This window comes from Crotalus tigris, unplaced genomic scaffold, assembly GCF_016545835.1.
Source record: "Crotalus tigris isolate CLP2741 ecotype Arizona unplaced genomic scaffold, ASM1654583v1 scf7180000018268.1906537, whole genome shotgun sequence".
Classification (NCBI taxonomy): Eukaryota; Metazoa; Chordata; class Lepidosauria; order Squamata; family Viperidae; genus Crotalus; species Crotalus tigris.
The window spans coordinates 431,753-552,602 of record NW_024096914.1 but is presented as its reverse complement, the minus strand read 5'-3'; the positions used below and the strand labels follow the sequence as shown (position 1 = coordinate 552,602).

At 37.1% G+C, this 120,850-nt stretch overlaps 4 protein-coding genes across 13 annotated transcripts; 2 read left to right on the top strand and 2 right to left on the bottom strand.

The window, feature by feature from the left end:
- Positions 1-8,317: 8,317 nt before the first annotated feature.
- On the top strand, positions 8,318-32,951 carry ZDHHC2 (zinc finger DHHC-type palmitoyltransferase 2). The gene is made up of 13 exons (XM_039349405.1): positions 8,318-9,248; positions 14,396-14,422; positions 15,832-15,926; positions 18,823-18,943; positions 20,643-20,712; positions 21,218-21,250; positions 21,734-21,854; positions 23,877-24,009; positions 24,103-24,229; positions 24,372-24,461; positions 28,517-28,629; positions 30,265-30,342; positions 30,576-32,951. The coding sequence occupies exons 1-12, from the start codon at positions 9,059-9,061 to the stop codon at positions 30,303-30,305; spliced, it is 1,161 nt and encodes a 386-aa protein (XP_039205339.1). The 5' UTR covers positions 8,318-9,058; the 3' UTR covers positions 30,306-30,342; positions 30,576-32,951.
- Positions 32,952-36,924: 3,973 nt separating this feature from the next.
- CNOT7 (CCR4-NOT transcription complex subunit 7) lies at positions 36,925-60,550 on the bottom strand. 4 transcript variants are annotated; one of them, XM_039349406.1, is made up of 7 exons: positions 60,395-60,550; positions 56,139-56,338; positions 55,276-55,469; positions 51,814-51,975; positions 44,383-44,527; positions 40,423-40,533; positions 36,925-39,583 (listed from the first exon to the last, which is right to left on the bottom strand). In XM_039349406.1, exons 2-7 carry the CDS (start codon positions 56,253-56,255, stop codon positions 39,455-39,457), a joined length of 858 nt encoding a protein of 285 aa, XP_039205340.1. In that variant the 5' UTR covers positions 56,256-56,338; positions 60,395-60,550; the 3' UTR covers positions 36,925-39,454. The 4 variants fall into 4 exon arrangements, with proteins under 4 accessions (XP_039205340.1, XP_039205341.1, XP_039205343.1 ...); XM_039349407.1 differs by having other exon boundaries at positions 60,391-60,510; XM_039349409.1 differs by lacking the exon at positions 56,139-56,338 and having other exon boundaries at positions 60,395-60,525.
- Positions 60,551-60,589: 39 nt separating this feature from the next.
- On the top strand, positions 60,590-73,633 carry VPS37A (VPS37A subunit of ESCRT-I). 3 transcript variants are annotated; one of them, XM_039349402.1, is made up of 12 exons: positions 60,590-61,091; positions 62,007-62,081; positions 63,291-63,405; positions 64,096-64,193; positions 68,280-68,493; positions 68,738-68,808; positions 69,343-69,470; positions 69,560-69,618; positions 69,699-69,767; positions 70,156-70,299; positions 71,253-71,333; positions 72,219-73,633. In XM_039349402.1, exons 1-11 carry the CDS (start codon positions 60,925-60,927, stop codon positions 71,331-71,333), a joined length of 1,221 nt encoding a protein of 406 aa, XP_039205336.1. In that variant the 5' UTR covers positions 60,590-60,924; the 3' UTR covers positions 72,219-73,633. The 3 variants fall into 3 exon arrangements, with proteins under 3 accessions (XP_039205336.1, XP_039205337.1, XP_039205338.1); XM_039349404.1 differs by having other exon boundaries at positions 60,951-61,091; positions 62,012-62,081; XM_039349403.1 differs by lacking the exon at positions 70,156-70,299.
- A 1,641-nt stretch (positions 73,634-75,274) lies between these two features.
- MTMR7 (myotubularin related protein 7) lies at positions 75,275-116,473 on the bottom strand. Of its 5 annotated transcripts, XM_039349396.1 has the most exons (14): positions 116,082-116,470; positions 108,228-108,350; positions 106,274-106,436; positions 104,768-104,925; positions 103,581-103,709; positions 102,942-103,076; positions 99,895-100,027; positions 96,782-96,891; positions 95,870-95,995; positions 92,626-92,675; positions 91,316-91,516; positions 89,966-90,097; positions 80,305-80,431; positions 75,275-78,140 (listed from the first exon to the last, which is right to left on the bottom strand). In XM_039349396.1, the coding sequence occupies exons 1-14, from the start codon at positions 116,103-116,105 to the stop codon at positions 77,814-77,816; spliced, it is 1,938 nt and encodes a 645-aa protein (XP_039205330.1). In that variant the 5' UTR covers positions 116,106-116,470; the 3' UTR covers positions 75,275-77,813. The 5 variants fall into 5 exon arrangements, with proteins under 5 accessions (XP_039205330.1, XP_039205331.1, XP_039205334.1 ...); XM_039349397.1 differs by lacking the exon at positions 91,316-91,516 and having other exon boundaries at positions 116,082-116,473; XM_039349400.1 differs by lacking the exon at positions 106,274-106,436 and having other exon boundaries at positions 116,082-116,098.
- Positions 116,474-120,850: the final 4,377 nt, after the last annotated feature.

Genomic DNA, 120,850 nt, shown 5'->3' with positions numbered 1-120,850 from the left:
CAAAAGCTATAAGTGGCAGAAAGAGCTATGAAAAGATACATGCTCAGTATTACAAGACAAGATAAAAAGACCTGCACCTGGATTAGAGAACAAATGCAAGTATACGATAACATAAAGGGAGTAAAAGAATTGGAATGGAAATGTGCTGGTCAAATAGCAAGAAGAACTGATGGCAGGTGGACCAAGGCAGTCATAGAATGGATCCCACTTGATAAAAAGCATCCATGAAAGAAGCCTAAAAACAAGATGGATTGATGACCTCAGCAAATATTGCAGGCCCAATTGGCAAAAGAAAGCTCAGGACCGTATTGGTTGGAAACATGATGAAAAGGTCTTCATCCTGCAGTGGATAGACAATGGCTAATAACCTTAGATCAGGGGTCTCCAACCTATGGGCTGCAGCCCACTACCGGGCTGTGGTCTCTTGGCCAGCAGGCCACGGAAATGGCTGGCCGATGAGTGTGTGTGTGCTCTCCCCACTCCTGCCAGCTCCCGCAGGCCCATTTGCACCTGCGCGCAGGTGCAAATGGGGCTGGTAGCGCTGGGCAGGTATATGCGACCCATTTGCACATGTGTAAATGGGGCCAATGCCAGGTGGATGTGTGCGGGCACCGTTTGCGTGTGTTCATGTGCGCACACCATTTTGGAAGCTGCTCTCCTTCCCTCTAGGCCGTGAACCCAGAAAATTTGGAGACCTCTGCCTTAGATGATCAATACATATTACATCATGTCATTTATTTTACAAAAAGAAAGCCAAAATGGAAAAACCATGTATGAAAAACTATGTAACCAAACCAAAGTGAAGTTCAAAAAGAAATCCTGGAAGAAGCTACTAGTCAACCACCATATTATTGTCAAGAAAGCAACATGAATTTTTTCATGTAGTCAATAGGAATTGATCTAAATATGATGGTGGTTTGATTTTACAAATTCAAAAACAAGTGAAACTTCAGTGAAACCTCTGCCTTGTCATAATGGCAAACAGCCATAGCATTTTTGTTCAATGGTACATAGCCAGCATGAAAACATTCCTTCACACAATGAATTAACCTATCAATTAAACTGGCTTTTGGGGGGGGTGAGGATTGAGCTACTGTGATTTGCAAACCAAGTATTGGGCATTTACAGTTCATTCAGCAATATATAACTTAGAGTAAAGCATAGATCAATTAAATTTCAAAGGGAGTTTGTGCTGTTATTATATTCTTGTTATATTGCCAGAATTAATTTATCAAAATGATTTTCTCCTAATATGGCGGAGGAATATTGTTTCTTTGTTACTCTTCTTGTTTGAACACTTTCATTTTCTACTTTTTATTGATCAAGCTTTATCAACGTAATGGACTTGATTTGTTTAAGAGAATTCTTTTTTTTAAGGAGTAAACTTTTTTGCTGTTCTTGCTCTTTTTACTTTTACTAGTTTTTAATTCTTTTTAAAAAAAACAAAAAACTTTTTTTTTCTTTGTTAAAATGGCCTCAAAACGTCCTGGACCTGCTTCTCTTCCTAAAGTTGCAACTCCTTCTTCAGTAACTCAGACTGTACAACAACAACCCAGACCTAAACTTTCTCCACCCTCACCACCACCGCAGTCAATAACACTTAAAGATTTGCAAGATGCTTTGGAAAACATTTATGAGAAAACTATACAAAAGACAGCAGAACTTATTGAGAAAAAAAATGATCAGATGAGAGTAGATATTATTTCTGCACTGAAGGGGCTTGCTGGACTTGTAGAAAAAATTGATGACAGGGTGGATGAAGTGGTGGGGAAGGTTGAAATACTACAAGATAGAGTTGATAAGATAGAAGATAATGCAGACAATGTTCAGGATGAGATTTTAATGTCACAATATAGAGAAATGGAGTTCGCTTTGAGAATAAGAGGCTTGAAGGAGAATGTTCAGGAAAATTTGAAGGAAGAAATTGCAATTGAATTGGCTTCTATTTTGGAATGCGACCTGAAGCAATGTTGAGAGATATAGAAAAGATTTTTAGAGTTAATTCATGGGTCGCAAAACAGAGGAAGCTACCAAGAGATGTGGTGGTTTATTTTGCTAGAAGATCTTTGCGGAATGAAATTATTCAGGCTTTTTATAAGCACAGATTTCAGATAGCAACTCAAGATGTGATAATCTTAAAAGAAATACCTTCAAAAATCCTTAGGAGAAGGAGAGATTTTGCTTTTTTGGCGGATGAACTTAAGAAACAACAAATTCAATTCAGATGGGATATTCCTGTGGGGATAGTGGTGACTAATCTGGGCTTACGTTATCGTCTTAATACAATTTCTAAAGCAAAAGATTTTTATATGACTGTGTTAAAAGCAGAATCACCACCATCTCCAAGATCAAAAAAAGATGAGAGCAAGGCAGAAACACAATCTGATGTAGGCTTAAAGCCACGCCCAGGAGAAGAGTTATTGGTTGAATCTATTCAATTAATTGATGACCCAAAACAACAGAGAATTACACGTGCTGCCTATAAACATAGAGAAAGAGAACAACAACAGCAACAGCAACAACAACAAAAGGTTGATGATGGATTACACTTTACTTCGGAGCCAGTGGGAGGAGCAAGGCCAAAGAAGTCATCGACTGCAAGTCTAGAGGTTTTGTTCCAAAGGTTTCAACCTGCCAAGAATGGCAAAGCTTCTAACCTGGAATGTTAACGGGCTAAACACTCCACAGAAAAGAAAGAAAGTTTTTTACTATTTGAAACAACATAAAAATGATATTATTTGTTTGCAAGAGACTCATATTATTTTCAAAGATCAAAAATACTTGTTTAACCCTCGGCTTGGGGTACATTTTATAGCTCCTGCATTGCAGAAAAAAGGAGGTGTAGTTATATATGTAAGAAAAGAGCTTTCACCAAAATTAATTGCCTTGGACTTACAAGGCAGATATGTTATTATTGATCTTTTAATAAATGATAATAGAACTCTTCTTATTGGATTATATGCTCCCAATCAACAACAAAAACATTTTTACAAGATGATTCATCAGAAACTAATTTCTTTGGATTATAAATCGGTTATTATGATGGGAGATTGGAATGGTGTTTTGGATCCAAGCAAAGATAAGAAGGGTTCTTTTAAAGTGTGTAACCAGGCTAGACTTCCGAAAACTTTTTTTGATTTAAAGGAAGATTTGGAACTCAGAGATATTTGGAGAGAACGTAACCCTCAGGAAAAAGATTTCACCTTTTTTTCAGACAGGCATCAATCTTATTCTAGAATTGATTTTTTTCTAGTTACTAATGACTTTTCTTTCAGAGTGAAGAATACTAAGATATTTTCTAGAATTTTTTCAGATCATAGTCCTGTATGGTTGCAAATTTCTTTGGATAAAGGGTCTAGAAGGTCTTGGAGGTTAAATGAGAATTTATTTAGATATGAAGAGAATATACAGAAATGTAGAGGTTATTTAAAAGAATTTTTCTCTTGGAATATGAATAAGGGCACCTCGATGCCAATGGTTTGGGATTCCAGTAAAGCATACATGAGAGGGATTTTGATCTCTATGAATAATGCTCATAGACATAAACAAACTGAGAAGCGTAAAGAGTTGGAAGATGAGATTAAATGTAAGGAAAAGATTTTATTATCAAATCCAATGGATAATAATTTGAAAGCTTCTATAACTCTGCTTAAGGAACAATTTAATATGTTAATAGTGGATCAGATGGCAAGTAATTTGAGGTACATGAAGTATAATACATTTTGTAATGCAAATAAACCTGGTAGATGATTGGCTTATCAATTACGTAAGAAGCAGAAATCAAGGATTATAAACAAAATATGTTATAAAGGCAAAGAGGTGTATCAACAAAATTTGATTAAAAAGGCTTTTTTAGATTTTTATTCTAAGTTATATACTAGTGAAGCTATACAAATCTCAGATGTAGAAAATTATTTACAACAAGCCAATTTTCCCAGACTTACGACTGATCAGCGTGATGGAATTAATGCTGCAATTACTGCTGAAGAGATTACCTCTGCAATTAAACAATTAAAGGTTGGTAAGACACCAGGTACTGATGGATTAACTGCAATTTATTACAAGATGCTATTGGAAGAAATGATAGAACCATTGAAGGAACTTTTTAATGACATTTTGCTGGGAGCAGAGTTACCTCCATCCTGGAAAAGGGCCTTCATATCATTGATTCCAAAGGATGATCAGGACTTGTCCCAGCCTAGAAATTATAGGCCTATATCTTTGTTAAATATGGACTATAAGATTTTTGCAAAGATTTTGGCAAATAGATTAATGCAGGTTTTGAAACAACTGATTCATACTGATCAATCGGGATTTATAACGGGAAGATACATGAAAAATAATGTAAGACAATTGGTTAATATAATAGAATATTTGGATACGAATAATCAAATTCCTGCTGCCTTAATATTTATAGATGCGGAGAAAGCTTTTGATCAATTAGATTGGAAATTTTTATTGAAAGTAGTAGAGGAAATGAATTTTGGAGATAAATTTTTGTGTGCTCTTAAAGCTGTATATCAGCAACAATCAGCACAAATAATAATTAATGGGGGATTAACAGAGCAATTTAAAATAGAAAAAGGTACTAGGCAAGGTTGTCCTTTATCCCCTTTGTTATTTGTATTAACTATGGAAATCTTACTTATTAAAATTTGAGAATCCTCTAGATTAAAAGGAATAAAAATAAATAAGATTGATTATAGGTTGAAAGCTTTTGCTGATGATTTGGTGGTGACATTATCTTATCCAATAGATTCGGTTAATGAATTGGTTGAAATTTTAGCGCAGTATGGACAGGTCTCTGGTTTTAAGGTGAATAAGAATAAAACTAAAATTTTACTTAAAAATGTGTCTATGAAGGGAAAAGATACTATAGCTGAAGCAACAGGTTATGATGTAGTTAATAAGGTTAAGTATTTAGGAGTATATATCACAACATCTAATGGGAAATTGTATAAGAATAATTATGAACAATTGTGGATAAAGGTACAAAAAGACCTAAATGACTGGCAAAAATTACAATTATCTTTGTTGGGGAGAATTTCAGTAGTAAAGATGAATGTTCTACCAAAGTTTCTTTTTTTATTTCAGATGTTACCCATTTTGAAAAAAGATGAAAATTTGGAAGAGTGGCAGAAGGGTATCAATAAATTTATATGGGGTGGCAAGAAACCAAGGGTTAAGTTTAAGATTTTACAAGATGCTAGAGAAAGGGGTGGACTTAAAGCACCTAATCTGAAATTATATTATGATGCGGCCATTTTAACTTTAGTAAGTGATTGGCTAAATTTAACAAACAAAAATATTTTGGTTCTTGAAGGCTGGGATTTATTATTTGGTCGGCACGCATATTTAATTTTTGATAAGAAAGTAGATTGGGTGTTTAAGTCACATATTTTAAGAAATGCCATACTTTGTGTTTGGAGGAAGTATTATTATAAATTGAACTATAAAATACCCATTTGGGGGATTCCTGGACAGGCAATTCAAGGGGTTTCTAAAGGGGTGAATTTTGACAATGTTTCCTATAAAGAGTTGCTCATTTGGTCAGGTACAGATTGGCAATTAAAGTCTTTTGATTTGTTAAGGCAAGAAAATATTTTACAATCGTGGTTTCACTATTTACAAATAATGGAGAGATGGAGGGTAGATAAGAAGGTGGGAATTACTTTAACAGATGAAAACTTGGTAATTCAGATTAAAGATCAGAAATTTGCTCATATCAAAAGAATTTATAATGAGTTGATAAAATTGGATTCAGAAACAGAGTTAGTAAAAGATTGTATGATCAAATGGACCCAAAATATACAGGAACCAATCTTAATGGATTCTTGGGAGATAATCTGGATTAGAAATGTTAAATTTACTCAAGCACAAAATTTGAGGGAAAACTTTTATAAAATGTTTTATAGATGGCATTTGGATCCTAAAAAGTTATCTTGTATGTATCCGAATTTGCAACCCAAATGTTGGAGATGTGGTTCCTTGGATGCAAGTTATTTTCATGTTTGGTGGACTTGTAAAAATATTAAAGCTTTTTGGATTATGATTTGATGGAATATATAAAAGGTTTTTAAAAGGAAAATTAAATTTACTCCCCAATTATTTCTTTTGGGTATTTTTGTGGATTTTGATGTTAAAGAAACTATTTTAATGCTGAATTTAATAACAGCAGCAAGACTATTGGTGGGTCAGTATTGGGAAAAAGATTCTCTGCCTTCTTTGGAAGAATGGGTGTTCAAGGTTTCTAACTTAGCAGAAATGGCTAAAATTTCTGCTTACTTAAAGGACCATTCACAAAAGAGATATGTTTCTGTATGGAGAAGATGGATAGAATATATTCAGAAGAAGTATGGAACGACAAAGTTTCATTTATTTTATGAATAATGGATTTTTATTAAATTACGAATTCAAGTTTGCAGAGAGTTAAGGGTTATTATGATTCCGGTTATTGTATAAGTAGTAAATTTAAATTGACTATGTTTAATTTTTTTCTTCTTCTTCTTCTTTTTGTAACCCTGTACTGAGCTCTGGGAAGTCAGGGGGGAGGGGGGGAGGGAGGAGGGAAGAGTATGGGTAGTATGTTCAATAGTTCAGATTTTGGTGATAGACGATTGCTCGGGCATTTTCCCTCAGACCGCATCCGATTGAGAAGAAGAGGAGAGGGATAAGTAAGTAGAAAGATGGAGGAGAGAGGGAGGGGAGGAGAGGAGGAGGTAGAAGGAAGGGGGAAGTGAAGAGATGAGAGGGGGATGCGGTCTGGGGGGAAATGGGTGAGCAATGTCGGAATTTGTGTGTTGTATTTTAACTTCTTATGCATCTGAATTTTTTTTCTTATGATTGTAATGAAAATAAAATAATAAAAATTGAAAAAAAAATGATTTTCTTCTACCCTGGTCTGTGATCAGTATAAACATTTGATTTCATTTAAATTTCTTCCTTTTGGTTGCAAGATTGCTACACCGCAGGAAAAGGTCCTCCTTGTCATATTTATTCAAAGTGGCCAGTTATTCCAAAACAATAACTTTTATAAGGTGACCAACTTTTTTACAACAAAAAGGAGGACACGAATAAATTGAACAAAAAATATCGTAAATAAAAGAAACATTGTATTTATTGCAACAATAACACAGAATACACTATAATATGATAAATGCATAATAAAAAACATTTGTAACAATAACATTTTAAATTGTAATTATGCTTACATGCCTATTAATTATTTAAATGAGTACTTTTCCATTGAATGAATATTTTTTGTCAATGTATCATCTTCTAACAATATATTGGAAATATCTGAACAAGAAATATCCTTCATATTGAATGTTACGGCAAGTGCTGCAGCTAGAGTATCAACATTCAATCTTGATTTCTCACTTGTCCAAAAATCTACGTGGCTGGACTGCGCGGGGGTGGGCGGCGAAGGCAGGTGTTGTGAGCCAGGCGCTCCAGGACAGCCACGTAGGTGCGCAGGGTGAGGTGGTGGCAGCGCAGGTCAGCACTGCATAGACCACCAGCTGGCGCGGCTCATGGAAGGTCAACTGCCCGCCGCGCCCCCACCCACAGCCGCCCCAGCAGCACCGCTGCCCTGCTGTGGAGAGCTGGCCCCGCGGCTCACAAAGCACCAGCTGAGCCAGCTCCAGCCCTGCAGCAGCTCCCCCAGCACCACCGCCCATCCTGCGCATCCCCGTAGAGCCAGCCCCACAGCTCGCAAAGGCAAAGCAGCAGCCGCGCCGGTTCCAGCCCTGCAGCCCCCCCCCAGCCGCCCCCCAGCACCACCGCCCACCCTCGCATCCCCCTAGAGCCAGCCCCACAGCTCGCAAAAGCAAAGCACCAGCTGCCCCAGCTCCGGCCCTGCAGCTGCACCCCCAGCACCATTGCCCACCTTGTGCATCCCCGTAGAGCCGGCCCCGTGGCTCGCAAAGCACCAGCCATGCCAGCTCTGGCCCTGCAGCCACCCCCCAGCCCCACCGCCTACCCTGTGCATCCCTGTGTAGAACCGAACAGGGAAGATCAAGAGAAACTTACCACTCCAGTCTCCTCCAGCTATCTACAGAACTAAGTAGGAGATAGTGTAATTGGCTAGCAGTGAGGGGTGCAAAGTTCCTGCAACTTGCACGTGCAAAGTTTGCCGCCTGGGTGTTTTGGCACACTCAGCAGCAATTCCTATTGGCTTTCAAAAGCTAATAAGGGGAACAGCTCAGGCAAAAGTTAAAAAAAAACCATCAAAAAAAGGTCCTGGAACGCCTTCTGAGTGTTCTATGAGGAAAAAAAAAGCCCTGCAGATAAGTCTTCAAATATAGAAAAAGAGGACATTTAGGGGGACATTTTTGAGGGAGGACAGAACTCACAAAAGGAGGACTGTCCTCCCAAAAGGAGGACGGTTGGTCACCTTAACTTTTATTCCTCAACTTCCCATCCGAAGACACAATCCCAAAGATTGCTTTAAGGGTTTTGCTATAGATTAGCAAAACGCTTACTGGCGCAAATTTTACCACCTAACGATTGCCAAAAGACAGAATAGCGGACGAAGGGAATTGCAGCAGGTGGACACCTTCCCACGGTCCTTGTATACACCTTTCCAACGAGGTACCAACCCCCTCCGTCCCTAAAGCAATTTGCCTCAGGATTGATGGACCCTGAAAGCCCGTGCCTCCTGCTTCGCTGGGATGCTACGCGCGGGGGGGGGGGGAGCCTCGCCTTTCCTCTCCCCGCCCTTCGCCCTGCGAGTCGTCAATGCGAGCAGAGTGGGGAGTTAGCGAGAGAGGCCTCAATCGCACCCCCGTTTTCCTCGGCCCGGTTCAGGGATGGGCGGCTGAACCCTCTTCAGTGACAGAGAGATGGCCGAGCGGGAGGGAGGAGAGGTCAGTGGCTGAAGGCGACCGTGGGGAGGAGCAGCCTTCGCCCATCCTGAGGAAGACGGCGCTGAAGAGGAAGGCGACGAACCGCTGGAACCACCCAGCCTCTTCTGCCGCCGCCACTGCCGGCGGGGATGTGCGGCGAGGGTCCGGGCCCTCCTGGCAGACGGAAAAGCTGATTAACCGGGGAGGGGAAGATGGGACGCGGGAAGATGGCGTCTCCGGCGGGGTCGGTGGCTTCCTCCCGCAGCTGCTCTCGGATAGGAGGCGGGAGGAGACACTGCCTGTGGCGGCGTGCTGGTCCTCTACTTTACTGGGTGCCGGTCCTCTTCATCTGCAGCGTCCTGGCCTGGTCTTACTATGCCTACGTCGCCCAGCTCTGTCTGGGTGAGTCTTTACCCTCCCCTATTTATCCAATATTAATGGTTTCCATATGGATCTGGTGTTAGAAAGCAAACTGGTAATTTTAAAAGGAGATTGATTTTAAGACTTCTAGCCTTAATTCATTAAGAAAGATCTCTTGAGAATAATTATCTGTTGTACAGGAAATAATGTCTCCTGGGGTAAGTGTAAGCGTTTATTAATCAAGGCATAGCACTAAAAACACCTTGTGTGTGCTTGCTGGTATTGAAATAGCAATGTTTATCAACAATATATAAACAAATGTGAGAAGAAGGCACACACATTCTCTGGAAAGCTATATTTCTAGGAATGGAAAGTAAAATTAGTAATTTGATTTTTAATACCTGTACATTATCATCTTATGCGTAAATAAGCTCAATGAGGAAATGGATAAAAATGTCACAATTTAAATTGTTTGCTGTAGTTTAAAACTTCTAGGCACTTTTACATGATAACCAAATTACCTGCTGGAAGGTATAATTACAGATATAAAATAAGGAATTGTATTTTTCAGAGTCTGAACTGACAAATAATCTAAATTTCATGAAGGTTGGCTGTCATTGAAGCATGTTAATAGAATAATGCCTTATATTTGAACATAATCTATTATTGTCAGGTATATTAATTCTTTGTGTTGTTTCTTTTTTGACATCTTGATTATCAAAATATCTGAAGTGCCCACAATTTGTATTAAAGGTTACCTTTATAACCATTAGCCAATTTTTCTTACTTAAAAAAAAGATTAACCTGCATTCGGGAGATCATTTGGATGACTGAGAGAGAATATTAGAAGATACTTCTCTATTTCCATTATTGTTCTCTCAGTGAACCTAAGACAATTCTACCATTTTAAAAAATAAATTACACGGAGAAGCCTAATTTGATAAGTATGCTGAAAATCAAATGAATAGTAGATGATACTACTGTTTCTCTTGGATCCATAGCAACAGTCTCTTCAAAACCTCTTCACCACCTCAATCTGGAATAATGCTATTCATGTGATTTTGATTATATACATCCACTGTTCCTTTCTTCTTTCCCATATACTTCCCTTCAGGTTTTTTTTGTATTTTTCTTGAAATGTGAAAAAACAAACAAGAAAATGGTGGACTGACTTTTGGTGCAATCTTTTTTAAAGTCAGGATGTGATCTAACTTTTATGTCATGCTCCGCTAGTTCATAATTTAATTATATGATGACTTTCCTATTTTGGTTTGGTTTTATCTCCATGGAGAATTTGGAAGCAACACAAAATGAGAGTTGATATTTTGTTTATCCGTACTGTCTCATATTTAGTGATAAAGTATGTTCAAAGATGGAGATTAAACCTCACTGTTTTGCCTCAGAATAATTATAATCTTCATTGTATGTGGAAATGAGCAAAATATCAAGAAAATCCTTACAAATGAATGTTCCTAATTTCTGTCTTTGAATTGCATACACAGAAAACAAAATTTCAGTACTGTAACTGTCAGATCATTATCACCTTCCAAACCAAATATATTCTTAGTAATTAGTCATTCTATAAAATAATTGGTCAAATATAAATATTTTATTTTTAACATTTTATATTTCATAGAATCACTGAATGTAAGGTTGGGAAAATGCTATGGAGAAAATTCAGTTAAATCTACAAGAATCCCTTTTTACAGTAGCCGTGACAATGGCCATTCAACATCTGTTTAAATATTTCAACAATGGACAGTCCACCATTTCTCAGGAGGCAATCTATTTCTCTGATTAGCATATTAGCAATTAGCATATTGTTTCTGATGTCACACTGAAATCGATTTCTAATTTAATTCCATTTTTCTTAATGTATCATTTAATAAATATATAATATATTGCTACCCATCAAAAGGAATTCTGAGCAGTGAACAAAATAAAACAATGTACAACTTAAAATAACCAAATTGAGACTTCTGTAAAAAAAAAATAATACCTTACCAATGTGTTTTACACAAACAGTTCCATTAAGATCCTAGGCAAAGTCCTGTGAGAGAAGCCAAGGTTTTCACAGCCTTCAGGAAAGTCAACAAAACCTTCTCCTGCTTTGTGGAACAGAATGAATCTGCCCCATCTTCTGTCTGATCTTAAGATACATGAAAATGGCTATCATATGTGTCTCAATCCATTCTTGAAAAATATGTAGTGCCTTCAAATACTCCAAGTTTTTCATTGTATTCTTCCTATCATTTTGATTGCTATCTTTTGGATAAATTTCAATTTGTAAATGTCTTTCCTAAATGTATTGCTCAGAATTTGTAATGGTCTATGGCAGTGGTTCTCAACCTTTCTAATGCCGCGACCCCATAATACAGTTCCCCATGTTGTGGTGACCCCCAACCATTTATACATCACCGGGTGCCAGGGGCGTGGCCAAAGAAAAGGGGGAAAAAATGGCGGACAGCCTTGTTTGGCGACCCCCGTGAAATGGTCGTTCGACCCCAAATGGGGTCCCGACCCACAGGTTGAGAACCACTGGTCTATGGGAACAACCTTGGAAAACAGGAGGAAGAACTGCAGATTAGACAACTCATGCAAAAGGTATCTTGGCTGAGGGAAGCAAAGGGGACATGGGAAGCATCTTTGAAAAGATCCTTTCTGGTTTTCTGGAAAGTAAAAGAGGAGAAGAATGCTTTCAGGCTTGCAAGATTCTGTTACTTTAACCTTACAATAAATGTTAGAATTCATGGTTAGTGCTTTTTGTATAGACTACATCGACGGGCTGACAGAACTAGACATATTCTAGGTAGGAACTGACCAACATAAAATGGAGAAGAATGATGATATTGATATTATAGGTAGTCCCCATTTAGTGACCACAGTTGGCACCAGTAACTTGGTCATTAAACAAAATGTTTACTAAGTGAAAAAGTTTGTGACTGCAACTCTGCCTACAATCTTAGTTCAGCTTTCCTGTGAAGGTCATAAATGCAGGTGCTGGTCACAAAGTTACTTTTTATCACCATCATAACTGCAGATGGTTGTAGTTGAAGGCAGTTTTTAAGCGAGTACTACCTGTTTACTTCTGTTGATGCAGACTAACACTGCATTTGATATTTTGCAAGTATACTGTCCAGTTAGCTCATGCTTAGCTTGGGATCCAGCAAGATCTCAGATTTTTTTCCATGCACTCATGCTAAACTTGGGTCTTGGATTTTTCCTACTCAAATGCAGGCCTTTTTTGTTATTGTTGAAATCTATCTTGCTTGTTTTCACCAGTGTTTTAATTTCTCCTCTAGCAGATTTGTTGTTCCTCTGTCCTTGTTTCATCTGTAAATCTGATCATTTTCTAACCTTTATTATTCACGTCATTTATAAATACGTTGAACAGAACAGGGCCTCGAACTGAATTGGCATTCTTGGCTTGATACTTTTTCTAGCTTGTTAAAGAACTTTTATCTTGATTTAAAGAACTAAAGGTTTATTTGAGAAATTTGGCTTGTGCTTAATATTAGAAGGTTTGTGTCTGCAGTATCTATAAATATACTGTAGGACTATAAATATAGGCGTCTGTGGAGATTGTGGATAACTGCTTCTCTGGAAATTTTTAAGAAACTAGATAGCCAATTCTCATGGATGATTTCATTGTTTTTCTTGAATATTTCAAGGGTTGCATTTAATGATCCTTGCAACCCCCTTCTATCTCTATGATTCTCTGATTCTATGCAATATTTAGATTCCTTGGAATCTGTTACAATCCAATTAATTACTAACTGATGTTATTCAACCTTAAATATTAATTGTAAGTGTTGATAATAATAATAATAATAATAATAATAATAATAATAATAATAATAGTAGTAGTAGTAGTAGTAGTAGTAGTAGTAGTAAGTAAAGTTGGAAGGGGCCTTGGAAGTCATCTAGTCTAACCCCCTGCTTAGGCAGGAAACCTATACCATTTCAGAAAAATGGCTGTCCAGTCTCTTCTTGAAAACTTCCAGTGTTGGAGCATTCACTGCTTTTGGAAGCAGGTTGTTCCACTGGTTAATTGTTCTAACTGTCAGGAAGTTTCGCCTTAGTTCTAGGTTGCTTCTCTCCTTGCTTAGTTTCCACCCATTGCTTCTTGTCCTGCCTTCAGGTGCCTTGTTTATAAGCTACAGTTCATTTTGTCCATATGTTACGGTATTAGTCTCTGTTTTAATAGTTCATTTCTTCTTGCTGGCCCAGAAGAAAATTAATGCACTCTTGAGATAGTCTAAAAGTATTCCAATCTAAAACTGCTGCTTTTATTTTCAGAGGGATCATAATCGCGAATTAAATATCAACCCCATATTTTGACCTTCCAGCTGATGATAAATAAGTTCTTAAAGTTCTCCTGATAATATTTATTTAGTGTATAGCATAACAAACATGGATTTATAATGTATATTAACATGAATGTTATATGAACGTTAAAAATATCTATATTCATATACCAGTGTCTAGGCCATCTCCTTTATCTGAAAAAAATCAGAAACTGGATCAATATATGGCTTCAACTTACAGCCAGTCACAATGTGATCTACAGTTTGACATGAGACCCCACAGTCACACTGAGGGGAGGATTCTATACCCCATAATAGATCAGAAGCCAGTCAGTGATTTTAGCAGTGGTCTTACAGCTATGATTCACTGATCCTGATAATAGATGATAAGAAAAGTCAGACTACATCAGTGGTTGAGAGATCATCAGAAAATATCAGAAAACTAAAAGCTAAAAGAAAAAGGGAAAAAAGCTCTCAGAAGAAAGGAATAGCAATCCATATAACTGCCAAAAATTCTATCCAAACATCCCAGCGAAGTCATCAGGAGTTGAACTTAGCTCAGAAAACATCTTAGATGTGCTGAATATGTCTAATCACTAATTTTTTCCCATCTTTCCTTGGTTATATTACTTATTTTCTCTTGTAGTATACTATTTCTGACAAGACTTGTTCTTTGTTTTTATTCCCTTCTGAAAAAATCTGCAAATATCTTTTTCAAAAGCAATATTTAATTCAACTAAGTACAATGTAGAATGCAAAGTAAACTATTTATATGCTCATTCAAAGATAGGTATATATGTACTTAAGAAACTGAGAATGCTTTTTTTGTGTCAAATGATGTCAAGTTTTCTCACTGATCTTTCCTCCTTTCCTCTCTTGCAGTAACAATATCAAATATTGGAGAAAAAAGTAAGTAATAGCTATTTTTTTATACTTTGTAGTTCATAGAGTTTAAGTCTATTATAGTGTCTATATGTTCAGACATTTCATTAAAAATTGATTTATTTCAGCAGTTACTGAAGATTACATGCCTTTTCTAATTGGATTTTTAGGCTGCATTTTAATTTCTGTTTTCCTGTAAATATATCATTAAACCTAACCAATGATCATCAGGTTTTCTAAGGAAAAAGTGGACAAAAGCTTGGTCTATCTTCTCTGTATGAATGACCAGATACAACCAAATAGATTCTTTATAATTTTATAGAAGAAATTGAGAAAACTTTAGTTGATGCTACTATACCCCATTCCTATGTTTCTATTTGCTACACTAATACTAACATTGTAGTACTTATATTACAGTTGTTACCTCCTTGCCCTATGAAATGGAGCGGAACCAGTCAGGAGAATGTTAAGGAATATATAATAGTGTCTATATTGTGTATTACTATGTATTTTGTCCTATTTCCTATTGCCACTAAGATTGTTACAAACTAAACATGCTATTTTCTTGTTTTTCTTTGATTCTATCTCCTTTATTTCAGTAGTTAAAATGTAGACTTCTTGAGCAGAAAGTTATCAGCTTCTTTATTCCATCCATAAGTAAATTATATTATACAGTAAAACTAAATTGATGACCATGAGATGAGTTTAAGATGCATTAAATCAGGGGTCTTCAACCCCCGGTCCATGGACCAGTACCGGGCTGCGGCATGCCAGGAACCGGGCCACACAAACAAGCAAAGCCCCATCCGCGGGATGCAGGCAGCACACAAAACCACACACCCTCTAATCCATGGAAAAACCTCTCCACAGAACCGGTCCCTGGTGTCCAAAAGGTTGGGGACCTCTGCATTAGATGGTTTAGTAGCTATTGAATATCTTATTTTTAACTAATCATGTTGCCTGTTTATTACTTTCAGAATCAGAGAAACCATATCTCTGAACATTAGCTGCTATAGAAGAGTTGATTGTCTTAGTGGAAATAGGACTTAAATAGGTCTTTGATTGAATAGAATAGGCCCTTGGATTTCTGTTGTTATTGTATATAACTAAGTGCATAACAATCTTGCTATAGACACATTAAGATTCTCTTGCCCCCATTAGATCCATTCTAAGGAATACAGATATAAATAATGAAAAGGTTAAATGACAGTACAGAAATTTATTCCTTACAAACTTTTCTGTCTGAACACATTCTGGTAGTGTTTTGTAGCTTCTTTAAGAGCCATTATTTTACAGTTCTGTTGGTGTTGTGATAATACTGTTCTTTATTGTGAATCATTGGGAATGTTTGGCTCTTTTTTTTTTTTTGGTTGTCAGTATATCTCTGACAGTTTCTGTCATTTGCTTAATGCCTTAATTTTATGATCTTGTTTTAGTGGTGTGCCTGATTGCGTATCATCTATTTTTCATGATGTTTTTGTGGTCTTACTGGAAAACAATCTTTACATTACCAATGAATCCTTCCAAAGAAGTAAGTTATAATTTTGTGCAAGAAAAAACCCTTGTTTACTAATTTTCTTTCTGGTACACAAAGGTTCTGCATGTATATAGTAAATAACATCCTACATAAATATATTCTCTCTAGCTTTCCATCTGTTCATTTGAAGACACATGCTACCAACATGTGTACTTTATTGATAGTGTCAAAGCTGTTAACATTTATGTGAAAAACATCAGTTTATATTGCATGTTCTTTCATGTACTTATTCTTTTTTCCCAAATTTGCTTATTATAAAAATAAGGATATGACATATAAAAGGGAAAATAAATCCCCTTAACAAGTATATTCAGTTCCTTAATATTGAATTTTCTTAGTCTTGTCATCAGCTCAGCTAACTGTGGTGGGAATGATATTAACATACTTCATATTGTTAAATAAAATTGAAAAATATATTACATTACATTGTATATATGTATAAATAGAAAAATGTAATTCAGAAATACTATTGTTTGATATTAATGAAGGAAACAAGGGAAATTATTTTTATTTCTCTAGGCAGACCTATTATTTTTTTAATTATTTAACAAATATAATGAATTATTTTAAAATGTTGGTTTAAATCTATGTATAGCAGCCATTTTCTAATTACTTGCAAAGGGCCATTTCTTTCATTAAATGATACAAAACATTGCTGATAATATTATGTTTTATTTAAGGATTTCTCTCCTGGACACTGAACAAGATTGCATTTTAGCCTCATTTTCAGATTGCCTTTCAAATTACTTAAAGAGGTTAAGGGCAGATTTAGTTTTAATATCTGAAATATTCTATCATTTTTATAGGGAAAAGAGATTGATGTACTGATTCTCAATATAACAAAATTAAAAACAATTAAAACTGAAAGCTTTAAATAGTTGTCTACTCTTACATTTGCTTTCTTTCTTTCTTTTTTAAGAATAAGAATGCACTTCCTTCCTACCAATTTCATTAGCAATATGGGAAGGGTAATTTGTTAGGATTCCCTTAAAAAACTCTCAGCACAGTCCAGGCTTTAATAAATCAGATCCTTAATTATGAATAAAGTTATAATTTCATATTCAAACAAATGTGATTACAAGTAATCTTTGAGGTACAGCAGGCCATTTAATGAATGTTTGAAGTTACAACACTACCACCACCCCAAAAGCTAAATACAAACCCATTTCAAAGTTACGAACCTTGTAGTGCCCCTACAGTCATTCACCCTTACAACTGACTGCAGAGACACTGCAGTACACCCACCCATTATCATCCCATCCTGCCCCGCCAGGTCCTCCAAGGCACTGGACCTGCTTCGCCAACATACCACATTCCATGCGCTCCTTCCCACCCCCACTCCTGGTCACCATCTGCTCACTAATTCAGAACTCAAGAAGTCAGGGTAGAGAAGGCCATTCCCTTGCTGGGCCATATGGCACAATCAAGAAGAAGAAATCCTGTCACTTTTGCTTCCATTGCAATCCTTTCCTCTCCAGCAAGTGTAAATTGCTACAATTTCTTCTTAGTGCCACCAGTGCTAGCTTTACGCTAGTCTTATGCTGTGGAGCTAAGAAGAAATTGTGCCTATTTATCCCTTGCAATCCTTTTCTCCCCAGCCAGCTTAAATCGGTAGTGATTTATGCTGGCTGTGGAGGAAAGGATTGCAGAGGAAGCGAAGGCGATAGGGCAGTGATGGCGAACCTTTTAGAGACTGAGGGCCCAAACTGCAGCCCAAAACTGACTTATGTATCGTCGGCGTGGCCCATTGGGTGGGTGTGGCCCATTGGGTGGGCTTGGCTTCATTGGTAATGGCAGACTGAGTGGGACTAAAATGTTCAATCAATCAATTCCAACTTTGCAAGATTTTTTTTTCCGCGCGAGAAGTTGAAATTCATTGAGCCTTTTTTTTTTTTTTTTTGCAAATGGCGGTGGAAGCCTAAAGTGAAAAAGTTTTATAAAACCCAGCTGAAGGCCTAGGATTGGGGCGACAGTGTGTGTGCCCACAGAGAGGGCTCTGCGTGCCACCTGTGGCACATGTGCCATAGGTTCGCCACCACGGCGATAGGGTTTCTTCTTTGCTCTGCCAGTGTATGACTAAAGTAAAGCTAGCACTTGCAATGCTAAGAAGAAATCGTGCCTGTTTTAGTCCATGCAATCCTTTGCTCCCCAGCATAAATCTATGATTTCTTCTTAGTGCCACCAGTGCTAGCTTTACACTAGTCTTGCAAGGAATCAAAATAGGCACAATTTCTTCTTAGCTCTGCCAGCATAAGTGTAGTGTAAAGCTAGCACTGCCAGTGCTAAGAAAAAATCATTACCAATTTATACTGACTAGGAAGGAAAGAGTTGCAATGGAAGCAAAAACAACAGGATTTCTTCTCAATTGTGCCCTTGAGCAATGGAGTGGCCTTCTATACTGCCAACTTCCTGAGCTCTGGATATCTTCAAAGGTAAGTGTGCAATTATAACGGGGTGGGGTATGGAGGAGGCCCATAGAGCTTTAGGGAACCCAAGGGGCAGGAGGCAGAACATTGGCTATCTCAGAGGGTGGGGGAGGCCTTCTGGGTATGCCTGTGCCTGCACTAGGCCTCTCTTATTTTTCCTCTCTGCTGAGACAGCCCATTTTCTACCTAACAACTCGTGCATTCGTTTAATGAATGCATTGGGAAAAACAAGGATGGGGAGGTTGTTTATCATGTGCTTCATTTAACATAGTCCACAACTTCCGACACAAATGGGCAGTCTCCATTACTATCATAAGTCAAAGACTACCTTATAACCTTTCTGAATTGAGAAAGTAGCAGCCAGTTTGTTTAATTTCAAACCTTTCAATATTTAGGTAAATGTCTAAAGATGATTATACTAAATGGTTAATAAATGATGATTCAAGAACTGCATTATTTCCTAGTTCCATCTGAGCTATTCAGATAAGGAATTGATGGATAGAGAACCTAGAAATGAAACCCATCAAGAAGTGCTGAAGAGGGCAGCCAAGGACCTCCCTATCAGTACAAGAACAATGTCTGGAGGTAAGTATTTGTCAAGAATGATGTCCTCCTGATTATTTCGCAGGCATAAGATATCCATATGAAATCTAAAAAATTCATTATAAAATATATTAAATAAAAAAGGTGGTTGGTTTCTGTCCAGTGATATACTTAAAATGAGTTCTACTTGTCAGAAAAAGACCAAGTTAGGGAACTTGCTGATCAGCTAGAGGGAAGGATAAAGAACATCTAACATTCTTATTTTAAACTAGCTGTTCCCGGCCATGCGTTGCTGTGGCTCAGTCTGGTTAAATGGAAAAGAAAGAAAAGAGAAAGCGCACATTTGTAATATGTTTAATTTCACAATGCTTGTGGGTATACAATATTTTTTGTTGTTCCATTGTCTGTGCAGATATAGAGATTGTCTAAAATTGTAGCGTGTGTTGCTTTTACATCCAACAGATAGCACTGTTTTTCAAAAAAGCATGTTTTTACCTGTCACAGGTATGACATCTATATAATATAGGTATATAAAAACATGCGCGTATTCGAATGCAACTTTGTGTCAAAATTTCAAAGCAATCGGTGAAGAACTTTCGGAGATTTAAGATTTTGAACAAACGAACATTTACATTTTTATTTATATAGAAGATATATATAAGTGTTTAGTAGATTGTCAGGTGTACTATGGCAACTACTTTTGTGAGACTGCTCTCAAGATGCTCATCTAGAGTACTCTGTGATCTTCAGCTTTGGTTTTCAATTAAGCAGCCATTCAAAACGATTCTGTCTATAAATATTTGTTTAACAATCCATGAAACCACCTGTTCCTTTTCTAGCCGATCCAGCTGATAGCAGTGAGACAGAATCTGTGCCCGCTGTTTTATTGCCTAATAGATGGTCCAAATTTATTGACTTGAATCTTTTTTTAAAAAATCAAAGCCAGTCATAATATGCCAAAATTAAGTGAAACAACGTGAAATGAAATGGTTTCTCGGGAAAAAAACATTCAAAAGTTAGGATATAATGTTGGATTGTTTTGTTCATCTCTATAAATTAAGCCAGAGTATTTAAAGAAGAGCAGTTATTAAACCAAAGGGCGCAGTAGAGTTATTGGATTCTTTAATTTCAATTGCATAACTGCTTAAAAATTTTTAGTGTATAAATAAAACTATATTTTGGCTCTCTTAATAGACACTGGATCAATTGTAGAAACTGTTTGAATAGGATAATTAGCTGACTGCACCTCCAGTCCCATTGATATAGAGTTTGTCTCTTATGAGAACTCTGCATAATTTAAAATTCATGTAGCAACAGCTATAGATTACAGTTTTATCAAATAATTGTTAGTAACTGACTAGTTGTGGTGAGAGGACCTGATAATCTCTTCAGTTGCTTGCCAAATAGCTGATTAATTGCCAGATATTTGTTAGGAGTTATGAGAACACTCTTGGTACTGAGGTTACTAAAATTAACAGATATGTTTGCATTATTCAAGAATATAGTTAAAATACGTTTTAGCTAAAAAATAGTTGTATGCACAAATATCTATGAATATGTCTTATTGTACTCAGAATACAAATTAACAGGGTAGAATTGTAATATATAAATTATAATTTGTGTCCAAAAAAGAAACATGGGATTGTTAATAAAATGACTTTTTGTAGTTGTCTGGGATATGCAGGAAGATATGCATAAGGCATCACGTAGAGTAAACATAGATTTTTTTGTGTCTTTACAGCAATCAGATACTGTGATAGATGCCAACTTATAAAACCAGATCGTTGCCATCATTGTTCTGTCTGCGATAAGTAAGAAACAAATATTACAATATTTGCAAAGCTGAGAACTTATTTACATCTTGTTTGTTGAAAGTGATTTCAGAAATGTTTAATTTATTGATTTAAACACTTATATAGCCACCCATCTTATAACAAACTCTAGGTGGCTCCTAATCAAAAATAAAAATAACATAAAAGCATATTAAAACTATTAAAACCAAACACATAAAACAAAAACCTGAGCCCAAATCAAGCTTCTGATATTCAGTCACCTGATTTTATCCTAGCCAGAGGCTAGACAACCATCTGATTTCATGATATGACAAAATAAGGAAGCTATCATATGAATGATATCTAAGTCAGTTCAAGCACAAATTAAATTCCTCATTTAGATGCTGGTCCAGTTATACCAACTGAAGTTATAGACTAATTTGTTTTATCTGTTAAGATTGTCTTTGGCACAAAAGTTTTGTTGCAATATGATTAACTTTTTTGTGAATTCTGTAAAATAATCTACATTGTTTGTCTTTTTAAGATGTATTTTGAAAATGGATCATCACTGTCCCTGGTAAGCAATTTTTTTGTCATTATGAATATCAAGAACACTGGGAAGCTCGCTATCTTTATTAGCAAAAAAAATGATTTTACTCTTGCTGCTTTAACAATAGCACTGGTCAGAACTGAAGAACTATAATAACAAGTGATACTTTTGAAACCAGTTTCTTTAAGAAACTCCAGGGAAAGACTAATATACCAGTTCAAAAACTGTGTAGTTTTTGTGGAAAATATTGAAAGAAACATCTTAATAAGCCCGGTTCATCTTTCTGTTTTTAATTTTTGTGACTATTACATTTTTATGTTTGTAATATTATTATGAATTATACTGTTCATTGATGTGACTCCTTTATTTAAAGCATTATTTTAATGTGAAAAACAGAAGTGTGTTTACTCATAACAAATGGAGTATTATAAATATATTTGTTGTGTGTTGAATATTGATGAAACCATATTCATACATATGGTTTCAGCAATTTGTATTCTCTTTTCCTAGGGTGAACAACTGTGTTGGATTCTCAAATTACAAGTTTTTTCTTCTGTTCTTGGCTTACTCTCTATTATACTGCCTTTTCATCTTTGCGACTGAGTTACAGCATTTTATTAGATTCTGGACAGTAAGTTTCAGTTCATTTTCTGGTTCAGAATGTATATATTATTGAAACTCTTGTATATGTAAGCTTCAGTTAGGTGATATTGGAAGATGTAGGGCAAAAATTATTGACGGTAACTCAAATGGGATAATTTACAGAATGTCAGTGTAAGGATGAAACTTTGGCAGCTATGTGCCTTTACGTTTCAACTTGTCTTTAGATTAAGGGGGGAGGTGTTACTTTAAAGTGGGTAAGAAAGAGAAACTTCTTCGATTCAGCTGAAGATGGTGGGAGCCTGAAGCCTTGCCAAGGTCACCAGAACAGGTGTAGATTTGAGGCAGACAGTACCCACAATAAAGTGAATTTGATGATATGGATTACGTAAGACATTGGGAGTTTGACTGGGAAAATTATTGTTTAAGTCAGTGAATTGGTGTTGGAACCTCAGAGGTAGTTTTACTTTGACATAACCATGCAGTTTATTCAATAAACTATAAACTTTTTGGAAACGGAATGAAACTGGACTTTTATTTGGATTCTCAAACTGGATGTTGACAGTCAGGACTCATGGCTCCTGTGGAAATGAAACTTCGGAAAGTTGTAGATACTTCAGCACCACTGCACTTTTTGATTACACTTCCCAGAAACCCATAGTTGTGTGGCAAATGGGAATATGACAGGCATTGGGATTTAATTATATATTGGTAGTAGTCAATAATTAGAATATTCTGAAATGTATAGACTGTGTTTAAGGTCTGTATAACTCTATAGTTTTTCAGACAATGTTCTGTATAAAGGTGGTCTTTAAAATTGCGTCTTCCTGACAAGATACAATGAGAATCAGGAATATGTGATTTTTTTTCTCCATATATTCCATGTACAGTATTTAGATGTTGTGGGCATTAATTAGTATTCTGGATCCTTAAATAAAATTCTTGTTATGGCCCTTCAATATTTTCAGTACTTAAAAAACTGGTTGGTGGTCAGTTACAGAGTACAATTAAATTTATCAAGCTTCAACATATAAACCTGGTTCATTTATCATGTTTAGGTGTTATTTGATTAACAAATAACTATGAGGCACATTCAAACAGTCCTCCATATAACAATACAAGTAGTCATTGACTTACGACGACAATTGAGTGCAAAATTTCTATTGCTAAGGAAGGCAGTTGTTAAGTGAATTTTGCCCCATTTTGCGTTCATTTTTGCCACAGCTCTTAATCACTGCAATTCTTAAGTGAATCGTGCAGTTGTTAAATGTATCTGGATTCCCCCATTGACTGCTTGTCAGAAGCTGGCTGAAAAGGTTACAAATGGTGATCACATGAACCCAGTTGTCAAATGTTCAAATTTTCATCAGGTGACCATGGTTTGAAAACCAGTCATAAGTCACTTTTTTCAGTGCCATTGTAATTTCAAATGGTCACTAAACAAATGGTTTTAAATTGAGACTATATTTATTTATTTATGAGACTTATATACCGCTTTAAGTGCAAGCACTCTCTAAGCGGTGTACACCAGTAAGCAATGTGTGTATATATATATATATATATATATATATATATATTATATATATAATATATATATATATATACATTGCCCCCAACAATCTGGATCCTCATTTTACCTACCCCGGAAGGATGGAAGGCTGAGTCAACCTTGAGCCGGTGAGATTTGAACCGCTGACTTGCTGAACACAGTCAGCTAAAGTGGCCTGCAGTACTGCACTCTAACTGCTGCCCCACCTCGGCTCAGTATGTATTTATAGCACTTCAGTTAGGTCCAATATAGTTATAATATAAATCAGTGTTGTTCAAAATTGGCAACTTATAAGATGTGTAGAGCTAGTCTACCGTTATGCTGTCCAGGGAATTCTGGAAGTTGAAGTCCACACGTCTTAATGTTGGCAAGTTGGAAAACACTGGAATAAATAAGAGAAGATTGTAGGTAGTCATTATTAATTTACCTTGATTTTTAAATAGATGTATTTATGTGTCTAAAAGAGCATTGAAACAATTGTGGGTTTTTTCTCTTTTTTTATAGAATGGCCTTCCTGATACTCAAGCGAAGTTCCATATTATGTTTTTGTTCTTTGCTGCAGCTATGTTTTCAATTAGCTTATCCTCTCTCTTTGGTTATCATTGCTGGTTGGTCAGTAAGAATAAATCAACTTTAGGTAAGGAATTAGAACTTTATTTTGTCAACAAACCACTCTGCCCCTTGAGCATCTTATTTTGAAAATGTTAAATAATGTAACAATTTCTTATAGAGGCATTCCGAGCACCTGTTTTTCGACATGGAACAGATAAAAATGGGTTTAATTTGGGCTTCAGCAAAAACTTAAGGGAAGTCTTTGGAGATGAGAAAAAGTACTGGCTGTTGCCAATTTTTACCAGGTGAGTTCTGTATTTAAGAGACCATTGTTTCCACATTAAATTATGTGAACTAAATACTTTTTAATACCAAAACTTAAATTCAACATTGAAAAAGCTTTTGAGTGCAGCTTACTTATCTATATGTTTTTTAATTAATTTTCAGCCTAGGAGATGGATGCTCTTTTCCTACCTGCCTTGTTAACCAAGATCTTGAACAAGCTTCTACTCCTGCAGCACACAGTGGAAATAAAAAGTATGCCTATATATTATTATTATAATTCTTTATGTACAGTATGTAATGTATGTGTGTATTTATTTAAATTTCTTGGCCACCCAATTCTAGTGGAATCTGAGTGATGTATAAAGCTAGGGAAAACATAAAAACAGCTAAAAACATTGAATCACAAACCGCCCAGATTAAAATAATAAACAGCAACAATAACAAATTCAAATTGAACAACTGAATAAATAAGAAATATCAATCCCAGGTCTAGGAGCAAAGCAGATTTTCACAGTTTTCTAGAACCCCAGGAAGAGAGAACCAACCTTATTTCTGTGGGGTGTTGTTTTGGGAGCATGGGGCAACATGAAGGCACACATCCTAGGCCTCACAAGATGGCAATATTTAATGGAGGGGACCTGGAGCGCACCCTCTTTGCTTGAACATAATGGGCAGGCAGAAATAGTTGGAAATAAGTGGTCTCTCAAATACCCAGGTCCAATCTAAGGTTATATATTATTGCGTGTGTTGTTATTTCATGTAGAAATAATCATACTTCAGGCACATTAATAGTGATTATCTGCCATCCAGAAACATTCAGAAAAGTCATAATTCGGTATGAAAATACAGTGGTGCAACACCCGGAGAAGCACATAATGGCCTTCATGTAGCTCATAACAAATGCTAAGCCATGGCTAAAATAACTGAATGATCATTGCCTTTTATCCAATTCTGTTCTGTATCTTTCTTTCTTAGCAAAAGCAACAATTCTAACTTGCATATCTTGCACAGCCCACCTCGTAATGGGTAAATAAAATCTCTATCTTTTTTTCAACAAATCGGACTTAAAACATTTTTTAACCACACAATATTTACACATAGCTGATGTTTCATTTTCTCATAGTCTTTTCTCAGATGCTAATCTGTTTACACACCAAAACCATTTACAAGCATGTGAAAAAGAAAATACACCTTCTTAAGAGTTCCTTGGTTTTATGTATCAGGACATAGTAAAAATCATCTGATCCTTAGCAGATTACACCATGTCATCATTTATTTTACAAAATGAAAGCTAAAATGGAAGAAGCCACGTGTGAAAAACTAAGTACACTATTACTGCCTTCATACTGTAGGTATGAAGAGTCTAAATAGCAACCAGGTGCTGCTAATCAAGTACCATTGATTAATTGATCATCAGCAAGTGTGACTACCTCTATAAAAGCCAAAGTTTTAGAAGTTTGCTAGTCTTCAGCATTGAGGTGTGTATTAACACAGTGCCAAAGAGGAAAGACATCATCAGTGATTTCAGAGAAGCAGTTATTGCTGCCCATCAATCTGGGAAAGGTTATAAGGCCATTTCCAAAAAATTAAAAATCCATCATTCTGCAGTAAGGAAGATTATTCACAAGTGGAAAACATGCAAGACAGTTGCCAATCTTCCCAGGAGTGGATGTCTTAGCAAATTCACCCCAAGGTCAGACCATGCAATGCTTAGAGAAATTGCAAACAAATCCAACAGTTACATCTCAGACTCTACAGGCCTCAGTAGGTTAAATGTTAAAGTTCATGATAGTACAATTAGAAAAAGACTGAACAAGTATGGTTTGTTTGGAAGGGTTGCCAGGAGAAAGCCTCATCTCTCTAAAAACAACATGGCAGCACAGCTTAGGTTTGCAAAGTTGCATCTGAAAAAAAATTGCAAGACTTCTGGAACACTGTCTTTTGGACAGATGAGACCAAAGTGGAGATGTGTGGGCATAATGCACAGTGCTATATTTGGTGAAGTATCAAACACAAGTATATCAGCACAAACATCTCATACCAATCATCAAGGTAGTGGAGGGGTGAAGATTTGGGCTTGTTTTGCATCCACAGGACCTGGGCACCTTGTGGTCATTGAGTCGACCCTGAGCTTCTCTGTATACCAAAGTATTCTAAAGTCAAATATGAGACCATCTGTCTGACCGCTAAAGTTTGCCCGACATTGGGTCATGCAACAGAACAGTGATCCCAAGCACATCAGCAAATCTACAATAGAATGGCTGAAAAAGAAAAGAGCCAAGGTGTTCCAATGGCCCACTCAAAATCCAGACTTCAACCTGATTGAAATGTTGTGGTGAGACCTTAAAAGAGCTATGCATAAACAAATTCCCACAAACCTCGATGAACTGAAGCAATGTTGTGAAGCAGAGTGAGCCAAATTCCTCCAGAACAATGTGAGAGACTGATAAAGTCATACAGAAAATTATTTCCCGTTATTGTTGCTAAAGGTAGTTCTACCAGCTACTGAATTATAAGGTGTGCTTAGTTTTTCACACATGGCTTCTCCATTTTGGCTTGTCGTAAAATAAATGATGCCATGGTGTAATAAGTCATATGTTGTTCATTTGAAGTTGTATTTATCTATTTTTAAGAACTGCTAAGAATCAGATGATTTTTACTATGTCCTGATGCATAAAACCATAGAATGCTTGTTTAGTGAATGCCTCATTTAGCAACTATTTGCAGTTACAGTGGTGATGCAAAAGTAACTATACAACCAATTCTCTCATTTACAACCTTTGCAGGTCTGGAAAGCAAAGAAAAGCTGAATAAAATAGCAAGCACCATTACAGTTTCACTTAGTGAAATCTTTGCTTAATGACAAAGCTGTCAGTCCCAACTGTGGTCACTGAAGAAGGACCACTTGTAAAAAATATTTGTTTGATATCCCATTCCTAATGCCATTGAACACTCTGGGTGTTTGTTCTAGACTGCAGAGAGAAAATAATTTAAAGAGTTTCTATTTCACACTTACAATTAAATGCATACTATTCTTCCACATTATTTTTATAAGTTCTCAATAATTATAAAGAAAAATAGAAACACTTCTTGGTTTTATTGCTAAAGCAGAATAATTGTGAATTTCTTTACATTTTCTGAGACAATATATTTTCAACAATCTATGTTAGTGTTCTGAAGTTTTTTCTCAGCAATCTATTTGCCAAGATTCTTACATGATTGCAAGATATGAGGCCAACAGTTTTCTGTCTTTGTGTATTTGAAATACTAAAAAAACACAAGCTCATTCATTATATTTAACTCACTAGCCTACAAAAGCTTTGATTTAACTATATGTGTGATTATGTATTGGCAATAAATATGCAAAATAAGTATTTCTCTCCTGGAAATAACCAATAGGTGTAGACTGATACAAGGAAATTGTGCTGTCCTGCTCATTCACACGGACACATGATAGTGGTTTAGTGGTTTTATTAATATTCCCCAGCAATTCCCTTCACCAAAATCCAGAACTCCCAATTAAGTCCAGCCAAAAGCAAACCAACGCTAGTCCACAGAGCAATGGCCAATGAGTCCACAAGGCACTTGAAAGTTCCTAAACAAGGTAAGTCCACCAGGCAAATTAAACAAAACAAGAACGTTCATGAAACAAGAAGAGTCCAGAATCCATAAGGCATGATCAAGATAGTGTCAATCCAAAACAAGGCAGGAATCACAGTGACCAAGAAACATACAACTAGGAAATGAACACTTTGTTCCCAGTGTTGTCTCCATCTGTCTACTATGCTAAATAGCCAGCTTCCGGTGCAGCTCATCAAGAGGGATGAAACTGCTGCCTCATAAGTACTCAGGCTAACCTTCGCTGCTCCTGTCTTTTCTTTGGCTTAAGTGTTCTCCAATCAGGCGGAAAAGGCAGTTCCTCTTCATCACTAACCAGCTGCAGCTGTGTTTTTGCTACTGGAAGCCTGAGGGCTTTCCTGCTCAGCTGTGCTTCAGCTGAATCACTCTCAACCAGCTACTCATCTGGTCACTCTCCCATTGACTGCTCACCTCACTTGGGTTTGCAGCCCCCACCTCGGAGCCATCAGCTCACTCCCTTCCTGATCTGCCTGGGACTGGCTCATCCTCCAAACTAGCATCTGGAGAGGCATCTAGGCAATCACAGAAATTCCTTACCGTATGGCAAACTATCCCTTATTGGCAAGAAAATAACATTGGCGTTCTTCTATATTCCCCAAGCGCCCTGATCAATAATTCAGTTCATGGAATTGCTTCTCATTCAACTTTTTAAATCATTTTTTTAATAGTGAGAATAGTCATCATTTTCCGGCTAAGACATTACGTGATTCCCAGAGCCACCTTCTTACTGATCCTCAATCTTGGATAGAAACTAGTGCAGGTACTGAAAAGAACAAACTAGGTAAGAATTTTTAACAATATTTTTATAGTAAGTTTTAAAAGTGGGTTGTTAGGCTGAGGCATCAGATCAGATAATTTCAGCTAAAGATAAGAGCATTTTAGGTTGACAAGCTGAAAATTTGGAGGTGGGCACATATTTTGGTACAGATAGACCTCAATGTACAACTATTAGTTTAGTGACTGAAGTTACAGCAGCACTGGAAAAACTGACTTATGACCGTTTTTCACACTTACAACCCATTGCAGCATCCTAATAGTCACATGATCAAAATTCAGATGTTTGGCAACTGATTCATATTTATGATGGTTGCCATGTCCCAGAGTCATGTCATCACCTTTTGTGACCTTCTGATAAACAAAGTCAATGGGGAAGACAGATTCAGTTAACAACCATGTTACTAACTTAACAACTGCAGTGATTCACTTAACTGTGGCAAGAAAGGTTGTAAAATGGGGCAAAACTCACTTAACATCTGCCTCACTTAGCAGTAGAAATTTTGGGCTCAATTGTGGTTGTAAGTTGAGGAGTACTGTATAAGATTTTCAGAACTTTGGCATTTCCCTCCCTTTGAGGGACATGAACAAATCAGTGAAAATGATTTCATTTTTTCTTCTAGTGAAACTTTTTTTTCATCTATTGACTATAAATGGTAGAAGTAAATAAATATAGATGAACTCGGTGTACAATTGTGAGAATTGAAGACTTGGTTCTACTAATAGCACTCTTGGTGGTTGTACCCCGTCCCATGAAAACATCACTGAACCCAACATAGTAGAATTACTGTTCTACTAGTCCCGCCGTATGCATGAAAGCCTGCTGGGTGCCTTTGGGCCAGTCACTTTCTCAATCCAGCCCTCCTTACAGGGTTGTTGTGTGGAAAATAGGAGGAGTATTAGATATGTTCACCAACTTGAGTTATTTATAAAAATAATCAAGGGAGCATTACAAAATGGACAATTTTTACAACCTCCCCTTTTTAATAGGACAGTTGGCTGCAGCTTCAGAGGGCCCTCGAGGAAGCTGATTATCTGCACCTTTTTCAGTCAGGTTTCAGGCTGAGATATACTATAATGTTTGAAAGCACTTGATAGCACTGATAGCACTTCTGGATGACAGCTGACAGGATAGGAATGATGTAACTTTCCTGGTTACCTCTTAAGCAGCCTTCTGTTTCATTGATTGTGTTTTCCTTCTGGGCTGATTCCGGGGTTTGTAAGGTAAAGAAACTGTTTTATAGTGATTCCACTCTTTTCTCTGGCTAATTTCAGTTGGTGCTTGCAGAGGGTGGAGGAGAATCGAGCCTTCTTTATAAGATTTCTCGGAGTTTAACAATCTGTTTAAGACTTACATAAGGCTGCTGGGCAAGGTCATCTGCCAGTATGGAGTCAGGTGCCATAAGCCTGTAAATTTTTCTGACTTAGCCACTATACAGTTGAACTATTGCAACATACTCTGCACAGTGTGTTGAACACATTCAGAAGGTACAAATATAAAGCAGCAGTGTGAGTGGTTATGAATACACTTTGGTTTATCCAGATAATGCTTCTGCTATAGTTGTCAGTCAGCTTCAAGCTTCAATTTATTTAAAACAAAGTTAAAAGTCATTGCTTAAGAGCATCTTTTTTTTTTTTTTAGGTGTAAGCAATCCTGCACTATCTATGGAAAATGAAACCTAGTCTTGCAAGTAAAGAAAACAACATTGATTCTTAAAGTGTAAGTTATTTTTGAAAACTTTGCTGGCTCTTTTATATTTAATAAAATTCCTCAGCATTTCTCAACTTTGGCAACTTACAGATGCATGCTGGCTGGGGAATTCAGGGAGTTAAATCCACACATCTTCAAGTTGCCAAGGTTAAGAAACATTGCTTTACTTTGTAATTTCTGTAATTATGTAGAATGAAAGCCATTAGTTTTTCAAATAATACTTTTTTAATACTTTTTTGTAGAACAGCACAGTTGATGAAAGGATGAAGAATTCATCCACTACATCAGCATTCATCAGACTAGCTACTTAGTCCAGTGCTTCATGGATGTGCTCAGAAAAAAAATCAAGGCCTAATTAACTGTCTCTGCATCATCACTTGAAATATCTGTTGACACTTCTTGAATATCATAAAAATAGCAGTTTGGCTAACATAGAATATGGTTACAGTGCAAAATGGAAGTCTTGAAAATGACATGTTAGGAAAGTGGGAAATCTTAACACATACAGGACTGTTAATCCTTTAGAGATTATAGGCGTGGTTTTTGAATTGACATTTATAGCTCAAGTGAGCATAAACTTTATATATAATCTAAACACGCTCTTGGAAGCAGTTCTTGAATCTTTAAAGTCTTGCTTGTGATTTCCTCCTGTAAACTACCTTTATTCCTTGGACTATAAAGCAAGTTTTGTCAGTTCATTGAATAGCTTGTTTGTTGATTAGATATAATGAAGAGAAGATATTTTGATTGCTTCCTTCAGTTGAGTTAGCAAAACTGTTCTAATTATAAACTAGCCTCAGGTCGGACAATCATGCTCATGCATCTCTTTATATAAGGGCTAGATTATAATTTCTCTTCTTTCATAACTGAGAGACCAAAATGAACTTCACATTTATTTATATATGTAAAAATAAGCGTAGTTAGAACCATGCTTGGAGCAAGGTTATTTGAAATTTTGTGATGGCGAATTCAGTTTACTCAACCTTACTTGAAATGATTTTTTTAATTCTTCAGAATGGTCAACTGACCTCAGTTTGTATCAATAAGAGGTTTTGTTGTAACCCAGCATCCTTGAATTGCTGCATTCCTTGCTATTACCCTGGTAATTTACATATGAAGAGTTGTATAATATTACGTAATACTCATGTTCATACTATTACTATGGTTTAGATTATATTCTTAAAATAACTGGATCTAGCAGAGACACACTTTAAATGAAATTAATTACCTGAGGCTTTTATGAATTTTTGTATGATCTGAGAATTTAAGACTTAAGAAATTTTGGAAGCCAAGGAACTTAACAGTTTCATAGAACTGGATTTATCAGTGCCTTTGCATGTACAGTGGAAGGTGAAATTAATACGTTTAAGCTATACATAATACAGTATGCTGTTTACATAAAATAGGTTATAATCAATTTCAAAATGGTCAATAAACAATTTGGTTAGGGAAGAATGTGAGAAAATTCTACATTTTACTGAAAAGTATTTAAGAAACAAGAGAATTGTTTTCAGAATCACTTTGGCAGTCTCGTTAGACTTCTAAACAGGCACTACACATACTGGTAGGTCTGACTGAATGACAGTTCCCAGCTGTAGTGGTCTCAAATATTTTTTTAAAAACAGTACATTATTTTCTGTAGCTGTATAGATTTTAAATATATCAGAATGGTCTTGTGGAGAATAAATGAGATAGCATGATGTCTTTGTGATATTATTACAACTGTAATAGTGTAGGTTTGGATTTTTCCCTGATATTTTAATCTATTTGAAAAATCTCAGTAGGATCTAATCACCAAAAGTGCCAGAATATGACCCATAAAATTTGGGATATTTGAAAAGGTTGTGTACTTCTAGGTTATAGTTTTACACAGCATATATTAGCATAGACAACTCATTTTCATAGCATAGTGTTCTAATTATTTATATTTAGATATGGAAGTGATGAGAAAATCAGAGGAATAAAATGAGAAAACTACTCCTTATACTGCTTAATCTTCATATACTGTACATTGTGAAATATTTTGCTGTTGGGTTGTCTTTAAAATATGTAAATTGAAGGGGAAAGTTGTCATACACTTGTTAGATATAACCCCTTAAAATATTTTTTAGTAAAATTCAGCATGTCTTCATGGAAACAGAGACTGTCAGCTGTCCAATGCCAAAATTTTGCAGAGAAGGGAGATTTTAACATATTCAGGTAATAAGAGCCATGTAAACTAGAGAGGAGTTTATGGTAGATATGGGACTATTTAAAATAATGTACCTTCTTTTGATACATTGGGAATAGAATGTATTCATTCAAATTGTTTTTTCACATTACAACCTTCACTATTTTGCTCTGGAAGTAAATTCTGTTGATTTTTACAAGCAGATTTCCAATATAAGGTTTGAGATTGGAGTAAGGAAACAATAGTAGTAGGACAGCAGTGACAATAAGGAAAGAAAAGAGGTATCTCTGCTACGTGGAATTCTAGTCAGTCCTGTTCAAATTCCCGTTGTAACTGGGAAAAAGAATTCTGTGCATTATCTGCTATACATCTGCATTTGGGAAACCACAACTTTGATAAACTGAAAACTAGGGTTCCTGCCTGATTAAAGACAATTAATTGTAATCAATTATATGATTTTTGCTTGATTGGTTTATTGCTGGACTGGGCAATCTTTTAGGGCTAGGCAGGGGCCAAACTTTGTGTGTTTGTATGTGTGCTGTATACCAGGGAAGATTCTTGTCATTTTCTAACATTGTGTTTCACTTGTTTTAGGATTCCCACTATAGTTTTATCTGATTCCTATGTTACATGTGCACTAACAAACTTGGTAATGGGCAAGTGGGTGTATTGTGATCTGGGATGAACGTATGTTCCGAAGGGGGAAAAATACTTTAAATGATGCAGTCATTGCCTCCATGCAAAATAAAAAAGAAATGCTTCTCTAGAAGCTGAATGCAGCAAAAAGAATCTCAAGTATTTGTGTTAGAAATGTATTACCATATTGAGCAAAAAACTTTTTAAATGCCTATAGCACAAATTCATACATATCGGTAGGTTTCTTCTGTTTTTCATAATTTTTTAAAATGTAAAAACCAAATATTTAATTACAACAAAATCTGAACAAATTGATTTGAATGTTTCAGGGTTATTTCATCAGATTTTAAACATTCCTTCTGCACTTGGAAGATGTAGCTACCATCCCATCCTCAATACTAACTGGAATGCAGAATATTTGATAGTGAAATCCATCTGTCTCAAAAATGGTATGGTAGTCCTTGACTTACGACTTGTTGTTTAGCAATTATTCAAAGTTACAGTGGGTATACCTGTGGGCTACTTATGACCCAAATTCAAAGTTCCAATAGTTGCCTCCTGTGTGTGCAGTCATGACTACGTTGGGCACTCAGCAACCAAGCCACATGGCCATGTACAGCATCCCATGGTCACATGACATTTTACAACAGTTTTGCTGAAAACCTCACCCATAGTGATCTATTGGCTCACTTAACAACTGTGGTATTTGCTCTACAAACACTGTGTTCACTTAATGACTGCCACAAAAAGGGTTGTAAAATTGGGTTGATAAATGATTGACTCATTTTACAGCTTTCACAACTTTACATCCATTACATTCCTAAGTCAAGGACTACCTGAACAAATAATTATGTTCCAATTGCATCTTCCTTAACTTTTCTTGCACCTTTCATATCAGTATTCAAACTCTAAATCATGTTAATGATCAACAGTATGTTTTGATGAAACCATAGCTAATATGAAATTCCCACAGCAAACTGTTGCTAGATGACAGTACTATTAACTGAAAATAATGTTTAATCATAATTTTGGCTGATTTCATTTGGCATACAAATGAATTAAAATTCATAAATGTAGACTTTAGTTAAATGCACAGTCAAAACTAAGCAATTACCTTTGTGAAATGGGTGTTGTTAGTGGCCTACGAAAGTTAGAAAAAATCTGTCATCTCTAAAAATGCAAACTGCTATTCCTACAATCCACACCTGTCTATACAAGATCAGTTATAGATATCTAGTAGTTTCTCATATAAAGACTGAACAATAAAAGCTGTGTTGCAAATCATATATAAAAATATAAATACATTGCATACATCTGATAGGCAATTCAGCTCCAGTTGTAATATGTCCATTGGAACATGTATATAAGTATAGCAATATATATTGCATAATTTCTTAAAATCTTAATTTTCTATTTTCAGGAAAAATCGAATTATCATTCCCAAATAATTTTTCAATTATCTAAATGGGAACTTGTTTGAAAGTAAATTATGGGCATTAGAAATCTATCCACTAGCCCAACCAATTACTTTCTAAGGTAATTTTTCTTTGGTCATTGGAACATGAGAAATCTTTGCAAAGACTTCATGACCATAATATTATCTCACCTGTAAATGATAGAGACTTTATCCACAACAGTTCAGAATGCTTGAGTAAATTTTATTTTTGAGGAAAATCTATATTCCTATGGGTATCATGATTTAGTAATCATGTTATAACAGCAACATTCTTCAGTTTGTCTTTCTGCATAATTATCAGACATCCTCTACCATTTAAAAAACAAAAGAACAGAACACAGTTGAGTGTACTGTCCATTCAATTACATGGAAACAACATGGAATATTCCAGTTTTACATAAAAGGTTTTGAAGTTATAATTTTTAAAAATTCATATATTGCTTAAAGTAATGCAAGTAGAATTCCACCTCGAGTTTGCAAAACAGAACCCAACTTCTTTAAACGGAACCAGCCTGTTTCATTCAAGATTGAATAATCTTTTCCAAATCAAATAATTTCTGGAACACTCTGTGGATGGAACCTTTCATGGTGGGATGAATTTGTAGATCCCAGTTCTCATGCTTGTTGACTGTCAAGACTATTGTTTTGTTGTAATAATCCAGAAACAGTAATTATCATGGCTCTCAAAAAATGTGCACAAAAAAGACATAATGCAGAAAGGAATAAAGAGTGAAACCTATCTCCAAAATCTGAAGGAGATTAAATACTTTTTATTAATACTGTGCCTAATGTAGTGCTATATGAAGATAACCTTGAAGAATAAAAGGGCAGTGTCAAAAACATCAGATTAGCCTTGAAATAGAAGAGTATGAGAAACTCGATTGCATCACCTTAATTCATTTGGATACCTAAAAAGCTCAGTTTTGTGCATCCTAAACATCAAATCCAATGCAGAAACTTGATGAAAACAAAAAAATGTACATTTGCTGCACACCAAGCTAACTTTAGTGACTTTATTACTATATTATTATAGTGCATTGTTTTACATGACTATCAAATAAAGTTCAATTATGCAACAGCTACTGTATGTGGAGATAATTACTATAATTGCTGCAAATTTTAGCGTTTTAAAATCCTCTGTGTACTCTGATTAGACCAACTTCATCTATATGGAATCCTGTTCAAAGACATAGATTTAACTGTTCTGTTATTTATGCACTTCATGGTTTTTATGTTTATGTATGATTTCCTATTTTGTTTAATAACGGCAAGATTTTCAAAGCCAAATACCTTTTTTTTTATTTAACAGTCCCATACTGAAAACTTTCTCAAGTATTGGCCTAATGCCAGATGCCAAATTGTACAAAAATGCCAGATTGTACATAAAGGTGCAGGTCTTACAAAATGTAGAAGTGCTTCTCTTTTGCTTTTTGCATTCAGCAAAAACATATATTGTGTATTTTTGTATTATGTTAACTTCCGGGGGAAAAAATTAAACTCTTTCAAACAAACCAGTCATGGTTTAAATGCAAGATTTAAAAAGTGCATGAGCAACGAAGCATTGGTTTTGTTGACAGTATGTAATGTCAGCTGGCTTAGAGGCTATACAGCGACTGAAACATCTGCAGATTTTCTCAGCACATGAAACTTAAAAGACCCACTGCAGAATCTATCCCACCTTAATCCCAGAGCAAAAAGTATTCAAGTAGAGTGAGAGAGCTTAATATATATTCCAGAACACAAAGACTATGGCTCATCCCAGAGTAAGTCTCAATGTAACATAACTGGAAATAAAAGTTGGTGCCATGACATACCATATTACAGAGCTTCCAGCGGACCAACTCATGGCCAAAATTGGCCCAAATGGCCTGGGACCAGCATTTTGAAAAAAGTGGCAGTTTTGCAAGAACCAGAAGTTGCAAGCTTATAAATTCATGCTAAGTAGTAAACCACATTATGACCATTATGCAAACAATATATGTCTAGATTGTACTGTTTCAGATTATGAAGGAACAATAAGATTGACACAAAGAGAGTAGGATTTAACCTCAATCAGCCAACATGCTGATTTCCTGATCTGTCTGTGTTATGGTGAGAACATTTTTAAAATATCTCCTTAAATCTAAAAGAGTCCCATTGTGGCCCATAATGAATGGAGGTAATGGCAGTCTCACAATGCATAAACAAAAGTCTCAGCCCTCTACAAGGGCCACTAAGTAGCATTTTTTTAACCATTACAGTTTCTGAAAGGGATGACAACTGAAGGATGTCCTGTGAGACAGCTTGCTTCTCATATATTCAACAGCCTTGTGAAATATTTGCAGCTAAGTTCCATTGTATGAATTGTGAGTTTATTTCATTTTCTCCTTCCTTTCGTACAAAACATTATCAGTAAATAATTCCATTGCCAACATCATAAAAGATATGCTCGGTGAAAAAAAATCCTCTATAATTTACCTCATGATGAAATAAGTCCAATATAGTATAGTTCAGATATTGATTTCTATAGAATTCAGTGAGTTTTTTCCAACAGTGTGATGAACAGACATTTATGATTAGTACTTCATCAAGGCACAATCTACTGTCAACCTGGTATAAAATAGTCCAGTCACTACGCGAACATAAATATACAAAGCTCCCATCAGTAGGAACACTAACTACCGAACTGCTATGTTTACAACATAGTCAAGGTTTTTTGTCCACTCAGCAAATCACGAGCAGCAAATATTAAGGTCTGTAGCTACCAAAAAGGTACACGAACAATATTTAATCTTCAAAAATCTCTGATGGCATGTTAAGTAGAAACTTTCTCACTTGCTGGACTGCATAAATTCAAGTAAGCTTCTTAGTAAGGCAGGTTATTGCTATGAATGAGAAATTACACCTGAGCACAGCATTTAACTGAACTAATACTGGACCCTCAGATCCTTCCCACTTCACTGATGAGTAGCAAACATATTATAGCCAGTTCTTAAGCATGGAAATCAAAGGTTTGCTCTTGATATATTCAACCACATTTTGAACACTCTAAAGTGACTATAGTGATGATACGTTGAGCAGCCAATGTATGACTAAAAGGCCACACTGAATTAAGATGACAAAGATGTAAAAGGCTAGCCAGGTAGACATGCCAGTGGGTTTTCAAATCAAAACCACAAGTCTCTTAAGTATGTAAGAAAATGTTACTGCAGCCTTTATTTACAAAAGCTTTAAAAATAAATACCCTCTTATGCAAATATCTTTGTAATTTTTCCTAAAAAGAAAAAGGACCACCCAGTTACATTATTGTAACTTTATGAGGATAAAGGAAAACATATTAAAGTACATGGTAGATATAGCAATTTGCTGTACATTAAGATTTACTCCCGTTGATTTTTAGTGTAGATGACATGCCAAATGCTGCCACCAGTACTCCATCATTTCAGGATAAGATTTAGCTATTCCATACTAATAAAAGTCTTCCTTCACAATTGCTTTTTATGAGCCTGCTCTGCATAGTCAGGAAAGTACTTTGTGGTTCTTTAGTAAAACACTTATAAAATATACTGCTAAGATAGACTCAAAAAATAAACTAGCCTTACAAGCCTTAGGTAACTTTATTAGGTACAAATAAATTTGTTGTTTTACAACAAATGTCTTGTGTTGCAGCTCCCCAAAAAGACACATCTTCCTATTTATCTTTGGATCTCTTACTTATATTGTGTTCATCCATTTATGTAGACAATAAATTAATATTTTAAAATAGAAAAGTATTTTAGGCCATAACTTGTTGGAACGGGAATAAGGAAATGGATCTACAATTTTTGATTGTTATTTTAACTGCAGCATTCCATCTTTCAATTATTCCTTTCAGACACAAAAGCAAAAAAGGACACACATACTTTCCGTAAGGCTGCAAAGCAGCACCCCATTCCACCCCAAGTCGGTGCCCTTTAAATATTTGGCTGTGAACTTCTATATATTCCACACATTTTTGAAGTTATAGTCCAATAAACCTGGAGGTTGCAACATAGAGGAGAAGGCTGCTATAAAGCTTGCTTTAAATGCAGGAGAATATACAAGAAAGTTCTCTTAATCACACCTCATAAAAACTGCTCAGAAAATTTAGGCCCCATGAAAGAGACTCTCAATTCAAGAAAGCATTCTTGAGAGATTCCTCATGATTCCACCTAGTTGCTTCCATCAGAGAGCTGGCGGGAATATTTGGAAGACGAAACACCAATTTTATATGTAACAGTAGCTGCTAAGATACCTGTAAATTTGAAGAGAGATTAGGCAATGAGTGTGGCTTTGTTCAATGTATTTGAGACCTGGAAGAAGCAAGCATACTGGCAGATGAACCCTTTTCTCAAGTCAGGGAAGAATATTCAGAACTTCAGATAAAACAGAGTATCTGACTCAGAGTCACTCTTCTAAAGTGCAAATGTGATGGTCCACAATTATGAATAACTAAAATCCTGTACATTGGAAGGGATTAACATCCATGGGGGAAATTGATTACAATCAACGCTTGCCCAGGTTTGAGGGGAAAGGGCAGGGATAATAAACCAATACAAAGGCCAATTAAAGTTTAGTAGAAATGTCATTATCATTTTAGCTTTCCTCTTCCATCTACCACACTGTTCCTACATGTGCTTATGTACAGATGGGCAAGGTACATGGCCACATTTAATCCAGAAATGCCTATATATCAAGTCAAAGGATTGGAACAGGAACAGTCAGGTTTAGTACATACAAAGGCAAGAGAAAAATGTGCTGATAAAGAGGAAAAGAATGCCTTATTGTCCAAGGAATTCAACCAGAGATAAAACCTATGTACAACCATATCGAGCTTAGAAAAAGTGCCTTCTCATTTCATGTCATGATTGTTTGTTGGCTTCTTCTTCATATGCATTTCCTGTTCCATTCTGTACATAAGAAGAACCAGAACCAAGACCATACAAATGACCACAGTACTTGGCATCATCAATGTGATCTTCAAAGAACATCTAAAGAAAATGTAAAGGACAAATTATTATTCTATTTTTGGAGGCACTACTCAAAATACCTGTATCAAAACAATTTGATTTTCAGATTAAATATAGAATTTAAATAAAATATATTTCCTACAATTTATATTTCTGTAAGTGTACCGATAAAAGAATAGGCCACAATCACCACACTACCATATAAATCGGATCTTAACAATAGTAACATAATACTTATGAAACAAAAAGCAAAAGAAGTAAAACAGGCAAGTTCAGATTTCAAAGACACATCTGTATGATTTTCTTGAAACAATACAAATCACTTGTAATTACTTTCTTTCAAAATTCTTTTTAAAACTTCCCTGTCTAGCCAACAGCAGCTGAGATGCTGTATTTTAGTTTCTCCCTTACTAATGAAGTTATCTCTTGCTATTAATTTAATAGCAGTCAATGAAATCAAAATACAGGTAGCTCTCACTTATTGGGGGTAATTGGGACCAACAGTATTGCTGTGCAATGTGGTGGTAAAATGCAATATCATGGGACCGTGCTGACTAAAGTAGACAGATGCATCAGGCATATCTCACACAATTGAAGCATCTCATAGTCACTTGATCACCATTTGCAACCCCCCAGCCAGTTTCCCCATTGATTTTACTTATCAGAAGTCAGCAGAGAAGATTGCAAATGGTTATCACGTGTGAGATGCTGCAATGTCATAATTGCAGTTGCCAAATATCCAAATTGCAATCACAACTGTTGTGACAGCTGTAACTATGAGGATCCGTCCTAAGTCCCCTCCTTCAGCGCCATCAATATTATCATAGAAAAAGATATATATACAGTATATATTTATTTACCTCTCTCATTTTGAAGAAGGCCATGCCTGTTAGTAGAGAATCAGATCCTGCTTGATGCTGAGGTCCTATCCTTTCCAACTCTAACTGCTCAGCAACTTCTTGTAATCCACCCTGAAAAGGAAGATTGCAGCATAATTAGAAGAGTTGAAAATATGACAGCACGTAATATTCATCTATATGAGCAAGCAATTTGAAGATTTACACTTTCAGTTTAAATCATAAACTTAGTCACATGTCCTTTAACACTATAGCAAATTATGACAGCAAAGCTCAGAACTCTTGTTTATTATCATTCAAGCCTTTCCACCAGGGAAAGGTACTTTTTTTTAGTTCTGTTGTAATTATGAATGGGCACTAAACAAACTGTTATAAGTTGAAGACTGCCTGTACACAAAATTATTTTCAAACCAAAATCCCGCCGAACTTCCCATTTTGCTTACAGTTGTCCATCAAGACAGGACCTGATGGAAAAAAATCAAATGTAAAAAATATGCACAACTGCATATAAGGGTGAACAACTTTGTAATGGCTAAGAGCAGCACTTAATATTTTTGTATGGAGTGCTGTAAAGTGTGCACATGACAGTGGATATTTATTTATTTATTTAAACTTATATTCCCCCCATCTCATTGTCAAATGACTCTGGATGATTTAAATGTTATCAAAACACTTTGGAAACTTGACTTAAATATTCCTGATTTTCCAATTTTGTGCTAAATGTGTACAAGCATCTGCAACTTATACTTCTGCTTGCAGAAGTAGGACTGTTTTGACTGTCGAAACATTAGCCTTAAGAGGGTGAAATCCTGATGCAGACAATGCTGGTGAAAAATGAAAATTCCTCAAGCTCTTAAAAAAAAACCTGGAAAAGGAACTGTGAAAAGATGGCTTGTCACTGATTATACAGCATATGCACGTTTCCCACGTGGAAGAAGTAAGGGTGCCATATATTGTGCTGTCTGTTTCTAGCAATTAGTAATGGAATTCATTATTCGTTCAAACTAATCCCTTTAAAAAAGGACCCCTAATTAAACTGAGTAACTGAAATAATCTAATGAATAGAAAAATAGAATACCTTACACTAAGAAAGGTTTACCTGGGTTAACGTTATTACAAATATACTAGGTTAGACAGTCTAATCTTCTTGTTGTATAGACAAAGTTGTCATAGTCTAATTTAGTATGTGCATAATAAAATTAAGTCACATAAACTCTCCTCAGTGCCTTCTTCCTTTACAACTATAGCTTATCATAAAAGTTCAAATAATCTACTATTCCAGTATGAGCTTTGTATGTAAACACTGGGCAAAACTGTCAGAAGTCCCTGGTCTTCTGCTTTAATCTTTTACATTTAGCATGGTCAACTTGAGAAACTCCTACTCCCTTCTTTGCATAGCAGGAATTTCAAAATGCCAGAAGAGCTATTAACAGATAACTCCTTGTTATTTCTCCTTAAAAAAAGAAAAAAAATCCACCACCTTTTTCAAAATATATTTAGATCAAGTGCTATATGGTTCAAAAATAAACAAGTAGTATGGATGAATCTTTTATGATGTGAACTGCCAAAACATTTAGAAGGATGAGTAAAATTGAGCAAGACAAACAAAGGTGTTTTTAAATTTTTATTTTCAGTTCTCAGAAGTGTCAAAAATTAAACAAATCATAGTAGTTAGGTGACATTACAAAGGAACAATCCTTTTTTATATAATATTGCCCTCTTTTATTACACATACCTTCATTACCTCATGTATTTCTACCATGTTTAAATAGCAGCAATGGGAATGAAGGAAGACAGACTTAAATTGAAAGAGAAGAACACAGGGGGATAAATAGGGGCTGGTGAAGCAGAGGAGAAGAAACTGTATGTGTGTGATGGGCTGAAGAGGAGACAGAATTCAAGGGGTCTGGAACCAGTGACACGTATGATTAAGGCACTGAGTAGACCTAGGTACACATCCACCCTCAGAAGCTTACTGATGAATTCCAGCTGGGAAAGTGACTTGCTCAACGTTGTGGGTGAAAAATGAATGCAGGAGGCTATGAATGCCAATAATAATAATAATAACAATAACAACAATAATAATACTAACAAAATAAAAACTAAACAAAATTTAGCATTTAATCCAGCTTGCTAATAATTTGCATCTTCTTCCCTAGAACTAAGCTGCCTTAAGTTACCTGTTTGCAATTTTCACCAGCAATTTAAAAAGTGGCAAGCTATAATGAGGTTACTTGATAGCCAACTATTAATTTATTTTGTAGAAAAAAACTAGATCAAAATATTCATCAAAAAAGGATAATCTGAAGACTTTTGAGTATTTACAAGTTTTTAACCTTTCAATATAGGTAGACTTCTAGCTCCCATTATAAAACTATATTTAAAACATAATATTTCAATGTTTTGAATAAGAATAATCATGGATATCAAAATGACAAATGATATTCAAAGTATGAAAAAGCAGAAATGCTAATATTCTGATCTGTCTATTCACCTTCTCCAGTGATAATTCCATGCAATAGATATGGCTGGTTTATGAACCTACCCCACAAGCCTTGCCTTATTGAAGATTTTCAGTACCTACATTCTTTTTTTTTTAAAGTAATATCCACCGTCTCCAAACAATACATAAAATAGATTCACTGAATAATGATGTTCACATCTGGCTCATCAATATTATCACTGGTGACCAGTTATTTGTAAAATCAGGATTTAGCTACATAGTCAAAAGCCAATTTATCTCTGACTTCTTTGCTTACAAAAAAACATGTTGATTCTTTTTATATTAAACCAGCCTTTGCTTCAAGTCACCTCAATAGCAGTTGGTATGCAGGATTTTTTCTTTCCTTATGTTTGTTAAAACCACAGCAACAATCATAGTACACTTGGCTGTTTGTCCTTCATGCCTCCATTCCAACGTGTACTTGTCCTTCAGATGCCTTGCTTCCAGATGCCAAGCTAACACAACAAGCCAGTTAGTAGCCCAACTGACTTCTGTACAGAGAAATAGGTGAAGGATTTGGGATTAACTCTTTCCTCTATGTTTTAATATGTTCAATACTTCTGATCATACAGTTAACTGATAGCTTGATAAACTATATGCTGACTCAATTGTAGAATTGCTAAAGAAATGAAATTCAATCAATGAAAGAGCACTGGATAAGACCTCGAGATGGAAAAGGCTGCTGCATATTTCATTTCTCTTGAACCTAACAACTGCTATTACCATCTTTTCTCATCTTTTTCTCATCAGTGCTGCTCAGCTTCTTCTTGTTATAATAAAATAACAAAGAGCTGCAACCAGAAGTTGCAACTTTTTATTCACCTCTGCTGCAAGGGCAGAAATGAGACTTTGCTAGTTGCTGCATCAAAAGTTTCACACTGATATTTCCATACAGCTGTTGTGTAGACTGATTTCATACTGAAGTTACAGCGCCTCAAGAGTGTCTCACACATCTGAATGCATGGGTCTACAGTATATGTTTGTAGATCAGAAGCTGGTTCTATGATTTCTTTCTCAATGTACAAAACCAATGGCTTACTTATTGGATTCACATTACTATTACCGTATATGCCGACGTATAAGGCGACTTCCGCAAGCGTTAAAATCAGCGCCGAAGTCGGGGGTCGTCTTATACGCCAAGTCGTCTTATACGCCGGAAATACTGGTAGTTTCCGCTGTATAAGATGACGTTCTAGGCATGCGAATCGGCGCCAAAGACGGGGGCCGTCTTATACGCTGGGTCGCCTTATACGCCGGCATATACGGTAGTTTTATTAAAACTTCCTGGGATACAGTAATAGCCTTCTCATGGGCATCTCTTTTTCAAGAGGTTGCATTGGTTTCTCTACAAGAACAGGTTCTAAACACAACTATATACAACTGCCGATTAAGTAAAACAAACAAAATTAATTTGTATATTCTTTCCCTATAAAAACTCTAAATACAGCAGTAAGAATTACCTTGAGATTTTTGCAACTCTTCATGAGGTATTTCACATCATAAATGACAGGGAAAAATAGTCTCAGTATTTCAAAGAAGTCTAGCTCTTCTTCTGGTAAATTGGAATTTGTCAAGATCTTGATCAGATATCCAAAGTCATAGCCACTACAAAAGAATCATAAACAGCAATAAACATACTTAAGATTAGGAAGGTAAACATTCCACATAATCAACAGAAATTTATCATTTTATATATGCTTCCTCTTCACATGCATTCCTTGTAACATTAAAATCATAGCAATCTTACCATTTTATAAGTAGAATTTTGTATATTTTATGGATTGAATTGAATATATATGTCTATAGTTACAGAAAACTCTGGTGCTTAAATGTTGCATGAGCCTGGAAAGAACTCCAAATCTATGTATTAATTCTATTCCTACTGCACAAAGTATTTGACTTTAGAGAAAATCTTCATTTATCATTATCTCCAAATTGGCAACCATAATTTTTACTTGCTATCCAAATCAAATTTGCATACTATAAAATATCTCTCATGCATATAGTATAGCAAGTTTGCATACTATAAATATCTCTCATGTATAATATTACTACGTAAAGATGTCATCCCCACATACATAATAACTGTCAAATATCTATTTTAAGTCAATGAATATCAATTGTTTAAAAAACATTTCATAGTGCAATATTTGTAAATGTAATTCACAGCAAAGTTACAAATATAAACACTTAATATACTAAAGTATATCTCTACCAGGTGATTGTCTCGTTTAATCTGGCAAAAAACATATGAGGCTTTTATGGGGAAAAATTTAAAAAAAAGAAGCTTGACTCTGGCATCATGCTGAAGCCACACCCACCCCAGCTCCAGCTATGTGAAAAGAGTTGTGATACATCACAACACGTCATGTGCTCTACATAGCATGCAAAGGTAACACAATATATTTCTTGCTAGTGATTAAAGGTCAATAGTACATTTCTACATACATTCTAAAGAGGACTCAAACTGTTGTAGACAGCTACCCAAAAAAATTGTAAAATGTGGTCATCTGGAATTGAGAGTAATGTATGCACTTGCAAAATGCATTTGCTCTGATATATCTTTTCCAAGGACATGTCAGTATTGTTATTAACATAAATATTATATATTTAACTTAATAATCCTTACATTAACTTCTATACTTAATCTTAAAAAGTGAATAAGTAATCTTTATATGAAAAATCACTACAATAATGTTAAGAATTTTGACTGTAACCAGCAAGTAAAAATAAACCTATTTCTATTCTTTTTTTTTTTTTGTAAAAATTTTTATTTTCAACTTTACAATACATAACAATCTTACAAATACTTCAGATAAAAAATAAAACAAATTGATACACACCACATTCGGTCTTGCCCGCCCATTTCCCCCCAAACCGCATCCCACCTCAAACCAACTTACTTCTTTCCCTCTTTTTCTTCACTCACCCCCTCTCCTCCTTCACCTCAACCTTCCTACATACTTCTCACCTTCTTCTCCCCTATTTCTATTCTTTAACTGCCTCTAAGACTCCAAATAGCAGGATGCTTGAAACCAAGACTGATTCAACATTCCAGCAAACTGCGTAACTTTCAGGTCAGTAATTGTGCTTTGATATAAAGCATTAAAGGACTTACTCTAATATAAAAAAGTAGAAATTACTTAGCATATTATAGATAATTTTAAAAAAAACTAAAAATCCCCAATAAAGAAGAAATCATTATGCCAGACATTGCTCTGGTGTTAACATTCAGTTTGCTACAAACTCTAAGGACACATTGACTTTCTGGAGATTAGTAAATAGTAGCTTATATACAGAGAAATCCCATCTGCTCACCCATGCATCCCAAATACAAGGGAATCCAAGCCAAAGAGGGAGCAATATTTGCACTCCTTACATGCTTCATTGACTGGTACTAATGCTAATCAAATCTTAGAGCTTGAGTGATAAAGAGTCATAGCCTTCAGTCACACAGAAAAAGAGTCTAACCCAGTCGTGGCGAATCTTTGGCACACGTGCCAGAGGCAACACTCGTGCCATCGCTCCAACCCCTCCTCCCCCCACGGCCCCCTCAGCAGCAGCCCCCTGGAGGAGTCGCCCCCGGGCGTGTGTGGCCCACATGGAGCAGCGCAGCCAAGGACATAGCCGGGCAGCAGGGACAAGACTCCACCCTCACACCCCATAGCATGCAGATGCTGCGGGATGTGGGTGGAGGGCGTGGCTACCATGGTGCTGCAGGGCTGCCTGGGCGATCTGCGGCGGGCCATGGAGGTGGTGCGTGGCCCTGCTGGCGGGCAGGGCAGGATGTGAGGTGTAGTAGGACTGGGGGGCAGTTTTTGGGCACTCGGTCTCTAAAAGGTTCGCCATCACTGGTCTAACCACTGATAAAGCCTTCCCCTCCAACAAAACTCCAAGTGAAAATTACTTTCCTAGGGACTTTTATTTAAAGATAATCCAAAATAATGAGATCCTATCTTAGTTAGATTCTCAATCATATAAATTTTACAGATGATAGGCCCAAAAGCTGGAATTTAAGCATTGTTATTCCACTCTTTAAGAAAGTTAACTAAAACTCTCCAGTTAATTACAGGGCAATTAATCTCACTGACCTCATAATCTAGTCCTATGACAAGCATGTCCTGCACAAACTGGAAGATCGAGTTGTTAGTACCAACATTCTTGTTGAGGAACAGTTCTGACCCAGTTATTCTACCTTAGATCACTGCTTTGTATTGCCTTATTTGATAAACAAACATGTCAACATTGCAAAAAACAATTATGTGGCATTTGACAACCTTCCTTGTTTTTGGTTCTATTGACTGAAATCAGTTACATCTCAATTTGCAAGCTCTGAACTATAGCAGACTGCTGGGTTTAGCAATGTAGAGACAGGACCACGGCCTTGAAGTAAATATTTAAAACTGTTATATAAACAGAGATAAGTACTCTTTATGTCCTGAGAAGGAATCTAAGAAGAAACTCAGGAGAAGTACACTCATTCTCGAAAAATTCTGTTACTACAACCTATATCAATAAAGTATGGTGTTTTTTTCTGCTAAGTGTCTTTCCTGATCTGGTTCACCCTTAAGGGATGACAATAAGAATTACATATGAATGCCCAAATATAAGTGGCTCCTAACAGGCCACCTGTTAGATATTTCACTATAAATATATAATCTAACAGGGCTGAGTTTTATCATCATTTTTATTTCAATCCTTTTACAAATATTTTTTGTAGATCTTGAAGGATGGTAACGTTTTTGAGATAAAATTGGTGACAGAAACCTAACTATCCTTCCTACTCAGTGCTGATTACCCTGATCTTTGGTACCTAGCACTCAAACTGGTTTACCTGGGCCGTTGTCTTCTTTAGAGCAATATCCTTCCCCCCCCCCCCAAAAAAAATCCCAACACCATGCTTTGACCATTAACGATTATTGGCAATCAATTAAACTTTTGGAAAAATCAAAACTTATAATCTCTGGGCATAACTTTCCTAGACAATAATGAAGTGCAAGTGTCTTTCACACTGGCCAAGAAACTTTTTATCACTAGCGCAGCCTCCTATTTACAATATCAGGTAGCTGGTTTGCCTACTATTGTGACCTCCAAATTTGAACAATATAACAATAAATTAAACTACAGAATGAAGGTGTGTTACTTTATTTTTATTTTTCAAAACAAATTCTTACAAACCGTTCTGGGAGGACCAAAAGATACTTCCATATCCTTCCATCTAGAGACTAGCATCCATCCTATTAAACAAGTACCATAGTTAAGAGTCTTTAAGTACTGAGACAAGGTAAAGTCCCTTGCCTGATAATCCAAACTTTGCCAATTCAAACAAATGAAATACACTTAAACAAAATATCCGTTTTGAGTCACAACACTGAGGGCTTTATTTCTAAGCCTGGTATGTTCGCCAGAGTTTCTTGTTTCTGGATAAGAACACGTTATTTGATACCTGTGAATTCTGATGAAGATAGAGTGCTTTTTTAGCATGACCTCTGCCACTTGTGGGATTTGGATCCATGCCCCTCATGCTCCTGGAAAAGGAATGTAGCAGTGGATTTAGGAGGTTGTCCACTCTTCCTTATGGAGGGAAATGATGCCTGCTGCCTAAGGCTTTCATGCATCTTCGCCTTAAGAAGCTCTCCCTAAATCCTCAACTAAACTTTTGGTGAAAGTATTGTTGAGTGGATGGCATGTAATTAACTACCAAATACCCTTGAAAAACATCTGGTTCCTCTGCTATCAGAATTCAGGCCTAGGTATTAAGACTGATGACTGTGAGAATAATGTACTTCTTATGGTCTTCTTAGATCTCTCAACAATCTTTGATACCACCAAACACGGTATCTTACTGGATCATCTGAGAGGTTCAGAGGTTGGAGGCATGATTTACAGTGGATCTACTTCTTCCTGAATGGGTAGTTCCAGTCAATGGTTTCAGAGAAGTTCAGTTGCCATTCATTTGTGTGCTCTATTATTTTAGATTCAGAGGAATACTTTGGGAGAGGTCACCGAGCTGTTTGGAGTTGCTGGCTGATATCACCTCCAACCTGGATTGTGTCAGTAAAGTGGTGGAGATCTTGTCCTGATATTTGGGAATTATAAGGAACTAAGAGAACTCTGAGGATAAAACAAGCTAAAACCAAGTAACACATAGTTCCTATTCATTCACTGAGATTCTCTGTTTCTCAAGGGGGAAGCATTATCCATTAGGAAGTAGGTCTGTGATCTGGGGGGCCTTCTAGACTCACAGCTATTCCTAAATAGGTTGACAGAGGCCACAGACAGAAGGTCTAATTTTGGCTGATGCCCAAGTAGTAATTCAACTGAAACAATCTTTAAAAAAACCTGTAACAATAACAACATGTGCCCTCATAGCTCTTGCAACAAGCTTTACATGGAGCTGCCCTGAAGACTATTGGAAAACTTCAGAATGTCGAACATCACTTACTAATTGGTCTGGGTTCAGTAAAAGCACATAACTTTGATGTATGGCCCTGCACTGATATCCAGTACATTTCTAATTCAAAAACATTGTTTTTATCTATAAAGTTCCAGGTGACTTGGATCCAGAGTGCATTCAGTATTACTTTATCTAACTAGCATCAATCCATCTCCTACCTGCATCCTGGGAGAACCTGTTGATTTACCCCCATTTTTGTAAAGTGAGGATGAATGTTTTTTTTTTATCACATACTTAAGCCCACAAAACAGCTGAAAGTCGACAATTATCTAACAATCAGGGAGCCAACTCCTGTAAGTAAATCTATTCCCCCAAACCCCTCCAATGGATATGATCCTTCAGAGTTGAATTTACAAGCAGAGATTGAAAGCTATTATAGATCTCTCTTCTTTTATGGAAGAGGACTCTCCCAGCTCCAAAAATACTGCTGCAATCTGCCCAGCAGCACTAAAAATTCCATTTTTGAGTTGCACACAGTTAAAATCAAAGTGGAGTCCTTAGAAGACATCTTTGTAAAATGTATTGAAAACTAGTCAAATGACAACACTTCCAAAGCATAGATTTCCTGTACAATTTATATTTTCTATCTGTGAAGATTCTCAGTCAGGTCTCAAAAGGGCTTTTTTCTTCAAAAGGCAACTGGACTGTTTTTTCTTGAGGAAGAAGAAAAAAGCACCTCTGAGATTAATTATCTATCATTTCTCTAGCGGTATTTTGAACCCCATACAATAACAATTCTCCATCTACATTTTAAAAGCTAATCTAATTCCTTCTAATTATTCAAAACAGAATTTACACTCAGCTAATGGTTTTGAAGCACTCTTCCCTCATTGGAATACTGTATTAAAGACAAATTGATGCACATACATGTTCTGAGCACTCCAGGCTAAGAACATTTACTACAAACCATTTTCATTTCAAAGCACCTGGATTCCTGAAATGTTTAAACCTGTGTATCAAAATGGCTTGAAAGGCTGTGCCTGTTGTGATTCCTCACCAACCACTGGATCCAGCAGCTGAGTCTGAGGACTCAGATGAGGAGGAGGAGCCTGGAGTGACATTGGAGTCTGAGGAAGGTACTGAGGAGCACCAAGACTCACAGTCAGACAAGGAACCCAGGCCCTCTATTCACACTCGGGCAGAGACACGGCTGTTTTGGGAGCCTGAGTTGGGCAATGATGAGGAACAGCTGGGGCCAATTCCAGATGCGCAGATGCGCAGAGAGGCGAGGCAAGCAAGACAGAGGAAGGCAGTGGAGCGGCTCCATAGGCAAAGTAAAAGTCACTAAGAAGCCACACCCTGGCTGGACTATAAAGGAGGGAGGTGTGGGAGGTTCTGGTTGCCGAAGGCAACTCTTCATGCTATGGCTTTGTGTTTTCTTGATTGTGTTGTCTGCCTCCAAAGTCTTGGATACTGAGTCAGGTGTGTAAAAATAAAAAGGGGGTTGTTGTTGTTTTTTTACGGGTCCTGCCTGGTTCCATGAAGAGGGGTTTTCCTCGTGAGTAAAGCAGTTAAGCAAGTACTCATGTAGGCAAGTACTCAGTGTCCATCTACACTATCTGAACAAGATGGTTCATTTTAAGGTAAATATCTCTGCTAGTAATCTGTTCCAGAAAACTTTCTAATATTTATGCCTGCCAAAACTAACCTTCAGTAAGTAGCCTTCTGCACAACAACCCAATTAACGTAATAATTAACATATTTTTAAATTAATCAACTAAATATTCCTTTTTTCTTAGTTAAAAATTGTGAAGTGTGTCTCATAACATACAGCACAAGATTCTCAATGACTCAGATCTTGAGTGTATGCTTACACTGACCTCTAAACTTCAAATAAGATAATTCAAACATCAATCTCAACAATTTTAAGGGACCATGGTTCTATGGGGGGGGCTAGGGGTTTGAAAAAAACAAAAGAACTAGTATATTGGAACCAGGTTAAAAAAAGTTCATACAGCAAAAGTTTAATTTTCCAATATTTGGCATTACAATTAAGATAAAAGTTTCATATTTTCCCTACCAGCATTATCAAAGAGTCTTCAGAGCTGTACTGAATTTGGACTTTCCAACGATGTTAATCAACTAATTCCAGTTTCCATTTACCTGCTAAACGTACACAAAGGGCAGATATATGTGGCTGTTCCTTCCTCTGACCTGGGAAACTGTCAAAGCAAAATAGAAAAATACAGTGCTCCCTCTCTACATGACTGACACTTTAGTACCTCAAGTTAAGATACAGATTATTTGTTTCCACTGGAGCCAAAGCGTAAACTGAAGAGGTAAGTTTAAAGCAGCAGCATCTTTACAAAATGATCTAGAACTCATCCAGCCTAATACTTTAGCTTAATAAGCAGAGATAATTATTTTGTCTTAAGGTTTGATTAAAAGAAAAGAAAACAAGTAGGCAAGCGATAGTTCTATATACTGTAGTTACCTATGAAATGAAAGCCACTTGACTCCTTCACAGAGCACAACACCCGAAGTCATAAGAAGTTCAGCGAAGTACTGAGTTTCAATTCCTTCCTCCTCGTGTTTTTTGAACTGGATTCCAGATGTTGTTAATAGCTCTATAGAATCCTGGGCATACATATCCTCTCTAGAAGAAGCATTATTTTTAAAATTACTATTAAATAGAGTTGTCAAAAGAATTATAAATCAATTACCAGCACAAAGCCCATATTACTGCTAATAAATCATCCATATAAGAATTTTGCTAATTAGTATCTATGCTTATATATATTCTGGGAAGCAGAGTTCTGCTCTCGTAAAAGAACTGTTAAACAAGACATGGTGTGATACTTACTAAATACATGCTATTCATTAAAGCAAATACCCTTCTACACAATACTATTAATATGACTGCAAACTTCCATTCACTTCCTACAAACTATTTACTCCTAATGTCACCAGGAAACAATTCTGGACTTTCAGTATAACATTACTCTGACCAGAACTTATGTCATCATGAAGGTGATTCTTTAATCAGTAATGGGGATCTCTGTTCATTAGTATTTTATAGCCTTTATGGAGACTATGGGCTTGTTGCAAATAATCATGCCCCTAACAAATATAGGTGAGCACATACTTGAACTGGTTTTTACTTTGAAGCAGATGAGATATGAATATGGAGGATACTGATATTTGTTGTTACCCTGGTCAGACTACTACCTTGTCAAATTGTGCATCATAGATGCCCCAGGCTTCTGTAAAGGGCAGCAGGATTCTTAGGATAATTTTTCTGGACAATTTGGCAGGCAAGTTTCATGACATCCTGGCTGATCAACAGAATATGGAGACAGCTGAAGTGTAGTGTGAATTTATTTCTCTGAGGCCTTTGCCTAACTGCAAATCACAAGCAGCTCCCTGACTGATTAAATAGCTATTGATATGAGTGAAGCTATTGATAGAGTGACATGGTGGAAAGCCATGAGAGAATGTGAGCACTGATAAGTTTACATTCAAACTGACACAAAATCCATTTTCTTCAAAAAATCACATTCCGAGACATACATTTATTTATTTATTCATTTAAACTTCTATGCCACCCATTCTGCCAAGAGTAGCCCTCTTAAAAGTAATTCTGAAACTTCTGGGAAAAGATGGGTGGGATAAAGTGCCTGTAGACATCTGGATAAATATGGCAGACAAAGTCATCCTCACCCTAACCCTAATCCTAAACTTCCACTCTAAAAAGTTGTCAGAAGATTAAGTCCAGAGTGATGAATGAAGCAAGGACTTGAGATATTGTCTGTAATTAGTTTTAGCTTGTAAATTCCAAGGAAATTATCAGAATTCCCTGTGGTATGAATCCTGCCATCTGTGGATTAGATCCACATACGTCCTGTTTCCTTTAGGTGACAGGGCAGGGAGCCATAAACAGCTAGATCCTTGAGACGTCAATGATTCTTTAGGGAGGAAGTAATGTCACCTGCCTTAAAGCAGACAGTAGTGTGCTCTCTTCTAAAGTCCTGACTGAATCCAATTGTTAACTCCCCAGCTTCCGACTTACTATTTTAGAGAAAATTTTTGAGAAGGTGGTGAGGAACTATCAGCAAGGGATCTTATGTATAATGAATTATTTGGATTCCTGGAATTTAGGAATATTCATGGATTAGAAACAACATTGATCACTCTGGTCAATTATCTTTGTCAAGATCTGGATGAGAGGATTGCGCCCCTCTCAATGGCATTTAGTACTATGACCCATAGTATCTTTCTGGATGGAAAGATGAGTGAATACTTCTACTTTATAACCATGGGGGAGCAGCACTGAAATCCCTAGTTGCTCCAATATGCCATAGAGCTCAACGTTCTTACCTATATTAATTAACATTTATATTAAGTGCTAGGGGATGTCATCTGCCAGTTCAGGATGAGGCATCAGCAGCATACCACTTCTGCTAAGCCAAAGTGACATAGAAAGCCTGACCTGCCTAGAAGATTTCATGGTCTGGATGGGGCAAATCAAGATAAGATTAAATGCTATGAGGTATTCATTTTGCTCAACAAAATATCACAGCAATTCAGTATCATCAGTTACAACAACTATTCTATATAGTTGCTATAGGAGTTGGTTCATGAGGCGGAGGAAAGGGGTTGCACTTAGCCAGCAAGCAGAAACCATAGACCAGTGTTTCTCAACCTTGACAATTTTAAGGCATGTGGACTTCAACTCCCAGAATTCCACATCCAGCATTGCTGGCTGTGGAATTCTGGGAGTTGAAGTCCACATGCCTTAAAATTGTCAAGGTTGAGAAACACTGCCATAGACAGAGGAATATGTGTTACAACACCACTTGCAGTCTCCCTCAACCAGGATAGTCTGATGATGGAAACTCGGGCCTTGATCAATAGACAGCTGGATCGCTAAACTTCTACAACACACTTTTTGTAAGATAGCCTTTGATAATGACCCCAAAACTGTAGTTGATCAGAATGCAGCAATCAGACTGCTAGTGGGACAGTCCACTTTTGAAGCTAGACTAGTTACTAACAATATTTTGAGTTCAATTCAAAGAGCTATTGATTATGTACTACGCCTTTCATGACACTGAAATACATCATATACCACACGTTGTTTGCTGAGGAGGGTATATTGGGTAATTCTATCATGCTTTGGTTGTAACTGACTATAGATGTTCACCTTGGAATAGATATTTTGCTGTATTTTAATCTTTGCAGGGGATTTTACTATCTTGTACATTATCCAGATTCACACAATCAGGAAGATCTACATACATTTGTAAATGAATAAACTAAATTTAAACGTAAGTTCTGCTGATATCAATAGCTTTCATCCAGAGATGCACAAATTAAGACATGAAGTGAACTTTTCTTATTGGGTCCTCCTTCCTGGAAATCCTACACCCATGAGAAGCCAAATTAAGATGATCCAGAGAATCATATAAAGAACAAAAAAATAGGAGAATACAAACTTTGGCAACTTGTGGAGAAAGTCAGCTAATCTTGGGCAAAAGTTCCAATTTTAATTGATTTTCTTCTGACCTCAGCTCATTCCAGAGATTTCCCTGACAATAAAGCTAGTGGACGACAAAGCCTTTGTATGTGGGCATTCTTACATTCATACTTGATAGGAACCAGTAAATGACATCAATTTAAAGTCCAAGCATGTACACAAAGGATTTAACCCTAACTATCTCAACTAGGCTGCCAACAGAGGTTTTTAAAATAATATTAATAACAAATCTGATATAGAATATATGAGTATTAAGAACTTTGAATAAGTTTAATTTACCTAGGGCATAATTTATCATACTTCCTACACTTAATGGAAAAACAGCAGAAAAATAAACTAGTAAATTTTTTAAAAAAATAAACTAGTTAAATAAAAATATTCTACATACTTAAAGACACACAACCAAGTTCCAGAACTTACGTTAAATTAAATTTAAAATTAAATTGCCATGTTGAAGTTCCTGGAGGGTATTCACCTTGCTCATTCATGAATGTCAGCCCTAACTGGATTATTTTAAGTAAATCTACATTACAGCGGAGTAGCTGGTACTGATAGTCCGCATTGCTTCTGAATTCTCCAATAGGTCGTGCAACTACACCAGGAAATTCTGTGTCCTGAAAAGACAAAATGGAAACTATTAGAAGAGCAATACAACTCAGCACTTTTTTATAGCTAGATGATTTAAATGTTCTGTATGCTTTTCTTGATATAAAAGACTAAACAGGGAACCAATTACAGTATTGCAATTAACTCAGGCATTATGGGTAAACCCAGGAGCTGTGCAAAGAAGCTTATTTATTAATCTTATTCAATATTAGTTTATATTATTAACATACCATGAGATTAAAGCAAACGGAAGTAGGAACAGTAAAGACAATATACATCTATGTCCCTATTCAGAACTCATTTTTATTAATTACTTTGAACTTTTTTCCAATGAAATCAGTAAAGGGAATCAGTTTGGTCTAGTAGTTAAGGCACCCAGCTAGAAAGTGGGAGACTGTGAATTCTAGTCTAACACACATTAGCTGGGTGACTTGGGCAGGTCACTCACTCTCACCACAACTCACCTCACAAGGTTGTTATTATAGGGAAATTAGGAGAAAAGTGTGTTGGATATGTTCACCATCTTATTTGTAAAAATAATACTGTATATAAATAAATAAAATGGAAATCTTTTGTTATTTTTGAAGATATGCATTACTTCCTTTACGTTTTTCTTCTACAATCATTTACACTGCCTCTGTAACCAAAGCAGAATACAGATATTCTCAATATCTTACCATGGCAACATAGTTAAACTTCCGTATAACCTGACGAATTTTCTTCATCTCTTCATCCAGGTTACAAGCCCACACTTCACAGATTCTTTGGCTGTGATCTACTGTGGCTGCTGGCATAATTAGGAGGTTTCAAATACCAGGCATCAAAAAGGTATACTTGATGAAAAGTCGGTTTCATAAAATAAGTTTAAATTTTATACCTAAAACAGCAAGACAAGAACTAATTCTAATGAATTTATAAACATAAACAAAATTATCAAAAAGTACATGACAACTCAGCACACTATAGCACAACCAGCAGAAGTGATGAAAAGAGTAACACTGCCACACCTCAAAAACATCTTAAAATCTCCTTAATTTCACAACACATTGGCACTTAACCATAGTTTGAGTATTCTAGACCAAGCAAAGACCCAGAATGCTAGACAAACCCTAGACAATTCCTGAAAGTTTGGCACTCAGACAAAACAGCCATCAACAGAAGCAAAAAGATCAACAATATTTACATATCATTCAAAAGACACAATAAAAAAGCTAAAGCTAAAAACAAAACAAAAAACTTCCTCAAATATCCTAATCAAGAAACTACCATCTCAGATAAACAATCAAGCAGTAAACAAAAGCCTTTTCAAGGAATTACAAAGGAAAAAAAACACATCATCACTGAAAGGGCTAGCTCAGGGGTAGGCAACCTTGGCTCTTTTATGACTCATGGACCAACTCCCAGAATTCCTGAGCCAGCATAGCATAGCTGGCTCAGGAATTCTGGGAGTTGAAGTCCATGAGTCATAAAAGAGCCAAGGTTGCCTACCCCTGGGCTAGCTACTGTACATAAACAGAGAGCAAACCCCATTCCATTCTAAACACTTAAGATATTAGTTGATCTGGTAACAAAACAATTGCAAGCAAACATTCAAGTTTATATAGTATTAAGAACTCCATACAATTCAATTTTCTGGAATATGAGATAGATGAAGCACCAACTATTATATAATTGTTAAATGAATATCCAGCTTGCAACCCTATACAATAGGAATGTTTCCAAGAAATAGCTCCCACTGAACTCAACAAAACCTAATAAGATATATAGATCTATATTACAATTCTTCACAGACTTCACAATGAACAGCATATTGATAAAAGTGTACATAAATGAAGTTATTCACGTACAGAGATTAATAAACAGGAATCATAATCATTTGAAAAATAAAATCTAATTTGCAGAGATTTGCACAGAATTCTCTGTGAAGAATTCTTCCAAAGTTCCTTTAAAGTTTGCACAACAGTTTTATTCATATTAACTTTGAGGTAAATCCTTCTATTTCAATTAATAGTCATACTAATATGCAGATATAAATTTACTTTTAACTGTTGTATATTTCTATGGGATTTGTTTAGTATATATATAGGATGGCAATTTTGAATAATTTCATTTCAATATAATCCAATAAAATAACAGGCATTGGTTGCAATTTAACTGACATTTTAGGCAAGCCACATTTTTGTAATCAGTTAATCTCAATGGCAGTAATAAAGTTTAGTATTTATACTGGCTACTAATGTAAAACAAAACATACCAATTGATCAAGAACAAATAATTAATATAAAATTAAGAGCTCCATGAAATAATAGAAAATACTTGTAGCTCAGGTTTTAGATTTTGGTTGTGGTTTGTTCTCCAACTAGATAACATCATCAGGAGGATTTTCTTATCCTATTCTCCTTAATTTATAAATAAGAGCTCTATATCCTGCTGCCAAATGTACGTTCATTTCCTGAGTGAGTCTGGAGAAAATTATAAAATTACAAATATTGTTCCATGTACTCTAGATTAGAACAGGAGTCCCCAACCCCTGGTCTGTGGACCGGTAGTGGGCCGCAACATGCCAGCAACTGGTCTGCACAAACAAGCAAAGCCCCATCTGTGGGATGCAGGAAACACACAAAACCACGCTCTCTGGTCTATGGAAAAGCCTTTCTTCATGGAACCGGTCCCTGGTACCCAAAAGATTGGGGACCTCTGCTTTTGTTATTGTTAAATACTAAGAACTTAAACATTATTCTGCATATTTAAACAGCATCCTATAGTTGCTGTAACCATCACTATGGTTCTAGATTGTAATCTCCCCTAAATGTTTACAGCAATTGGCAATTCATCAATTGATTTGAACCTTAAAATTCTTGCCTTCTGACACAGCTTGCTAGGAAATATAGAAGCTCTAATCCAGATCATCTGGAAAGAACCAGACTGCTATGCCTGTTTTAAGGCATAGAACAAAATACTATAATAATCAAAGCATTAAACAAATATGTAGATCTAACCGTTCCTAGGTAAACTGAACTTCCTTAGTCTGGTTTAGAGTTTAGTCATAGAAAACATTAGGAAAATGTGATAAATATCTATGCATGTTAGTTATGTAAAGCTATAGATCAGGGGTGTCAAACTGCCGGCCCACGGGCTGGATGTGTCACACCAAAACCGCGCCCACCACATTGTTGGCAGTGGGAAAAAAGTTGTGATACCTCGCAACACGTCACGTGACGTTGTGAGTTTGGCACCCGTGTTATAGATAGTCCTTGACCAATGACCACGATGGAGCCTGTCCATTATGGTCAAACATCATGAGCGACGTGAAATGCCAACATGATCACTTCATTTAAGACCACCCATTCCTGTTCTTCCGGATGCAGTTGTTAAGTGGAACATGGGTTGTCTCAGGGGCCAGGGGAAGGCCCTGGAAGGCCTAGCACAGATTCCAGTCCAAAGAATCCCTCACACTTTCTTCAGGCCTGCGGGGACAAGGTGGTGGGGGTAACTGCCTATGGTCAGTCATAAGGGCAAAAACTGTGGGAGTACTGCATAGTCATAACTTTGGAACCAGATCGTAAGTAGCGTCTGGGGGATGGGTTGCCATAAGTTGAGGACTATCTATATAACAATCTGATCAGATGCAATTGTATCATTTTTGATATGTCACCAATGCGATATGTGACAGAAGTAACCTAGATTATTCATTGTAGTTATAAAGAGTTTTTAAGTTTAATTATCTGTATCAAATTAACCATCTATTCCTAACCTTGTACCCAGCAGATCTATTAGGCAATTTCACAACCAGTACTTGCAGATAACAAGAAATCATCTTAAAATCAGCAACACAGAACATAAACTAGAATAAATCTATTAGATTTATGGTTCGTTGCAGTCAGCCAGATGTTCAGACTGGATTTGCATTTTTGTCTACCTATCAAGTCCTTCCCAAGGACCTGTGGATGTTTGATGGTGTTACAGGTATCGTTGCAGAGTGTAACCTATTGTTGTTAGATCATCTGGAAGACTTATGGTTGGAGAAAGTTTGATACAACATTTCTTGCTCAAATCCAACAGTGAAAAATAGAGATGACAGTTTTACTTGTTCCATTCAGTAACTTCCCTTTTATTCTCATCCTTTCACTGAAAAGATAAAAACCCAGCAGCCTCACTTTGCTATTTATGTTTCTGCCCCAAAGTCCATAGCACAGCTTATGTCAGGGGTCCCCAAGACTCATTGATCCTTGCATGATGTTTCAGATAGTCATTGCTTCCCATACTACTTTAATTAATAATAGAAAGAACAGTAATAACAACAGCCTGAACCTTGGATAGTCAACCATCCACTTTGGGGAATCCTGATTTAAGAACAAACCGCACTCTTTACCAGCACTGACGATGTTACCTAGTATGGGTAATGAAACTTCTGTAAGAAAACAATCAAGCTCAGAAAGCACCAAGGACCCCTCAGTCATGACTTAGACAGAAACATGTATAGTTATATACTCAGTTCAGTATATCAGAACGCATATCTTGGTTATTGCTGAAAGACAAAATCTTTTTTGGGGGGTAGGAGGGAACTTTGGAAAAGGGAGAGGCAGACGTTGTCATAGGCAGATCTGCTCAAGGTGAGGCTTTGCTGTCTCGAAAAAGAAGGAAGGGAGGGAGGGAGGGAGGGAGGAAGGAAGGCGGCTTGGATCACACAGGATGAAGGTAAAGCAAAGGTGAGCTAGGAGACTTCCCAGCGCCAGCCTCGGTTCGTTCCCTTCTGACTCCTCCTCCCTCCCCCCCCCCCAATGTTACGGAAGGAAAAGTTCGCCGTCGGACCGCGCGCGCTTCCACTTTACCAACCACCTGCGCCTCCACCCCACCCCCCCCACCCCACGAGAAACGCTGCCACCACCGCTCCCCACGCGCTTTTCTAGTGAAAGAAGAAGGGCTTACTCACGCGAGGGGAAGAGGGGGGTCGAGTGGGGACCCGGCGGCAGAGGCAGCCCCGACGCGGCGAGGGGGACCGAGAAAGCGCGGAAAATCACTCGCACAGCTTGCCCCCAGCCTCCCAGCGCACAAAGCCATTACATCATCAGCGCGCGCCGCGCTCTTAACCTTTCAACCCTCGATTCTCTCACTTGCTTCCCCCTTCACGCTCCTTTCCCGGCCGCGGAGACCCGGCAGAGCTTGGCCAATCGGGCTCCGAGCTGGCCCCTCGAAGCCCTTTCCTCCAATGGAAGGCAACGGCCGGTGATGACGCGTCCAGCGGAACGAGCGCAGGCGTGTCGGTCGCCCGGGTCCGGCAGGCGGAACGGCTGTGTTGCTTCTGTTCGTTGTCTCGGAGCTTCAAGTTCTGCTGGGGCAGGAGAGACCCACGGAGGGAGACGAGGTGGTGGTGACGACGGCGCTGAAGGAGAAGCCAAGGAAAGGCAGCTTTCCGCGCTTCGTCTTGTTTTTTTTCTCGGTTGGCAAGGGGGATAGAAGAGGATGAGCTGGCTCTTCCACTACTCCAAAGGGGGTAGCGGTGGCGGCGGCGCCACCGCTGCCACCTCTTCCTCCTCTTCCGCCGGCGGAGTAGCTTTGCCTTCGACCCTCACCAGCCTCCAGCAGCAGCGGCAACGGCAGATCGAGTCCCTGCGCAGCGCCCATGCCGCGTGAGTGACACCCCCTTAGGGAGGAGGGGTCTTTTTCATAAAACAGTTGGAAGCTGTTTCATTTTTCATAAAACGGTTGGAAGTCAATCCAGAGGAGGGAGGATTGTATGAGAATATCAGGATCTCATTGGGTGATCTGTCCATTGCTGTTGGCAGACATGGTTTTTTCTTCAATAGAGCGGCATGACTCGCTCTCGGCTGAAAACTCGGTTATCAAACCAGGCCACATGAGAGGCCACTTCTTTAAAGGCATGCATAATCCACGGACTTCGGCCCCCAATAATTTTTAAATAATAACAGTAGTATATTTAAGGTGTGCCTTGATATTGCAGCTTCAGAGGTAGGCAGAAGTAGAAGCCAGAGTCTGCAAAAGTGCAAGAAGCAGCAGTCGAAAAATCCTAGTTGAAAAGAGCAGCTGTTATACAGAGGGCAATGTCTACCACTCTTCCAAAATGAAAATAGTTTGATTGCAATCCAAAAACTAATACCATGTACAGGAATTTGGCCTTCGCTGTATTAGGAAACAGGAAGTGAGTAAATGCTGGTTCGCCAATAGCTCTCAGCTTCCTTCAGCAAAACAAGTTGTTGCCCACACATGCTCCTGTCAGCTTTCTTGTGAACAAGTTACTGCTTTCTGTTTCAGCTACAGAGACCAACCGGCCTTCAAAGGCCCATTCTTATATTTTCTGAGGTCCCCGGAGCTTTTATTCAAAATTAAGCTGATTAAAATAGGAAAGGGGGAATCCAGCTATTAAAGGAACCAGTTCTAGTTTAGTTGTAATGTAGAGTTTCTAAGAGAACAAATTATAGTTTGATCTGGCCTTTGAAATTAGGACTTTTTAAGATGCTTAATTGGGTCATTTGTATTTGTTTCACTATTTCAGGAAACATTAATAAACATGTTTCTCTTTTTAGTATAGCTGAAATACAAAAAGATGTGGAATATCGGTTGCCCTTCACTGTAACTAACCTGACAATTAATATAAATATGTGAGTAACTTTTGATTTGACTGTATGTCATGTTGAAAACTAAAATCATGCTTAATGAATCAGTTTGGACTAGAGGGTCTTCTGTTAATTTTCTATTACACCCCATTAGGGCAAGAGTGAGTTTTCTCTTGTTTTCCTCTGTTTCAATCTGGATAAATTTTAAGGAGAGAATGTTTTTTCTGTATGACTCTCAAGGGGCACATTGCCTACATCTATGTGGCAAAATTGTCAAGAGCTGTATTTATCAGCATTTTTTCTTAGATGCCTAAATGCTAATCATTCAGTTTTATGAAGACATTTCACTTCAGCTTATTTTCTTTGAATGCACTTATAAAATTACTCTGATATCAAAATTCACGTGTCTCTAGAAGATTTGAATAAAAAGGCCTTTTTTTCATTATCTTTAAACATCTGATTAAGAAAATCACCTAAACAGAGATTCCAACTTTTCTGGGCTAGTAACCACATTTGGAATTTTGACGTTATGAACAATAATATAATGAAAGTTATTTGATCATAATGTAGTCAATAACAAAACATCAGTATTCCAGAAAGCAAAGTACTGAGTTGCAAGATGTATGTTTCAATTTTCTAGTAAATGTCTCTTAGAAAGTGAAGCAGTATTTTCACATGTGTTCGTTGCTTTGCAGTGTAGTAACTTCCCAGTCGTTTTTAGAATAAAATTAATCTCCCAAAATCAAATTAGACATAACATGGAGCTTGTAGGCATTTTGTCATTCATGCCAGGTCCACATTGGGGATATAGGACTTAGAAGATCTTGCATGGCAATGAAACCTCTTTTCCTTGATGACTTTAGAATAGACAGAAGCAAAGGTTAGTAATGCTTTCAGATTCTGGTTTACTGATGCTTTGTTTGGAACAAACCACTTTCCTATACTTGTCACCTTTATTTAATTCAGTTTTCACTAATCATTGGCTTGAGTAGGGCACTTATTTCAGCTGTCTGACAGAGTGAGAGTACATCAACTGTTTGTTGTTTGTGTTGTAAATTCTAGAATTCAAATGGATGAACTATGTTTTTGACTAGATTGTGACTGTACACATTGTTAGAAAGAACTGTACCATCATTCCAAGTTATTCACATTCTCTAGTAAGGTAAATTTTATATTTGGAAAGGTGATGTAATACTGGTAGAGAGCTAAAACATACATGGAAGTTATAACAATCAAATATCTTGATGTTTGCAGCTTGCTTCCTCCTCAGTTTCCTCAGGAAAAGCCAGTCATCAGTGTTTTCCCCCCAATAAGGCATCATATAATGGACAAACAAGGAGCATATGTGACGTCTCCATTAATTAGTAATGTATGTATAAATGAGTCATTTTCTAGAATAATCTATAGTAAAAATGCATGTCTCTTTCAAGATGTACAACTGCCAAAATTATATTGTATTGTAGAATTGTTAATGTTTACACTTATTGATTGATCTCTTGATACTAGTAGATACCGATAGTTTTCCCGTGAACTTTCTTGAACAAAAAGCCACATTTTAGATTTAGATTTCCAAACGAATTGTAAAAAGAAAATTAAACTAATTTTTTATTGAGCTCCCGATGTTTTTTAAGTTCTTATAATTCCAGGTTATTTGTCAGCTCTGTTTCTGTACACAGAGAACAAAACTGGGCCTCATTGTATATAACACTTGCATCCATCATCTAAGAGAGCCCACATGGTTGTTGTTATTAGATTTGTGTCCTGCCTTTTCATCTAGGTATCTGTTTAATCTAGTTCAAGGCAGTAAACTTAAGTAATGTCTCCTGTTTCTCCACAACAATCCTGTGCGAATGGGGTAGGCTGAGAGAGAATAACTGATTCAAAGTCACCCAACTGTTTTTCATGTCTAAGCATAGAAATCACAGTGTCCTGATTTCTAGCCCAGCACTTTATCCACTGCACTAAGCTGCCTCTTTATCATTTAAATCGATGATAAATGAACTTTGTTGTATTGCACATAATTTTTAACCATGCTAATTTTTTAAAATAATTTTAACAGTTCACAATGCACTCTGATCTTGGCAAAATAGTTCAAAGCATACTTGATGAATTTTGGAAAAATCCTCCGGTTTTGGCTCCCAGCACAACATTCCCATAGTAAGTAAGCACATTAAAATATGGGTAATAATTTCAAGCATGACTATGTGAATACTTATGAGGCAAACTCAGATCAAACATTAAATCAGGGTGTGGCTGCCAACCTAATATTAAGAATTTGGTTTCTATCCTTTATCTTATGCATTCAATTGCTGCATTAAAAATCAAATTTGAATAGAATCTGAGACTATTTGGTATTTTGGGTTGAACTGTTCTCTGCAGGGAACAAGGCTAATGCATGGAGATAAAAATTGAGTATTTTATCTTTCAGTATTGAAGGTCCTTAGCTCTAAACATCTTTCTTTCCCTAATGGCTATGGAGATTCTCAGTCACCCAGTTCATAGTTACCCCAAAGATGTTTTTTTCACTTGGCAACTGGACTTCCTTGTTTTTCTTTGAAGACGTTTCGCTTCTCATCCAAGAAGCTTGTTCAGCTTTCCCACCATCTAGTCAGAGCAGAAGAAGCTTCTTGGATGAGAAGCGAAACGTCTTCAAAAAAAAAAAAACAAGTCGAATTGCCTCGTGAAAAAAGCTTCTTCTCCATCAGAATGGATGTAGAATCCACTGATTGGGTAATTTAATCCCTCCTGCTCAGACTAAGAAACAAAAAAACTTTGCCACGCCTCCTGGGTGTGACTTTCCCCAGTTTTTTCTTAGTCTCGAGCTCAGCTAGACGCATTTTGGAAGGCTCTAATTGTTTTGTTTTGGTTTTTTTGGGGGGGGGATTTATCGTTGAACTTGGCTACTCTTAAATTCAAAATTGATCTAAATTGGCTTTTGCTTCACAACTCAGAAATCCTTGGAGATTGTGTGGGGAGGGGATAAGGACTCTGTCCTTGCTCCTCTGCAGCCCTTTGAGCTTTGAAAAAAGGGGAGGCTGCAGGCTTTCGTTCGGAAGGGAGCTCCCTTCAACGATCTGTAGACTCTTCGCAATCCATCAATCAGCCAGACAGCAGTGATCGTTTTGCCTGCGCGGAGGCCTCCGAAGCACTATTGCTCCATCTGAGAGCATTGATAGATTCCAGCCTATGCAAGGTATATCTCTCCCAGGAGCGTCAAGTCAGCATTCGGAAGCTGGCTCAGCAAATCTGAAGGGAAAAGAGGGTACCACTGGTACAACTATCCCAACTCCTGGGGAAGATGGTCTCTTGCTTGGGCATCGTTCCATGGGCCAGGCTACACTCCAGGAACCTCCATTGGTTCCTCCTTCCCTTTCAAAGACGCAAAGTCAGTGCCTCCAACAGGAAAGTCAGGATTCCCCATCACACTCTGACCTCCCTTCTATGGTGGACTTCATCCGCCTTGAGCAAAGGTACCCTTTTCAAGGAACCTCCCAGAATTACCCTGACCACAGACGCCAGTCTGTTCGGTTGGGGGGCACATCTTCAGAGCCACATAACTCAGGGTCAGTGGTCCAGTTCGGACCTGACACACAACATAAATTGGCTGGAGCTCAGGGCCATCCATCTGGCTCTCCAAAGGTTTTCTCCCCTTGTGTCAGGGAAACACGTGTTGGTCCTGACAGACAACATTGCGGCCAAGGCTCACGTAAACAAACAAGGGGGGGCCCACTCTTGGTCACTCATGCAGGAAGCCCTGGCCATAGGACTTTGGGCAGAGTCCACTCTGAGTTCCATCAGAGCGGAACACATCTTGGGGGAGGCGAATCAACAGGCAGACTCCATGAGCAGGGCCGCAGTGGATCACTCAGAGTGGAAACTGGACTCAGGTCTGTTCAGGGAAATATCACACAGGTTCAGGCAGCCCATCTTAGATCTCTTCGCCTCCCCAAACAATGCTCAGCTCCCCAGGTTCTTTTCCCAGTTCCCGTCGAGGGGGGCGGAGGGAACGGACGCCCTCCGGAGCAGATGGCCGGAGGGCGTACTTTATGCCTTCCCTCCTCTTCCGCTACTACAAGCAACTATCCGCAAGCTCCTCCAGGAACAGGAGGAGCTGATCTTAGTTGCTCCATATTGGCCAAGGCGCCCGTGGTTTGCCGACCTGGTAGACCTGTCGCTCTCACCACCATGGAAGATTCCCCCGGACCGAGTAGCTCTCAGCCAGGGGAACCTCCATCATCTGGACCCGCAGTGGCTTCAATTAGCCGCTTGGCACTTGAGTGGGAGAGTCTAGCCAAACAGTTTTTCTCCTCTGGGGTTATCTCTGTCATCCAGGCCTCGCGGCGTCCCTCGACTAACAGGATCTATGACGCCACTTGGAGAGGTTTCTGCTCTCGATGTACTAAAAAGCGACTTTCACCGCTTGCTGTCACCATTCCAGACATATTGGACTTCTTACTTGAGGGGTTAACTAGAGGTCTCTCAACCAGTACCATATGTCGGCAGTTAGCTGCCTTGTCGACGGTCCTCACCTGTGACAACCAAGTTTCCCTGTCTCAACATCCAGCAGTTAGTGCCTTTTTCAAGGGCACGGCCAACGTAGGGACACCTACGGTTCATCGTTACCCATCCTGGGACCTGTCCAGGGTGTTACAGGCCTTAGTTTCTCCTCCATTCGAACCTCTGAGCACTTGCTCCTTTCACTTCCTTACACTGAAGGTGGCCTTCCTAGTGGCCATCACGTTGGCCAGGAGAATTTCAGAATTGGCTGCCTTATCGGTCAGGGAGGACTTATGCACATTCCATGAGGACAGAGTGGTCCTCAGGCTGGATCCTGCATTCATTCCTAAGGTCAATACAGGGTTTCATCGTTCCCAGGACCTAGTCCTTCCTAACTTCTGTCCTAACCCTTCCCACCGTCTGGAAAGACGGTGGCATACCTTGGACGTGCGCAGGGCCCTGCGCCATTACATTAAACGAACCTCGGTCTTCAGGAAATCTGAGGCATTTGTGTCCTTTCAGTTCTCTACCATGGGTCGGAAGGTCTCTTCCTCTACTGTTGGTCGGTGGATTAGGGCGTGTATTTCCAGGGCTTATATTTCTCAGTCCCTTCACATATTACAGCTCACTCTACACGTAGTGCTGCTGCCTCGGCGGCCTGGGCTACCCAGGCATCACTCGAGATTTGCAGGGCAGCGACTTGGTCCTCTCCGTCCTCATTCATAAAACATTACAGAATAGATCAGTTTGCAGCAGCGGAGGCTGCTTTCGGAAGGAGAGTCCTACAGCGAGTGGTTGGTTCTCAGGGGACACAAGCCTAGACTTCCCTCCCTGTGGGGACATGAGCGGCTTTGGTATGTCCCAGTCAGTGGATTCTACATCCATTCTGATGGAGAAAAGAGCGTTGTCTTACCTGAATGCTTTTTCTCATCAGGATGGTGTAGAATCCACACCCACCCTGTTAGTGTTAGTCTAGGCATGCATGTTTTTGTTTGGAGCCTTGCTTCTGGATGCTTCACCTCGAAAAAACTGGGGAAAGTCACATCCAGAAAGAGGCGTGGCAAAGTTTTTTTGTTTCTTAGTCTGAGCAGGAGGGATTAAATTACCCAATCAGTGGATTCTACACCATCCTGATGAGAAAAAGCGTTCAGGTAAGACAACGCTCTTTTTCCCTGGTCATCTCAACTTATGAGTACAAATGCTTATTTATAATTGGTCAAAGGAGATACAGAACAGGGGCAATATGTGACCAAAAAAGGGAGAATTTATAGCAAGTATCAGCAAGACTACAAGCATCCAATGGCCTAGCTGTAGTAGCATCAGATGCATAATTCCATCACTTACCAGTCTGTTTCCACTAAAAATCAAAATTTTCCTAAATTTCAGCATCTAGATATTAAGTGCATGTCTTATATTTTGGATTATATTAGCACTGAAAAGACTCATTGGTTCTGACATAACTGATTCATAATAAAACATTGCTGAAATTTTAGTTAGCCCCTCAATTTTAATTAATTGGATTAAAAGAACCATGTGTCAGGAGATGATGAATTACTGCTATGTGATCACTCTGGCATTGATAAGATTAGAATGGCTTGTCATGCGTTCAGTTAGAATTAATTACAACTGCTGTCAACTGTGTTTAACCAGAAACCTTTTTAATGCTTAATACAAATTCATTTTGAGAAGAAAAACCTGAAAATGCTATAAAATAATTTGCTGATAACATATTGTTTTCCCCCTTAGCCTTTACAGCAAGCCAACTGGAATTCCTACATATGCTCAGAATTTTCCATTTCTTTCTCCATATCTGCCACAAGAAACAAATAGGTCTGTAGCACCTGTGCCCCTTGCAGAATCACTTTCTTCAGGTTATACTACAGACAGACCTGCAGCTCCTTCCTTTGGCATGATAACTGACTTGCCATTACCTGTTCCAACAACAGAAACATTATCACAGGTATGTATTGATAGTGTACCTTACAAAACAAGCTGTTCATTTCCCCAAAGATATAATTCAAATATCAAATATTACCATGTAGAGAAATTATATTTGCCAGCAATACCTGAACATACTCCAAAAGTCTTTAGATATTTTATAAAACAGGAAAAACTGCTGTCGTTTAGCTTAGTGTTCCGTCATAATTTACAACATACAAGCTGGATTGTTATTTAAAAAAATATATATTGTTTAATCTTTTTAGGGAAACCAAAATGGATTCGGGTACAAAATGCCTGATGTTCCAGATGTATTTCCAGAACTATCAGAACTAAGGTAAAAGATTTAAAAGAGTGTGTCTGTGTGTTCTAAATATGGATAAAAGTTGTTCCTCAATGTTGAAAACCATAGATTTATATCTATATCTCAGTAAAGCCAGAAAGTTCCTAGTAGTATAAAATAAGTCGGCAAAGTATCTCTTTAGCTACGGGTAGATCTGAGTAGGTGGTGAAAAATTCAGTACTGTACCAGTTTCACTTCTTGTAAATATTTGCCTATGTTCCTGCTTTGTTCATTTGTTTAGTAATTGCCATGAATTCTTTTTGCCGGAGCATTGGCAATTCTCAGGATTCATTCTCTAAAAGTTCTGGCTTTCTCAGGAAAGTAGCAGTGACTGAGTTCAGATTTTGGAAATAATTAAGCCTTAATCTTGCATACGTGTTCCTTTTTTAATGAGACAAGGATTAACATTATATGCACCAGAATGAAATGCCGCTTTATCAAGAAACTCTGTATATACAGTTGTCAAAATATAACAGTATATATTTTGCCTAGTTGCTAAATACTCTTTTTATTTTCTTTGCAATTCAGCATATCACAGTTGACAGACATGAATGAACAAGAAGATATATTGCTAGAACAATTTGTTAATCTGCCCCAATTGAAGCATATTATTAATGATAAAGATGATTTAGTGAAAAGCATTGAAGAACTAGCAAGTAAGACTTCCAAATATTTCTAATTAGAATAACATTTTATGAAAAAAAATGATATTCTTCTAAAATTCAACAGTGGGTTTACCTTGCAGAAAAAAATTTATTGTTGGAACCAAGCTTGGAGTCAAAAAGGCAAACAATATTAGATAAAGTAAGTATAAGGAAAAATATTTTCTGCAATTTGGGAATTGATTTCTGACCCTGTTTAATAAAAACATATTTTCATTCTAGTACGAACAACTGATTCATTTGAAAACCACATTTGAAAAGAAAGTACAAAGGCAGCATGAACTTAGTGAGGTGAGCTTTTCCTTTTTGCAAGAGAAAACAAAGCATTATTCACTTATTTGTACAGAGATTGTTAAGAAGGGATTCTAGTTACCATCCCAGCTTGTTTTGGAGGCTAACCTATCTTAATCTTTTTCCTTTGTAGTTAAAAGTATTGTTTATTTACACTTTTTTTAACTATCCCAGTCTGAATGTTCTGAGTGGCATATAACAAACCAAATATATAAAAAGTAATTGATCAGCCCATCCAAAGATGGACACCCATAGGATTTAATTAAGGTTAATGGCACACTACAAGCTGTTGTAACTACTTTACCAAATGCCATGGGGGGGGGAGCCCTGTGGACCTTCTGAGGAAATGAACTGAACATTTCCAAGTCACACACTGTTCTTTTCACAGAGTTGCAGTGCAAGTGCACTGCAGGCAAGATTGAAAGTGGCCGCCCATGAAGCTGAAGAGGAGTCTGACACTATTGCGGAAGACTTTCTGGAAGGGAAAACAGAAATAGACGATTTTGTTAGTAGTTTCATGGAGAAAAGAACAGTATGTAGATTTCTCAGATTTCAAAACCTAATTGTTTCAAATACTTGAAACCTTAAAATTATAATTAATCCAATTGAAAGCTATCGAATAAGCAGAATTCAAGATTATTTTGCTGTTTTTAAAAATAGACACAATTAACTGTATGGAGGAAAATTCTTGTATTCAACAGCAGAGAAATACCAATACTTAAGCCTCCTTACTTCAGAATGGCTTTTGTTTGCCAAATTGCCTAATATTACTGGAAAGCTAAGTATGCACTAAAATTATTGCTTTGTGAAGCATGCACTGATTATAGGAATACAACTGTCCCATCACTTTCTTGCTATCTGCAATACTATGTTATGCAAGGATACAGAAATAATATCAGTAGTATAGTATGTTGCTTAAACTGCTTAAGTAGGTGGGATTGAAAACAAGAGTCAATATTACCTTATCAACCATTATAGTATTGAGCCTAAGAGTAAGAGTAAGGGAGCCTGTTCCCCACTTCTGTATGAAAGAACACCCTAATGTGTCAAGTTTTCTTCCATTGGGGCACAGAATCCTTTTGGATTTGGAATAATTCAAGTACGTATGTTTCATTTAATAACTTTGCTGTTAATGGCAAACTTCAAGGAGAATGTACCCAAGAAAGAATATACCTTGATATTATTATTGATAGCCTTTGAATACTGTATATTGTAATGTGTATTATTAACTAATTATTCAAACTGCTAGAAGAACATTTGTTCAGCCTTAAATCAGTAATTCTTTGTAATAGCTTAAGCATCCTTAGAACTGAAGTCTAAGCATATGAATCACCTTCAACTATTGTACTCAAAGTCTGCTCATGAAGCTTGCTAGCTGAGATGAACACAAATTTAGTGGAAGTTGATTTATTTTGATTGTTTTAGCAACATTATTTTCCACCAAAGTAAATTTGGAATATATGGTGTTAAATTGTTCTTCCTTAGATTTGCCAGTGTAGAAGAGCCAAAGAAGAAAAGCTACAACAGACAATAGCAATGCGTGGCCAATTTCATGCTCCATTATAGGTATGTTTCTAATATGAGGCAGATTCTAATTGTCCTGCCTGCTACACATTCATTTATCAGAATACTTTTCTATAAATAATGTCTACCAGTTCTGAATGTCTGATAGGACACTTTCCTATCATGTGTATTATGCACAAAAAGTGTAGTCATATAAATTATGTATGTGTGTGTGTCAGAGATAAGTGTTACGTACAGGGCTTTTTTTGTCATAGAACGCCCAGAACAGAGTTCCGGCACCTTTTTTGGAACCTTGTAGGGTAGGCAAGGCGGGTTGGGTTGTATGATGTGTGTGAGTTCCAATACTTTTTTTTTTTTTTTTTTTTTACAAAAAAAGCACTGGTTACGTAATACCACAAAATGAAAGCCGCATATACAAGAACTTAAGCTTTTGATTATGTAATTAGGAAAGTTTTACATTGCTTCATGGAAAAACATCACAATTAGAAATATGTGACTGTTTGTGAAGAAATGCCCAAAAATGGAATTGGCCAATGCTCATCTTTCATTCTCCACCAGTTCCCACAATCATCCAAAAAGGCTTTTCTGAGCATTTGGGACATGGACGTGGAAAGTCCTGAACATTGTCAATTATGTCATGAAATACTGAAAATGGGGTGGGAGGGGGCAGGGGGAATCATTAAATATAATTTGTTTATGGCTATGATTCAAATATGCTGTATGGCAACTTTCAATAATATTGTATGCAGTTTTATTTTGTCTTTTGAATTTAGCCTTTTATGAAAAGCAATCAATGCAATCAGTGATTAAAGGATATGTATCAGTTTTCTACCTTAAATTAATCTGAATTTAAGAATTTAAATGTAAAGTTTTGTATGTGTGCATTGAGAACTTTGACTAATGGTAGATACTTTTTTCTATTCACAGATTTTTTTTCAGCTAATTAGAATTTTAAGGCAACAAATCCAGCAAAGCACATTTTCATAGATCTATTATTTTGCAAATAAGCATTTCATTATGGTTGTATTTATAGAAAAAAATTGTATATAGAGCTGGGGTGATTTTTTTTGTACAAATTAGTGTCTTTCTATTATTTTATTCAAGATGTACTTCTACTGCAATTTTTGCACTAATATTTCTTGTTATTGATTACCATTATCATATTTAATTTCATGCTGCTGTCTCTATCACCTTTATAGATTAAATATTTAAAGATGTAATTTTGACTAGATTTTTAAATTTTATACAGCATAATCCATAACTTTCTTATTAAATACTGCTGGTTTGTTTGAGAGGCATAGAAATGTTGGTTAAAGTAAATTACAAGTAAAATAAATTAGTTTTTTCACCCTGCTTTTTCACCCATTTTTGTATCTTTCACTACATAAATAAGAGTTCAAGTACTTAATTCAATACACTACTGCAATCAGATTGAGTAGTTAAGACACTGAAGAACTAAAAGTTTTAAGCACCCCTTTAGACTTTTAGAGGAAATCGGTATGATTTTGTATAGAATTCTTTCTTGTAATTTTGCCACTCATTGCTTTGGGAAATATCCTTCCTCAAGCCTCAAGTGGAGATAGGCATAATTCTCTTCAGTTCTTACATCTTTCTTTTGTATTTGTGTTGAAGCAAATGAGTGGGTAGATTGTGTAAGATTTTGGTATTCCTACATTTGCTTTATTTCCTCATCTCTGTTCTCTTTTGACCTAGTGAAATCAAGGAGGGAAGAAGAACTTTATCTAGTCTATATATTACCAACTATATTATTTAGATCCAGTAGAATATACTCAAACCCTAATCTCTCAGTGCCCTGCATCAGATGTAAAATAAGCAAGTTTATTCACCTGTTCAGTATTATGTTGTCAGAAGGTAATGAAATAACTGCAGTTTTAAATCACTGTTCTACAGAGATAAAATTGAGGTTATCCTAAAAATACAACCAAAGAATTTTATTTTCATATAAAAATAGTTTAATTTTATGTCTTGCATGTTTATAAGAACTCAGAATGTTTTTATAATTAAATCTTGGACTTTTTTTCTTTAGATAATTGGCAAAAAATCTATAAATGACAATATTGCAGAAAACTAAATCTAGGAGTATACATTCATGACTTGTTTTTTCCTTTTGCTGCTGACTTTGTTAAGGAATAAATTTCTTTTTCTTGAACGGTTTATAGGGTTTCTCTCCAAAAAGGTTCAGTATTGATATTTGCATTTTTGAAGCAGAATATTCAATTCTGCATGTGGAATAGTAACTGTAGAGTTCAGCTTTATATACTTTGGAAAGTAATGATAATTTTGAGACTTAAACTGGAAATAAATAAATTTGGTGGAACAAATACTATTGCTACATGTGTCATTTAGGTTATTTTATCAGTTCTGCTTCAGGAATCCTTGTTCCCTGATCTCGGCTTCTCTCCTCTGGCAGTCTTTAGATTTAAATTAATAATATATGTTTGAAAGTTGTATAATTGTACATGTCTCTTACCGTTGGCTTGGTACTTACCGTTCATTTTATGTAAATGAAAACAGTCTAGTTATGATTTTACGCTGTTTTTTGTTGTAAAGTCAATCTTGAACCATTTCACCTTCACTTAGAAATGTTGAGGAAAGTTACTGGTTAGAAATTTAATTTAAAATTTAATTCAAGTTAAGCCACAATGTGGTTTGTTAATATTCAAACTCGGCTATTGGGGCTAATGAATCATAGTTTATGATAACAGCATTACATGAACACAACCCAAGTGTGATTTATAAAAACACTGTTCTTAATCTGGTGCTTGAAATCAACTAAAAGGTAGAGTTTCAAAATGTATGAAGTTTTCTTCCAAGTGAAGTGTGTTCATCAGTGGGTTGTGAATTGTACACTCTTGCTTTGTTGCTGTCAAGGTCTTCTTGAATCAGCATGGGTTTATACGAATTGTGAAAAAAGCTGTGTTGACTGTAGCACTTCCTACATTTCAAGCCCATTCCTTCTTTCCATACAGGAAGAATGCCTTGCTGGGTGCACTTGTATTAATTCTTTATCCTTAAATGCTTGCATGCATTGGGGTAACTAAGGAATTAGAAGTTCTCTTTCTCTACTTATATTAATTGCTGATTATATAATTATAAAAACTCCTCATCATGTCACAGTATTGATAACTATACTCCAACACACGTAATGATGGAATCAATGACTATTTAAATAAGTCTTCGGGTTCAATTTGATTTTGTTAATCAACAGTAACAAAAATATAGTCAAAGAGAGACTTTTGCTTTGGAGGTCTCTGTACAATAGAGATCCCATAGAGGAAAGGGAGCCAATTCATTATGATGTGAAAACAGTGGATGCTCAGCCCTGAGAAACCATTCCCTGTAACACTGTATTCAGATGATAACTACAGTACCAAGACAAATGGCATTAAAAGCGAATAGGAAGTTAGGAGGCTATCAACATGCATGAATGAACTTTGGGTTATTTCTTTAAAGAGTAAGAATTGCAAATAAAAATGTAGCTCAATGTGGATTTATTTTCTAACCATTAGCAGAAGTGGACATGAGTATGAATTGAAAAATAAATTAGAAACCTAAAGTTAGAAAAGGTATTAAGTTTATAGCTGGCTGAAACCAATGCCCAGAAGCTTTCATTCTAGGGACAAAAGTTTCCTGAACATTTTGTTGCCACTCCCTTTTTGCAACATATACATTGGATTCACCCATCATGCTTATTCATGAGGTAGATGTTTGGCTTGTGGCTAACTATGTGACTGCAAATAGTATTTATTACAGCACTCCCATTTAATCGTCTAAAGCTTAATGTGATGTGCCACTTCAGCTGCAAACAGAACAGTTACAGCATTCAGTCATTTTGTTCTCAATTGAGAAGATAAAGTTTTAATAATAGTTTTCAAGAGCTCACTATGGATGTTTTTGCTATATTATAAATACCACTTTGAATTAAGATTCTAGAGTGTAACAGTAAAAAAAAAGAATTAAGATAACCAAACATAGTTTTTAATTTTCTAAATTATACTAATGCCAATAGTGCATACTATATCTTTAATTTTGCAATAGTTTTAGTAATAATCAGCATTGCTACTATACAAGACAAACTATTAAATGAAAGATCTCTGGGCTCCAAGTAAAAGTAAAAGCTGAGTAGGAATAGTTTCATATGTAAAATACACTATACAAAATTTCTAGAAGACATAATATGGTATATTCTACAGCATTTCCATAATGCAAATTTTATAGCAGATTTGACCGTCATCAATTTATGCTTTATAGCAGGGGTGTCAAACTGTGTCACGCCAAAACTGCACCCACCCATTGCTGGCAATGAGAAAAAAGTCACGATATGTCACGACACATCACATGACGTCACGGGTTTGAGACCCGTGCTTTATAGAGTAGCCATTTTACAGTAGAGTGCTTTTATATTTGAGTTCGGCACTACCAATTGAGTACGTCACAGCTTGTGTTCAAAATAAGATAGATACTAAAATCTGGTTATGAATGTATAGCCATGTAAGATTCAAAAGAAATTAAACACATTATTACTGTACAACATATGAAACAGCTTATCATGGTGGGACTTCAGTGAAAGATGCGTTGCACCTTGTTTACATCTGGTACAATTTGGGCTGCTGTAAAAATGTTCTACCTCCAAAGGAACCTGCTTTATTTCACCAAATGAGAAAGACCAAACAGTTGTTCTTAACATTTGCTTGATTTGGGGAGGGGGGGTCTAGTGGTGTGCAATTGAACTGTTCTCTGCTCTGTTTATCAAATTTTGGAGGGGTGAGATAAGTGGTTAAAACGGTTAGACATAGCTTTATCTTCCTTAAATATATCTAGTTTCATTTTAAAACCAATTACGTTAATGTCCATTACCATATCTAATAATAGCAAATCATAACTTTCAGGATGTCTTCTACAAAGAAGTGTTCCTTTTACTGGCCAGCCTGGTCCCAGGTTCCTCTTTTAACTTTAATTGAAAGTCTTACATTTATTCTCCTGCTTGAGGTTACCTCAAAAATTAAGTAACAAATAGAAATGTTTAGCCTGGGGGAAGGAGGGAGGAAGGACATTAAATGTGTAACTGGTGAGTAAATCAATTACATTTAATTTTGGTTGGTGAAAGCTGTTCAATGTTTTAAAAACCCTACAGGTGGATTACAGGTTACAAAAATGCTAAATAAACAACTTGATCAGTACCCAAATTTATGATCTTCTCAGCCTCTCTCTGCTCTTATTCTCACTTGCTTATTTATCTGATACCAAGATTTAAAAAAAAAAACCAGGTCAGCTGAAGGAAGTAAGCAGAAGCAAAGAAAAACTGAAGTAAAATTGTACGCATTGTTGTGGTCATGTGATTTTCATTTAATGAGTGTTTCACTTAACAACCAGGTTGCCCATCCCAATTGGGGTCAATAAATAAGGACTACCTATATTTGGGAAAGGACCAGTGATTTATTGCAAGCTGATGAGGATGAATATAAAAGAGAATTTGGAAAGCATTTTTCTTTAGAATTTCCTAGGTTTCCTTGAATGGCATATAGATTGAAGTATTTTAAGCTACTGGAAGTCACATCTTCCAATAGTCCACTTCAAAAAATATACATGGGAATAGATGTGCCTATCTCCATCCTCCTTTGTCATGATCCCTATTCTATTCTGCAATTCAGAAGATGAAAAGTATATAGTCCCTGCTATATTAACCTGAACTCACAAAGAGATGAATGGCATGATTTAAGTATAGGTAGAGTAAATCTCTTGCTGACCTATAATTTAACATCAGTCAAATGTAAAAAGGCAATGTAGAGTCAGACCTGATTAATACTTGGGGGTGGGGGGATCGCCACAATAATCCAGGATTGGGGAAGAGAGGGAGGAAATCCTGGGAGAAGATAATGGTAGACCACTTTGATAGGACAACATGAACCAGGAGCTGTTCAATTGAAGATAGACTACTTGAAGAGAAAAATGGGGAAAAACAGCAGTTGCAGAGGCATCAACAGAAGCAGTGTTACTACTACCATCCAAGTCATAGAACTAATCTAGGAAAATTGATTTGATTATTCTTAATTTTCCAAATTTCTTTGGCAATGGCCTTCAATATGCAGGCATCTTTGACAATATTTTAAGTCCATACATGGCTATTTTCAACATAATTTTTTTTCAAGATCGTATAAAAGAAACCAAACAGAAGACATCTATTTGCTTGTTTCATTTGAGTATTTTTGGTGTCAAGGTAAAATAACATTGTGTATTGGTTTGATCTGAATTGGATTGGGTTGGCTTTGGCATTGCTTAAACATTTCTTATCATTTCTTTGGAGTGGTCTTACTGTACACAGTTATCCTATTAATAATAGTTATGTAAAACAAAATGTTCATTCTATATGGCTCTGTAAATGGATAAGAGAAGATGAATAAATGCAAACACATTCTAGCTTATTACTTTATCACATATGGACTTTTTAAGTGCATAAATCCCTTTCTTTGGAAGTTTTGATAGGCAGTCTTTATAACCTGATCAGAGAGTGAGAAAAACAGCTTCATCTGAATCATGGTCTCTGGTGCTATCTTCACTGGGTAAGCCTCCTCCACCTGGGGACCGACAACTCATATCCTCCACACCAGATTCCTGATCACTGTTGGCTGACAGATCGGGATCAGAGCTTTTCAGGTTATCCTGTGTAAGGATGAGTGCTGAGTCTTCTTCATCTCCTTGTGAAGGACTCCGAGAAGGGAATGATTTCAGATGGGAGGTGTAATCTTGGAATGATTTGGCCATGCGTCCATTTTCCTTTTTTATTTTTGCCTCATTATTTAATTGCCCATTTGTAAGTTTTGTCAGTCTCTGCAAGACAAGAAACAATCCATTAGCTTGTTAAAATATATCCCAAACTATCAATGTGTAGCTAGGATTCTCCAGTTATTTCTGAACAACAGGTCCCATCAATCCTAGCCAGCTAACCAATAATGAAGGATGAATTTATAGATTACAAAATATAATGTGGGTTGGAAAGGACTAATAAGTGAAAAACCAGCAACGTTAGACTTTCTTGGGACTTTGTGCTTTTTTATTACCAGATGTCAAACCTGACTCGACTCCATAGTTGCCTGTACTGCTTTCACAGGCAGCTCTACCTAAGAGGGACGGGAGGAGGGTGGTGAATTCCTAAGGGTAGAGGGAGGCTATGGAATGCGAGTGAACTGTCTGTTGCTAACAAGGCCAAGTGATGATAAATGTTTTGACCAAAGCAGACAGCTTTTCCCAAAGCAAAAGAACTGAACTCAATTGGTGAACTATGAACTGTGGGTGACCTGAAGGAGTGGGTTTTTCACAGGAAAAATCCCAGAACTGGCTTTGCTTCTTTTAGATAGATTTTTTAATAAAGCTATACTCTTGATTAATCTAAAGAGCCAGGAGTTTCTTTTGTTAAATGGGGTGGTTGACACCAGAAGTGTGTAAGGTGCGTAGAGTCACCTCTAGGAGAGATGGGCGGCCCACAAGTACAGTAAATGGTCAGTGAATGAGTGAATAAAGCAAGCAAGCAAATCTAAGAAATTACAGATTTATAACCTACAATATTCTAAACCTAAAATCTTTCCTTGACATGGAAGGTTATTCTTGATTTCTCTAGGGGAGAAGAAATCGTAGGTGGGAGATTATAGTAGACCAGGAAGAAAGCAAGTTTCTAAGGATTTTTCATGTTTATGGAGCATTTTGTGTCATTTATCACTTGACCATTCAACAAAATCACACAATAATGAAGAGAAGTAGGAGAAGCGGGGAAGACAGCAGATTAATAAGAATGTACTCCTGTAGCTACATTAATTAAAAACTGGGAGATTTTCTAAAAAAAATAGAAAATAATTCTCCCCAACTATGCCTGTACAGAAAATATGGGACTGGTTCTCATTCAGTCCTCGGTGGTAAAATGGAGCAGAATCATCCGCTACATCTAGCATAGATACCTGACAGAGAAACATGCGGCACAGAGCTCTATCAGTTAAAAAGGAATATTCATGGGCTAGATAAGGACATTTTAGCAATCCTAAGGCTGGCAAAAAAAAATGGAGAGACTATATATAGACTATTGATTAACTAGAATTCTGAATAAGGGTAGGCTGATTTCAGTGGTGCTATTGCAAAAACTAAAACTTTTTCTTCCAGCATGTTCTATTAAATATTCCTTTTATTTAAAAGGAGAAAAGTATTTGCTCAGATCTCTGAAGAGTTAAAGCATAATTAGATCTAACCTTTATTGATAAGAATCCCAGCAACAAGTAAATTGCCTACCAGAAAATAGCCAGAGTAAGCTTGAGGTGACCAGTAAGAAAACAAGGTAAGAAATTATTGCTTTGAAAATAGCTCACCCAATTAAGGCCCAAATCTTAACTGTAATATGAAAGACTAGCAACATGGAGAAATAATTAGAAATTGAGTGTAACTCTGAAACTCCTATTGCTAATTTTAAATAAGGAAGTCTTCCATAGTTTAAAACCATAAGAGGGAAAATATTAATGGGTTCACAAGAAAATTGATTTTGAAATTGTACATGAGGTAGGAAATTCACTCATTAACACTATTATCATGGTGAAAGAAATCAATAAATGATTCAAAAATATACTGTAGAGCAATGTTTCTCAACCTTAGCATTTTTAAGAAGTAAGGACTTCAATTTCTAGAATTCCTCAGTCAGCAAGCCTCACTGGAGAGTTCTGGGAGTTGAAGTCCACATATCTTAAAGTTGCCACGGTTGAGAAATACTGCTGTAGAGAGCTCTTATTGCCAGATGAGTGGTGGTAGAGATATAATTCTCTACTCGATGTTTCAGCTAGAAAATGTTCCAAAACAACATCCACCTATGAAAAATACCTTGATCAACTGCATTGATGTTGAAATATACCTATACCTGAATTGATGCATATGGAAATAGCCAATCACATGCTCAAACAATGGGGTGAAACAGAGCAATATATAAATTTTACAGTTCTAGAAAACCAATTATACATACCTCTTCTAATATCACCAACTCCTCCTCCAATTGTTGTGTTTCTTCTTTCACAGCCATCAGGTATTCTGTAACAGATTGCCTTGGATGGAGTCCCTTTTCAAAACGGTTGTACATTCCACTCCAAAACCTGGAAAATAAAACAAAGAAGATTCAAAATCCTATAGAAGTCCTTACAAAAGTCAGTCTCGTTTCATTCAACCCAACAGAGCTTGCTTCTAGAGAATTGTACTGTGCAGTGTAAAATAAATAAACACAGGCCTCCGTGCCAGGGAAACATTTAATGGGAAAGAGTCCTCTCAGCTTTTAAAACTATCACATAAAAATTGTCAGATTCTCATATTTATAGACCATTTTACAGCATAGAAGTGTGAAAACATAGATCTTTATTTCCCAGAATATTCTGGCTTTAAAAGAGATTTTTCACTTTGGCAAAGTGAATCACATCATGTTCCAATTTTGAAAAATGAGGATGGTGTGATTTTGTAGGATTAAAGCATCAAATGCTATATGCTTAACCTTAAATAACATTAAATGTAATATCTCACTCCACTGAAGTCTGATGAGCATGAGAACTCTGATAAAGAGAAAGTCACTCTGAATGCAACAATTATTAAATTGAGATGTAACATTTGTACACAAAAAGACTTTAAGTCCTTGTGGCGGTCAATAGAAATTTTGCATCAACATAAGTACTTTCAGAATCATGCAATAAGAAACGTACTACTTTCAGAATGGGAGAAAATTAAACATAAAATATACATGAAAATACCTGAGTGGCTTTCAACAATGGAAGCATTTGGTTATCCAAATCTGATTAATTATGACAAACTGGTTAGTTATAAAGATATTTTAGATAAAGAGGGAAAATTTAAGGACAGGCAAACTTTACAATTACAAGGTATTAATTTGACATGGTGGTCCTATTTGCAGATTCAAACAAGATATGAAAAAGATATAAAATTGACAGGTTTTTACAAAGAACAGATCCCATTGGATAAAATTTTGTTAAAAACAGATGAGAATTTGATTAGAAAACTATAAATTTCTTCTAAACTGGAAGATGGAAGAAGAACAAGTGAAAGAAACAATGATAGTATGGGCAAAAAACTTTGGATATTCTATAGATTTGGAAGACTGGCAAAAACTTTGGGATAAAAAGATTAAGCTTACAAAAGCGGTAGCATATAAAGAAAACTTATATAAGATGTTCTATCGATGGCATATGACACGGGTTTGCTTAGCGAAAATGTTTAAAAATGTTTCGGATATTTGCTGGAAATGTAAAAAACAGCCAGGCACTTATTACCATGCCTGGTGGACATGCCCTATCGCTAAGAAATATTGGATTCATAGATTCATAGATGATTGGAAAAGATGATGAAACTACGAATAGAATTTAAACCAGAATTGTTTTTGTTAGGAATATTAAGACCTAATTATGGTAAAGAGAATGACTACTTGATATTGCATGTTTTAACTGCTGCAAGGTAGTATTTGCCCAATTTTGGAAAAATGAGAATCTACCATCTGACCAGATTATTATTACCAAAATTCTAGAGTGTGCAGAAATGGATAGACTAACATTAGAAAAGAAAGAAAAAGACGATTCAATTTGTTTTGGAACTTGGGAAAAATTTTATCAATGGTTAGAGACACGTTAGAACTTGAAGGATTTAATATTTTAGAATAGATGACTGATTTTTAATCGAGTTCTAACTGACATTTTGATGATACGATTACTTTTCCTGACTTACTAATTTTCATTTGTTACTTTTGATTATTAGGATTTTTGTGATTTTATTAGTAGTGTTCACTTAATAGATCAACGTATTTGTTTACTAATTATTTTTAATACGTTACAGTTTAAGCTTGGTTAAAAATGGTTGAAAATGATACTTACTCATTATTATGAACCAGACGGTTGCTTGTTTGTTGAAATATATAATTGTACCTATCCTTATTTTACCCTAATCCCTTATTTCCTTTCCCTCCCCCTTTCCTTTTCACCCTTCCCTTTACCATACCTGTATTTTTCCTATTTTTCCTTACCTATATAAATTTAATAAAATTTTGTTAATACAGGAAAACTACAAAAAAAAGAAAAAAAAATTCTGCATCAAAATTAACAAAATAGCCAGTGCCTTATTTGTTTTCTGATACAAATATTTGGTTGAAGGATTAAAAATTTCCCAAAATACACATGTGAAGCCTTTCTTCCTGAACTTTCAGCATTAAACAATCCAGCTTGCTGAACATTTTAAGTACAGCTTTATTGCTGTAATCAACTTTAGGAAGCAAATTCTCATTCAGTTGTTCAGGATGTGAAACTACCAAATGTGTTCGATGTTAGTGGCATTTATGTCATTTCTAATAGACACTTTATAGGCCACAAGTTCATTTCAAAATGCAAGCAAGTCATCAACAATCCTTGACTGATGAACTTCAGATAATGCATAAACTATAGCAAACGTATGAAAATAAATTTGCAAGAATTTATTATGAGTAACCCGAGAGAGGAGGGGGGTGGGGAAGCAGGGCAAAGGAAGGAGCTGGGGGGGTTAAAACAGAGGAAAAGTTGATTACAGCAGCATCCAGCTCTTAGGGGGGATTTTTATTTTTTTGCCTCGTTTTGCTCTTTTAAAAAGACCACAAAATAAAGAGCTTGGAGTTTTTTTTTTTAATTCAAAAGAGGCGTGGGAGGATTTGAGGGGGATTGTTTTGTTTGTTTCAAAGGAAAGGAAAGAGAGGGACTTTGGGGCTGGGGGGCGTGGTAAGCAAACAGCAGTGGTGCGCAGCTTCGTTGGGGGGAAGTGTTGTGGGGAGGCGGCAGCCGAACTGCTCATCTAGGTGCAGAGGCGATGACAGATGGGAGGGGTCAAAATGGGAAGCCCCCACCTACCGTTGCCTGCCTGTTGCCTGCTTGCCAGAGCCTCTGACAGCTTAAAAAAAAAAAACCCTGCGGAGCAGCAGCTTCCCTTTTTGTCCACCCTCCCCTCTGTTGCCTCTATGCCTGGACTCTGGCCTGACATCGAATGAGCAATTTGGCTGCACTCTTCTACATACACACTCACAATGCCAGAAGCCATGCACCACTGCCATTTGCCTGCCTCCCCACAATGCCAGAAGCCGCGCGCCATCGCTATTCACCTGCCATGCCTACACCCCACTGTCCCACATCCCCTGTGATCACCTATTGGCAGTCACACACTGCCCCGCAGCACCAATACTTCTGTCTGCCACCCAATTGGCTGGCAGCTATTTGTCCCGTGCAGCCAAAGAGCCAGCAGAAAGGGTGCTTAGGCAAATGGGCCAGGGCGAAGGGTGAAGGGCAGAGGGCCAGGGGCCCATTGGCCAGGGAGAATGGCTGGGGAAGGGCCAGCAGAGGATGAAAGCTGCTTGTAAATGGGCTGAGGTGGGTGCGCTGAAGAAGGCGCAACCAATGGTGGGAATCTAAACGTCCCATTCTGTCTTAAAAGGGATTTTTATAAGATAATGTACCATCAGTATACATCATCAGAGAAATTGTCTAGAAAGTGAATGTATACTTTAGGTTTATATTGGAAATGCATAAAGAACTATCTGATAAATTGAAAGGACAAGTATAAAAAGTGGAAAGAGTGACACATAACTAAGGCAGAATATCAGCAAATAGCCCAAGCCTGCAAAGATGAAGTGAGAAACGCTAAGGCTTGCAACAAAAGTCAAAAAATAACAAAAAAAACTTCTTTCAACATGTAAAAAACAAGGAAAAGGTTAAGAAAATGATTGGTCCATCAGTGGGAGAAAGTGACAAGAAGGTGACAAGCAATAGGGAGAAAGCAGAACTACTTAACTTGTTTTTTGCATCTGTCTTTACACAAACGTAAAAATCAGTCCAACCTATCAAAAACAGTACTGTGAAAAACAGATTAGAAAGACAAGTTAAGATAGGCAAGAAAATGGTAAGCAAGCACCTGTCCACCCTAGATGAATTCAAATCACCAGGAACAGATGGATTATACCCCAAGGTTCTGAAGGAACTGGCAGAAATGATCTCAGAACCACTGAACTGTATCTTTCAATGATCCTGGAACACTGGGGAACTACCAGATGACTGGAAAAGAGCTGATGTAGTTCCCATCTTCAAAAAAGGAAAAAAATGGATCCAGGAAACTACAAACCTATCAGCCTGACCTCAATACTTAGGAAGATCTTGAAAAAGATAATCAAGCAACGAATGAGTGAACACCTAAAGGCAAACAAAGTCATTACCAAAAGCCATCATGGGTTTGTCAAAAACAGATCATGCCAGACAAACCTTATTGCATTCTTTGACCAGGTGACAAAACTAGTAGACCAGAGGAATGCTGTGGATATAATTTACTTGGACTTCAGTAAGGCATTTGATAAAGTAGATCACAACCCACTACTTGTGGGTTAGACAGCACATCACAAGATGGATTAGTAGCTGGCTGACTGGCCGTACTAAGCGTGTGGTCTTCAATGGAACTGCATCTACATGGAGGGAAGTGTGTAGTGGGGTGCCCTAGGTCTCTGTTCTGGGCCCAGTGCTGTTCAACATCTTCATCAACCATTTGGATGAGGGGATAGATAGGGATCAAATTTGCAGATGACACCAAGCTGGCAGGAATAGCCAACATTCCAGAAGATAGGCTTAAGATACAGAAGGATCTTGACAGACTTGAAAGTTGGGCGCTAACAAATGAAATTCAATGGTAAAAAAAGTAAGGTTCTACATTTAGGCAAGAAAAATCAACTGCATAGGTACAGTATAAGTGGTACCTTGCTCAATAGCAGCAACTGTAAGAGGGATCTTGGAGTCCTAGTAGACAATCATTTAAATATGAGCCAGCAGTGTGCTGCAGCTGCCAAAAAAAGCCATCACAGTGCTAGGCTGCATTAACAGAGGGATAAAATCAAGATCACGTGAAGTGTTAATACCACTTTATAACGCCTTAGTAAGGCCACACTTGGAATACTGCATCCATTTCTGGCCACCACAATGTTAAACAGATGTTGAGACTCTAGAACAGGGGTGTCAAACTGCCGGCCTCCATACCGGACATGTTATGAGAAAACCATGCCCACCCCATTGCTGGCAATGGAGAAAAAGTTCCGATACATCATGCAACATCATGTGACGTCGTGAGTTTCACATGTCTGCTCTAGAAAGAGTACAGAGAAGAGAAACAAAGATGATCAGGGGACTGGAGACTAACACATATCAAGAACGGTTGCTGGAATTGGGTATGTCTAGTTTAATAAAGAGAAGGACCAGGGATGACATGATAGCAGTGTTCCAATATCTCAGGGGTTTCCACAAAGAAAAAGGAGTCAAGCTATTCTCCAAAGCGCCTGAAGGCAGGACAAGAAGCAACGGATGGAAACTAATCAAGGAGAGAAGCAACTTAGAACTAAGGAGAAATTTCCTGACAGTTAGAACAATTAATCAGTGGAACAACCTGTCTCAGAAGTTGTGAATGCTCCAACACTGAAAGTTTTTAAAAAGAGACTGGACAGCCATTTGTCTGAAATGGTATAGGGTTTCCTGCCTGAGCAGGGGATTGGATTAGAAGACCTCCAAGGTCCCTTACAACTGTATTATTATTATTATTATTATTATTATTATATGTGAACTTCATATTTTTTTTCTTTTACAGTATTTTTTCCTTTCTTGAACTTTAAACTTTCTCTTTGATTTTTTTTCTTCTTTTCTTTTTCTTACTTTATACTAGTTTATATTAGGTTTACTCTTCATTGTAATTTTTCATAAATTTATATTTTAAAAAGTGTTTTGAAAGTCTAGCAAGTCTTGGAGAAGAAGTTACCGTATTTTCCAGCGTATAAGACGACTTTTTAAACCCTGAAAATCTTCTCAAAAGTCGGGGGTTGTCTTATACGTCCAGTCGTCTTATACGCCAGAATATACGGGTAGCTGTTCTCTGAATTTAAAACCAATCTGCCCCCTAGTGGCCAGCCCTATTTTTTTTTTTACAGAAATAAGCACTAACAGGACAAAGCATACAAAAATCCTATTTTTCTACATCACCCATCACTTTATTCTTTTTCAGGAAAAGCAATTAAATAGTAGAAAACAGTAAGCTATATAAATTAAGGACATTACATCTACCAAAAAAAGAAACATTCGATTTACTTCTTATACCTATAGCAACAGTCATGAATATATGGAAAAACTTTTTGATTCAGCAAATCACATTGATTAAGAAAGATACTGGTCAAAGGAAAAAGATCACAGTGAAAATTAAGAAAATAGATGATGGGATCTACCAGAGAGAATATTTAAAAAAGAAACATTTGTTTTAATATGGTTAAAGAAACAGAAAAGATTCTGAATACATATGTCATTCTAAGAGAGATGAATTCCTTAAATAATACTGTATGCTTTCCCCCCCTTTTATTTTATTTCTTGATATAAGTAATATAATACTGCTGAAATGGCCTAGATGAAGGAAATGTTTTAGATAATTAAATGTGTCTGAATTTAGGGAAATTATAATGTATAAAAAAGAAAAAAATGTTTTGAATAATTAGATGACTAGGCACATTAAATGGAATATTTAAAGATTAAATATATTTTATCAAAATAATAAGAATTATATTATTTCAAGGTTTGCAAAGAAGACATTTTGGGGAAAGGGGGAAATCAACTAAATGTACTATGTGGGTTATAGATTATGGAAACCAATTGTTAATGATTTTTCTTTACAAATGTAAACCCAGCAAACATACTGTTTACCAACTATTAAGTGATTTATGTTTTAAAAAATCAATAAAATATATGGGGGAAAAATACCAGCTGAGTTCAGGAAGCATTAGGGAAGCAGTGGTGGGCAACGCTCGCTTTCTAGCAACAAAGGAATGGAGCTCCTATTGTGCTCATCTATAAACAGAAATTCAATATTGTACCATATTTTCCGGCGTATAAGACGACTTTCTTAACCCTGAAAATCTTCTCAAAAGTCGGGGGTCGTCTTATACGCCCAGCTGTCTTATACGCCGGAATATACGGGTATATTACAACAGACATGTTATGGGCAACCTAAGTGAGGCTGAGATATCATGTTATCTAATTCCTCTGATTATTCATATACATCATTATAAGTAGATCATTGGCAGGGTTAACTAGAAGTCACTTGGATAAAGAGCAGAGCTGTCTAGAAAAGACATGAGAAACTATTTTAAGAGGCTTTGTAACACTGTAAGGTCTAATGATAATGCCAAACCTATCATACTCCAGTTCCATTCTTAAAAAGATACAGATGCCTTGATGTTAATTTTAAAAAGCAAATTTCTTTCCTTGGGTTACAAAAAAATAAAAATTACAATATCTCTCAAACATATTTTAACCTATTTTTTTTATTTGGAAGAATCCTAGTTTCCATATTAATGATAATACATATCACTAATTCATATGAATTAGTGATGTGTATTATCATTAATATGGAAACTAATATATATATATATATATATATATATATATATATATATATATATATATATATACACACACACACACACATACATACATACACACACACACACATTGCTTCTCGAAGCACGAAGCTGAAAACACCAGTCTGAAGATGGCGAATGGGACTTCGTCGAAACGTCGCCAAGACACTTCCAATTTTACGCGGGAGAAAACCCGAACAACCAAAGGCCTACATACAAACACCCGCGAAAACCTCAGAAAACACACACACACAAACATATATATATATATATATATATATATACACACACACACACACACACACACACACACACACACATACATACATACATACATACATACATATAAATTTTTGGGATTGCTAACAAAGAATAAAGAGAGAACTGGAATAGCTATTTCGAGCTTAACTCTCTTTAGCCAGACATACCCTTCTGAGATTCGAACCTGGGCTGTGTGCATGTTCGGCAGTTGTATTAACCTCTAAGTCACAGGTTCTTTCTCACTTTGTCAGCTGTATCAGGGAGGGAAGAGACCGGGGGAGGAGATTTACCTTGAGTGTTTTTTTTTCTTCCTCCCATATTTGGGCCAACAGGGTGCATCAAAACAACAACACTCAAGGTACATACATACATACATACATACATACATACATACATACATATGAATTAGTGATGTGTATTATCATTAATATGGAAACTAGGAGAGAGAGAGAGAGAGAGAGAGAGAGAGATGTCTTTTAAAATGCTAAAAATGAGAATCCTGGGCATTATGTTAACCAAATAAAAAAGAAAAACGAACATTTCCCATCCCCTAAGAATCTGATGAAAATTTCATCAAACGGCATATAGATCTTTTGCTGGTTTATCAGACTCTTAGGAGATGGGAAAGACAGCGCCACGGTCTGCTGAGAAGACACTCAACTCTTCCTTCATAGGATTGGGGCGGTAGAATGATGGATGAGATGGGCACGATCCCTAAGGAGGAGGATGACCTGGTTAAAGGGAAAAAATAGAGACCGAAACAATGGGACAGCATCTTGCATAATTGGGACGATGGCTCTACAGGTGAGGTGACCATGACTCCCATGGGCGGAGATGATGGACCAAACAGCCCTAAGCTGGGGACGAATGGGCAGAGGTGAGCTGGAAGGAGGGGGAGGGAGGGGGAAGATACAGAGCAGGAATGCCGGAACAGCTGCTTTTTGCAGGACTGGGGCGGAGGAATTACGGGGGAGATGACAATGGCTTTGGGGGTGGGGAAGGATAATAGCCCTGGGAGGGAGGGAGACTGGGCGCAGGGACTGGTTGACAACTGCCCTCCAAGTGCTTGCACACGGTCCAAAAGAGGACTTGAGGATCGTAAAACTAGCGGAGCCAAGGACAGTTTGCCTGATGCGGAACAACTCTGCACGGTACGGATTAATACAATCAACGGGCCAAGGAGCCGGGCGCAGAGGCAGGAGGTTATATGTGCTGCCTTCCTGATCTCCTTTTACTTTGATGACATCGGTAGTTTGGCCTGACGAAAACTTAGTGACTCTTTTTAACCACAGGCTTGTTTATATTAAACAGTGTGGTTTATTATATCCTGGTGTTCGTTTTTCTTTTTTATTTGGTGTGTGTGTGTGTGTGTGTGTGTGTGTGTGTGTGTATGTGTGTATGTATGTATGTATGTATCAGAATTAGTGATGTATATTATCATTAATGTGGGAATTAGGATTCTGCTAATAAAAAAATTGAAGTTAAGAATATGTTTGAGAGATATTGTGATTTTTATGTGTATACACACACACATACATCAGTCTTGAAGATCTAATGCTTTTGTTTGGGCATTATTTGAAATTTATAAATCAGTTTTCAGGATGGATTGCCTTCAAAAGGTCGCTTACAAAATTCCATAGCAAAACAGAATGTGACAGAAAGTGAACAAATGAAACAATTGTACAACATCCTGTCCCAATGAAAAGTATCTATCTTTTATATTACTATAATTATCTTTTATTATCTGTGAAGTGTAATACAGCAATGTATTACACTTCACAGCAAAGAAGAAGGAATTGAGGAAGGTTTGTGAAAGTTGCCATCAATCTCACAGCTATTTCCAATATATTTGCACATTCTTAAAGTCAGGGATAATTGTTAGCTCATTTAGTCAAATCTTTTAAAGAACAATTCAGATGCCACTTACTTGTAGATAAAATGGGAGGGAGCTGATTGTGGATGAAGGGTCCTGTTGTGGTCTTCCCGATACAGAGGGTTCAGATAATTAGCACGATTCTTCCATAAGTGAGCCCAAAGTGAATAAGTCCGTTCTTGAATTCTGAGGGACAATTTATAATAAAATTCTATGAACTTCATTTGCTATTTCCCTTAGCTCCATATTGAAAGGTTTCATGAACATGTCAAAAGAGTAGATACACATTTAGAAAGAATAGAATTCAACTATTTGGAATTAGGTGCCCTTTGTAATAAAAAATGCTAAGCTGTTCAGATGTTTCTGAACCACAACCCGAGTGAGTATGGCCAACAGTTAAGGAACTTAGGGAAAATCTCAGCCTACAGAACTAAATTTCCTAATATTGCATAGAAACTATGGCATCCTCTGCACACATGTGGCCTGAGTAATTTTTTATTTTGTTTTAACCTTTCTTACAATATTTGGGATCATCCACCAAGAATAAGAGTATTGTGAAGGGATTCAGAATTAACAAAAAGAAGCACTTTGTTGTGTGACACAAGAAAATTAAAGAATGGGATTTACTACCATAAGATGTGATGCTGGTCAGAATGTTCATGCTCTGATCTGGGCAGGTGCTAACATTAATCTTATTCCGTAATTGATTCTGTGAATTAAATAGTCAAAACCAGAGTCTACTCTTCTTTGTAAATCAATAGGTGGTAGTGTTGGGTTATTCTGGACAACATCATGGGAGCTATGATTCGCAGACTTGGTAAGGAACTAACCAGGCTTTATTTAATCCCAACATTCTTGGTTTTTATCCTTATAACATTCTGGGAACTATATTTTTGATGATAATTTTCTGACAAAAGCAGCTGAGATTTCATTTAATTAATTTAAAAGACAACTAAGATGGAAAAATTAGAAATCCTCATGGAAAAACTCTGAGCCTGTTACCAGATAATCATAATCAGATAATCACTGTCCAACTGAGGCTGTTTTCTCAGGCTCTCTAAAGTTATGTTTTATATTTACTTTTAAAAATGAGAATATCATCTTATATTCATAAGAATTCAGGAGATTGATTCATGTTTCATTGATTCACCTTCCTTTCAAGTAAAGCAATTTTTGGATAATTCTTTTGATTGCAGTAAGAAATGGATCTTTTATTCTTTAGTAGTATTTTCAAAATTTTACTGATTTTATTATAATATTGGGGTTTTACTATATAACCAGTTTGAAAGGATTGAACAATTTTATCTTATGTATTGGTTAAGATTCCACATTGAAGCTTCATGTTTATCAGAATAAAGGGTCATTCTGGTGTACTATGCACACATAGTTTAAAAAGTGTCTTACTTGAGCTCCTGTCTTTCCTTCTGATTGTTACACAAGAAGTTTCCAAACTGACAGGAATATATATGATGCTGTATGTGGATCAAGAATCTTTCATTGAATTCAAAGGCACAAGGAAACTGTTCCATAAGTTGCCAAATACACTCAATAAATTGATCGATAACTGGTGATATCTCCTTTGGGTCTCCATCTAAATTGCCGTACCTACATCAATGCCAGGGGAAAATATTAATTCACAACTGTTACCTTTTTGAAATTCTGGGCGTTGGCACAACATCTTCCATCCTAATTGTCAGTTCTATTGTTTGCTTCATTTGCGGAATAAAATTTGCCAGAGTATATTTATCCATGTCAGTTAGAAGGTAACCACAATCATGTCAAAATGACATGTGCTGTATGATATCATCATGCAACCTCTATAACTGCATACTTGTGCCCTGATGAGTGATGAAAATACCAAATCTTGGCCCTTATGTGATACCATATGTCATTTCCCTCCTTGGCCTGTCCTCTCTTCCCCAAAGGTCCCCATAGCCAGCTAAAGCCTCAATAGCTAAAATCTCAATGGATTTTACTCATATATTGATTAGTCCAATAAGAAAGAAAATTGGGCTCATATATAACTACACAAATCATGATGTGATTTGTGTAGTTTTCATATAGGCTAATGTGTGAACATGGCCACTATACTTTATAAGCCACAGTTTATCTTAGAGTATGAACCAGACTAATATGCCTTTTTAAGCAAACAGTAATTAAAATCTTGGTTTAATGCAGTGTATAAACCCAGGCAATAAGCCCAGAAAGACTTTTCAAAAGTTAAATAATCAAAGGAAAGGTGATTAAGAAAAGGGCCAGTTGTACCCAGTCGAATTTGGATTTGCTTAAAAATGAACAAAAAACAATTTATATTTCTTATCGTTTTCAATTACATTTCACTATACTCATGATGAGACAGCCAGGTTGATCTAATGATTAAAATACAGGAATAGAGTGGGGAGACCCAAGTTCTAATCCTCCCTTAGGCTCAACACCAACAAAATTTGGTAACTCTGGGTCAATCATTGTCTCTTAGCCTTACCAGTAGATGGGTGGTATTGGCCAACCACATCCAAAATGTCACTAAGAAAACTGCATAGAGACCTGTCCATGTAGTTACAAAGAGTCAAGAATGACTCAAGTGACCACTAGAACATGATGCCATCAGACATGTTACAATTCAATATTCAGAAAGGACTGTTCAATTGATGTACCATGGCAGCAAAGTACCTGAGTGCCACTTTATAGAACCCACATTAAAGGACCATGCTTACCTGTGATTAAATTTATGACCAAATGAAACCCAATCTTTATCAATTAATACCTGAAACAAAAATAGTAGCATCAAATGAGATTATTGAAGGTTTTTTTAGAGAAGCAGAAAATTATGTTTCTTATTCTAATTAATTGGATTATTAAAAATAACCCTGAAATTTCACAATCAGAAAAAGTGGAATGGGACAACTCGCTGTGGCCAGCTCGCCATGGCCAACCCGATGCCTCCAAGTCACTGCAGGACAACTCCACATGACCAACTCGAGCTGGCCGTGGTTGAGTTGGCCAGGCTGAGCTACCCTAGACCCCTAGACCCCAGAAAAAGACAAAGAGTTTTATCAGGGACAGTAATCGTAGTGTTACGAATTTTAGAAATTGATTGGCAGCCTACTTAGATGGCAAAATACAATTTTGTTATGCTGGAATTTGTTATCCATTTAAAGAATACCTTAACGCCCTAAGGTTCACATTATAATGTTATATGGTTTTATTCAATGCTTTATGCTACAAGGCAATTGCCTATAAATGAATTTATAAAATATTTCTTAATGTTAGCAGGTTAAAGTATCTCCCTCTGCCACACTGACAGAACACATGAACACTGAGCACATAGACAATGAGAGAGACTCTATGTTTGATGGCCATAGCCCTTTAGAGAAGCCAGTTATTCATGCCAGCTGCATGGGAATATGTCAAGGAAATATATACCCATATTCCCAAACCAGGTTCTCAGAGGAAAGTGATAATTTATATTTTATATTAAAATAAGAAAAAAGATGCTTCCCACTTTTATTGGGAAAATAATTATGGGTTAGAGGAGAAAACAGGAAAGCACATCAAAATAAGCAAGAAATTTAGTAAGATAGTACTCATCTCCTTTAGATGAGTTCATATTGACAGGACCAGATGGTTTATATCCCAGGGCTCTGAAGAAGCTGGCATATGTGATCTCAGAATCACTAAACCAGTGGTTCTCAACCTTTCTAATGCCGCGACCCCATAATACAATTCCCCATGTTGTGGTGACCCCCAACCACTTATACATCACCGGGTGCCAGGGGCGTGGCCAAAGAAAAGGGAGAAAAAAATGGCGGACAGCCTTGTTTGGCGACCCCCGTGAAATGGCCGTTCGACCCCAAATGGGGTCCCGACCCACAGGTTGAGAACCACTGCACTAAACAATATCTTTCAAAGCTCCTGGAGCAAGGGAGAAGTATTAGAGCACTGGAAAAGAGCTGATGTGGTTCCAATGTTCAAAAAATGGAAAAAAGCAGAACCGGGAAACTACAGACCAATCAGCCTGACATCAATACCTAGTAAAACCTAGAAAAAATAATTACCCAGTGGATTTTTGAACACCTAGGAATGAATAAGATGATTAATAGTCAGCATGGAATTGTTAAAACAAATCTTATTATTTTCTTTGATAAAGGGACTAAATTAGTAGATCAGGAAAATGCTGTGGATATAGTATACTTGGATTTCATGAAGGCATTCGATAAAGTTCTTAGTAAGATAGAGCAATGTGGGACAGACAGAACTACCACCAGATGGATTTGCAATTGACTGACCAACTGCACCCAGCATTTAGCCTCAATGAAACGTCTACACGGAGAGAGGCATGCAGTGGGATACCTCAAGATTCTTTCTTCGGCACAGTGCTCTTCAACATCTTCATAAATTATCTAAATGAGGGGATAGAAGTGGAGTTCATCCAATTTGCAGATGACACCAAGTTGGGGGGGGGGAGATAAATAACACTCTGAAAGATAGACTCAAGCTTCAGAAGGATCTTGTCAGACTAGTCACTAGAGCAATAAGATATAAAAAGAAAAATAAGGTCCTGCACTTAGGCAGGAAAAACCAAATGCATGGGTAGAGAATAAGCAGTATGTCTCACAGCTAACTGTGAGAGAGATCTAGATGTCTTAGTGGACCATCACTTAAGTATGAGACAGCAGTGTGCTTCAACTGCCAAAAAAGCCAAGGCAGTCTTAGGCTGCATCAACAGAAGGATAGCATCAAAATCATGAGAAGTGAAAGTACCACTCTATCTTGCACTAATGTGACCACATTTGGAATACTGCATCCAATTCTGGTCATCGTGATACAAAAAATATGCTGAGATCCTAGAAAGTGTGTAGAGAACAGCAGCAAAGATGATAAGAGGCTATGCTATATGATGAATGATTAAGGGAACCAGGTATGTCTAACCTAATGAAGAAAAGGATTGGGGTGACATGACAGCATGCCTCCCGAAGTTGTAGATGCTTCACTGCTGGAGGTTTTCAAGAAAATATTGGACATCCATTTGTCAAGGATCTTATAAAGGCTTCCGCTTTGGGCTGGGGGAATGGACTGGAAGAACTCCAAGGTCCCCTCTAGCCCTATAATTCTATTATTCTAAATACATCCCGGTCTTTTACTTTGGCCTTACATAGAAAAATCAATTAAAGTTAAAATTAAATTGAAGATTAAATTAAAATTTGCAATCTTCAGAGCTTGCAAACGGAGCAGCAACTCTGCCTCTTCAATGTAGTTCCTTCCTATCTATTTCATACAAAGGCTAGCATCCAAATTTACCATTCAGGTTTTACAAAAGAATGCAGAATGTTTTGAAACTCCCAGATCTCTTCCATATAGAAGATAATGAAAGGGGAAAAATTATGATTAGTATTTAAGATGCACTTACTACACTATACTGTAATGTTATAAGAACATGATAGAAATTGGAGGAAAATGATAATTCATCCAATTTACCTGGGGTGATAGTAAGTTATGCCAAGCACACAAGTATCAGTCTCTCATTTTAGAAAATATGTATCCCAACTATTGAAGCTAAACCTGCATCCATTCTTGGACCAGATTTTTTTTCTTGTAGTCCACAAAGCTGCTCTTGCTTTTGATCTGTCCACCATGAATCTGTGTATTCCAAGACAGTGAATTGGTTCCACTTCTTTGCCTTTCACCAGGGCTTAAGCAAGAGTGCCAGAATTGCTTTTAGAAGCACAGCTGCTAGCTATACAGTAAATTGTGATTGCTGAACTGAATCTACAGTTGAAGATGGGCCTCCAAATATGGACCTCCAAAAATGTGGTGCATCATCTCTCAAAATGTGAAAGATAAAACTTCTGGAAATTCACTAAATAGTTTGATATTATTAAAAACTTCTTTCACTTTAATTCCATTAAAAATGAACTCACAATTTATCCCTTTTTCTGTTCATAAAGCAATCTCACTTACCATAAATCCTTTTATAGTTCTGTAATATGGATCTAATAGAAGGCTTGCTACAGAGCAGACCTGAGCAGTCCGGTCCCATCCATCTGAACAGTGAACAAGAACACTGACTCCCTCTTCAGCAACAGCCTGAAACAGAAAGAAAAAAAGGAGGAATGTCTCTTTGATTCCCATAGTAACGAAAGTGATAGAGAAGAAGACACAATCTTAAGTATGTGAAATGTCAACTCTTAGCATCTCAAGGTAGATCTGGAAATACCTCTGCTAGAAACCTTGGGTAGCCATCGTCCGTCAAATATGAACAATACTGAACAGGATGAATCAGTGGTCTGAGTCAGTAGGAAGCTCTATTCCCAGTGTTGCAGCCAATGTAATACACTGTGAGAGGCTTTTCTACATAGTATTTTGCTGGATGGGAATATACCATGAAATCTTTTCCTTTCACCATATCTGTCCTTGGAGAAGCCGTCAATGGGTCACCATGACTTGCCTTTTGTCCCACTTATATTCTCTGCTATTACTTTGCACCTTGGCCTTGAGCTTTTTTTTTTAATACTAATTATGAATGTGCTTCATGTCCAGTTGCAGCATTTCATTCTGACAGTGCAATACACACTTACCTAAGCATATGTGTGAAATTTAAGAAAGAATCATGAATATCAGGAAATTGGCATCAGCAGTTACGCTAGACAACAATAGGTTCACGAGCTTATGCCACAATTTGGGCAAAACCTCTGTGCACAGTATCTAGCATCATATCCAGCACTGTCCTATTCTCTAGCCCAGAGAGACATCTGGACTATGTTAATTTTATTCCATAACACATCCCTGCAAGTGGAAGAAAACCAAAGATTTTCCATTACCTGAAATGGCACATCCCCATCCCCATTTTCATTTACAAATCATATATTGTACCTTTGCGATAAAGATGCCCGCATCCATAATGGCTTTGATGTGTTTCAACCAGCCTGAATTCTCTAGCCCCCAGAGGAAATCACTCATTGAAGGAGATCTCAGCTCACAGACTGCAAAATAAGCCCATTTCAGCAGACCAGAATTTTTAAATGGTTAATTTTATATGGTAAGTCTAGCTTAAAATGGGGGGATTGATTTTCACATACATGTTGGTCACTTGATTGCATGCATAACTGATTTGCAATAGTGACTGGCCATTATGTACCAGTTTGACTTCTTGCACTGCTGTAAGCCCTGTGCTTTTAAATTCTGGGGGAAACATGCAAAGTAAAGTCCCCAAAATGAAAAGGCTGTGTCAACAGATACTGAATGAAGGACTGCTATAATCAAGTTTCTTCGTATTTTAATCCAGTAGATGGTTTTTTCCCTTAAAATAGTGGGAGTAAGTTTATCTTCTGCAGGGCTTCAGTTCACTCATACCTTTTTTTAAGAAAGCAACTAAAAGACCAGTGTTGGAAGAAAAGATTCAATTAAACCTTCCGCCTCTGCCATTTCCTTCTTCAAAAATCACGGTCTCTTAAACTGGCATTTCTTCTTAAAAACAGAAGACAAAAAGGAATTGTACAGTTGTATAAGCTTGGCCAACCCCCAGTTGCTGACATGAATAAAAGACGTTCTTCTTGCCATATAGGAGGAATATGGCCATCAAAAGCTCTTTCACATCAAGCAGGATGCTGAGCCATTCAATGTCCTATTGGTGAGAAGTTCCCTATGCACACATCTGAAGATGTGGCAGGTCCCTTTCCTATAGGCTGCAGAAGGGTTCCAGTAACCAATCTTTATATCCGGATCTGATAACCTTAGATTAAGCCAATCCAGATATGAAAAAACCTGATGTCCTACATATATGTCAAGCTGTACTTATCCTCTGTGGGTTGAAAAGTTAGGAGTGGTGGAGCTCAAACACATCTGGAAGGCATCAGACTGGGAGGACCAATCTCATTGTTCAGTGAAAAGAGTGATTCTTTGCAGTTGATCACAAAATAGGATGTTCAAAACAGCATCTCACAGAACTATCCTCATTATAAAGGACTGCTGACAGCAAGACGCCTGTCAAATGATTAATGCATCTACGCAAATGGGAGCACAAGCCATTAGCAGCTGGATTTACTCTGAGACTGCTTACCTCCTGTTTACAAAGCCTAAATAGAGTCAAAATAGAGGTATGTTCCCATATCAGAGTTAATATTTGCTTTCCACTTGACTTAGCAAAGACCACAAAGTCCTAAACTGCAGTCCTAAACGTCAGATCTAAATCAGCTAGGTCTGATAACGGTAGCTGACCTAGAGTTCAAAAGAGAACTAATTTCACGAGGAATTCAGTTACTAAGCAACATCTCCATTAAAAGCCATTGGCCTTGCAATTTTTATTTGCAGAAATTTCTATAAAGAGGCATAAGATATCCTATTCTTGAAATGACAAAATTATAGAATCTTTCTTTCCCCTTCTATTATAATGCTTTTTATCTTATTCAATTTCTATTTTATTTTTGTTTTATATTGTTTTACTGTATTTTAGTTAATTTTTCTGTGGTATCTAAGTCTTCATTTTTAGGTTTTAAATGACTATTACATTGTCTCTGTTGTAGTTGGTCATTTGTCCCTGTGTTTTTAACACTGGTAATTAAATAAATTGGAAAAATACATTTGTTTTGACACATTGTCATTGTCATCTGCCTTTCACCATTAATTGTACAAAAAGGATCAGCAGAAATGAGAGTGTGGGCTGATCAGACAACAAGTAGAGTAAACAATATGTCAGATGTGGAAGAAATAAACCAAATTTTCTATAAGCTCAGCTACATACCATATAACTTTGTTTCTTTTTCCAAAGTAAGATGAGAAGGGTAAAAGAAAAGGGTAGTACATATATAATAGGTTAGCAGAAACTGACTATCATAGTAATTATTAAAATGGCATGTAAATGTTCTACATTAAGGTACACATACTTTTTATGGAAGAGATGCTTCCAGATGCAAACTGGAAGAACTGCTTAAATGCAGTTATGTCTTTTTTCAGGATTCCAAGCATATATGAAAACAGATGCAGGCTCATTAGAGCAGACATGTCAAACCTGTGACATCACATCATGTTGCGCAACATATCGGAACTTTTTCCCCATTGCAGGCAATGGGGTAAGCGCGGTTTCCTCATGATGTGTCCGGCCCGCGGACCAGCAGTTTGACACCCCTGCATTAGAGAATTGCATTAAAGCCACATCTGCTTTAATAAGTCAGATTGCCACACCTGCTTCAATGAATCAGATCTTTAAAGCAGCTACTAATTTTTCAAGCTCATGAGGAAGCATTTCTTCCGAAACAGAGGGCCAATCTGAAGCTATATAGAAGCTAAGTCCCTCTAATGCAGTGGTTCTCAACCTTTTTAATGCCGCGACTCCCCACCGGTCGTAAGTTGAGGACTACTCAACTGGTGCAGCACTGTTTGCAGAATGGGACTTTTGGCGGCTCAGCAGGGCAGAGACAGCCTGGACAATTCCTATTGGCTTTTGAAAGCCAATAGAATTAGACTCTATTCAAGAGCGTCTATTCTATTGGCTTTCAAAAGCCAATAGAATAAAAGGGAGTAGCACAGCTAAGGAAAAGGGGGGAAAAAATGGCGGACTGCGTTGTTTGGTGACCCCTGTGAAATGGTCGTTCGACCCCAAATGGGGTCCCGACCCACAGGTTGAGAACCATTGCTCTAATGTCACTGGAGGAACTATTCATAAGATGAATCCCCTATTGAAGAGGATTCCCTATTAAGTGGCTAAATTCTTCAACTCAACAATATCAGATAACAAGGCTGAAAAAAATCTACAGGCAAAGCTCTAATAGCCACTGAAGCAGAGGGCCAATTTAAGGCAACTTCTTTAGAAAATTTGTTTCATATTAATGGGCTTAAATGCTAAAACCACAATGCTCTATTAATGAAGCAAAATCCCTAATTTCAATTTCGGTACTAATATACATTCAGCTCAGAATGTATTAGTACCAAAGAAGAAAAGATGGATGACTTTCAAGCTGCGCCCAGCATCTACAAAGATAAGATGTTACCTTCAAGCATTTTTTGGAGGCTGCTTCGCATAACATGGATGTTCTCAATACCTATGAATTGAAACTTGATGTTGGAATAATTGTCTTCGTTTTCGTACCCTTTCCCAACTGCTCGGTTTGCCATTGCATTGAGCTGCACAGATCAAGGGGAAAAAAAATACCCTTCAGACCGCTGACATAATGTTCTCCCCTTTAGAACGAAGAAGAAATAAAAACATTACCATTGGCCAAAAGAAAGAAAGGGAGGAAAGAGCCTTCCACAATATCAGATTATGAGTTTTATTAGTGAAAACATGGGCTGCATTCTGTATTTTTTTTAAAAAGCCATGAAATAAGAACTGCCATCACCTTTGCCTTCGACTACTTTGGAGCTTTTAAATTCAATAATGATTTCAATTGTACAATTCATCCAGAAGGTGGCAATCTCTCTTCAGACCCACAGAATACAGAATTGATCCGATCTGTTCTCAGATGCCAAATTATTGTTAACCTTAGCTGATTTGCTAGAGGAACCACTGAGTTTATTAACGAGTGCTTTTTAAATGAGGGAGAATAGGAAATGCTATTATGCTCTAAACCAGTGGTTCTCAACCTTTTTATACGGCGACCCCGGTCATAAGGCGCGCATGCTCGGTGTGCCCCCCATGCGCGGCGTGCATGCTCGGTGCCGCCCCCATGCGCGGCACGCATGCTCGGTGCCGCCCCATGCGCGGCGCGCATGCTCGGCGGCACCCCGAGGGAAAAAATGGCGGATCGCATTGTTTGGCGACCCCCGTAAAATGGTCGCGACCCAAAGGTTGAGAACCGCTGCTCTAAACACAGAACTCACTTTGTCTGTGTGCATATATGTGTGTGTGTGTGCCTTCGAGTCAGTGTCGAGACTAGTCCCTCCAGTTTTTTGGCAATATATCACAAGTGGTTTCAGAAGCAAAAGATTGTCTGTTTCCTCCAGTTGAGAGAAAGTGACTGGCCCAAAGTCACCCAACTTTGTGCCTAAGGCAGGACTGGAGTTTAAGGTCTCCCAGGTTCTAGCCTATGGCCTTAACCACTACACCAGACTGTCTCTCTCACTTTACCTACTAACAACGTAATTAAATCTGTGTTGAAGCATAAAGACCTTTTCAGATGCTGCAGCACTCAACAAAAAGGCAAGGGTCAACAAGTTGTTATTTAGCCTATAGTACAGTTCCACTGGATTGAACATGCATTTTCTACAATCTAGCAAATCCTGTTAAAGCTCTGGAAAATTTCCTTGATAGCATATCCCATGTTTTGCTTACACAAAATGAAAATATGGAATGTTGACCATATTATAAGTAGGTCTTTGGACATGTGCTTTAATCTTATAAAGCTGGACAGTCCCCTACTGCTTGTCACAAAATGCAAATAAAGTTATATTTATTATTAGGCCCGTACTTTTCAATATCTTCACAAATGACTTAGATGAGATAATTATAGGGGAACTCATCAAATTTGCAGATGACACCAAACTGGCAGGAGTAGCCAACACCCCAGAAGACAAACTCAGGATCAAAAAAGATCTTGACAAACTTGAGCAATGGGTCCTATCCAACAAAATTAGTTTCAATGTGGAGAAAAGCAAAAGTTTTACATTTAGGCAGGAAAAATCAAAGGTACAAGTGCAGATGAGACGAGACCTGGCTTAAAAATAGTAACTGTGAGAGGGACCTTGGAGTCCTAGTGGATGATTACTTGACTATAACCTAGCAGTGTGCAGCAGCAGCCAAAAAAGCTAATACAATCCTGGCACAGAGGCACAGAATCAAGATCACGTGAAGTATTAATACTAGTAACACCATACCTGGAATACTGCAGCCAATTTTGGTCACCATATCACAAAAAAGATGTTGAGAGTTTGGAAAAAAAAATCAGAGAAGAACAACTAAGATGATCAAAGGCCTGGAGACTAAAACATACAAAGAACGGCTGCAGGACTTGGCTTTGGCTAGTACAGGGGTTTGCAACCTTGGCCCTTTTATGACTCGTGGACTTCAACTCCCAGAATTCCTGAGCCAACTGAGCCACAAGTCATAAAAGAGCCAAGGTTGCCTACCCCTGGGCTAGTCTAAAGAAAAGAAGAAATAGGGAAGACATGATAGCAGTGTTCCAGTATTTGAGGGGCTGCTACAAAGAAGAGGGGGTCACGTTATTCTTCAAAGCATCAAAGGGCAGGACAAAAAACAATGGTTGGAAACTGATCAAAGAGAGAAGCAACCTGGAATTAAGGAGAAACTTCCTGACAGTGAGGACAATTAACCAGTGGAACAGCTTGCCTCCAGAAATCGTGGGAGCTCCATCACTGGAGATTTTTAAGAAGAGGCTAGACAGGCACTTGTCTGAGTTGGTATAGGTTCTCCTGCTTGAGGGTGTGTGTGTGGGGCTGGAATAGAAGACCTCCAAGGTGTATTCTATTCTATTCTATTCTATTCTATTCTATTCTATTCTATTCTATTCTATTCTATTCTATTCTATTCCATTCCATTCCATTCCATTCTTCATTAGCAGGAAGTGAGATCTTCATAAAGAGGAGATCTGTTGTCTGCTAAAAGTTAGTCTCATACCAATCTACTTTAAAGGGCAATTTTTATTTGGATAAAATGAAAACTAAAACAAAACTAAGTTCAGCTTTGAAGTTCAGTCTCACATGTTTTTCAAATAGTTGATAAAGAAACACAGTCTCTCCATCTTTTCAAGTGAGAAGACAACTTCAAATCTTTCAGTTCAAGTCCCTCCCCACTGAGTAATACATTTGCTTACTGAGAAAACTAATTTTAGGGTTGTAAACACAATTGCCATTTCTATGCAATCCTTCAGACAAAGCATGTGTTGCTAATGGCCTAATAAAACAATATTTCTATTTGCTGAGATTTACAAACAGAGCTTCCCTTCAGTGCAATTAAAAACAGTTTGATTCACTTTTAACCAGCTTTGACTTTTTTTCTTTTTCTTTTGGCAATTCTAGAACTTTTCATTTCAGCCAATACTCAGCATAAAAAAGACAACAGAATTTGAAGCCTCTTACTTACTTTGGGGCGTGTATCAACAACATAGATAAAATCACTTCCGGGATTTGCCTTTCGGATCGACTGTAGCATTTGTTCATCTTCCAGGCATCGAGCACTGAAGCCTGCTAGAGGTTGGCTACTCCGACATATGGAAGCCTAGGAGACAACAAAAGAGAGAGACTGGAACAGACATATGCTTTATTGTGAAAATATTTAGTACACTCAAGCTTGTTTATAACACTCTGATTGCAGTTTAGTTCCTTTTCCAGCAAACTGACTTTTATTACTTATTTGTCACAAGCTGCCATTTTGAATTTTCCAGATGATACAATGCCAATCAAATGTGTTTACATTCCCAAGATGATCCCTGAATCACATAGTAAAGATTAAAACAAGATTAATGTAATTAAAATCTGATCAATTAATCAATGTAAAAATCTCTGATTGTTTGGCCAGCAAATTTATAATTTTTCTTCTCCATAATAAGACTATAGTAAGCTCTACCTTTAAAAAGAAGTCAAATCAGATATGGTATGTTCCGTCCTTCCATTGGGAGATATTTTTATCATCTTGTTTACCACAAATTCTTTCAAAATTATTTCAATACTCAAAATCAGGCATCATTGAATACATTATTTAAACTTGTAATCTCATGCTTACGTTATTCTGCTTATAGTAATAGGAAAGTGCGGGAAAACGCCTTCTACTACGAAATTTAGAGCTTCCCACAATGATATGAGCAGTGGCTGATTTGGGCACGTAGATGTCAGTAGGATATGAATCACACACCTGTCCCAGAATAGAAGAAAACAAACTGAAGACTTTTTTACTGGCTTGTTCAAGCAACCTATATAACAATGTTTCTCAACCTTGCCAATTTTAAAATGTGTAGATATCAGCTCCCAGAATTCTCCAGTCAGGCTGGGAGCTGAAATCCACACATCTTAAACTTGACAAAGTTGAGAAATACTGTTGTATATATTTATTTTTTCAAACACTCTGCAATGAATTGTTCAAAACTGCTTCATAAATAGTTATTTTATATGCTTGCAGTAAACAAGAAGAATGAATAACAATTCTGAGAAAATTTTAAAAAGTGCATACTTTTCTTGCATTCCTATGTATTATTATAATCAATATTCAAATAGACTAAATAATATGACACATCTTTTATAACTGAAGCCTGACAGGTTTAGACCTTGTCTATCTGACGGGCACCAAGAGAAAAACTGCAAAAGCTTATTTCAGGACAAGTTTTTTTGCAAAGATGAAAGATTACAGGATTTTTTTTCTCTGCAACATCTCTTCTCTCAGCAATATTGTGTTTAAAGATGAAACATGATATCAATCATCACTGTATTCCTCAAAAACAGTTCAGATGTTGAATGTAATTTCTGGAATCTATAGTCAAACACTTTTGGAAGACACCAAGTTAAGAACTCTATCAATCCAGGAATACATAAAATATTACAAATGTCTTCCTTTCTTTACATTCCCTTTCCAGAAGTTGGTTTAACAGTTACCAATTATCCATGATTTATGTGCTGGGAAATAGTTTTTTTTAATGCAAGCCAGTTTCTGAAGCTAACGTCTGAAGCTGATTGTGTTTAAAATCACAATTTCTCAGGTAAGATGGCAAAGAAATAAAAAATAAACAACAAAGCAAGTTTTATACAGTACTACAAAGGCACATATCCTAAATTAATATTTACTGGTTCAAGTATTTCGTAATGAATTAAGCCACAGAGTTATTTGGAAAGTGATGGAAACAGAAGTTTTTCACACACTAGTATTTTGATCACAATATTTAGAACTCAGGCCATTTGTTTTCATGAATAGCAACTCACCCAATAACCTCTGTTGACATCACTGATCTGCCAGTAATTATTTGGAATTCCCATACGATTGTATTCTTCCATTAAGTTTGTCAGATTCCAGCCTTGCTCTCGTTCTTCTTTGTTTAATTTAGGATTGAAAGAAAAGCAGTAAAGTTCTTCATATTTCACTGAAAACAAGAAAACAAGATAGTTGTTATTTCTTCACTAGAATTACTGTTGTTATTATTAATGCAAAATGGCAAACACTAACATATATTTGCTTGATTTATTTGCTTAATTGTTCCAACTGTTCATTTTTTGAAATCAGGGGAGAAAGCCAACTTCTTTAGAAAGTTATCATTGCAGAAAAGCCAAACAACAATTAATGAGTGGATTTCAGGTCAGTTCTGTATTTTCTTTGTCTGGACACTTTTAAGATAACACTTGGGAGATAGCCAATACAGAATTATCCTTGAGATTATTTGGTAATTTATATCAGGTAGACAAAGCAGATGAGCAAAGCAGAAACATTATTTTCCTCTCTGTGTTTTATTAATTTTGCTCTGTTAGATGGGATTTGATTCACGCTTACATTATCTAGTGTAATCAATGCTGGAAAGAGCCACTTTAATATAGTTGAAATTATTTTTCACATTCTGACATAATATGGATTGAGTATTTAGACAATTAGAAATACTTGGAGGCAATGAAGGGGCAAAAGATGACATAGAAATGGCTGCCATATTGATTACAGCCATTAGCAAAACATATAGCAGAAGGCAAAGAAACATCAGTTTGTGGCAGTCATAGTTTATTTTTAAAGAATGCTTCCATGGATTACATAGGCCCAAAAGTTAGTTAGAAAAATAAATTATACTTGAGGTTGGCACTTTGCTTCAGAACAAATTATCTTCCCAATTATTTTTATAAATAAATGAATCTAATAAATTAGGAAGGCTTGGGAACTTAGGGGGCAGTGTCAACAAAGATATCATCCATGCCAAATCACCCTAGGGAATTATATTGGAGACACAGTTTCTACAAAAAGAAGACATTTCCATAAAACACTCTTGTCCCATGTCAGAGATTAATACCGAAAATGTCAGAGAAGAAATAAAATTCCAAACATAAAAGAATGATAAATCTGGATGGAATAAGCTAAAAAGTAAATGGAGATTCCAAATTGTTTGGTACCAGAGCAGAAAAGAACAGCCTTTAAGAAAAAGACCAACAAAACAGCCAGAGAACTAGCAAAAGGAATAAGAAGAACATGAGCATAAGTAATTAAAGAAAATACAATTGAATACAACAACCAACTATATCAGAAGCAGAAAACATTTATGAATTGCTTTTTCATGACCGTCCATTCAGATAAATGGAACCTTTTGTTGAAATAGAATCCTAACAATTCAGCCTCCTAGTATTTTTGATTTATAAACAAAACAGAGGAGTCACCCATGTCTACAAGAAAGTAATTTTACTCAGGGCAACTGCCAGCATAGATGCATGGGTACCTCCTGAACTTCCATTCTATACCTGGGCGTGCCAGACGTATCAGAGAAATGTAAACATCATGGCAGTCTCTTTCCTGAGACATGATGAATTGAATGTTCTGGAAATTCTTACAACGAATCAGCATTGGGCAACCAGAAGCTGATGTAGCAAGTTTCTCAATTGAAGAGATCTGGCTGTAAAGAATCTGATAAAAAAAAGTCAATCTAAAGAGAAGCTAAGGATATTCCATTTTATAAATCAACACAATCAAAACTGTATGATGTGCCTTAAGCTACATAAATGCTCAATGTAGCATGGTGAACGCAGTTTTAGCACTATACAAAATCACAGAAAACAAGAGCAACTGAATCTTGAATCAATAAGAGGAGCAGAGGATCACTTAGTGAAGTGGGAGATCTCTTAACTACATCTGCTGGAAAGAATGCATACAAACCCAGATCTCATAGAGTGAGGAAGTTATAATTAATTTGTTAACTGAGATCCAAAAATAAGCATTTGGTGTATTCTATAGCTCGCATTCCCCAATCAGCTTGAGACAATATAAATGGGAATTCCCGCACAAAAACAACTTTGTGAGGTATGACAGGCTAAGGGGAAAAAATAGCTCTAAGCGAATTAACAAAAAGGTCTAAGTTTTGGTGTCTCATTTTATGAAACTATTTGAATGTATTTCTTTTAAAAATACCATTTACTATCAATATCTGTTTTTAATGAGAACAATCACACAACGTGTTTCACCTAAGTGTGCCACCTGAAATTTAAGTATTATTAGAAGTTGTGAATTTTGCCTTTGCTTAGAAGTCAAGGGACTTTCAAAGAGAAAAGATTATAAATCCAGAACTTTGGTTTCAGGTTTTGAAATGCTAACTGTAGTCACTTGAAATTACCAACTTATAAATTCCAAAGCAAAAACAGAGCTTTCAGCATGACAGAATGCTACAAGGAAGATATTAGAGCAATTATTTCAAAACTGACATATGCAGGGAATCTAAATGTGAGGAGCACTCAAAAGGTGGGGATAATCAACAGAAAGAAAAAAATTAGAGCTTTGTCCCTTCCACTACCAATAGTCCCAGTATTCTGTTCTTACTGGCTAACAGTTTTGGTACTCTCAACAAAGCTGATGGACATCAGTTGAAGAATGGTACCCCAGTCCCAGTGAAATTAGGGGAATTCACCCCACAGCTCTAATTTCCAGCTCATCTTCTTCACCTTATTTTCTGAACAGAACTTGCTAGGCATCTTTGTGAGGAAAGTGAAAGAATGACATTTGTTGTGTGATCTCTGGAAGCAACGTATTTTGAGCTGGCCCTGCCCTTGAAGAATCTAAGTAATGAGGTTGATTTTTAAAATTTCAAGAGCAGGCAGGTTTTCTGTTCAATGAGATGCACGGTCCCCTTGGATGCTCCGAGGTCTGATCTTTCCAGATGAAGGGACTATTCTTCTGACTGTGATAGTTCATGAGCTATTGTTTCAGAAATTTAAAAAAATGCCTTCCAGATATTTTTTAATTCTAATTGTACTCTGGACAATGCTCAAGACTGATAGAATCAGTAATTCCACAGATTAATTGCTGTTGGTTAATGTGTTTGGAAGACTTAAGAATTACTGAAGTTCTTTCATGCCTACTTGCTCTTTCAATTATTTAAACTCTTTTGCTTGCATAGAACGTATTCAAGCAGAAATTCGACCTCTGACTACCATGAGTTGCTACTGTTTGGATGCTGGCACTGAGTGAGGGGTTGGACTCGGTGGTGTAAATGGCCTTTCTGTGAGTCAAGGATCCAGAGGGTCCTTGAGGGCTAGGAATTTTTATAACTACAGATACAGATAGAAATGAATAGTGCACAAATATTCGCAAAGTGTTTTAACAGACCTAATTGCCTTGTTTGCAGAACATTTTATGGTTCTAAACATACGTCACAGCCTGTACAGGTCACTGGGTTTATGAAGATATGATAGTTACTTGTCATACCCATGTCTCCTTACGATTGTCTGGCTCATTTTCTACAAAGATGACATGAGTGGCTGTTAGATACAGAGTCCCTAGTACAGTTCTTTTGGAAGATATTCCATCAATGAAGCGCACATTTTCCACCTACAAACAGAGAAAGGCACAAAATGACCAACACAAAACTTCTTAGACAGAGTTTTAGAGCCATATTTTTTCTTTTAAAAATGTGTTATATTCTGTAATGCTTTGATATTGTGCTAAAAGATGCAACACTATTTTACCAATGTCACCCCTCTTCAGGGTTTACATTTCAAAGTGACGAGTTGCCATCTGATTATGTAAAAGCTATTACTCTAATTCAGCAAATGCTATGAATCAATCTGACAATAATGAATACTGCTCATAGCACTGTTTACAGGTATTTCTTTTTAAAATAAATATGATTTATGAATCCAATAAATCTATTAATAGCAAACCTGATCCCTATCTTATCTGGGACATCATAAGATTAGAGTCAGACAAAAGAGAAAAGAAACCAGAATATATCTAGAACACTTAGAAATACATTGCATTCAAATACACTCTTAAAAAAAACAATAAACCAATTGAGAAGTCAAAATTTACTCATCTCTTGCCTATAATGACAGCTGAATTATCAAGTTTAAACATTTTTCCTATGGTTCAAGCTACTAATAATGGCAACTGAAAAAACTAAAATCACCTTCTTCCAAATTAGCACTTCCATGTGATCTGGGATTATATCTAAACCAAATTCTCATGGTCTATATTTAGATTCATTGCTACTTTCCATCTGTCCTCTGAGCATTTGGTTTGGTAAAAGTAATTTAAGACTAAAATTCCAGAACCTAAAACATTAGTTGAAAAAAATGGATTGTATGTTACTGATTTCTTGGCTGGATCTTACATGACTGTATCTTGGCTACTTTTAAAATGACCTATGTCAAAAGCTGGTCACAGCATCAGAAAGCCAAACCACTTTCATGGCACATTCTTCTAGAAAACAGATCCACTGGGAACTATTTTTGTGCAACTCACATTTTTTCCAATGGATAAGTGAACTTTGTTATATTAAATCTAAATTTAGGCAGTTTATAGCCAGATCAAAGTACTTAGGCCCATAAAAAATTTCAATGAAAAGATGGGTGAGCTTTCTGGGAATGGAAGACAACCCTGCAACTGATACAATCCCCCTCTGGTAAAATAAATATCGGATGCAAGGAAAACACTATATAGAGACTCCAAACCCCTGAAACTCTCCCTTTCCTCACACTAATAAATACACACATGAGCTGGGCTTCTGTGCATACATTTGTATATATGATTGCAGCTGAAACTGGTAAACCAAGGAGACCACCCCCAGACTAGAAAAAAATCCATTATGTAAAGAGCTGCCTCTCAATCCCATCAAGGAAATGGCCAACTCTGTCTGTGTGTCGTACACACATGCACACATAAACAACTTCCTTGAACTGCAGTGGGCCATATGATCCCAAGGCTTCATTCCTATCTGCAGTAAAGATTCCTGTCTAGATATGCCTGCAAGACTTCTGCCAAGATAAACCTAGTGCTGAATAAGTAGTGTTGCAATTCATTGTGAGGCCAGGTGTAAAATCTGGCAACATACCTGCCAGAAGCCACATTCCCCCACCCTCAGGAAGAACTGGGCCAAAAAGAAATCTAATTTAACATAAAATGTACAATATCATTATTAAATGTCATTGTTGATAAAATAAGGTTTTCTGTTTGTGACACTGATCCCCTATCTATAAACAGTTCCTTTGTTCATGGAGAACACACAAGTACAGGCAAAAATGCACATTCCCTGCCTCTCTTTCCAACAGGAAGAAAAAAGTGAGAGAGATGGGAAAGGGATCTCTGCACTGGGAAGGGAAACAAAAGCCAAGAGAAAGGAGAGAACAAAACTGGATGGCAATGAGAAGAGAAAATTGGACAGAAAAGAAAGAAAGGGGGAGAAGCAGCTGTGTTTAGACACTGTTTAATACATTGTAAGTGAAATTCATCAGACAAGCATGCAACTCAACTAATGAAACTGTGTTTTTCCTCATTAGAAAAATACTTTACTAATTAATTACAGTAATCTGATTAAGCCTGTCAATTTTTATTTACTTACCAGGCAACAAGCCCTATTAAATTCAGTAGAAAGTATTAATGCACAAGGATAGTTTCACTGTAAATATGGGAATCCTCAAGAGAAGGAGAGGACAAAAAAAGCCCACATCTGTAATATTACATTACACTAATGAAGAAACTTTAATATCTGTCTCAAACCTCATGTTGTGTGCATAATCTGTGCAATAGTGTCATGACATTTCATCATGTTGATATTATCATTATAGGAAAGTGCCACCCCAGTCAAGAGACACCCCTAGAACAGACAAAGAAAACAGATGGAAAAATAGTGATGTCTTTTACTAGGATTCAATTTTAAGCTTCTTCTCTCCCACCCAAAATCTCAAAGTCTCCAAGCTTCTGGACAGGACTTTGACAGCATTATTCATCTGATTTAGACTAGTAAAATAAAAGCTGGGTGACATCAGCATATTGATGGTACCTCAGGTCTTTACATACTATCCCCTAAAATGTGGAAGACATTTGTTTCTTAAACAGAAGATAATCTACTTCAAACCCAGTCAAAAATTTTAGGTTCAGGAATATGCTCCAGAACTCCTTAGCAGAGTTTAGATAAACAGCAGTAAAACGTAGAAACATTTTATATATTATAAGAACAAAACAAAGAAAAAAATGCTATTTGGGAATTCAACTTGTTTTAATTTGCTTAAAAACAACAAAAAACCTGTGATCTTATACTATACTTGAATGCTATAGACATATTTGAATAAAACCTTATTTTATGTGATTATTTATTAGTAGCAGATATAAAATAACATATAAATGAATGTCCAGTCCTGTGGGCTGATTGCTTGCCCACATAAATTATTTGGAATTGAAATATTATTTCAAACCATGTCTGTCCACCAGGATCTTTTTTCCCTTATGACCTTGATTTTTGTATAAGAAATGAACAAAGGGTGTTAAAAAAAACTATGTCAAGGGGGTTATATATGATAGCTACCGCAATTTCTTATGTGGTATAAGTAAAGAAGGCCAAAAATACCATTTTTAACACAACACATCTTAAAGACAAAGAAGAAAGACAGTAAAACATAGATACCAAAGGGAATGTAAATGGGAAACAGATGTCAGGCACTTTCAGAGAAGAAATGTGAACATTGATCTTCTCAGCAAGATTAATGGGAAGCCGTTCAAGAAAAAGGATGCTACACTGGGAAAAAAAAAAAAAACTTTACTCAGGCTGACTTTAGAAGAAAGGATAGACAAATGCTATATAGCTATATAGCAATATTTGCATTGGATTTATCCTAAGGCACAATTTGCCTTGGATGATATAAATGTAGATTTCAATGAACCACCTAATTTAAAAATCCTATTGGCCAAATTTTATAAGACTTTTCAATATGAACCAATAAGAACAAGATACTCGAGATAAATTAGAAATGTATTTGAATGCGGATAGAAATGTAGCAAGTAATGAGAAGATATCCAGGTGGTCCTCATTCATTCAGTGACCATTCAAAGTTACAGCACTGAAAAAAGTGACTTATGACCAATTTTTCACAGTTACTCAGTTGTAGTCATAAGTCGAGATCTACGGCAACTATCTTACCAGAAAAGAGATATGAATATATTTTTACTGGATGTACAAAAGAGATCTGTTAAGGTTTTGAAGATTTTCAAAACTTGCTAAAGGTCTGAAAGTTTTTTGGGAGAAAAGATAAAAACAAAATTACAAGAAATCAAGCTGAAGGGCCCTTTGTGAAGGGGTTAAGAAGAATTAAGATTGTCAAAAGTATAAGGAAGAAATGCAAGATTGCCTTATTATTCAATCCAGGTTAAGATGGAGAATTACAGGTAACCCTCAACTTACAACAGTGCATTTAATGTTCGTTCAAATTACAACAGCAATGAAAAGTGACTTATGACCAGTTTTCACACTTACGACCATTGCAGCATCCCCATGGTCATGTGATCAAAATTCATGCACTTGGCAACTGACTCATATTTATGATGGTTGCAGTGTCCCAGGGTCATACAATCATCTTTTATGACCTTCTGACAAGCAAAGTCAATGGGGAAGCCAAATTCTCTTAATAACCACGTTACTAACTTAACAATTGCAGTGATTCATTTAACAACTGTTGCAAGAAAGGTTATAAAATGGGACAAAATTCATTTAATAACTGTCTCACTTAGCAATAGAAATTTGGGCTCAGTTGTGGTCATAAATCAAAGACTATCTGCAGTTAAACCTGATAACTCTTCCTGGACTTTTGCTATAAGACAGTGGTGGCGAACCTATGGCACGAGTGCCAGAGGCGGCACTCAGAGCCCTCTCTGTGGGCGTGCGTGCCACTGTCCCAGTCCTAGGCCTTCAGCTGTGTTTTATAAAACCTTTTCGCTTTAGGCCGCTGCTGCCGTGTACAAAAAAAAAGGGTTCAATCAATCAGTCAATTTCAACTTCTCATGGGAAAAAAAAGATCTTGCAAAATTGGAATTGATTCATTGAACTTTTTAGTCCCACCCAGTCTGCCATTACCACCGCAGCCATGCCCACCCAATGCGCCACACCCACCTGGCACCCGACGATGCATAAGTGAGTTTTGGGTTGCAGTTTGGGCACTCGGTCTCTAAAAGGTTCACCATCACTGCTATAAGAAATGAATGCTAAGAATTTTCTATTTTGTTTTCAGCTAAGAGATATGGGGTGAAAAGAATATATGTTGTAACTTAAGAGATGGCAATAAATTTACATAAATTTGGGTATTTGTTGGTATGAAGGGAGCAGTCCTTTTTTTCTTTTTCGCACTATTTTTCTCTTTTCTTGTTTTTGTAGTTTGCTTAGTTTTTTTTCTTTTCTATTGTAATTTCTAACAGAATTTTAAAAAATAAGAATGTCCAGCCATCAATCCATTCTCAGCCTGTTGCAATGTATAGTTAAGACAAAAAAATTACAAGATTTTAAACTGAGATCTGCTGCATTTTTATGGCTTGAGGTTTCCAGTTTGTAATAGCTGTTTTACTTTATTGTTAATGGTTTCTCTAGTACTTTTCATAGCCCTCTTGCAAGAGCTAGGTCCCTGAAACTTTATGTGTAAGTCTTCTATTGAACGAAGCCTCACAGTCACCTAAAGCAGAATTCAAGAGGAATATTCATCTTACCATTTTCCCTGGACATAAATAATGTCCCCTTCAAACATAGTCAACTGGTAACTTCATGGATGTGTTCATGTAAGGGTTGTTGGGTTGTTGTTGTTTTTGTTAGGCAACAGTACAGAAGTGGTTTGGCAGTGCCTATTTACAATTTCAATTATTCCCAGCATTTGGAAATAACTAAGATGAGGAAGATATTTACTGACCTAAATATCTAGTAAGAGGAAGGGGTAGGGAGAAAACTTGGAACTGTAAGGACTTGACCACACAGGATGGAACATACTAAATAAATAGATACAACAAATAAACTCTTAATGGTATTATTACTATACTCTACAACACACTAGGGAGGCATTTAGACTGCTTTCTAGAAATCAAGTTAAATAGCTGTGTCACTAGCATTCTCTAGCTGTTGGGTCTGCACAATGTATTTTCAACAGAGGCTGATCAGGAATGTCCAAACTGATTGAAACAGCCATTTTACTGTAGGTGGCTTTCTCTAGACCAAAATATGTAGACTACATGTATTTGGTCCAGGCATAGACACAAAACATAAATATGCCAAGCAGAAGTGAATAAGAATGCACAGAATAGAGTAAAAGGCAACACTATTGGTGGCAATGTGTGCTGCTGGCAACAAAGGAGAAGAAAAGGAATGTGACAGGTAGAAAGGAGGTGGGGTAGAGAGGAGACAACTGGAGAGATGGCCAGATTTCCTAGTAACTAATAGAGGATAGAGAAAAAAGGTGCTGAGAAGGTCAATAGACGAAGTCAGGATCTGCCCTCAACAGTTCAGTTGAACTTCAGAGCCACAGTATTCTTCAGTTCAAAATAAATTAGAGCCTGCATCCCAGGCACACCCATATGGCAGATATTGTACAGAATTTGTTATTTGTTCCTCAATTTTGCTGTCATTTAAAGTTAAGCTATTATGGGGTTTATCATACTGGGGCTACAAGAATGAATGAGTGAATTAGTTTCCTGTGCCACTTTGCTATTATTTAGTGCTGGGTTTTTCAAATTATGTTCCACAAAATCCTGCCATTCTACAGGAACTTGATGAAGTTCCATGAAAGACTAAGCCCCCCCCCCCAAAAAAAATATCATTCAAATACAGTCAATTTTCTATCACTAGAGCTTTTCCTTTTCATTATTGGTTCTATATATTTTTTTTAAAAAAAAAGTTTTGCAGTTAAAAGAAAGCCATGATCTACAGATCATTTGGATTTTTGCAGTCCAATTATGAGCCCTACTGTTAGTGGTTGATTACATCTATTAATAATATTTAGTATTTTGCTGTTGTTCCGAAGGCTTTTACCTTCTAATTTATTTTAATGGTTCAAATCTATATTTGTTTCTTTACATTACATTAAATCTCATAAATAATCTAAGCCTATAGCATGGAAGCAGAGCAGGCCACAGAAAAAAGAATAGTAATCAATGGAAGGTGGATTTGCTTTTAAAATCTTGCACTTTCCGTTCATTTGTTCATTTAAAAATTGATATATCCACCCATCTTAAAAAATAACTCTTTTATTGGCTTACACTCAATAAACAACATAAAACAGTAGGTCTCAAAAATATGCTAAGTACAGTAAGGGTTCCTACATTAGTGTTTCAATTTCAAGAAATGCTTGATTTTTATTAATCCAAAACATTTTCTATGCTACTTCCTCAGGTCATGGGGGGGGGGGTTGTCTTCTATTTGTTACTGAGTTTATTTAATGGAACATAATCATAGAAAAGAATGAGATTAAAATTATGCCTTTGGGGCATAAACTACAGAACAAGATAAAAAGTGTCAGGATGATGCTTTTAAATGCAAACCACTATATTCTTGTATGTTCAAATCACATTTCATGTGTAGAAGCCAGAGGCCTAGTGTCATAACCTTAAACATAAGAAACCACTATTCAAACCTATGTTCTACTAGGATTTATCATATACAATCAGTTGTAAAACAAGATTTTAAAATCCTAGACTTTAAATACTTTATCGATGCACATTCCAATTTAATCAAATGTCATGAAAATAAACTCTATCAGTCATCAGATTCAGTGATACTCTTCCAGGGACCCATTTTTATTCTATTGACCTAGAATCAGGACCCGCTTTGAAATCTCATAATAATATAATCCCATTTTCACCTATTATTTCTCCCTGGGAGGCAGGGGAGAAGGGAAGGGGGTTTTCAATCTGAATTTCAAATAAGAGTGTGATCAAAGGAGGGTAAATAATTTCCTGGCTTGCAGGCTGATGCTGCATTATTATAGGCAAGGAATGAGTAAGCACAATTCTGTTTCCAACTGTGTAAAGAATATGATCTGATTGGAATGCACCTCCAAGTTTAAAGGACCTTTTCCTCAGCAGTATTCTTACCTGAGTGGGAAAAAATGGATTCTTTAAACATGCAACTTTCCACCATTCTTCGTTTCATAGGTGAGGATTAATTCACCCCAGCCTGGAACCCCATGCTCAAGGGGAAGGGTAATTGATCTCCTCCCCATTTCCCTCTCCCCGCCAGATCCTGCTGCCCCAGGCCCCACACCTTCTTCGATACGAGCCTTTATCCCCTCCGCTCCGTCTTTCCGGCACCGTACTAACCTTGGGCATTCTGATGTACTCCATGGCGACCAAATCTCGGTGCGTGGGATCCTCACGCACCTTACACAACCAAGGGAGAGCGATGCACCATCAAATACCCGTGCACCAGAAGGCAAAGACAAAGAGGGGCAGGGGCGGGAATATTAGAGAATCGGGGCGGGGGGGAGTAAAGAGGAGTTGGAAAACCTTCAGCTCTCAGATCAGATGAAGGGATGTTGTGATGGTCGCAGGTCAGGGCCGGGCTCCGCCTTCTGCAGCGGCTGCCATGCTGCTCTTTTCAGGTTCGGGCATCAGTCAGAGCCGCCGGCCGCCCAGTTCGACAGATCTCCAGGCCCTAAAGACTGACGTGTTTCAGCGCAAATGCTGCGCAGGAGCTACTTTTTATACCAGCATCATTTGCCATCTTGGCTCCCAAGTTGCTCAATCCTTACTGCCTCAGACGGATAGATCTAATATTCCTTTTTCTCTCTCTCCTGGAGAAGTGCAACCAGAATTTTACCAGCTGAACTTTACCTGCTCTGCATTCCTGGCTAGCATATTGGGAGAAGCCAGAATATTAGAAAATGGGTCTAATTAATAAGCCCTCATTAGGTGAACGAAGCTGTGTACTGCATGCCAAAGCAGCCAACGTTGTGTTTTATAGTTCCAAAGAAAACAAAAGTTGTCTTCTACAAATAGAAGACAACCGGATATTTTAAAACAGATATAGCAAACTAACATAATAGACAATAGATAAAATATACCAGTGGTGGCGAACCTATGGCACACGTGCCAAAGGTGGCACTCAGAGCCCTCTCTGTGGGCATGCGCGCCATGCCCTGGAGATGGCAACCATCCCTCTTCAACCAACTGCCTGCTAACTCGGCGAGGTTCCACATGGCTGGATGTATCTCAGCACAGCTGGTTTCCTTCCCCCCTGTCCCACCCCTCCTGGCCTCGCATGCTCTCCTTTTCCTGGGCACAACCCACTGCATCGCTTCCTCCGCTGTCGGCTGGCCGTCCAACTCAGAGGCAGCTTCTCTGAACTGCTGGCAGCGGGCTGTGGAGCCCCAGAGTGTGCCGGTTGAGGGGCTGGCAGGCTGTGGCTGCTGACAGACATTGTTGGCCACCATGCGCTCACTGGCCTCTGTGTGCAAGGGCCAATGGTGTCAGGGAGCAGCCACCCCGGACCCTGCCTCGCCTTGCCCTGCGGCAATAAAACCCCTGCCCTGCCTCGCCTTGCCTCACCTCACCCCCAGGACGAGCCTCCTGCCACCGCCCCACCTGCCAGAGACCTGTGGATCTCCCCCAACCCTGCTCAGCCCCCACAGGCATCCCTCCCCACAAGCAACATTGAGGTGACCACGCCCACCTTGGCCACATCCATCCAGTGTGCCATGACCACAACCACACCCACCTGGCACCCGGCGATAAATAAGTGGGTTTGGGTTGCAGTTTGGGCACTCGGTCTCTAAAAGGTTCGCCATCACTGAAATATACAAAAGTTTGTGGTATAATATACAAAATATAATAATATAAGTACAATTGATTGATTATGCGACATCAAGTCAGTTTTGACTGCTAGGGACCACATAGATACAATTTTCTCTATGATGATGTCCTTAGCCTGGTCTCCCAATGGTGGACCCATCACCATCATAACTGACTCCATCCACCTTGCTTCTGGTTGTCCTCTTCCATCTAGCATTACGGCCTTCTCCAAAAAACAGAGTCTTCACACAATGTATCTGAAATAAGTACAAAAAAATAAAAAAATCAAATAAAACAATAGCAATGCAACAATAGATTTATCTCTATAAAAATTGCTACAAGGCCATTTTTAAATAATAAGTTGAAATCTGACACATGGAATCATATTGTCCAGACTTTACTGTCAAAAAAGCAAAGCTAATGTCTGTGCCTGCATGTCTAAAGCTTTAGCTCTTTTTATTTGAGCTATGATGCATATAAATGGAATCAGAATTTTATATATCTGTGGCCATCATCTGGATTTTTCTTTTGCCCCATTGTCTATGCCAATAAAAGCCATAGTTGACACATTTCTTCAAGTCGTCCTTTGCTGTCTGGTACTTAGAATGTTTTTGGGGAACACCTAAAGCCTTTGGGGGCAACAATCCAACCATGAAAAATCCAACATTCCTCAGAAATACACTGATTCCAAATTTATACAATATAATTTAACAACAGATTAATATTCTTAAATCTAAACTTCTTTTCAACAATCTGGTTCACCACAGTGAGACTATTCAATCAATAAGCTACGAAAAGGATAGTTAACACACATTTTATTGCATCTCTAACATAAAGGTAGAAAATTTATTTTTAAAAAAGAACCATTATTTTAAAATCATAAGAAATATAAAACTTTTAAAATGTGAGAACACCAATATTTTAATGTAGGAAACTCTAGTTCTCTATTACAAATTCTCATATATTGTCCATATTTATTTTAGTAACTTTTTCAATTGTCATTAAAATTTAATTGTTAGTTTAGCTTCTAAAATCAACATTTAAAACCATAGGAGTTTGCAAGGCAGCCAATGTAACTGGTTCATCCCAAACAAAGGACAAATGTTTCAGCTGAATGTATTGCCATTCAGTTGTTTTTGGCAAATTATATTCTTTTTGTAACCTTTCAAAAGTTTATAAATCACTAGTGATTAGCTGATTAAGAGTAACTATCTCATTTTCAACCCATAATTTCCAAGAAAATATTTTACTTGCCATTTTTAAATAAAAATTATTTTAAAGGTTCAATTTCTTATGGCAACAGGATCATTTTTAAATCTCTTACACCAGAGGTCCCCAACCTTTTGGACACCAGGGACCGTTTCCATGAAGAAAGTTTTTCCACAGAAAGAAGAGTGTGTGGTTTTGTGTGCTGCCTGTATCTCACGGATGGGGCTTTGCTTGTTTGTGCAGACAGGTTGCTGGCAGCCCCCCGCCTGGTACCGGTCCACATACTGGGGGTTGGGGACCCGTCTTACACAATATCATCCAAATATGTCTGCCGTTCATATCACCAGATTGCTACTATACCTAGAAATTGCCAGGATTTCAAAGCTGTCATATAATAGTTCCCAAAGAGATCCATCATGGTAAACAATTAATAGAATGAGGGACCTTCAGAAGATGGCAAGATTTAAAGGATATTAGCTTTTGATTCTTTGCAAAACCTCAAAGAAAAATCCTGGAAAATTTCTAAGGAAAAATAAATGTGAAATAAATGGTTCTGTAGTGTTAGGGGTGTGGCTAGGGAAATTAGCCTTCCCACAGGGCCATTTGGGAATTATACCTATTTAATAAATGACAAATGAAACCAAACTTCATCTTTTTTAAAAAAGGGGGGGAGGGGAAAATCTAAATTTTTCACTCTGGTTTTAAGTTCTCCTAAGTAAAACATTCATTAGTGAGAGAGATAAATTGTTCAAATCTTAGTAGCAATGTGAAACAGATCACCAATCAAATGTGAATACAAGGCCTTCAATTTACTACAAGTTAGTGCTGTCTATTCCTGATTTAAAGCAACTCCTGTTGCAGAGAGCTTCCCAGTTGCATAAAATATGCCATTTACTAAGCATGCACTAAAAGTACCAGGGAAAATATATTGGGCTTGTGAGAAGTCAGCCCCCCAGAGAAGGAAATATTAAAAGGGCAAAAAAATATATTTCCTCCAAGGATCTTAAAGAGGCAGGAAAGCATGCCCAGTTTTCTTAATAGCTCTAGGTCTCCCTTCCTCAAGCAGAAACCAGCTCTATAGAGATGCAGATGTAAATCCAGGGAGTTTGGAGATTAAGAAGACAAAGACCTAAAATCTACATACCCCATCCAAACTCTAAGAGCATCAGCCCAGGGAAGCAGGATATGATCTTTGGACATAATAAGATTGACCCATCACCATCAGAATACCAGAAAGGCACACTCAGACTCAGGTCACAGTTCATGCCACAGGAACAACTCCAAACAAAGGCTCCAAAGGGTATAAAAACCCACTCCCTACATGTGCTCAGCCCCTTTTTCCTCTTTCCTGCCAGAGCCATCTTTCTGTCTGGCTCTCTTCTTCAATAAACTGCAACCTTCTTTCTAAAGCAGTCGCCATGTTGTTTATCCCCAGCTTGGACTGAACCAGGATGAAGACTTTTCTTCCAACAGGCTGAAACATACAAAGGCAAAAGAGAAAATAGTTATACACAATATATCTAGTGAATGTTTTATTTAACAGTCCAAATGCATCTGTTGTTTCTGAACCAGATTTCCTTCTATTTCAGTTATTCTTGCGTGCCTTTCCAAATCCCTGAGGATTCCAGACAGTTTAGCTGTTGGGGCGATGAAACAAACCTCTTTTCTCTTCTCAGCCTCAATTCTCAACATCTCTCTTTGCTTTAAAAAGACAAATGGCCTTTCTCCTCTAGCAAAAAAGGAGAATTTGAGGGAATGTAACTTCCTTACATAGATCTATACAATGCTCCAATCATCCCAAATGTGTATTGAAATGTATTGAAATATAGATGTTATTGGCTTGCAACAAGGGTTTGTCTCTCCATTCATTAGTTTGGTATAGAGAGTTTGCTAAATTAGCCAGTCATTTTCAAAGGTTTAAGAGCTGCTATAGCAAACATTAGCAAAGCAAAAAGATGTTCTCTTGATGGTAGGTACTAGTGAGAGCCCCCAAATAAAGCTTCCTTAGCTTTTTACACCTGCTTATAGTGTCTCTTTTTTCTTTCTATAGTTCAGTCTGTATTAACACAAAGAGTGCAAAGAGCTAGTTA

What these genes read in the sequence shown, in the direction of transcription:
- ZDHHC2 (XM_039349405.1), top strand. Translation starts at nt 9,059, where the DNA reads ATGGGACGCGGGAAGATGGCGTCTCCGGCGGGGTCGGTGGCTTCCTCC. An exon ending in CAATGAATCCTTCCAAAGAA is followed by an intron (nt 15,927 to 18,822) that starts GTAAGTTATAAT and finishes ATTATTTCCTAG; the next exon opens with TTCCATCTGAGCTATTCAGA. An exon ending in TACAAGAACAATGTCTGGAG is followed by an intron (nt 18,944 to 20,642) that starts GTAAGTATTTGT and finishes GTGTCTTTACAG; the next exon opens with CAATCAGATACTGTGATAGA.
- CNOT7 (XM_039349406.1), bottom strand. Translation starts at nt 56,255, where the DNA reads ATGCCAGCAGCCACAGTAGATCACAGCCAAAGAATCTGTGAAGTGTGG. An exon ending in AATTTTAAATTTAATTTAAC is followed by an intron (nt 51,976 to 55,275) that starts GTAAGTTCTGGA and finishes TGCTTCTTCTAG; the next exon opens with AGAGGATATGTATGCCCAGG. An exon ending in CCTTCTTCAAAATGAGAGAG is followed by an intron (nt 39,584 to 40,422) that starts GTAAATAAATAT and finishes CATTTTCTTTAG; the next exon opens with ATGTTCTTTGAAGATCACAT.
- VPS37A (XM_039349402.1), top strand. Translation starts at nt 60,925, where the DNA reads ATGAGCTGGCTCTTCCACTACTCCAAAGGGGGTAGCGGTGGCGGCGGC. An exon ending in CCCAGCACAACATTCCCATA is followed by an intron (nt 64,194 to 68,279) that starts GTAAGTAAGCAC and finishes TTTCCCCCTTAG; the next exon opens with CCTTTACAGCAAGCCAACTG. An exon ending in AAGCATTGAAGAACTAGCAA is followed by an intron (nt 69,471 to 69,559) that starts GTAAGACTTCCA and finishes TTTACCTTGCAG; the next exon opens with AAAAAAATTTATTGTTGGAA.
- MTMR7 (XM_039349396.1), bottom strand. Translation starts at nt 116,105, where the DNA reads ATGGAGTACATCAGAATGCCCAAG. An exon ending in CCTCCAAAAAATGCTTGAAG is followed by an intron (nt 96,892 to 99,894) that starts GTAACATCTTAT and finishes CTTATTTTGCAG; the next exon opens with TCTGTGAGCTGAGATCTCCT. An exon ending in CCCTCCCATTTTATCTACAA is followed by an intron (nt 80,432 to 89,965) that starts GTAAGTGGCATC and finishes TTTATTTTCCAG; the next exon opens with GTTTTGGAGTGGAATGTACA.